At 38.2% G+C, this 144,179-nt stretch overlaps 1 long non-coding RNA gene across 1 annotated transcript; it reads right to left on the bottom strand.

The window, feature by feature from the left end:
* Positions 1-32,294: 32,294 nt before the first annotated feature.
* Positions 32,295-141,316, bottom strand: LOC140515570 (uncharacterized). Its single transcript, XR_011971086.1, has 4 exons — positions 140,388-141,316; positions 118,263-118,446; positions 117,571-117,681; positions 32,295-33,138 (listed from the first exon to the last, which is right to left on the bottom strand). It is a non-coding gene; the product is annotated as an uncharacterized lncRNA (long non-coding RNA).
* Between the last annotated feature and the right edge of the window lie 2,863 nt (positions 141,317-144,179).

Raw genomic sequence — 144,179 nt, 5'->3', positions numbered from 1 at the left:
ATTGAAGGAGGCTATAAAACTATTATTTTTGAAGTAACCAAAAATAGGGAAACACTCTTCAGCAGTTTGTACCCTTGAGGTACAATTTTCATCACCTTATATAACACATACTAGTGATAATGATCATGGCTTGGAGTCACAAAATTTAACTCACTCTAGTAGCTTTAACATTTTCATCTGAAAAAACAACATGGTTTATGTTGTTGGGAAAGTGGTAGATTTGGAGTTAGGAGAGACCCAAGTTTGAATCTTATCTGTGACACTTCTAGACTTGGGTCTATGGACAAGTCACTTCAGCTCTCTGAGTCTCAGTTACTTAATCTGTAAAATGAGGCTAATAATAACACCTAATGCTGAGGGCTGTTGGGAAGCACAAAGAAGAGACTGTAAGAAGGTTGAATTGCTATAAATTCATTGTTCTATGGAAATGCCAGCTAACTGAGAGAGAACCTTAGCCGACTTGATCGTATACCACATCTCTTTCTTCCTAGTTGTTGCAATGCCTTTGCAGAAGGCCTTAGAACAGAATGTTACCTCTGAGTCCCAGCTCTGACAGTTTCTAGCTCAGTGACCTGGGGCAAATCTCTTTGCCTTTCTCACCTCAGTTAGCTCCTCTTTAAAATGGTGGATAATAATCAAAAGGTCATTGGAAGGCTCAATTAAAATGTATGCCCAATGCTTTTGAGTGAGCATAAACTAGTATCAAGTAATGGCTAAATCATACAAGTCTCTTTCAATATTTATTTTGCCCTCTGGTTCTAGAATATCAGGGCAGTTTTCCTTGATAATTTCTTTTTTTATTATTATTATTTTTTAATGTTTAACAGTCACTGCCATACAATTGAGATTTTATCCCCCCCACACCTACCTCCCACTACCCCCCTCCCTCCCCACGACTGCATACAATTCTGTATAGGTTCTACATATACTTTCCTATTGAGTATATTTTCACTATAGTCATGCTATGTAGTCAGACTAAAATAAATGAAAGAAATCATATAACAAATCAAAACATGATACATAAACACATACACATACACAAACATGATCTGCTACATTTTGCGAATGACTTCCATATTTCTTTCTCTGAGTGTGGAAGGCATTTTGCCCTGAGAACCACCATTGGGATTTTTTTTTAAGAAGTTCTTGCATTATTACGAAATTCCAAGTCTACCAGAAAAAACTCTCACACACTGTGGTCGTTGCTGTGCACAAAGTTCTCCTGGTTCTGCTCCTTTCACTCAGCATCAGGTCATATAAGTCCTTCCAGGCCTCTCTGAAGTCTTCTTGTTCCTCATTTCTTATGGCACAATAGTACTCCATTACATTCATATACCATAATTTATTCAGCCATTCCCCAATTGATGGACATCCCCTTGACTTCCAGTTTTTGGCAACTACAAAGAGTGCTGCTATAAATATTTTTGTACATGTGGGACCCTTTCCCATTTTTATGATCTCTTGGGGATACAGTCCTAGTAGCGATATTGCTGGGTCAAAGGGTATGCACATTTTTGTAGCCCTTTGGGCATAGTTCCAAATTGCTCTCCAGAATGGTTGGATGCACTCGCAGCTCCACCAACAATGAATTAGTGTTCCAACTCTCCCACATCCTCTCCAGCATTTATCATTTTCTTGTTCTGTCATGTTTGCCAATCTTAGAGGTGTGATGTGGTACCTCAGAGTTGTTTTGATTTGCATCTCTCTAATCAATAGTGATTTAGAGCATTTTTTCATATGATTATAAATATCTTGAATTTCTTCTTCTGAAAATTGCCTGTTCATATCCTTTGACCATTTATCAATTGGGGAATGACTTGTATGATTATACATTTGAGTCAGTTCTCTATATATTCTAGAAATGAGGCCTTTATCCCCGAGCTTAGCTGTAAAAATTCTTTCCCAATTTACTACATCCCTCCGGATTTTGGTTGCATTGGGTTTGGTTGTGCAAAAACTTCTCAGTTTAATGTAATCAAAGTTATCCATTTTGCATTTCATAATGCTTTCTATCTCTTCTTTAGTAAAAAATTCTTCCCTTCTCCATAAATCTGATAAATACACTATTCCTTGCTTCTCCAGTTTATTCATGGTATCAATCTTTATACCTAAATCATGTACCCATTTGGACTTTATTCTTGTGTACAGTGTCAGGTATGGGTCTATGCCTAATTTCCGCCACACTGTTATCCAGTTGATAATTTCTTAAAAGATGATGTCTAGGCTCTTTTTTTGATCATATATTTCAGGTAGTCCTATAATTTTTAAATTGTCTCTCCTGGATCTATTTTCCAGGTCAGTTATTTTTCCAATGAGATGTTTCACATTGTCTGCTATTTTTTCATAACTTTGGTTTCACTTTATAATTTCTTGGTTTTACATAAAGTCATTAGCTTCCACTTGCTCCATTCTAATCTTTAAGGAATTATTTTCTTCAGTGAGCTTTTGGACCTCCTTTTCCATCTGACCAATTCTGCTTTTTAGGGCATTCTTCCTTGCACTGACTTTTTAGATCTCTTTTGTTGTTTGAGCTGGTCTATTTTTTAAAATGTTATTTTCTTCAGCATTTTTTGGGTCTCCTTTAGCAAGCAGTTGACTCATTTTTCATAATTTTCTTGCATCACCCTCATTTATCTTCCTAATTTTTGCTCTACTTCTCTTACTTGATTTTCAAAATCCTTTTTGAGCTCTTCCATGGCTTGAGATCAATTCATATTTTTCTTGGAGACTTTGGATGGAGGAACTTTGACTTTGTTGTTTCTGTTTACATGTTTTGATCTTCCTTGTAAGATTCCAAAGTAAAATTCTATAGTCTGATTTTTTTTGTTGATTTTTGCTCATTTCCCCAGTCATTTACTTGACTTTTGAGCTCTTTGTCAAGATTTCAGTGGGCGTACTTTCAGTGGGGGTGGGAGTGTGTACTGTCAGCCTTTTGATTCCCCTACAATCTATAGGTCCTGAGATCCAGAAACAGTCACTGTCTCTGCACCCGCTGCTGCTGTGGCTGCTGCAGGTTTCTCCATCCCCCCTTCCCTCTCTGCCTCCCTGAGGCTGGGACCAGACCACTCCACTTTCTCACATTGGTACCACAGGTTTTTTCCACTGACCTTCCAATTTGTCCTCCGTGTTTGGAAGTCCTGAAGTCTGAAAATTGACACAGGTACAAGAGATTCAGTCTCTTGAAGGCCTGCTCAGGTCCTGTCTGTGCCTGTGTGGTCCATGCTGGACTGCGCCCTGCCCCCTGTGTTGTGTGATAGACACTTCCCAGCAACCTTCCGGGCTGTCTTGGGCTGGAGATTTGCTTCACTCCATCATTCTGTGGGTTCTGCGGCTCCAGAATTTGTTAAGAGCTATTTTTTACAGGTATTTGGCTGGGCTTGGGGGCAGCGCTCTAGAAGGTGTATGCATCTTGGCTCTGCCCCTTCTAAATCATAGAAGTCTCCTATGGTGAGTATGAGTGTCTCCTGTATGCCTCTGGATTATACAAGCTTATAGGGTCATACCTTGAGTACTCGGCAGACACGGTCACTTACCTTTAATCCAAACCAGATATCCTCATGAATTATCTGTAATGCAGAGCAGAGGTTCTCCATATACTTCCCCACTTCCATTTCTTCCAAGACTCATACCCCATCTCTTTATTTTTACCCTTTCCCACTCCTACTCCCTCTCCTCTAATGTTGATCTGAAATAGTCACTTTACTTCCTCTAATATATCCAGATTGAGCTTGAATAACTGGATTTCAGCTCATTTCTGAGTTTGATAGACAATTACTGATCCATTTTTTTGTCTCAGGATAAATGCCAGCTTCTCTCTGGGTGACAGTGTGAGGAGGAAACACATGTTCAATAGTGATAACTAGCAAATTTAAATCACCAATCAGAAAGCATTAATTAAATATCGATTTGTATTGTACTTAACAACACCAAAAAATTTCCAACCATACTCCCTGTCCTCTTGCGGCTTACAACCAAAAGAAAATTGAATTTATAGCAGCTTCAGAGCTAAAACAAAAAATCTACATCTAAAGATATTCTGATTAACATACAATAGGGTAAGTATAATCTCATCTCCCTATACCACAATGCAGATCTTGGCCCCTTTCCAACCATCTCATTCTACATGATCCTTATCCATTCTTTTCAATAAATATTCCATAGAAGATTCCCCAACGCACCAGAGACTTTCCTCTGGCTCTTTTTAATATCACATGGGTACTATGGAGGACATAGACTATCTACCTCACGGCTATCATCCCTCACTCTCACTACATAACCAACCCAACTCCTTTTACAGCCACACATATCTTTAACACATTCCATGCTACTCAGGATCAAAAGCTTTTTTTTAGAGCTTAAAGGGACCTTAGTAATTTGTCTACTCCGGGAATCAACAAATTTTGGCCAGCAAAGAATGTTTTTTACATTTTTAAATACAATAAAATGTCATTTTAAAATGCAAAAACACTCTTTGTTTGAGAGCCATACAAAACCAGGCTGCCATAGTTTGCTGACTCCTGTTCCAGTGCAGAAGTCCTAAGGAAAAAAAAATAACTTGCCCAAGATTATGCATTTAGTATATCTCAGAGATGGGATTTGAACACAGGTTTTTCTGAATACAAATACAGCATTCTGACTAATATATTACAATGACGGCTTCACTTGCACAAATCATCATTATTGATATTCTATACTGCATGTATCTTTCCATTGATTTTTGAGTGATCCACAATTTTGATTCTTCAGAGATTGTGATGTTTAGAGTTATATTGTGTTTATCCTTCATTTTAGAAGAAGACCATGACATCAGAGAAATGATGGCATGACCTCCACTTGGCTTTGTTTTGAGTGAGGGAGGGCTATGCAAGGTCACCAGCCTCAATTTATTCTCCTGAGCCATCTGAATCCAATGACCAGATATTCATCAGGATGACTGGAGCTGGCCCAGCTTCTAGTTATATATGTACACACAGCATCAGCAATACTGATGTTTAAGAAAATAGTACTTTAAATGACAATTGCTGGAGGGTACATGGAAGAGTGGGCATAGTAATGCACTGTTGGTGGAGCTATGAATTCTAGGAAAACAATTTTGGAAGAATTCTTGGTCTAAGAATTTTAGAAAGCAATTTGCTTCTATACTCAAAAAATCACTAAACCGTACATACTTTTTGATTGAATGATACTAAGTCTATACCTCAAAGGGATCAAAGAAAAAAGAAAAGGATTCATATGTACAAAAATGTTTATTTAATAGGCAAAAACTACAAACTTTTACAAGAGCAATTGTTCACAAAGTGGAGACTAGATGAACAAATTATGATATATTACTATAATGAAATATTATCATAAGAAATGACAAAAATGAGAAATTCAGAGAAACCCAGAAAGACTTTATGAGCTGACAGAGTAAATGAACAGAACCAGAAGAACAATTTACACAATGACTATGATACTTTAAAGGATGAAAACTTTGAAAGACTTTAGGAATTCAATTCAAGCAGTGATCAAAAATGCCCATAAAAGAATGAGGATAAAGCATTCCTTCTTCTTGGCAAAGATGGAACAGTTTAGAGGGGCAAATGAGACACATTTTTAGACATGCATCAATTTGCTTCCCTTGACTCTGCTTATTAATTAAAAGGGAGGACTTTTAGTGGGTAGTAACAAATCTAAGAAATAAGGAAAAATATAATAAAAATGACCCTATCTAATTTACTTGTTCAATGCCATACCAATTGAACTACCAAAAAATTATTTTATTGACCTAGTAAAAAACAACCATGAAACTCAATTGGAAAAGCAAAAGGTCAAGAATATCAAAGGATTTAATAAAAAAAAAAAAAGGAAAGGAAGGATATTTAGCAGAACTATGTCTTAAAACTACATTATAAGGCAGTAATTATCAAAACTATTTGGTATTGGCTAAGAAATAGGTGAATCAGAGGAACAGAGTAGACATATAATACATAGTAGTGAATGATTAAAATAATTTTGTGTTTGACAAATGTAAAGATAAGCTTTTAGGATAAGACTACACTATTTGGTAAAAAAAAAAATGGGAAAACTAGAAAACAATCTGGCAGAAGTTGGGTATAGATCAATACTTTACATAATTTACTAAGATAAGGTCAAAATGAATACATGACCTGCATATAAAGATAGATATCACAAGAAAGCTAGGAGAACATGGAACATACTATCTATCAAACTTATGAAGAGGAGAAGAATTGATGAATAAACAAGAGATTGATGAGTAAATAAGATGTAAAATGGATAATTTTGATTACAATAAATCAAAAAGGCTTTATACAAATAAAACAAATGTAACCAAGATTAAAAGGAAAGCAGAAAATTGGGTGGGATTTATAAACATTTTCCTGGATAAAGATCTCCTATCTCAAATATGAACTTGGTCAAATTTATAAGAACATGAGTCATTTACCATTTGATAAATAGGCAAAGGATATGAACAGGCAACTTTTCAATGAAGAAATCAAAACTATATATAGTCACATGAAAAAATTCTCCAAATCATTATTGATTAGAGAAATGCAAATTAAAACAACTTTGAGATATCATCTCATACCTATCAAATTGGTTAATATAAGAGAAGGAGAAAATGACAAATGTTGGAGGGGAATTGGAAAAATGGAACATTAATATGCTGTTGGTGGAATTGTAAACTGATTGAAGCATTTTGGAGAGCAATCTGGAATTATGCCCAAAGGGTTACAAAACTATGTATAATCTTTGATCCAGCAATACACTATTATATCTGTTTCCCAAGGTGACTGGGGAAAAAGTAAAAGAATCTATATGTTCTAAAATATTTATAGCAGCTCTCTTTGTGATAGCAAAGAACTGGAAATTGAAAGGATCCTCATCATTTGGGGCATGGCAAAATAAGTTGTAGTATATGACTGTGTTGGAATACTACTATACTGTAAGAAATGATGACCTGGTTGATTTTAGAAAAACATGGAAAGACTTGCATGAAATAACGAAAGGTGAAGTGGCAGAATCAAGAGAACACTGTATATAGTAACAGTAATATTGTTCAAAGAGTAATTGTGAACAACCAAGTTATTCTGAGTACTATAAACACTAAAATCAACTATTAAGGACCTATGAATGAAGATACTATATACCTCTAGAGAAAGAACTGACAAATAGAAGTATGCATGATATGGGTTTACATATATTTATAAATCTGCATCAAATGGTGGTCTTCTGTAGTTCAAGGTGAGGACAGAGGGAGGGAAACAGCTCAGAACTTAAAATGTTAACAAAAAAATGAAGAGGAAGGGAATTCCAGAAGGAAGGAAGGAAGGAAGGAAGGAAGGAAGGAAGGAAGGAAAGGAAAAGCATCAATAAAATGTGCAAAAAAATACACAATAAAACGATGAATTTAGAAGGGGACACAAACAAACAGCAATGTTTTTATTACCTTGCCAATTTGAATATACACTTTAAAAATGTATATAGCAGCTTCACAATTTCACGTATTTTACTTTTTGTTCTTTGGATATTGAAATGTTTGAGTTTAAGATTAAGTTTATGGTGAAAAAATAATTTCTTTAAAAATATGCCAACATACAGTTTCTAAAGGAAAACATGAGCTTTTTCCTAAGTCTCATAGTTTAAATGTTATCTCTTTAATTCAATAAGCATTTTATGAAATATCATCTGTATTTGGGACACTGTATTAAGCATTTAGGATGAAAATATAGAAACTAGGGAACCTCTTCTCACATGTAGGGTCCTTTGAAAAATTTTTACAGTAAAATATCTCATTATAAAAACAACTGGCCTAGCAAATAGATCAAGGAGAGAAATTTAGGAATTATTAGGCTAGTTAAAAGCTATAACCAAAGAAAAAGTCTACATCATATGTCAAGAAATTATCAGGGAAAGCTGTTCTGAATAGCTTAGATTCAGAGGGTAAAATAGAAATCAAAAGAACCCACCAGTCACCTCCTGAAAGAGATCCCGAGGTGACAACTTCCAACAATGTTATAGCCAAATTCCAGAGGGCCCAGGTCAAAGAGAAAATAATTCAAGCAGCCAGAAGGAAACAATTCAAATACTGTGGAGTCACAGTAAGGATCACACAAGATTTAGCAGTTTCCATGTTAAAATATCAGTGGGCTCAGAATATGATAATCTGGAAGCAAATGAACTAGGATGACAGCCAAGAATAACACACCCAGCAAGTGAATGTAATTCTTAAGGGCCAAAAGGATATTTAATGAAATAGGATATTTTCAAACATTCCTAATGAGAAAAAAACAGATCTGAATGGAAAATCTGACATTCACACACAAGACTCAAGAGATGCATAAAAAGATAAACATGAAAGAATAGTCTCTTAAGACTATTCTTAAAACTCAATAGAGGTAAGCTGTTTGCATTGCTATATGGGAATAAGATACATGTAGCTGTTGAGAACTCTATCATTATTAGGGCAGTTAAAAAAAAGTCTACATAGACAGAGGGCATGAGTGTGAGTTGATCATGTTAGAATGATCTCCAAAAAAGTGGAGTGATAAAGAGGGATGCACTGGGAGAAGGGGCAAGGGAGAGGTAAAATGGGAAATTTTTTTGAGAAGGGATGGGGGGGTAAGAAACAAAAGATAATGGGATGAAGGGAAATATACAATTAACAATTTTAACTGTGAACGTGAAAGAAATGTGCTCACCCACAAAATGAAAGCAGATATCAGAATGGATTAGAAACAAGAATCCAACAAAATGCTGATTACAAGAGACAACTTGAACACACACATAAAGTTCAAATAAAGGCCTGGAGCAAAATCTAATATGCTTCAGCTGAAGTAAAAATATCAGTGGTAGCAATTATGATCCAGACAAAGCGAAATCAAAAATAGACTTAATTAAAAGAGGTAATCAGGAAAACTACATTTTGATAAAAGGTACAATTGACCAGAAATAATAAGTATTTTTTATGGAAAGTTCTCTGATGAAGGCCTCATTTCTCAAATATATGTTGAGTATCTGAGTCAAATTTTAAAAGATAAGAACCATTGCCCAATTCATAAATGGTCAAAGGATAAGCATGGCAATTTTCAAAAGAGACATAAAAGCTTTCCTCTGTCTCATGAAAAATGCTCTAAAACACTTGTGATTACAGAAAGGCAAATTATAACAGCTCTGAGGTACCCCCTTACAACTATCACAAATGACAGATACTGGAGGGGATGAGGGGAAAATAGGTGCTCTAATGAATTGCTGATGGAGTAGTGAACTGTTCAACCATTCTGGAGAACAATTTGGAATTAGGCCCAAAGGATTATAAAACTATACATACCCCTTTGACCTAGCAATACCACTACTAGGTATATACCTCAAAGTGATCAAAGAAAAAGGAAAGGGAGGCATATTACAAAATTTTTCTATAGCAGCTATTTTTATGATGGCAAAGAACTGTAAACCAAGGGGATGCTCATCAACTGATAAATGACTGAATAAATTGTGGCATATAATTGAGAAGTAATACAACTGTGCTATAAGAAATGATGGGGGAGGTAGTTTCAGAAAAACATGGCAATCACTATATGAACTGATGCAAAGTCAAGTGAGCAGAACCCAGGAGATCAATGCACACAGTAACAACAATGAATGGTGATCAATTGTGAAATAGTTGGCTACTGTGACCAATACAATGATCCAAGATAATTTCAAAGGGCTCATGATGAAAAATCCTGTCCACTTCAAGAAAGAGAACTGATTAACTCTGAGTGCAAATTGAAGAATAATTTTCTCAATGTTTCTTGCTTTTTAAAAAAGTATGGCTCAGGGGCAGAGCCAAGATGGCGGAGTAGAAAGACGCACATACACATAGCTCTGAACCCACAACCAATAGAACTACAAAGAAGTAACTCACGGCGAATTCTGCACCCAGAGGCCACAGAACATTGGAGCGAGGGAGATTTCTGTTCTGGAGAGACCTGCAAACCTCTCGCAAAAGGTCCTTCGCACCGCGGACTGGGCGCCGGGACTGGGAGCTGAGTACAGCCCTGCCGCGGCCACGGCACCAAGAGGAAAAGATCTGAGTGGGCTTCAGGGACAGGATCTCCAGCGGCCACGCGTGTCCCTCCACCCTCAGAGGGACCTGCAAACCTCTCGCAAAAGGTCCGTTGCGTTACAGACGCGGAGCCCAGCCCAGACCTGCCACGGCCGCGGCACCGAGAGAAACAGATCCGAGCAGGCTTCAGGGACGGGATCTCCAGCAGCCGCACAAGTCCCTCCACCGACAGGTGACGGGGGTCGGTGAGAGAGTCTCTTTGGCGGGTCGAGGAGGGAGTGGGGTGCCCCCATGGCTCGGGCCACCTCGGGAGACAGAAGCTGAGGGGCGGCGGCAGACTGGGGCTCCCCAAGCAGGCAGGAGCCTGGATCCATTGTTGAAGGTCTGTGCATAAACTCCCTGAGGGAACTGAGCCTGAGAGGCGGCCCTGCCCCCACCTGAGCATCTGAACTAAATTTCACACTGAATAGCAGCCCTGCCCCCGCCAAAAGCCCTGAGGCTGGAAGCAGCATTTGAATCTCAGACCCCAAAAGCTGGCTGGGAGGATCAGGAGGCGAGGTGGGTGTGAGGAAAATATTCAGAGGTCAAGTCACTGGCTGGGAAAATACCCAGAAAAAGGAAAAGAAATAAGACTATAGAAGGTTACTTTCTTGGTGAACAGGCATTTCCTCCCTTCCTTTCTGATGAGGAAGAACAATGCTTACCATCAGGCAAAGACACAGAAATCAAGGCTTCTGTGTCCCAGCCCACCCAATGGGCTCAGGCCATGGAAGAGCTCAAAAAGAACTTTGAAAATCAAGTTAGAGAGGTGGAGGAAAAGCTGGGAAGAGAAATGAGAGACATGAAGTCAAAGCATGAACAGCAAATCAGCTGCCTGCTAAAGGAGACCCAAAAAAATGTTGAAGAAAATAACACCTTGAAAACTAGCCTAACTCAATTGGCAAAAGAGGTTCAAAAAGCCAATGAGGAGAAGAATGCTTTCAAAAGCAGAATTAGCCAAATGGAAAAGGAGATTCAAAAGCTCACTGAAGAAAATAGTTCTTTCAAAATTAGAATGGCACAGATGGAGGCTAATGACTTTATGCAAAACCAAGAAATCACAGAACAAAGCCAGAAGAATGGAAAAATGGAAGATAATGTGAAATATCTCATTGGAAAAACAACTGACCTGGAAAATAGATCCAGGAGAGATAATTTAAAAATTATGGGACTACCTGAAAGCCATGATCAAAAGAAGAGCCTAGACATCATCTTTCATGAAATTATCAAGGAAAACTGCCCTGAGATTCTAGAACCAGAGGGCAAAATAAATATTCAAGGAATCCACAGAACACCGCCTGAAAGAGATCCAAAAAGATCTGTGGCCAAATTCCAGAGTTCCCAGGTCAAGGAGAAAATATTGCAAGCAGCTAGAAAGAAACAATTCAAGTATTGTGGAAATACAATCAGGATAACACAAGATCTAGCAGCTTCTACATTAAGGGATTGAAGGGCATGGAATAGGATATTCCAGAAGTCAAAGGAACTAGGACTAAAACCAAGAATCACCTACCCAGCAAAACTGAGCATAATACTTCAGGGGAAAAATTGGTCTTTCAATGAAATAGAGGATTTTCAAGCATTCTTGATGAAAAGACCAGAGCTGAAAAGAAAATGTGACTTTCAAACACAAGAATGAAGAGAACCATGAAAAGGTGAACAGCAAGGAGAAGTCATAAGGGACTTACTAAAGTTGAACTGTTTACATTCCTACATGGAAAGACAATATTTGTAACTCTTGAAACATTTCAGTATCTGGGTACTGGGTGGGATTACACACACACACATGCACACACGCACACATACATAGAGACAGAGTGCACAGAGTGAATTGAAGAGGATGGGATCATATCTTTAAAAAAATGAAATCAAGCAGTGAGAGAGAAAGATATTGGGAGAAGAAAGGGAGAAACGGAATGGGGCAAATTATCTCTCATAAAAGAGGCAAGCAAAAGACTCATTAGTGGAGGGATAAAGAGGGGAGGTGAGAGAAAAACATGAAGTCTACTCTCATCACATTCCACTAAAGGAAAGAATAAAATGCACACTCATTTTGGTAGGAAAACCTATCTTACGATACAGGAAAGTGGGGGATAAGGGGATAAGCAGGGTGGGGGGGATGATAGAAGGGAGGGCATGGGGAGGAGAGTGCAATTTGAGGTCGACACTCATAGGGAGGGATAGGATAAAAAGAGAATAGAAGTAATGGGGGACAGGATAGGAGGGAGGGAAATATAGTTAGTCCTATACAACACAACTATTATGGAAGTCATTTGCAAAACTACACAGATTTGGCCTATATTGAATTGCTTGCCTTCCAAAGGGAAGGGGTGGAGAGGGAGGGAGGTAAAGAAGTTGGAACTCAAAGTGTTAGGATCAACTGTCGAGTAATGTTCTTGCCACTAGGAAATAAGAAATACAGGTAAAGGGGTATAGAAAGCTATCTGGCCCTACAGGACAAAAGAGAAGACGGAGACAAGGGCAGAGAGGGATGATAGAAGAGAGAGCAGATTGGTCATAGGGGCAATTAGAATGCTTGGTGTTTGGGGGGGAGGGGATAAAAGGGGAGAAAATTTGTAACCCAAAATTTTGTGAAAATGAATGTTAAAAGTTAAATAAAAATAAAAATAAAAAAAAAGTATGGCTCATATGGAAATATGCTTTTGCTTTATTTCACATGTATAATTGATACATTGCTTGCTTCCTTAGTGGGAGTGGGAGGGGGTGGGAGGGAGAGAAAGAATTTGGAACTCAAAAGTTTAAAAGAATGCTAAAATATATAATTAATAAAAATAAAATAAAAAAGAAAGCAAAGCTCTTTGTAAATTCAAAGCATTTGGTTGGCCTGCATCCACTCAAAATCATTTTTAATGTTTACTTTTACAATACAAGCAGAGTGCACATTAATTCAAAACAAAAAACAATCAATCAAACAGCATAGCAAGTCAAGTAACAAGGAGAGCAAGCCATCCCCCACACAGACAATAGGTTATGTTCTCCCACTGATTACACTACTGCCAATGGGGGACAGCATACACACAGAGAACACATGACCAAGGAACATGTATAGAGGGCAAACACATATGGAACATTCATGGCCAGAGAACCTGTTTGGAACACATGCCAAAAGCCCGTGCAGTCAGGTCTAATACATGAAAGGGCATATATGTGGCCAGGGCAACTCAAACTTCTGAAACAACAGGGCTACCAATGTCCATCTGGTGAAGTCATCATACTGCTCTTTTCTGTGACCCATGTCTCTACTGGGTATATCATTCCTATGGGGCTCTCACATTTTTGGTGGGGTTTACATTGTCTCTTCTAGGTATCTCTAATTGCTGAGTGCTCTCTGCTACCATTTAATGAGTCTCAGTTCTTCAGGAGCATCTACCAAATCTCTTTTCCCACCATGGTCTAGTAGAAAGAAAACTAGATTTGTAGTCATAAGTTTTAGATTCGAATATCAGCTTTTTCATGGACTACCATGTGAATTGGGGCTTATCACTTAATCTTTCTTGGCCTCAGTTTCTAAGACCTTAGACTGAATGATCTTTAATGCTTCTTCCAGCTCTAAACTTATGATCCTATGATATTACCAATATTTGATGACAAGGGCAGGTTAAGATCCTTCAGTGAATGCTACTGGGAACATAGGTCACCATGCTTAGCCAGCCAGAGTGCACCGGCCTAAGATGGTGTATTCTTTCAATTGCCTCTATCTAGTGGTGACTCCAAGTCCATGGTTCCAGCCACACACTGTAATTGAGTTAGAAATGCCTTATAAATCCCCTTTAATTTCCCATGGGGATCCTCTGTCCCCAGATCCCAAGTAGCTGTAAAGGAGACCGGGGCTACAAAATACACATCTACCCAAGATCCTCCCTAGTTGACAAATGAAGTCAAGGAAAAATAAAGCTAAAAGGGAAGGGTGAAGCAATTGTACTTCAACCTCCTGGTCCAGATCCCCTATTTGATTCTGATGTTTGCCAGCAACAATGACAAAATCCCTGGCTTTTTTTCGATATTTTGCCTAGCACAAAACTTCCTTATCTTCTCACAGATACAACACAGAACTTGTTCTCAAAGAGTTCATGATCCAAAAGGAAGAAAAACTCAGTACATTAAAAATTATGAGGGAAGGAAAAATGAAATACATTAGAGGAGACAGTTAGGCAAAGACCTAGGAGAAATGCAAGAAGGGAGGTATCACTTTCCGTTATGGGGAATAGTGGGAGGAGGGAGTTAGGGAAGGTTTCTTGGAAGACATGGAACTTTATTCGAGTCTTGAAGAAAGGGAAGGACTTAAATAGAATGAGATGGGTCAGGATTCTGTTCTAGGCATTCAGGAAGAACTGAGAAAGTTACAGGTTAGGTACAATGCAATGCACATAAGTAGGAATGGTATAATGTAAGAGTGGAAAGATAAATTGGAAAGAGATTATAGAGGGTCTTGAATGCCAGGATCAGGAGTAGGTAATGGGGAGCCATTGAAAGTTTTTGAGTAAGGGAATGATATGATCAGAGGAATATATAAGGAAGATGAGTAGGGACATAACAAAATAGGATCACATAGAGAAAGAGGTAGAAAGGTCATATAAGAAAATTTTGTGATATTTTAGATAAGAAGGAATGGTACTCTCTACTAGTGTAGTGGCATCAGGAATACATAGAATGAAATTGACATAAAAGATACTCCTGAAGTAAAATCAACAAGACAGTAGTGATTTGATTCAAATGGAAGAATCAAAGATGAGTCTCTGGTCAACAAACCAGGCAAAGATGATCAAATGACACAACATACGTAGAGCACTTTGCAAACTTTGAAGCACAACATACTAATGACAGTTATTGCTACTATCAGTTGTTGTTCAGTCATCATCACCACTATTCTTGCATTCTTTTCATCTCTTTTTGATGTGGTTCAGATAGAAATGGTCTGAGGACAAGTGTTCTCCTGTTATTACATACATCAAATGTTCTTTGGACTATGTATAAGAGGATAAAATAATTGCCTTTTGTAATGAAGTAAGATTAATGGGATGTAAGTTCATATTTTAAAATTTCATGAAAGTATCTTCAGAATGACTCCAGTAGCAAACAGAACAAGGATAGCAACGTACCCCCTTTCATGACCCCAAATGGTTTTAATTTCTTCCACTAGGTCTCAATATGTTGAAAGCTTTTCATTCCATGTAGTTTAGAGATTATGAATATTAAGTATGGCAACATCTATTAAAAATAGAGAACACATGTAACTTAGGTAATTATCCCTTTAGAATCCAAGATCTTTCCACTTATTATGACTTCTTCAAACTGTTCTCCAATGGACATATGTTCCAAGTATATTGTTCTGCTACTGGGCTGAAGTTGTGTTTGTCCCTCATTCTCAAAGAGGACCATGACATCAAGATGATGACATGACTTGCAGTTAACTTTGATTTGAGTGAGGGAGGGTTGAAGTGGTTCCTCACTGTATACAGTGTTTCCACCAGAAGGGCCACTCCACTGGACCCCCTTGGCCTGCTCTTCTTAGGAAGCTATAGTCTCATCAAACTGCAATAATTCCTCAGCTTGGGGCTGCAGTACACCTTTCTAAAAAAGGAGAGACCCCTAGGATTGGCAGAAATCTCCCCAGCACTGATCCCTCAACTCTAAAGTCTAACACCTCCCAGGAAGGAGGCAAGAATGCAGGGTTCTTCTAGTAAGCTAATGCCCTTTAGTCAGCCTTTCCATTTGACACCTTCCTTACGAAAGGCTGAGTCCCCTCAGTGAGAGAGCTTACCCTAACTTATATTTACTATCTAAGACATTTCCTATATCTTCATCTCTGCAGACTAGACTATAAACTGAGCAGTGACCAAATCATGTTTTGGTCTGTATAGGACTTTTCTTTCTGGTTTTGTTCTCTCGATAATGACCAAATTGCTCTGGGGTTCAAAGTTACCTAGGTTTCTTCGTTCATTTGTTTGTTTGTTTGAGATTCTATGGGTCTGCACCATACTATTAAGTAGCTGAGGGGAAAGTATGGCAATCTATACCTTGATGGTAGATCTTTTCCCTCTAAGGGCTGTTCAGCTGCATTCCTTACCATTTCATATGCAAATAAGATACTCAAAGCCTCACATCCTTTGAGAGCTGCAAATGAGACTACTCAGAATTTTACATCTTTTACAAAGTACAATATAATCCATTCACATCTCAAAAGAGTTTATCCTTTACAAGGTGCAGATTAAGTCTGAGTGGCATATACCCTTACACCTCATTGTTACTTGCTCCTTCATATTGCAAATTTTCCAAAGCCTGCTGGGTCATCTCCAGTCCTCCAGATCTATATCTGATCACTGGATCCAGATAGCTCCCCAGGAAAAGATGAGGCTGGTGACTGCACAGTCCTCCCTCACTTAAATCCAATTCATTTACATGTCATGACATCACCTCCCTGATCCTCTTGGAGGAAGGAAAGACAAACAGCAAGTTTCCAAAGCCTGAAATGAGCAGACTCTTACATAGGTAATGATGGCTAGCAGAACTTCTGAGTGAAGATATCCAGAATGAAGTTGGAACTTTGGGGAAAAGTTGGACATGTAGATACATGTTTGGGAATCGTATGAATAGAGGTAATAGTAGGATCCTGGTAATAGGATCACCAAAAGAAAGTAGAGGCAGAAGAGGGCCAAGAACAGGACTTTATGGAATGCCAAAATTTAAAGGGAAGGCTGAAGAGCCGGAGAAAGAGTGGTCAGAGGTCTAGGAGACCCATGAGAGTTCAGGGTAATGAAAATCAAAGGGAAGAAAGCTGTAGAGATAGTATGCTGAAAAAGTACAATTCCACAAGAGGATCAGATAATTTTTTAAAAGCTGAAAACTTTTAAGATGCTCAAGATTTTCTGCTTTCTCCATTCCATGACATGTTACATTTACTAAGAATTTCTATTGTGTCTTACTTTAATCAACCAATATAAAGCTTATCTTCCAAAGTTAAGGAATGAAATTCTGAGCATCAGTAGAGACCGGGAAAAGGTACAAAGGCTCTTTTTATTTGAGCTTCCTTTCTCTTTACTCATGCAGATCACACTCCTTTGGGATACTTATCTTTTCCCATGATGCATTTGGTTGACAGAAAGACAAGCTTACTGCACAGAAATGCCAGTTGAGTTGACAAGCAAATTCCATCAGTATGCAATGTTTACACAGTACAGTTTAGCAACAGCAGTTCACACAGTTGGCAGCTTTGGATCAGAATTATAATTAAGCCTTAAATCTTCTGAGTTCAGATTAATTCTTATCACAGAGGTCTTATACTTTTTGCTGTAAAAGTTTAAAGCTATGTTTGTCTGGTTGTGGGGGGTTAGTACGGGCTATATATTTAAGATTTTTCTCATTAATTATTAACTTCACTGGTGGCTGAGAATCTCACATTGGGAAGATACATAGACTCTCACTGACACATGAAATAAGCGATTTTGTGAAACAAACTTTGATTTCCGCAATAATGCCTACTGAAGTCAACTTAGAGTTATTTCTGTGCTGTATTACAAATGTACTGTATTGGTAAGCTTACAGCAAATAGTATCTAAATTCAAACAGTTTCTACCTATTAAAACTTCTGAAGTAGACTTCAAAAGAGGCAGCTGGAAAGCCAAGTGCCAATTTCATCTCTCAGAGCTTTTATCTTTTCAACAAATTTCACTGTCTTTGTCACAAAGGCACAAATGAGGCTTATGAAGTACAAATTGTTGTGAAAGAGCCTTGTTTGAGTCGATATTTTTCCCTTCTTTAGTTCAAACTGTATATCATCAACAGTATCACCTCAAATACTTTACTGGAAATTAAAAGGATGTGATTACTGCCAATCTTTTTTTCATAATTAGAAGTGACAAAAATTGACTGATTTTAGAACTCTTCTCTTAAAAGGCAATTACGCTTTCCCTCACTACTGTTCAACAATGCACTCTAATGGCATTTCAGAAGGATTACAGGATGGTGCTAGCTAGCTATTACTAAGTTCACACATGCATGTATATTTTAAGCCCCACACCAAACTGTAGGATAGAGCCTGGGAAAAGCATCCAGGCTTCTTTCTGTTGTGAGCCTGGACCCTGCTAATAACATCCCATCCAGCTTCTTCAGCAGTTTTCTCAGCACCATCTATAAATCATCCTTGACATTAAATGGGAAGTCAGGATTACCAATGAAGTCCTGAAATAACCACACTGAAGGGATATCTGCCAATACACAACTCTGCTGACCTAGACATGTAAAGAGAATAGCTAACAGACCAATAACTAAGAAGACTGGTGAAATAAAATTTTGGAGGTGGGGGTATGGGATGGAGGGTGGCCACAGAAGAAAATTGCAAAGGGAAGTGCTAAAGCATCACTTGGATGAGAAAGTTTCCTTGTGGATTAGTGGGAAACAACAGTAGCAGACTTACAAAACTAGCTGGAAGTAAGAAGAAAGTGGAGGCTGGGGTGTCTTATTTGAGCAAATCAGACATCCTGCATCAAAGATACAAACAGTCAGGCTTGTAAACATTAGCTCAAAAGATGATTCAATTCAATTCAGCGTATTTAATAGCACCTAATCAGACACAGTCCAAAGTCTTAGGGATACAATGACAGAAATGATCATCAGCCACTGTCTGCAAGGAGCTTACATTCTGCTGGGGAGTTAACAATACATACACAAAGTATGCAAAATAGATACTTAACAATTCAGAGGGGGTGCTAATAAGGAGGTGGGGAAGAGACTCACAAAAGGTCTCTATTGATGGTAGAATTTGAGCTAAGCCTTAGGGACTGCCTAAGGGACCAAGTGGGGGGAATATCAGCTATAAAGGCACAGAGGGTAGATATGGAATGCTACCTACAGGCAGCTACAAATAGGCCAATTTGGCAGAATTGTGGTGTAGGGGTTTAGGGTTGCCATAGAAGTTTGGAAAGATACGAAGGGCTTTAAATGCCAAACAGAGAAGTTTGGGTTTGGGGGGGGGGAGTTTTTGGTTTTTTTTTTATCCTGGTGGCAATAGGATGCCCACTGGAGCTTTCTGAGTAGGGTCAGACCTGTGCTTTAGGATTATCAATTTGGCAACTGAATAAAGGGTATATTTGAGAGGAGGGAGTCTGGAGGCATGAATACCAATTAGGAGGGTATTCCCTTCCCAGATCAAATTTCTTTTTGAATAGGCCATCTTTTGCCTCATTTCTCACCTAGCCTTAATCACTGAATGGATGTTGCCTCAGACAAACTAAGACCTGGGAAAAATCTTAGCTTAAAAAGGCTGAGGCCTCTCACTGTATCCAGGGCCATCTCCAGTTGTCCTGACCTATATCTTGCTACGGGACTCAGATGGCTCTGGAAGAAAGACTGAGGCTGGTAACTTTGCACAGCCCTGCCTCACTTAAATCCAGTTCATTTGCAAGTCAAGGCATCACCTTCCTGATGTCATTGGTCCTCTTCAAGAATGAAGAACAAACAGCAACAAACCAAGTTAGGGGAAATTAGGATGAATTAAGATGATGGCCATATAAGTGGAGAGAAGGGAATGATGCCTGTCATTTAATAAAATGCTTGTTGACTGATTGATGGAAAGATGGATAGATGGGTGGATAAGAGAGATATTAAGGACGTAGAACTGATAAGACTTGGCAATCCACTGGTTATATGAGAAGAAGAAAGAGTTCAAGTTGACTGAGATGGTAAACCTGGGTGACTGGAAAAAAAACCATCAGTGCATTTCACTGAGATTAAGATGTCAGTATGATAGGTGGGTGCTTTAAGGTTTGCTAAGCTCTTTAACAATATTATCTCATTTGAGCCACACAATAATCCTGGGAGATAGATGTTATTATTATCCTGATTTCATAGATGAGAAAACTGAGACAGACAGAGAGGTTAAGTATCTTGCCCCAGGTCATACAGCTAGTGTCTGAGGACAGATTTGAACTCAGGTCTTCCTCCTGAGTGCTTCTCTATTCCACCATCTTGGCTCTGTCCCTGGATGTCCAATAAATGTTTTTGGTTGTTTTTTTGTTTTGATTTGTTTTGTTTTTTTAATGAATCCATTGTCTTCCCCACACTTAGCTATATCCCTGGACTTTCATATGTATATTGTCAGATTTGGGGCCCACATACTCTGAAAACAAATTCAGTGCTCTTTTCACTTTTCTACTCCTTAGTGTTTCACATATGAATTTTTACAACAAACCCCTAACTGTTCACTCTGTTTCCCTTTTAATCTGTCCTACACTCCACTGTCACAGGGCTCTCTAAAATTAAAAACTCTGCTGAGTATATTGATTGAACACTTCACGCAAAATTCCACATAAATCACAAAGGTTAAAATAAAAGATCACAGCCAAGATTGGACCACTGCCCACCAAAGCAATGCTTGGCAAATTCTAAGGATTTCTGGATACTTTTTCTGGATACTTCTGGATACACTGACAGAGTGTAAACAGTGGTTGTTTCGGAAGAACTTCAAAGGTTTAACTATTTGAATGCGCTATTGTTAGGTTTTGGGTACCTTAGAGTGCACTTATTTGCCTTAATGAACAATAAAAATGGGAGCTACTACTAGTAGTCATAATGGTAAGCAGTAGCAATTAACCTAGATTTCTATTCTAGACAGCTACAATTTTTGGATTTTACTTTCATTCCAACAATGAAAAGAAAATCTGTTTCTAGGTAACAGCAAGAAAACAGGAGGAGAAATTCTATCTCTTTGGCTTAATTTTTATCTCCAAATAAATTATTTATGAGTAGCCATTGTTAAAATGCAGAATAATACCTTCAAGACTGCTAATATTAAAAAATAGCATTTTGGTGGAAGATGGGTAAAGTTACAAGATGGAGAAAAAGACCATGGTCCACTCAAGTAAACATGATACCTAATGAAGCTAATTCACATAGGGAACCAACCTAGACATCATTCCTTAAAAATTAGAACGGGGCAAGTGGAAGTTAATGGCTCTATGAGACACTGAGAAATAATCAAACAAAGTCAAAAGAATGAAAAAAGAATAGAGGAAAATTTAAAATATCTCATTGGGAAAAAAAATGACCATGAAAATAAATTGAGGAGAAATCATTTAAGAATAGCAGAGTTCCTGAAAGCCATGATCAAAGAAAGAGTCTACACATTTATTTCAAGAAATAATCAAGGAAGAGCGCACTCCCAAGAATATTATAGCCAAATTCCAGTGCTCCTAGATCAAAGAGAAAATACTGCAAGCAGCAAGAAAGAAATCATTCAAATACCATGGAATCACAGGCAGGAGCACAGAAGATTTAGCAGCTATTGCATTATAGTAGTAGAGGGATTGGAATACGATATTCTAGAAGGAAAAACATGTGGAATTACAACCAAAAATAAATCTGAGCATAATCCTTCAAGAAAAAATGAATATTTAATGAAATAGTGGACTTTCAAGAATTCCTGACGAAACCAGAGTTGAATAGAAAAATCTGACTTTCAAATACAAGGCTCAAGAGAAGCATAAAAAGGTAAATAGGAAAGAGAAATCATAAAAGACTCAATAAATTTAAACTATGTAACTTTCTATATGGGAAGATGTTAGATATATTTTTAAGAACTTCATCATTGTTAGATTAGTTAGAAAAATTCTACATAGAAAAGTGATTCAGGAGTGGGTCATTTATGTTGGGATGATGCAAAAAAATGAATAGGTGAGAAAGAAGAATGCCCTGGGAAGAGAGAGGAAGAATAGGGGAAAATGTCTCATGTTAAAGAGGCATGCAAGAGTCTTTAACAGTGGAAGGGGAAATGGAGGGGTGCAAGCTCACATTTAAATTAATTCAAAGAGGAGAAAGAGAGAGACAGAAAGAGAGAGAGAGAGAGAGAGAGAGAAGAGATGGATAGAAAGAGAGACAGATATACATACTCAGCTGGTAACAGAAATCTATTTTACCTAACATGGAAGTAAGAGGGAATGAGGGGAAGGAAGGGGTTGATAAAAGGAGGACAGATAAAAGAAGGCAGTGGTCAGAAGCAAAACAGAGTTTAGAGGGGAGACACCATAACAGAAAGAGAGAAGAATAAATAGAAAAAAATAGAATGGAGGGAAATACACAGTACTCATAAATGGGAATGGGAATGGAAATGGGATGAACTCACCCATAAAATGGAAGTGGATAGAAAGGATTAGAAACCAAAATCTCACAATAAATTGTTTACAAGAAACACACCTGAAATAGAGACACACACAGAGAGTTAAAATAAGAGGCTGGAGCACAACCTATTATGCTTCAGCTAAAGTAAAAAAAAAAAAAAAGGCAGGTGTAGTGATCCTGATCTCAGACAAAGCAAAACGAAAAATAGACATCATTAAAAGGGATAAGCAGGGAAACTACATTTTGTTAAAAGGTGCCATAGATGATGAAGTAATATCAATACTAAACATATATGCACCAAATGACACAGCATCCAAATTCTTAAAGAAAAAGCTAAATGAATTACAGAAGGAACCAGACAGTAAAAACTATACTCATAGGAGAACCTCAAATTTCCCTGCTCAGTACGAGATAAATTTAACCATAAAGAAGTCAAGGAAGTGAATAGAATCTTAGAAAAGTCAAATATGATAGACCTCTGGAGAAAACTGAATGGGACTAAAAAGAAATATACCTTTTTCTTAGCTCTTCAAAAGTTAGTTTTGCAAAAGTTGACCAGAAGTAGAACAAAAAACCTCACAACCAAATGCAAAAATAAAAGCAAAATAATAAACTTACTCTTTTCAGACCATAATGCAATAAAAAATTATATTTAATAAACAGCCATGGAAACACAGATTAAATGCTAATTTGAAACTAATTTAATCCTGAAGAATGAATGGATCAAAGAATAAATCATAGAAATAATCAATGTCATTAAGGAGAATAACAATGAGACAACATTCCAGAATTGATGGTATTAAGCCAAAGCAGCACTTAAGGAAAAGTTTATATCTTTAAATGCAAATATCAATAAAATAGAAAAAGAACAGATCAATGAATTGAGCATATAACTACAAAAAAAAAGAAAAAGAACAAATTAAAAATTCTAAATTAAACATCAAAATGAAAATTCTGAAAATCAAAGAAAAGACTAATAAAACTGAAAGTAAAAGTACCATTGGACTAATAAATAAAACTTGGAGCTGATTTCATGGGGGAAAAAAAGATAAACATTTGGTCAATATGATTAAACAAAAGAAAGAAAAAAACCAAATTACTGCTATTAAAAATGAAAAGGATAAATACACCACCAATAAAGGAAAAATTCAAACAATTCTTAATAGTTATTTTGTCCCATTATACACCAGTAAAGCTAATGACTTAAGTGAAATGGATGAATATTCGCAGGAATAAAAATTTCCCAGATAAACAGAAGAGGAACGAAATAACCCTGTGTTAGAAAAAGAAATTCAATAAGCCATCAATGAGCTTCCTAGGAAAAAATCCTCATGACCAGATGGATTTGCAAATGAATTCTACCAAACATTTAGGGAAAAATTAATCTCAATACTATACAAACTATTTGGAAAAATAGGTAAAGAAGGAATTCTACCAAATTCCCTTTATGACAAATATGGATTTGATACCTAAACCAGGGAATTCAAAAACAGAGAAATAAAACTATAGACCCATTTTCCTAATGAATATCAGTGCAAAAATTTTAAATAAAATACTAGCCAGAAAATTGCAGCAATATATATCACAAAGACTATACACTATGAAAGGTGGGATTTATACCAGGAATGCAGAGCCAGTTCATAGTTATCAGCATAATTGACCATATCAACAAAAATAAAAATCATATGATTATATCAATAGAAGAAGAAAAAATCCTTTGGCAAAATACAGCATCCATTCCAATTTAAAACACTAGAAAGTATAAGATTCAATGGAACTTTTCTTAAAATAATAAGTAGTATCTATCTAAAACTGAGAGCAAGCATTATCTCTAATAGAGATACACTTGAAGCCTTCCCAGTAAGATCAGAGGTGAAGCAAGGATATCCACTATCACCACTATTATTATATTATTCTAGAATATTCTATTCTAGAAATGCTAACTATGGCAATAAGACAAAAAGAAATTGAAGGAATAAAAAGAGGCAATGAGGAAACAAAACTATCGCTCTCTGTAGATATTATAATGGTTTACTTACTAAATCCTAGAGAATCAACTAAAAATGGAAAAAATAACAACTTTAGCAAAGTTAAAGGATATAAAATAAATCCATATAAATCATTAGAATTTCTATATACTTCCAAGAAAACAAAGCAGGAAGAGATATAAAGAGCAATTCCATTTAAAATAACTGCAGACAATATAAAATACTTGGGAGTCTACCTGCTAAGAGACTATGTGAACACAAATACAAAAAACCATTTCACACAAATAAAGACAAATCTAAACAACCGGAGAAATATTAATTGCTCATAGGTAGGTTGAGCCAATAAGATAAAAATGACAACTCTATCAAAGTTAATTTACTTATTCTGTGCCATACCAATCAAACTGCCAAAGAAATACTTTATTGAGACAGAAAAAATAGTAACAAAATTCATCTGAAAGTCCAAAAAGCCAAAAATATCAAGGGAATTTTTTTAAAAATCCAGGAGGGAAGGTAGCCTAGCAGTACCAGATCTCAAAATGGCAATCATCAAAGCAATCTGATACTGCCTAGGAAACAGAGTAGTAGATCAGTGGAATAGGTTAAGTACATAATACATAGTAGTAAATAGCCAAAATAAATTAGTGTTTGATGAGTGCAAAAAACCAAGTTTTGGGGGTAAAAACTCAACATTAGACAAAAATTGCTGGGAAAACTATAAAGCAGTTTGGCAGAAACTAGGCATAGACCAACATTTCACACATATAGCAAGGAATGGTCAAAACTGATAAATGATTTAGACATAAAAGGTGCTATCATAAGTAAATTAGGATGGCATGGAAAAATGTACCTGCCATATCTATGGATAAGAGAAGAGTTCATGACCAAACAGGGGATAGAGGAGATTATGGGAATTAAAACAGATAATTTTGATTATGTGAAATTTTAAAGCATTTACATAAACAAAGCTAATACAGCCAAAATTAGAAGGAAAAGAGGAAACTAGGGAAAAGAGGAAACTCTGATAAAGTTCTCATTTCTCAATCATATAGGGAACTGAGACAAACTTATAAAAATAAGAGTCATTTCTCAGTTCCTAAATGTCAAAGGATATGAACAGGCAGTTTTCAGAAGAAGAAATAAAAGTTATCAATAGTCATATAAGAAAATGTTCTAAATTACTACTGATTAGAGAAATGCAAATTAAAATAACTCTGAGGTACTACCTGAGACCTATCAGATTATTGACTAACATGAGAGAAAAGGAAAATGACAGATGCTGGAGGGAATGTGAAAAAAGTGGGGCACTAGTGCACTGTTGGTGGAGTTGTGAACTAGTTCAATCATTATGGAGAACAATTTGGAACCATGCCCAAAGGGCTATAAAAATGCATACCCTTTGACCTAGCATTACTACTAGTTAGTTTGAATCCCAAAAAGAGCAAAAGAAGTAAAAAGACCTATCTGTACGCAAATATTTATAGCAGCTTTTTTGTGGTGGCAAAGAATTAGACGTTGAAGGAATGCCCATCCATTGGGGAATGGCTGAACAAGCTGAGGTAAATGATTGTGATGAAGTACTATTGTGCTATAAGAACTGACAAGCAGGAATGTTTCAGAAAAATCTGGGAGGTCCTTTATGAACTGATGCAAAGTGAAGTGAGCAGAACCAGGAAAGAACTGCAGAAAATAACAACAAAATTATAAAGATGACCAACTGTTAAAGACTTAGCTACTCTGATCAAAACAATAATCCAAGACAATTTCAAAGGAACCATGACAAAAAAAAAGTTATTCACCTTCAGAGAGAGGACTTATGAACTCTGAATGTAGATTGAAATATACTTTTTTTACTTTATTTTTATTGTCTTATTTTGTTTGTGTTTTCTTTTGCAACATGGCAAATGAAAATATGTTTGGCATGATCTCATATATATAGTTGAAATCAAAGTTCTAGCTTCAGAAACTTAGCCACGTCACCCTGAGCAAGTCACTTAACTTCAGTAGATCTCAGTTTCTTCAGCTATAAGATAGGGGTAACAATAGCACCTGTGTTGCAGGCTGTTGTAAGGATCAAATGACATAAGTAATGTTTGGAAAGTGCTCTGTAAACCCGAAAGCACTGCAGAAATGTGAACTCTTATGGTCACTGCTTGCTTTTTGTGTTTTGCAATGCAGACAGAAATGCAATGGGCAATCCCCTTTAAAATAAACAAGCATTGTTATATGACACATTTTCAAGCTGCCTGACTGTCACCTGGACGACTATGCATGAGCTGTAGTGTGCACAGAACATATTTGGTGCATAACCAGTCTCAATCCCATGTGTGTGTCAAAGAGACACTAGACTTTCGAGTCCAGAGAACTGAGCATGGATCTCAGTTCTGGAGATGATAGCTGTATAAACCTGGGCAAGTCGTCTCATCTAGCTGAGCCTCTTTTTCCTTGTCTTTAAGATGTTAACAAAAGTCCTTGCATGCCCTCCCTCTTTGGCTGCGATGAATATCAAACAGGATGATATGCATCATGTATCCCAGAGTCCAGAGGTCTGGGCTGCCTTGGTAGCATTATGGACACTCTTGTACAACATTGTGTAACATAAGGATTCTCTCCCTCCATGGGGTAGTGTCACAAATGGAGAGCTCAACAACAGATGTGTCTGCCTTCATTTAAGCACATCCCTAGGCCATGTCTTGCTACAACAGACACTCAAGATCAAATGGCATTTCGAGTCGTGGCTCTGACACTTACTACCATATTGCTTACACAGAGAGCAAAGGCACAAGGGTGAGTTGCCTTCCAGCAACTGTAATTTACAGATCTTTTTAGAGAAAGAGTCCTCCTGTATTCTGTGGATAGATATATCTTTCAAATTGGATATACTTCTCTTGGAGCCTCCAGTATTTGGGGCATTCAGTGTCTCCAGGGGATCACTCTAAGTCAGCAATTTGTACTGAACGAAGGCTTCCTCGATAATAAAGGGGATTCAGGTGGAGTCACGTGTCACACTTCGAGACAACACAATCTCTAGGAAATCTGGATAAACAAAGTACAACTTGGGCTAAATAGAGAGTCCTAACTTTTTAAAAAAGGCTATCAGGGATATCTCTTTTAGAATATGTGGATTGGCAAGGTCTCTCTCCGTGAGCCTCTAGTGTTTCTGGGCTAGTTGGTGTTTTTCAAAATCATGTACCAGCAGAGAGAGACTTGAGTATTTATTAATCCTAAACTCTCCTTAGGGATAGATGGGTTCATTAACTGCCTTAGATAGTACACAGGCAAATAGCTGATGGAATAGTATCTAATAAGTTAGAAATCTCATTCTGAGCTTTCCTCTCACAGTACTACTGGATTCAAGTGCAGGCTCTGCTGCGTGCTGGGTCTGTGATCTCTGCAAAGTGACACATCCTCTAAGCCTCAATTTCCTTCTCTGTGAAAGGGGAATAGTAAGGTTTTCTTGACTACATCACAGGGATGATGTGAAGTTCAAATGGAATAGGTAACAAAGTACTTTATACCCACAAAGTGTTATGTAGATAAATGTAATTCATTTTATTTATGTACTTTCTGCAGTTCTCACCTTCACCTTTCAGTTCCATTGAGAGTCCTGGGTTTTGTCTACTAAGTATGGAGCTAACTTCACTCATTCAACACATTATCAAAGACGTTTTGACCACCTACTATGTGCCTAAGAGGCATGAAAGCTAGCATTGTGGACTGAGTACTAGATTTCGAATCAGGAAGGCCTGATTCCTGCCTTTGATACACAGTGCAAGGATTTCCCATACCAACATTCACTGTACATAACACAAAGGTGTAGAAAATTGAAATCATGACTTCACAGGGGTGTGGTTTGCTGAGAAGTTCCCAAGCAGGTGGATCACCAACCCAATGTGAATAAGCCAAAAACTAGGCTATGTCTGAAAGGCTCAGCAGTAGCAGACAATTGGGTCTCAATTCTATTCAATGAGAATTTGCTTAGCACTTAGTATATGCCAGACACTAGAATAGGAACTGAAAAGCTAAAGACAAAAATGAAGCAGATCCTACCCTCAGCTTCTATTATCCAAGCTTCTATTAGGATAAGCAATCTTTTCACAGAGTAACAAATACAAAATACAAACAAAATATATGCAAAGTAATTTCAGAGGGGAGGTCTCTAGAAACCAAGAAGTTCAATCTATGCTGTTGACTCAGATCTATATGTTCAGCCCTAGATTCTCTCCTGAGCTCCAGTCCTACAGCACCAACTGCTTACTGGCCACTTCAAAGTGGTATTGACCTACCTGAAAGTTTGGTTAAAAGAGGCAAACAGGCTAACTGGTATATACATGAATTGTGTTTATTCCCTTAAAACCAGCTAAATCATGTATACATGGAGCCAGAACTTTAATTCTGACTGATTGATAAAAGAATGACAACCTTTATATATGTTTTATAGCAGTTCCAACTCAGGATGTCTGTATCCCTCAGATTTATGATCTCCATATGTGTTTAACCATAGCATGAGAAAGGAATTTTCTTAATTGAAAAGATTGTAAATACAATAGGAGAGTTGACAAAGTGTCAATTAAAAACACAACCCAAGATATCTGTGTTTTCTTTACCATTAACATGGCATAACATAGTATAAGTTCATAAAATATTAAGGTAAGAAAAGTCCCATTATTCAAGATAGCATCTTGGGTTAAGGCACCTTGTCCTTACTGGCCAAGAGGAAAATATTCTTAGCTTCATCTGGCCTTGCAGTTGTTGACACAGGAAGGGCATGTCTGTTAGACCACGGCTCTTCTTCTAGTTGATTAGTTCAGGCTTTGGCCCTTACTGGGGTTCAAATGATCTGAAACGATTATCAGTGGATTGCTACAGGCATCTCAGACACAACATGTCCAAAAGAACACATTATTTTTCATGCAAAACCCACCTCTCTTCCAAACTTTGCTATTATTTTCCAGGGCACCACAATCTTCTAGTCACTCCAGTTCCCAAGCTCAGTATCATCTTCAGTTCCTTACTGTCATTCCATATATCCACCCAGTTATCAAATCTTAATGTTTCCACCTCTGCAACATCTTTTGCATATGTTCCCTTCACTGCATTCACCTTCATTCAGGCCCCCATTATCTCTCAACTGGATCATTGCATCAGTCTTCTAATTGAACTCATTGCCTCATCTAATCCATCCAAAAAGAGCCCCAAGTGATTTTCCTTAAGGATAAGTCTGACTATGTCAACCCTCTATTCAATAAACTCCACTGGCTCCCTCTAGAATCAAACATGAACTTCTCTATTTGGAATTTAAGCTCTTTACAACCTGGCCCCTTCCTGTCTTCTCAGGGTGTTTTATACCTTGCTTTTCTTCACACATTACTGTCCAGTTATACTGGTCTACTTGATATACCTCTCACATGACACTCCATTTCCTGTTCCCATGCCTTGGCAATGGTGTAGAAGATTATTAAAACAGAGGGGAGACTTGAAGAAGGAAGACCAGTTAAGAGGCTATTAGAATAGTCCAGGTTAAAATCAGAACTATGGTGATGGTCATGTGATGAGAGGGAATGTGATGAGAGATGCTACGGAGGCAGAAATGACAAGATTTAGAAAGTGACTGGATATGGGAGTTAGGGAGAAGACTTCAGGAGAAGGAAGAATCTAAGATCATTCTGAAGTTGAAAACCTGACAGAATGGAAGGATAGTGATTATCCTTTACAGAAATAGGGAAGGTAAAACAAAGTGAAAGCAAGAAAGCAGAATTAGATTGAAGAGAGGCTAATGAGGGGTGAGCTCTAGGGTTCAAGCTATAATAGTTCAGCGTCCAGCAAGCAACAGGGTAAAGAGCTAGGCAAACCATTATCTCAATTTACTCTGCTGTTTGTCTGTGGAGATGAGTATATTTTGATACCCAGCTACATCTGGCCAACCCAAACCTTCAGGATATTCTGAGGTCCCTTTGGCTGGAGAGTTCCTGCTACCACCACAGTCTTCATTATTCTCCATGGCACCATACTAAGTCCATGCTGCCATAAGACAGGTGGGATCTGGATTGGCAGAGAGGTGTGGGAATGGCCACTTCATGTTTGGGGTAGGTTCAGGCTAGATTGTGTGGAGTGAAAAGTCAGATAGTCAGTAAGTATTTATGAAGCACCTACTATGTGTCAGGTATTATGCTAAGCACTGGGGATACAAAGAAAAGCAAAAGATAACCCTTACCTTCGAGGAGTTCACAATCTAATGGGGCAGACAACATGGAAACAATTATGTACAGATAAGCTATAGACAGGATAAATAAGAAATAATCAACAGAGAGAGATCATTAGAATGAAAAGGTATTGGAAAAGGCTTCCTATAGAAGATGGAATCTTAACCGAAAAGTGAAGGAAACAGGGAAACCAGGAGGCAGAGATGAAGAGGGAGAGCTTCCCAGGCATGGTGCACAGCAAGAAAAAAATGTCCAGAGTCAGAAGATGGAGTGTCTTATTCAGGGAATGGCAAGGAGGCCAGTGTCACTGGATTGAAGAATATGAATTGAGGATGGACTTTACCATTCCAGCCCTTTTGGACTTTACTGTAGCTTTTCTTTCTACTGAGACATTGCCAGTAATATTCTGAATGTCACATATAGGATTTTCAAGCTCTTCCCAAGGTTGACGGAGTAGAGTGTCAAATCATTACCAAATCAGAGATTCACCTTAGGCTATTTCAGGAAGGCGGTATCCTCACAGGCTTGACTACACTTGAAGGCTGACACCCCTCCACACCCCCATCCCCAGCTGACTTGAAGGCACAAAATGCAAGTCACCCAAAAGGAGAAAAAACAGACATAACATATGCCTTCCCTGTTTGCAAGGATATTCATGGAAGGTTAAAATCCTCCATCACATTAGAGAGATTTTCTACAGAGGATTTTAAATGAGGATATGGATAAAAATCTCCTACTGATTTGTTAGACATTAGATGACCATTTCTAAGTATAAAAAGGAGACCTGAGCTAATAAAGGGGGAGGGGATGAAGCAACACTGATATAGTCTAGCTCTGTTTTGTGAGCTGTTATAATTTCCTCCCCTCTGATGAACCTGTTGATCATGAAAACAACTGGAGATTTGAAGGCCCACAACTGAAGGAACCTATTTAGGATCAACGTACCACTTTGACTAGTTGGTACTGCAATGTATAGAGCACCGAGCCTGGAATCAGTAAGATCTGCGTTCAAATTGAGCTTCAGTCATTGTATGGGTATGCCACTCAACTCCCATTTGCCTCATTTCCTTCAGGTGGAGAGGTATCTCCATTCTATGGCTATTGTGAGGATCAAATGAGATAATAACTATAAAGCACTTAGTACAGTGCATGGCACATAGTAAATATTCTATAAAATTTTAACTTTTTATTATCATTGCTAAATCTAGATCAATACCCTCATTAGTGAGTAAATTCCCACTAATACAAATATTATAATCAATTGTTATATTAATATATTATATATTAATTAATATAAATAAATATAAATACTCTAATAGTGGCTAAAGTTCTAGAATTGGAGTCAGGAGGACCCGAGTTCAAATCCTACCTCAGATGCTTACTAGCCGTGTGACCTTGGGTAGGTCACTAAACTTCTCTCATCCTCTGTTTTTTCATTGGTAAAATGAAGATAATACTAGCACCTACTGCAAAGGGTTGTTGTGAGAATCAAATGAGAAAATCTACATAAAGTGCTCTGCAAACCTTAAAGTGCTACATGGTAGCTATTAATCATGAAAACATGATATCAAAATTTCATGTTTTATCCCATTGTTTTGTTGTCTCAGAGAAAATGAATAAACCTGCATTCCACTAAAAGTAACCCCAGAAATTTTCAATGCACTATTTTCAATGAGTTGTAGCAACTCTTCATAGAAAAGTCTTGACATTCAGTCTGTTCTTATCCTATCAGATTCCTTGTAGAGCTAACCAACTCTTATCATCAATGAATAGACAGTGAACTTTAGCCTCTGTAAAGATGCAATTCGACTTCAAAAGTCGTTTTTTTAATTAATCAATATTTCTAAATTCAAGAAAAGGAATAGTATTTCTCCCCATTAAATCATTGCAAGGAAATTATTTATTTCAAAGAACTCCATTAAACCAGGTTATTTTCATTTATTGCCCCCCCCCCTGAGAAAATGCAATATACTGGATCGATAAACATCGAAAGAAGAATACCATCTACATTCATCATATTCAATACTTGTGCAATAACATTTCTGTTTTCTGTGGAAAGATTCTCTACTTAACTTGACTACCTTTTATTTCTCCTCCTCAGTCAAACATAATGGTTGATGTTTTTTGCAATATACAAAGGAGTTTTGCTAGACCGCTCAGTTATTCCATTTATATGCTGCCGGCTGAGTTTCACATATGATGTTATTTACTATATTTTTAGTATACTAGGTAAAATGCAAGAGAAGCATATGATGATTTTTCTGAGAATTACACATGTAATTTTAAATAACAACCAGTAAATCTAGCCAAGTTCACTAAATGTTAAGCTTTTTATCCTTTTGTTTTGTACAAGACACTTGCTCAGAGGGAAAAGATTTGATTTTATAGAGCTTATCATTACAATCCAGAAGCTTTAAAGCATGCAAAAAGTCTGTCATTGTTAAATCTTCCATTTATTCCAAAAATAATGCAAAGCAGTATTTTCTGAAGATTTGGAACCTGAAGTAGTTAACAGGTTTAATCTGAATTCTTATTCATCTACTTGATGCCTACTAGAGTGGAATATGAAGTGCTTCGCCTTGCTGTCTCATATGCCAATGTTACGTCATATCTCCACAGGGAATGAAGGAGTCATGGGGACTGGAAACTCCTTCTGGCTCTTCCTCTCATTAGCCATGTGACCCTGGGAAAGTCACTTATACTCTTCTCAAGCCCTTAGTTTCCTCATCTATAAAATGGGGACAATGAAACAGAACTTCTGTGAAAGAGCTTTATAAACCATAAAATGCTATACAAACGTAAAAGTCTATTATAACTACAAAAGATAAAAAATTAATCAATAATGGGAAATCAATTCACAATATTTTTAACCTTTTCTAGGTTGTGGAAGTTACCCAAAAGCATATGATCTTGTCTCTCAAGGAATCCTTTGAAAAAACAAATAGTTCCTTTGTCGTTAAAACAAATAGCTTTTATGCAGTCACACCATTTTTTTTGCAAATCAGAATTTTCATTTAAAAGATTCTTAACCATATCATATATTCATCTTCTCATTTAAAGTTGTAGCTAAATGCAAGAATGGCCTAAACATTTTCCTTTATTTACTAAAGTAGTTGACTTTATCATGTGCACCCAAGTAATAAAAAACATCATTTTGAGGGACACATGGTTTCTTACTTTATAGCAGTATAAATCAACGGATTACTGGGAAGATAACTGTAGCTGTTGTACAAGAAAAAGAAATAGAGAACTTCCATACAGACCTTGCAAAGATCCTTCAAGCAAAGGCAACATAAACCCTGATACTTGATGTCTTCACTGTGACAGTGAGCACAAAGGTGGAGAGTGAAAGCTCTGATCGAAATGACCAGATGATTGCATACTACTCAGAATCGTGGTACTTAGACAGCATCAATATTTTCTTCACAAAGAGAGTTGGAAAGTGCAACGTAAGGATCGTTAGAAGATAATGAAAGTTAATACATCTTAATAAAAAAAGAAATGGTTGTTTACAGACATAACAGTCATGTCAGAATCTGCTCTCTTTACATAATTAAAACACTAGCCAATTAGGACAAAGTCAAACTAAATATGAAATAAAGGAAAAGAAGAAATGAGAAGGGGTTGCATGTGATTGTAATAACTCTAACAAGACAGTTTAAACAAGCTTGTGACTAAAAATAAGACAAAACCCAAGAATACACAAAAGTCAAGACACTATCCCCATTTTTACAGAAGTTTAACCAACGCAAAAGAGTAACCAGAAGAAAGAGGCAAAAAGAATACAAGAACAGCCAGTCAACAATAATTTTTAGCCAAGAGGAAAGATATGTCAGCCAAGAGTAACACTAGTTAAATTCATTAAAAAAAACAATATGAACAATGATGAAAGATTGCAAGAAGTACTGTCTGAATAGAGAGCAAAAGACAGTCATGAAGAAAACAAGACCACAGAGAACTTGGAATGAAGTCTAGCTAACTCATTACATCACCTTGAGATTATCTGTAGATGAAACTGAAAACAATTATGGGAAGCAATGTGGTTTAATGGAAAGAGCCATGGATTTGGATCAGAGGATCTGAACATAAATCCTGGCTTTCCTACTTGCTAGTTATGGGACTATGAGAAAGTCATTCTCCCTCTGTAGACCTTAGTTTCTTCATTTTTAAGTGAGAGAATTGGACTAAATGGTGTCAAGTAGCACACCCCACTCTAAATTCTACACCGTAGTTGCCTAAAATAAACAGCTACAAAGTTTAAAATCTGGTAATCATTTTTATAGCAATCTACTCTTACTAGGGACTGCAGCTTTCCCACTACATTTTGGCTCCACCATACTATATCAGTATACTATGTAAAAGAAGTGGCAACGTCACCTAAAAAAATGAAGTCACAAAAGTGATCAAACTAGACAAAACGCATACAGAAGAAATATGTTATGAAAGTTACACTCTTTTAAAGCACGTAAGAATTAATATTTAAGCAAAGAAAGGAGACAAGTATTTACTTATACCTACTTTGTCCCAGGCATAATGCTAAGCACTTTACAAATATTAAGTCATTTGACATGTCATCACAATAAGCCTGAGAAGAAACTGAGACAGAGATTAAACGACTTGCCCAGGGTCACACAGTTAAAAAGTTTCTGAGATTGGTTTAAACTCAGATCTTCTGAATTGCAAGCCCAACTCTCTATCCGCTGTGCCACTTAGCTGCTTCAAGCTGCCATTTAAGATACCTCAAAGAGGAAAATAATCCCCCCAAAGTGAAAAAAAAATCATGGGTGACATTTTTATTTTTAATTAATTTTTATTTTTTCATTTACCAAGCATTTTTCTCTCCCTTCCACTTTCCCCATCCCACTCCCAAATGAAAAAAAGGAAAGTAAAAACTTTGTAATAAATATGCACAATTAAGAAAAATAAACTCCCATACTATGTCCAAAAATGGGTCTCATTCTGCAGCAATCATCTCTCTCTCCACAGTATTCAACGTGAGTCCTCTGGAATTATAATTGGTTAATGCATTGATCGGAGTCCTTAAGGACTTAAGTCTTTCAAGTTGCTCATTTTTATAGCATTGCTCTTATAGTATAAATTGTTATCATTCTCACTTCATTCTGCATCAGTTCATTCAAATCTTCACAGATTTCTCTAAAATCATTCTCTTTGTTCTTCCTCATAACACTATGATATTCTATTCATTCATGTATCATAATTTGTTCAGCTGTTCCCCAATTTATGCATATTCCTTCAGTTTTTCTCTCCCTCCCATAAAAAGTAACCAAGAACATGAATTATTGTACCATATAGCTGCTTTCTCATCACTAAAGAATCTTGAGAAGAACAGTCTATATAAACACTAAGAGTAAAAAAAAAAAACAAAAAGAAAATAAGCAAATTTTTACAGTTAATTTTTTATAGCACATCCTTTCTTTTTCTGTTGTTGTTGTTCAATTGTGTCTGACTATTTAAGACCCCATTTGAGGTTTCTTGATGTCACACAAATGACTAAGAGATGAGAATATACACTAAGCTCCTGTTTTCGCTGTCATTTATTGATTGGTTTAAGTATTAGACTTGATGTAATATGCTGCCTTGAAGCACCTCTTCAAACAATGGTGCACATGGCCCTAAATGAGCATCTAGGTGGTTCAGTGAATAGAGTGCTGAGCCTGGAGTCAGAAAAATCTGAGTTCTAATATGGCCTCAGACACTTCCTAGCTGTGTGATCCTGGGCAAGTCACTGAACCCTGTTTGCCTCAGTTTCCAGATTTATAAAATGAGGTGGAGAAGGAAATGGCAAATCATTCCAATATCTTTGCCACATCCCAAGGGAGGTCACAAGGAGTGAGACACAATTGAAATGACTGAACAGCAGCAACAACATGGCACTATAGTACCTGTGACAATGATGATCACTCTGTTCAAGAGTACTGAAATTCAATAGAGTTAAAAACAAAGACTTATACTCTTAAGAAGTTTGCCAGAATCACACACCAAGGATCTTTTCTCATTACTTTCAGTACAAAAATACTAAAAAGTATCTTCAGTGAAATGCACAATATAAAATAGAGCAGTATAAGCATCCACTCAAGATAAACAAAATGGATAAGCAAACATACCAAAAACAGTACTTGAACTGTAGATATTTAAAAGCTATCTGGAACACTCTTAATAATCCTGCTTGGAAATAGAGAGAAGGCAAATAGATACTATCTTGAGATTTTCAAAGACTATTACTCTATGAAAACCTGAAGTTATAGCAATGATTCCCTAACTGGATTTAAAATTCCTAGAATCACCAATATATTGAACATAAACAATATATCTTACATTTAATTATGCAGTACTCTTACTGTCAAAGCATTTATACACCTATCATAGGTATACAGTTTCAACTTAATTACTCTCTAAGTTAGACAGCATTAATTAATATTATACCTTGTTCTTAAATACTGAGGATTTAAGGCTGGAAAGAAAACTCGAGTAAAACCTTGGTGAAATCCCTTTAATTTTACAAAGGAGGAAAGTAAAGCTGAGAGAAGAAAAGGAACTTGAACACAGTTGGTAAATAGCAAAACCATGTTGTAAAACTACATCCTGAGGGGTGGAGCCAAGATGGCAGAGTAAAAGGATGGACCTGCTCTAGCTCTATCCCCATAGCCCATAAAATACCAGTAAAAAATGACTCTAAAAATATTTGAGAGCAGCAGAAGCCACAAAAAAACAGAGTGAAAGAGATTTCCAGTCCAAATAGCCAGGAAGGCCAACAGGAAAGGTCTCTCACACCAGGCTGGGAGCAGAGCATGTGGCACAGACAGAACTGGAGCAGGCTTCAGGGCATGGAATCATGGGCAACAGCTGTGGATCCAAGATTACTCAACCTACAAATGCCAAAGACAGCTTCAAAGGTCAGTGAGAAAGCTCTTTCACCTGGGTGAAAAGGGATCTGGGTCCTGCCCTAGCCCCAGCCTCACTACAGCAGCAGTTTCCATTTTTGGAGCCCTCCACCTAAACACCCTGGGGAAATTGAGCAGCTAATCTGGGTCTCAGTTTTGAGTGGAGGCCCTGTGGTGAGGAGGAGTGCTGATATGGTGGAGGCTCTGGAGAGGGGGTCCTACTCACAGATCCAGGACAGAAAACCTTATGGTTGCTCCCAGACCAGAGTGAAGGCTCCTCTCCTTTGATTGAGCCACCTTGGATGAATGGAGAACTTACAGGTCCCCAGAATACACCTTTCACTTGACAAAGGACTCAAAAGTGAGGTAACTGGCTGGGAAAATGCCCCCAAAAGGGGAAAAAATAAGACTATAGAAGCTTACTTTCTTGGTGAACAGGTATTTTCTTCCATCCTTTCAGATGAGGAAGAACAAAGCATATAATCAGAAGAAGACATAAAAGTCAAGGCTTCTACATCAAAAACCTCCAAAAAATACATGCAATGGTCTCAGGCCATGGAAGAGCTCAAAAAGTATTTTAAAAAACAAATAAGAGAGATCGAGGAAAAATTGGGAAGACAAATGAGAGCAATGAAAGAAAATCATGAAAAGCAAATCAACAGCTTGCTAAAGGAGACTCAAAAAAATGCTGAAGGAAAAAACACCTTTAAAAATAGACTAATCCAAATGGCAAAAGTGGTCCAAAAATCAATGAGGAGAAGAATGCTTTAAAAAGCAGAATTAGCCAAATGGAAAAGAAGGTTCAAAAGCTCACTGAAGAAAATAGTTCTTTAAAAATTAAAATGGAGCAGATGGAATGTAATGACTACGAGAAACCAAGAAATTACAAAACAAAAAGAATGAAAAAATAGAAGAAAACGTGAAATATTTCAATGGAAAAACAAATGACCTAGAAAAGAGATCCAGAAGAGACAATTTAAAAATTATGGGACTACCTGAAAGTAATGATCAAAAAAAGAGCCTAGACATCATCTTTCATGAAATTATAAAGTAAAACTGCCTTGATATTCCAGAACCATCGAGTAAAATAAACATTGAAAAAATCTACCAGTCACCTCCTGAAAGAGATCCAAAAAGGAAAACTCCTAGGAATATTGTGTCCAAATTCCAGAGTTCCCAGGTCAAGGATAAAATATTGCAAGCAGCCAGAAAGAAACAATTTGAGTATTGAGGAAAACAATCAGGATAACCTGAGATCTGACACCTTCTACAGTAAGGGATCAAAGGGCTTGGGATATGATATTCCAGAAGTCAAAGGAAATAGGATTAAAACCAAGAATCATCTACCCAGCAAAACTTGAGTATAATACTTCGGGGGGGGGGAAGGTCATTCAATGAAATCGAGGACTTTCAAGCATTCTTGATGAAAAGACCAGAGCTGAATAGAAAACTTGACTTTCAAACACAAGAATCAAGAGAAGCATGAAAAGGTAAACAGGAAAGACAAATCAGAAGGGACTTACTAAAGTTGAACTGTTTACATTCATACATGGAACGATAGTATTTGTAACTCTTGAGACTTTTCTCAGTATTTGGATAGTTGGAGGGATTATATCCATATAGACAGAGGGCACAGGGTGAGTTGAATAGGAAGGGATGATGTCTAAAACAATAACATTAAGGGGTGAGAGAGGAATACATTGGGAGGAGAAAGGGACAAATGGAATGGGGCAAATTACCTCTCATAAAAGAGGAAAGAAAAAGCTTTTTCAATGGAAGGGAAAAGGGGGGAGTGAGAGGGAAAAAGCGAAGCTTACTCTCATCGCATTTGGCTTAAGGAGGGAATAACGCACACTCAATTGGTATGAAAACCTGTCTCACACTACAGGAAAGTAGGGGAGAAGAGGATAAGGGAGGTGTGTGGGAGATGATAGAAGGGAGGGCAAATGGGAGGATGGAGTAATTAGAAGTAAACACTTTTGGGGAGAGACAAGGTAAAAAGAGAGAGTAGAATAAACAGGGAGCAGGATAGGATAGAGAGAAATATAGTTAGTCTTTCACAACATGACTATTATGGAAGTCTTCTGCAAAACTACACATTATAGCCTATATTGAATTGCTTGCCTTCTCAGTGGGGATGGGTGGGGAGGGAGGAACAGAGAGAAGTTGGAACTCAAACATTTAGGAACAAATGTTGAAAATTGTTTTTGCATGCAACTGGGAAATTAGAAATACAGGTAATGGGGTATAGAAATCTATCTTGCCCTACAAGAAAAGAGAGAAGATGGGGTAAGGGAAGGGAGGGGTGTGATGGAAGGGAGGGCAGATTGGGGGAAGGGGTTATCAGAATGCACAGTGTCTTGGGGTGGGAGGAGGGGAGAGTCAGGGAGAAAATTTGGAACTCAAAATCTTGTGGAAATGAATGTTGAAAAGTAAAATTAAATAAATAAAATTTTGAAAATAACTACATCCTCTAATATGGAACACTTGTAAAAAAAAAAACACATAGAATATACTTGTTCATAGTGTGAAGAGAAATGGCCTCTCATTTCATGTTTTTAAACCACTTCATTCCTTTAACTTTCAATATAGTCAGCTTCCGGATAACATGACCAACAAGATGAAAAACTAGACATTTTTTTCAATACTCCAGAATTCTCAAAACTATCCAAAATAAAAATTATATGCAAGAGATAAAATAACTGCAGTTGCCTCTTCAGGCCAAAACATCAGAAAACCTATTAAGGTAACAACCCAATGAATTAATAATAGAAAAGTTCTTCTTCTCTGTCCTGGGCCCTCTTCTCTTCTCCTGCCATACTAATTCACTTGGTGATCTTATCAGCTACCATGGATTTAATCACCATCTTAAATGCTGATGATTCTCAGATCTACCTATCTGGTACCAATCTATCTGCTGACTTCCAGTCTCACATTCCAACTAAACTATATACCCCAAAATATTTATAACAGCAGTTTTTGAGATCGCAGAGAACTGGAAACAAAGTAGACTTGGAGAATGGCTAAAAGAATTGTGGTATGTGAATAATGAAATATTACTGTACTTTATAGATCAAAGAATATGATGAATAGAGAGAAATGTGGAAAGACTTGCATGAACTGTTGTTGGGTGAAATAAGCAAAACCAAGAAAACAATATAAAGAAAGACCACGGCGATGTAAAGGGGAAGGACAACCATGAAAACACACACAATTTTTAATGAACATTGTAAAAATTATAAAGAATAAAGAATTTGAAAGGCAAGATATGAGAAGACTATCCCCACTCCTTTACAGAGGTAAAAGGTCCACAATGGTTGGACACTGCATATATTTTCATACTTTTTTAGATGTACTGATCTATTTTGCTACTTTTTTCTCTCCTTTTTATTTCTGTTTGAAAAATATTCTTATGCTGAGAGAAATCTGATTGATGTAAAAACACAAGATATTATTAAAATGATTTTTAAAAGATCTTTCAATAGTCATTTTTTTGTACTTTACCTCTGTGCTTAGTATTATCATCTTAATGTTCAACTTACTATAGTAAGTTATTACAGATATGGAAATAAAATAGAGAAGTGTAAATTTAATTACTCTTGTCAATGGAACATAGGACTAACTATACTTGGAAAGCATCCCATAAGCCTATGGACATACAATTGTGTCTATATCCTCTGTATCTTATTCTTCTCCAAAGCCCGCACACACACACACACACACACACACACACACACACACACACACACACACACACACACACACACCTCATCTAGTCCTTGCTCCTTGTATAAGAGGTAATCTGATTTGGAGCCAGAAGACCAGGATTCTGCCATTTAACAGGTATGTGACTGACTTAGGGCAGAATCAGTTGCCCTCTCTTAGCCGTTTCTTCCTCTAAAACAATGAATATAATAATATTTTCCGTACCTATCTCAATAGGTCATTGTAAAGATCTGCTAAGATCATGTATGTAAAAAAAATGTCAGCTCCAATTATTAAATGTTCAATCAGTTGGACGATTGGTGAAACATGTGTCCCTTGATTGCAATTTCAATTATACTCCCTAATGAAATATGCATTTAACAACTTGGTTACTGTCTTTACACTTTCCAGATGTGTGATTTTGTGCAAATCATGTAAATTCTATGAACCTCAATTTTCTCATCTATTAAATGGGGTAATAATGGCACCCACTTAACAGGATTTTGTAAAACTCAAATGAAATAGTATTTGTAAAGTTCTTTGCAAACCTTAAAGGGTTATAGAAGTATTAACTATTATTACAGTTCCAAGGAAAGCATTTTGCAAGTTTTCATACACTTCAGAAATGGGAGTGGTTATTGCTATTTTTGTTACATGTACCAGTGGTTTCTTACTTTGCTGTGAATCTAAACACTAAGCATGTTAGTGAGAAAAGAAATTGGGAGTTGAGGGCATATATTCATGTGAAATAGAGAAAAATTCTGATAGCTAATAGCTAAATGACTAAACAACTATTTTAGCAAAACCTCATGAAATGAAATTGCTGTCGATATAAAAGATTCCACGTCAAGTTCTAGCCATAGATGAAAACACTTCACATCCAGTTTTAAATGCACTAGTGTAATGTTACAAATTCACACCGTAACTACCAAACCCAACCCTGCAGTTGTTCTCTTCTGGCAAGGCTCTGCACCACTGTTTAATTCCAAGTCTTCTGTATGGAAACAAGTTCTGTTTTCTCTGCTCTTGAACCACTTTCAAAGACAATAAATGATTTATTAAATTAATCAGCACGTAGCCAGAGGCAAGAGATGTGTCTGGCTAGCTGCAGCATGGGATCTGACTGGCATTATTATTGGAGGCAAAGTAATATTTATATTTCAACCCACATTAGAAATTACTGTGAAAATATATAACTACAATAAGGTTTGATTCAGTTCTGGATTAGATATGGACACAGTGCTAAGCATTTTAGGATTAGAATAATTTTGGTAATAGAAATGTGGGCAAAGATAAGAGGATTTTGAAAGGTAAGATAAGGAATAAAATATATCCCAGATGTTGCCAGGGAGCGCACTTTTTCTTGGAAGATATGTAATATAGATTATTAATGATTTCATGCCATGCTGACTCCTGTTACTGATGAAAATGGAGATGATGATAATGCCCATTTGTTCAATACTCTTAGTGTGGTGAGTATTTTATAGTGAGGAGAGAAAAGAATAAGTGTCTATTCTCCCAGGGCTTAGAAAGCAAAATCCAAAGAAATCTAAGTGCAGATAAAAGTGCCAGTGCTACTCATCATAAAATCACAGAATCTCAGATCTAGAATCCAAACTGAATGAGAATTGCCTCTACAACATCGCTGATAAATACTTATCCAGCCTTGGCTTGAAGAACTTCAGCATGAAAACAGGACAGGGAAAGTAGTGACCTCACTACCTGAAGGGCCTGCTTTCCACTTGTAGTTTACAATAAGCTACAATTTCCCTCCCTATAATTTCAAGCTATTGCTTCTAGATTTGCCCTTTGGACTCAACCAAAATAGGACTAATCCCTCTTCCAAGTAACAGCCCTTCAAACTTAAAGTCCATTATCAATTCAGAGGTGTGTTGGAGCAACTGGTAGAGACCACTGTTAAATTTTCAATGTGACCATCTACACCTAGGAAATCAGCCAACACAACAAATCAGAACTTATTTTATTGATTTGTTGATTGTTAGACTTAAGAAAGTGGTGGTGAAAATATTAATGAAGATTAAAATTAAAAGTATGTCATGCTTACAATTTTTTGAGAGCTGGATGTTAAACATTGTTAAGCATGGCCTTTATCTGGTCCTTTCAAGTTTTCTCCTCTCCAGATTAAACATTCCTTCCCTGTCTCCTGTTATATCCTGGGCCATCTCCAGTCATCCTGATGAATCTCTGGTCACTGAATCCAGATGACTCAGGAGGAGAAAGTGAGGCTGATGACCTTGCACAGCCCTTCCTCACTCAAAACAAAGTCAAGTGCAAGTCATGTCATCATTTCTCTGATGTCATGGTCTTTTTTGAAAATGAAGGATGGACATACACAGAACAGATGCTCAAGTAACATGAACTCAAATCCCTTCACTGTCCGGAGAACACTTCTCTGGACATTATCCCTTCTTCAACCACTCCCAACCCACCCTCAGTATCTTACCTAAATAAACTGTGGTGATGACCAGAACTGAACATAATATTCCAGATGTGATCTGACCTTCCTATTCATGGAAGATATGGTTCTGTTAAATTCTAACTGTGAGAAGGGCAGAATTGAAATGAATGACAGAATAAACTAGCTACCAGCTTAACTTCTTCATAGTGGCCATAAGCAGGCCATTGGGGGATGTTGCTGACTCATTTGGGTCACTAAATTGTGAAATTGGAGAGGAAGGTGGACTTCAATTTTTTTCAATGAAGTGTTTCATAGGAGAAGGTATAGAGCAGCCAGTGTGGGGGCCATGATAGAGTTGATTAGGGAAAAGCAAAAGAATTAGTAGGCTCATATGAGTGAGGGTCCAAGTAAAATAAACAAACAAGTGAGTAGAGGACGCAATCAGTATAGTTGTGTGTTCAGCAGCATGTAAGCAGGATAGGAGAAGGAAGATTGTAGGAATAATAATCCAAGGGTGAGGCCTAGACACCGATGAGTAGATATAGTACAATGAGACAAATGCAGGAGTATGTAGAAAAGTATAAGGCTGAACTGGACAAGTAAAGGGTCAAGAGTTTGAAGGCAGGAAAATGAGAAGAGAGAAAGAGTGATAACATGAGAAATCAGGGAGAGGTTGAGTCATTGTAAACTATAGTGAGGAGAGAGAATAAGGAAGGACAGAGATTACAGTCAGATAAAGGAATTTCACAGCTATGGATTTAGAGGAGGAACACAGGTGATGACAAGATCCAGGGAATGATCATTCTGATGTGTGGCTGAGGTGAAGTGAATTGAGGAAACTAACAAACTAGGAAGCAAGAGGATTTGAGGGGACGTCAATATGTAAGGGAAGTCCTCAAGTACAAGAGCAGGGGTTGGTGGAGAAAATGAGTATAAGCCAGATCCTGAATTTCATGAGAAAAAAGAATAACCTGGAGGTGAGCAAATAACATTCAAAAGGATTTAGGTAGCATGATATATCTGAAATAAGTGACTCTCAAAGAAGACATAGTTGAATAAAGGTGATGGAGGAAGATCTGAAAATGGCAAAGAAGAAACAAAAATATGGCTATCCTCCCCTCCACCCCCCACCCCCAGTCCAATGTGTGTGGGATGGAGTGTGAGAAAAGGCAGAACCAGAACTGGAGAAGGTAGACAGGAATGCAAGTCTTTAGGGGAAATCAAGTTTCTATGGTTATAAAAAATGGAAGGAATGTTAGCAGAAGAGAGGCATTATGGTATAATGGAGAGATAAATGGCACTGGAGTCAAGAAAAGCTGCGTTCAGATCATGCCTCTGACACATACTGGCTATGTGATCATGATCAAAGTATAACCTATTGGTAACCCCTAGGTAGCTGTCTAAGGCTATGAGTTACTGATCTAACATTGGTAGAGGGAGTAGTCATACCAGGAGTTTCCTACACTGATGAAATAAGAGGTCTAGAACAAAAATTAAAACAATTTATTGAGATCATAATTACATACACACAAAATATATATACAACTTTTGTAAGTAACACGTAGGAAGCTGTGCGACAAGTGGACCAATGAAAATGTGTCTCTCTCTTTTTCCCTCCCTTTTAAGAAATGGAGCATATTAGAGCTATTTTAGTCAAATAAAAATACTTCTTGAAAAATGAGCCCCTTTAATTTGCCAAGCATATGCCATGTTAACTAAAACTCCAATTTTAATGATAGCAACTTTTAATCAAATCTTCTTCCAAGTAATTTCTTAGTTTAAATTTCACTATTGTGTGACTTTCCAGCTTCGTAATCCATGATCCACTTCCTATTCAATATTTGTTATATGAACAGTGGCAGAAGAGCAAATTATCATTTCAGGACTTTTTTCTTGAAATGTCATTTAAGTTTGAAAATATATGGATCAACACAAAAAGGCAATTTCCCTAGTAGCTAGTCAAAGTCTCAGTTAAATACAATATGCATCTTCTAGACCTTCAGAGAATAAAAGCCAGGAAAATTCAAAGATTCCTCCAAAGTTTAGTGTAAAATTTCAAAAACTGCCTTGGGACAGCAAAAAAAAAATAACAGGAGTCCAGTAAGGGAAAAACCTTTCTTCCTTCAGCCTGACAAAGGTCATAGTCACAAAACAGAAAGAGCACTGGATTTGGAATCATAAAATGAGCATTGTTCGAATCTCAGCTAACCTTGGGCAAGTTGCTTAAGATTTCTAGGTTTTATTGAGTTTTTCCATCTGTAAAATGGAGATCTCCATTCATGCTCCCCTGAAGCCCTCCTCTGAGGCTTCTTTGTGTCATGGAGGCAACTGTAGACTTTCAAAGACTATGTTAGTGAACTGCAAAGTACTGAAATATCCTACAAAGCTGGAAGGCTTCAATTGCAGCCTCAGTAACGGAGTGTTATACAAGGACCAGCCTAGTAAACATAGGTTCATCACCAAGGACTGCTCAAGAGCTCATTATTTTTTTGGCCACAGCAACTCAAAAATAGCCAAAACCTAAAGTGTAGATCACTCACATAGGTCGCAGGAGTCCACTGAATGTCAAAATCACAGGTCTTTTCACATATCATGCCTTGATACTCATGCAATTTACTCCACAAAGTTTTAAATTTCAAATATGCTATGCTAAAGTTTTTTGAACCTGTTTATGAAATGATATACATGAATCTATTGTCATTATTATTTTTATAGAGGAATCAAGATACGTTAGTTGGCATATGCTAATTAATAAATCAACTACAAAAACCTGTTAAAAGGTTAAGGAAAATGGTGACCTAATATGGATTTAGTTCTAGCAATGTAACTAAAGTCCATATCAGATTCTGAGATCACACAAACACAGAATGTGATCACAAAACACTTTCTATTGCAGTATAACAAAGAGTTGTGATCACCCCTGAGTTGTTTATTATATCTACTTATAAAATGAAAGCACAAATAGCATGCTTATCCAATTTATCCAATTTACAAATGACACAAAGCTGGATGGGATAACTAACATACTAAAGAATCATGATCCCAAAAGATCTCACAAGATTAAAATATTGAGACCAATTAAATAAGATTTAATTCATTAGAGATTAAATTCACACAAAGGTTCCAAAAAGGTGACTTTATATATACAGGATGGAGGAAGAGGGGCTAGACCAGGGGCAGTTTGGATTTAAAGGGCCATGCTTGAGGACCTAGAGGGTCACATGTGGCCTTAAGGCTGCAGTTTCCTTACCCCTGGGCTAAATTGCTAAGAGTTTATCTGACAAGGATCTGGGGGTCTAGGTGGACTACAGTCTCAATATGATTAAACACTGTGATATGGCCATCAAAACAAACTAATCCAATCTTGGACTCTATTGAGAGACATAGATTCCCAAAGTAAGGAGTCAGTAACTTCCTCTGTCTTCTGCCCCAGGCAGACCACATCTAGAGTACCATGTTCAGGTCAAGATGTCATATTTTAGAAAGGATATTGATACACTAGACATTGTCTAAGGTTTAACAAGGATCGTAAAAGGCCCTTAATGTAGAAAGTTACTGAATATGAGAAGCGAAAGAAACCAAATTGTATCTGAATAATATCCATGACAAACTTGAAGCAGTTTCTGCTTCAAGATCTCTCATGAGTAGGAACTCAATACCACCCAAGATACATCATTCCATTTGGGGATGGCTCTGTTACAGTCTTTCTTGACATCAGATCTCAATTTGCCTCCCGTAACTTCCAGATAATACTCCTAGTTCTGACCTCTAGTGATAACAAGTCTAATCCTTCCATCAGGTAACAATGCTTTGAATACTTAAAGACTGCTCTCGTATATGTAATACAATGGAAAACAACTTCATTTAGAGTCACAGGACCTGCATTGTGCCTTGTAGTTCTGCCATATTCTACTTGTGCAATTGGAGGCAAGTCATTTCTCCTTTGGAGCATTCATTTCATCTGTATGGGTCTCACTTTCCCCATCAAGAAAATAACCTCTGAGGACTCTTTCAGTTCTAAATCTATGATACCTATGACCTATGATCCACCCCACCTCCCATCAAGACTCCTTTTCTCCAGGCTAAACACCTTCAATTCCTTCAATCATATTTCCTCATGAACCCAAGACTTTTGATCATTTTCACTGCTATCCTTCAGATGTTCTCAAATTTCTTCTTCTTTGTTGTTGTTCAGTCATTTTTCAGTCACATCCAGCTTTTTGTGATCACATTTTGGGCTTTCCTTGGCAAAGATACTGGAGTGGTTTGCCATTTTCTCCTCCAGTTCTTTTGACAGATGAGGAAACTGAGGCAAACAGGATAAAGTGACTTGCCTAGGGTCACACAGCTAGTCAGTGTCTGAGGCTAGATTTGAACTCAAGAAGATGAGTCTTCCTAACTCCATGCTGGCACTCTAGCCACTACAACATCACCTAGTTGCTCTTGTTTAGAGTATTCTGATTCAGCCACAGATTGGTCTTCAAAGGGCCTTTGAGATGCTAACATTCAATGCATACGTTTTGAGAGGAACATTTCAGAAGCATTTCATTCGCTGGTTCTCATTGTTTACCCAGATAACTTCTTTATTCCAAATAGAGCTGACACATCCAAATGTGGATTTACATTTTTTAAGAAAATATATGAGGCTGTGTGGTAACTTGGATAGAAATCATTTAAACAAGTGTCTTGCCCAAAATCACCTTAATAATATACCAGGTCAATATGTCCAGAGCTAAACACTGTAGATTGGATGGCCTAACAGCTCTGGCAAGTCATATTCACAGATAAATTTATCTGTGAAAGTAAAGCCCCAAAGAAAATAACAAAATTACAGGATGTGATACAGAAGAGTCACTTGCTAAGGACATGTCTATAACAGGCTAAATCATGGGGTGTGAAGGAGGTCAGTCATCTTAAATGCTACACTGGCCCAAGCCCTAATGGTCTGAAGATATATAATTTCTATGATACTATAACATCTCATTTGATCCTCTACCTGGTCATAGAAACCAGGGCCAGAAAGAACTTTCAAGGCTATTCAAGTCTAAGCCCGTTATTTTATAGATAAGGAAACCGAGACTCAGAGAGGTGATGGGACCTGGACTTGCTCAAGGTCTAATGGGCAAAAAAGTGGCAGGGCTAGGATTTGAACTCATCATACTCCAAGTCCAAAGCTGTTTCAATTCAATTTAATTCAACAAGCATTTATTAAGTGCCTACCAAGTCCTAGGTACTGTGCTAAACACTGAAGATTCACAGGAAAAAAATAAATAGTCCCTTTATCTTTTTTTAAAAAATATATTTATCTAATATTTCACCTTTCCCAATTACAGGTAAGAACATTTTGAGTTCCAAATTTTTTCCTGTCTCCTTTCTTTCCCTTCCCCCAACTGAGAAGGCAAGCAATTTGATATAGGTTATACATGTGCAGCCATACAAAACATATTTCTATATTAGTCATGTTGTGAAAGAAAATACAGATCCCTCTCCAAAAAAAAGAAAAAAGAAAGAAAGTTAAAAAATGTATGCTTCAATCTGCACTCAGTCTCCATCAGTTCTTTCTCTGGAGATGGATAGCATTTTTTCATCTTAAGTTCTTCAGAATTGTCTTGGATCGCTGTATCACTGAGAATGGCTAAGTCATTCACAGTTGATCATCATACAATATTGTGGTTACTGTGTACAATGTTTTTCTGGTTCAGCTCATTTCATTTTGTGTCAGTTCATGTAAGTCTTTCCAGGTTTTTTCTGAGAGTATCCTGCTCATCATTTCTTACACTGCAACATAATTCCATGAAAATAATATACTACAACTTGTATATTTCTCATTTTCTAAATTTCTAATTCTTTGTCACCACAAAACTAGCTGTTTTAAATAGTTTTGTTCATATAGATCCTTTTCTTTTTTGTTTTTAATCTCCTTGGGATAAGAGACCTAGTAGTCAAAGGGTATGCATAGTTTTGTAGCCCTTTGGTCATAGTTTCGAATTACTCTCTAGAATGGCTGAATCAGTTCACAACTCTATCAACAATGCATTAGTGTCTCAGTTTTCCCACATTCCATGCAACATTTGTCATTTTCTCTTTCTGTCACATTAGCTAATCTGATAAGTATGGGGGCATACCTCAAAGTTGTTTTAATTTGCATTTATCTAACCAGTAGTGAGTTAGAGCATTTTTATATGACTATAGATAGCTTTTATTACCTCATCTGAAAACTGCCCGTTCATAGCCTTTGATCTTTTATCAAATGGGGTATGGCTCTTATTTTTATAAATTGGCCTTAGTCCTCTGTATACCTGAGAAATGAAACCTTTAGCAGAGGAACTTGTTGTAATTTTTTTCACAGTTATAATTACTACGTATTTCCCTTCATCCTATTTTCCCCTTGTTTATCCTACTCTCTCTCCAAGTTCTGTATCCAGTGCAGGCAAAGAGACCCTATAATCTCCTTCTGATTTGCTGAAAGTTTCAGAAGCCACTGCTGCAGATTCAGTTGCCCCCAAGGCCTGCTGATGGTTTGCTAAGGTAGGACCAACTTCAATCTTGCCGAGGAATTGCCTAATCTGGACTACACTCTACTCTTATCCTGGTGTGACTGTCATTTCCTGCTGAACTTTTAAGTTTTCCTGGGCTGAAAAATTATTTCACTCCATTCTCTTATGGGTTCTAACACACCAGAATTCACTTTGAGATGTTATTTAAAGCTATTTGGAGAGAAATTTGCAAGAGTTCAGGTAGTCAGTCCCTGCCTTTTTTTTCTCCATCTTGCCTCAACCTCCAGCAGTCCCCTTTTCTATGGAAATTTGCATTCTAATTAGGTGGAGATGAAGGTAGGAGACACTAACAGATAAGAAAATACAAGGTAATTTAAAGCAGGAGAGGGAGCACTAAAAAAAATAAGAAAGGTCACAAAAGGCTATCCTTAACAGCTGGCACATGAGAGTAGCTGTCCACTAGTATCCCCATTTTACAGATAAAAAACACTGAATGAGAGAAGCTTAATGGCTTCTCTAAGCTCACGTAGCTAGTGAGTGAACAAAATGAATCTAGACCCAAGTGCCCTGACTTCCAAGTCCATGTTTTTTCCATGTGCCTATCTTGTCTTCCACTAACAAGTAACAAGGAGAAGTCTTATCATTTGGGTTTTATATCTTATCTCATATCAAGAGTAACTAAAATCACAGAAAAATAAAGGTTAGCATCTTCTCCTTCCCTAGGTCTCAGTCTTATCACCTGTAAAATGAGAACTTTAGAATACATGACCTGTGAGATCTGTGCCAGCTCTAATATTCCATTGCTTGAATCTAAGTGTCACCACATGTCAGCAAAGCAATGCTTCTCCCAAGGCCACATGAGTCGTGTTTCATTTCCTTGGCCAGAGAAAAGATGAAAGCTCTGTCTCACAGCAAAAGGATACAAAGGATAGCAGGACAAAGGAAATTCAATTATAAAAAGATGGCAGTGGTGTAAATTCATTGCTGCATTATAACTAGATCCTTATTTAATGAGTAAAATAACGTATGACTCCCTCAAAAATAAGAGAGAAAAAAAATCCTTTTTGGAAGCAGAGAAGAGGTTTGCTCCCATAAGAACTTAAAACAAATGAAACTGGGCCAATGAACATAATGAAGAAATTAAAGTTTGACCTAGCAAGTACATACCCTATGGTATATTTTAACAAATTATTATTTTCCTACACTTGTTCCCTAAATCAAGTGCATCACAAAAGACATAATTTTATAAATAAAATGATAAAAATTATTTAAAACAAAAGCTTTAGAATAACCTAATTAAACATTGGACAGAAGGACTCACTCTGGCCATTCACTAATCTAGAAATTGGGCTGTTCCTTGTGGGGATTCATTCATCTTTGGAGAGAACACTAAGATTCAGACTCCAACAGGGTAAGGAAAGAGGACTTAGAGATATCAATAACCTTGAGAAAAGGCTTTGAAAAGTGAGATTTTCCTCCACAAATTACCTTGGAACTGGGAATTCCTCAAATACAGCGAGGAGAAAATAGAACTATTAATCAGAGACTGACAGCATATATTTCACCCAGGATTTAACAGAAGGACAGACAGGGGCCACCAAGCTGGGCTGTTCTAAGCGACCTTGCAATTACATAGCTATCTTGCTGGAAAGAAATTCTCTTTAAAAAACCACCTTTCCTAACATAAGTATATTCACAAAAAGAAGTCTAAATTCAAAAAAAGTGGCCAGATACAAGCAGTGCGGATTAGAATGGGTCAAAAAATCCAGTTCAATATGAAGTTGGACCACAGTACCCAATGCCATTACCAATTACCAGAAAACTCCCTAGAATGGCACTCGAAACATCTGGCCTAATTAGGTTAATAACATGAACTTAAGTGATAGCCATTAGTCATGGCAAGAAAGTTTTTAAATGAGTTGCAGGGGTTCACATGAAGTCAATGGTACAAAGAAGACAATGGTGAACATTTCAGTCAATATGGTGGGGATGTAAGGTCCAATTCTGCAGAGGGTGATTAGGACAGCCATTTCAAAGTGACTTATGAGTGGGATTAAAACCTAAATGACTGTGCAAAAAGACTATGGCTCAGGGCTTACAAGGTTTGAAAAGAGTTTCTATACATTCTCTCCTTTCTTAGGTAAATGTCTACCTCAGTTTAAGTGAGTACCTGAATAGGCCCTTAGCCTAAAGAGACCAAAGTTTCCCATTGTATCCTGGGCCATCTCCAATCATCCTGATGAATATCTGGTCACTGGATCCAGATGGCTCAGGAGGAGAAAGTGAGGCTGGTGACCTTGCACAGCTCTCCCTCACTCAAAACAAAGTTCAATGCAAGTCATGTCATCATTTCTCTGATGGCATAGTCTTCTTCGAAAATGAAGGATGAACAGACAGACAGGTAATTGTCTATATCAACATGTTAAAAAAAACTCTTCTCATTATTCTCTGACCACTTAATTGACTTCTACAAGCATTCATTAAGCAGTTACTATATAGGTACTGGTGGACAAAGATCAAAGCAGAATAACCCCTACATTCTACCAGGGGATACGGTGTGTAAATAGGTAAATATACACATGAACATCTGAGGAGAAGAGAGAAAGCAGGGAAAGATATGATGATCAGGAAATGCTTCCCAATAAAGGTGGCCCATGAGCTAATACTTGAAGGAAACTGAGGATACTAGGGAGAAGATGTGAAGATGAAATGGATTCCAGGCACCAAAAACAGATGCTCAAAGGTGGGAAATGGAATGTTATATATGGGGAACAGCATGGTAGGTCAATTTAACTGGAATGGAGTGTCTGAAGGGGATTCATGTCAAACAAGAACTAAGCGAATGAATAAAAGAAGTATTTGTTAGGTTGTGAAACACTGGTGATACACATAGAAAAGACACCAAAATTTTACTCACAGCTGCCCTAAAGTAATAAAAATTACCATTTAGACCTTTAGCCCTTCTCCTTGCCTCAGTTCACCTTTTAATGAAGTCACTGATGAGCAGCAAAATAGCCCCAAAATAAATAGCATATGGGAGAGGAAAAAAGGCCTTAACCTGGTAATTCATCCTAAATGTCAATAGCAACTGATGTATATAGGTTGCAAAGTGCTATCACACATTGTCATTTGATCCTCAACCACTCTTTAAGGTAGGCAGGGCAAGGGTTGTGGATTGTTATGCCCATTTGACAGATGAAGAAACTGAGATGAAAAATGTTTAATAGACAGGATTGTTGTCATACTGCTAACAAATGGTGAGATTTAAAGAAAAATCAGCTTCTGGGGTCTTTACCTAACACAGTTATGACTTGTGTGGGTCACAAGCTTCAAGTGGACTGAAGCCTGGATAGTCATCTTGTATTTGCAAAAATGAGAGGGGAAAATTAAATTTATTCTGCAACAGAATCTCTCTTCAAATTGTACATCATGCCCAAACTGGAGATTATTGCCGAAATGCTGGGCCCAGAGGTCAAAGAGAAAGTTGTATAGTGCATATAAATTGAATTACGTTCCAAAATAATATCATTCTCAATTTGATGATGAAGACTCAAAGTTTCCTTTTCTCTTATGTTCCTGAAAAATTCTTAGTTGGATTACTTTTGAACCTTGATACAAAATTTCCTTTAAAAACATTGCAAAAGTCACCAATTGGTCAGCCAACATTCACCCTCTATGGATTTGGGTTAACATGTGGGGAGGGCACTTTCCAGTTATACTCTACGTATAACTGAAGTGCTCATCCTAGGATGAAACTATGAACTTCTAAAATCTGTATGAGTTTAGATATTCAATTATTGCATGTTTTCCTTGACCTTCAGGCTCATTCTCATGTAAGAAAAGGGCAGGATCAACAATACTTCCAAAATCAATTATAAATGCTTTGTTAGTTACCTGATGTTTTGGACAATCTACTCTATTAGTTGAGAAAATTAATCAATAGATAAGGTGGAAAGCCCCAAATTTTGCCCAAAATTTTACAAACACCAGAAACATCATTGTATTCTATATTTTGGCAAAACCTTGAGAACTTATAATGCCATTTACACCAAAAAAAGATAGGATACACATATTGAAGGCTGGCACAAAGAGAGAATGAAAATAATTGTGTCACAATATGTAGAGCATGAAATTTGCATTCAAGAAGACCTGGATTCCAATCCTGCCATGCCACTCTCTAGCTATGGGACCCTGGGCAAGTCACTTAATCTCTGTAGGCCTCAGTTTCCTCATCATCAAAACTAGGATAACAATACCTCTAGTACCTACAGCCTATTTTTCCTAAACACCATATTAGTCGCTGCTGATGTCTGGATGCAGTCAAGACAACAAGAAGTGTTCAGCGCAGTTAAGAGTAAGGAATACCTGGGACAGTAGAAGTCTCCATAGGGCACATTCCAAGGCTCATCCTAGAATGGATGTTACTTCATTTGGAACAAATGGGTTCCCAAGATTCTACTTCCATTTAATACTGCTTTTGAGGCAAATTATCTCCATTTTTATGCCCATATTGAAAGGTGGTATTTTTGCCTTCCCTTGGAGAGTCATGAAATGCTCTGATCTTTTCTCCTTCAGATTCAGGTGGTATATGATACTTTCATAATTATGTATGGTGTGTTACACTTGGGTCTATTTCTTTGATCTTATTTATTTCTGAGATTTTATAAGAAATTGTTTATGAAAGGTTCAGGCTGGAAAGAGAAGGGATGGGAAAGCTGTAGGGCATACACCCAACAGCTCTTTGTACAAAAAAACATAAAATTCTCTTGAACCCACAACCCAGCATAAGAACTAGAAAAAGAGTTTGAAGGAGCTGCTTCTCTCACATCAAAAAGAAACAACTAAAAGCAAAAATCTGTTGGGAAAGCAAAGAAATTTACCTAGAATGACCCATTCATTTGGAACATATTACAAATGCCAGAATTGCCAGAAAAATAGGATGTTTCTCAGAAAAATATTGAAGAAATATTTTCCCCATAGTCTAGGTTACATTTATTATCCTCTTCTGCACTGATTACTTTGTGTTTTTTAAAGATACTCTAGGAATCCAGTCAAGAACTTCAAGGGACATGGTGCAGTGGAGACAGGATTGAGTTTGCATCTCACATATGCTACAAACTGTGTGGCCATGGGCAAATCATATAACCTCTCTGATTTTCAGTTTCCTCTGCTGTGAAAAATGACAGAGGTGGGATATGTGTTGCCTAAGGGTCCTGTGATCTCTAGATTATACAACCCTAGGACATCTTACCTAGATCCTTCCTTTGCCCCCTTGACTCAATGCCTTGCATTATGCTTACTTATCTCTGTATATCAGAATCTCCTTGCTCAGAGACTGTAAGTTCTTTGAGGACAGAGACTGTGATATGTATGTTTGTATACCTAGTACCTAGCATGAAACCTTGCACATAGTAAGCATTTAGTAAATGTTTGCTGAATTGGATTTGTTGAGTTGAAAAGTCCCAGTTGAACTGTGAGAGTGGGCAGCATGGCTGTGTTTGTCCTTCACTCTCAAAGAGTACCATGACATCAAGATGATGACATGACTTGCAGTTGACTTTTATTTGAGTGAGGGAGGGCAGCATGGTGGGATAGTGGGAAAAGTAATACATCTGGAGTCAGAGGCCCCAGGCTTTGTTAGCCATGAGACTGGGCAAGTGATCTTAGCTCTCCCTCAGTTTTGTCATCTGTAAAACGTAGGGGTTGGATTAGATGACTGAAGAATTCCCTTCCACCTCTAAACCGCTTCATGATTTTTAGAATACCAGCATACTACTTTAAGACCTTGAGCAAATCAATTCATCCCTACAGCCTTTCATTTCTTTCTCTGAATTGTAGGTATTGCGAAAGGAGATCTCCAAGGTCTCTTCTGACTTTAAATCCAATATCCTATGGATTGCTGGATCACTCTGGATGTGAAATCAGCTCTTCACTATGGCACTCTTCCTCTTACATTACCTATTAAAGAGTCAAAAATGACTTCAAATGCTTCAGAAAGAAGGGTGAATTTAGAATCAGTACTTGATATATTCCTTTTCCCTTCTCCCACAAACATGAGTTCCCAAGATGTAAAATCAATTACCAAACAATTCAATCATATGGTCAGCTCAAACAAGGGGAAAGCAAACTCATAGCTACCAATCTCAAGCCAGAGAATGATAACTGGGAAATGTTCTCTGGCATTTTAAAACTAAATTTGTATCAAATAATCACCACTATCAAGTTTACATTTTTTAATTACCCCATTCCTCCACCCATCTCAAAATTAACAATGCTTTGAATAATCAAACTGGCATTTAGAAACACAGAGACTGAAATATGTGATAAATATAGGGCAGTATTTTCATAATGAAAGAAATTATTCCTGTAATAACATCATGTGTACTCCACAGGCAACAGCCATAGAAAAAATTCAGTTGCTAAATATGCCTTATGTATAAGAAACAAGTATTCTAAAACATAAAATCAAGAACACAGGTAGAGTTTATGTTGTTTAATGTTCATGTCACTAGAATAGATTGATAGAACAGTATCCCTAATACTTGGTATATTTCTTGGCACATAATAAGTACTTAATTAAATGATTGGTGATTGGTTATATCACTTGCAATGTATTCAGACATTCTTGAAATGCTGAACACATAAGTTGCTTACAGGTTTTTACAGTTACAAATAAAGATCTTTTCTGCTTTTTATAATATTTTTAAGATAAACTCTTAGCAATGGAATTATGGGGTCTAAAGACATAAGCAGATTCATGGCATAAAATTTGTAACTGAAAGTCACATTGTTTTTTAAGCATTTACAACAGGGTACTGTGACACTGAAAATTGTTGACAGTACTGCAAACACTGACTTCTTATAATTTGGGGAATATTTTTGTCATTCTTCTGGGTATGAAGTGATTTGTCTTGATTTGCATTTTTCCAATTATTAGGGAACTTGAGCATATTTTTCTTTTGCTTATTAAGAATTTATGGTCACTATTTCTTCCCATCTCAATGGGTAGGGGAAAGATGGGAGGAGGCAGAACATTTGGAAGTGAAAATAAACAAATAAATATCTTTTTAAAAAATTATGGCTACTATTTTTAAAACTGTCAGTTCATAAGTTCTGGAAATTGCTTCGTTTAATTCAAGTTAATTCAACAAATATTCACTGAGTACAAAGTATGTGCCAGGCATTGTTCTGGGGATACAAACATAATAACAGAGCAGTGCTTGACCTCAAGAAGCTTACATTCTACTGGAGGGAAAATATACACATAGTCAACAAGCATTTATTAAGTTCATACTATGTACCAGACACTGTGCTAAAATGCTAGGGATAGGGGGAGCAGAGTCAAGGTGGTGGAGTAGAAAGACATACATACTCTAGTTCTTCCCCCACAGCCCATAAAATACCTGTAAAAAATGACTCTCAACAAATTCTAGAGCAGCAGAAACCACAGAAGGATAAAGCAAAAGAAATTTCCAGCCAAAGGTAACCTGGAAGGCTGGCACAAAAGTTCTATTGCATTGGATGCAGCGTGGAGAGGAGCCCAGCCCTGGCCACAAAGCACTGGGAGGAACGGGACCAGAAGAGGCCTCTGGGGCAGAATTCCCAGCAGCAGCAGAGGGTCTCAGATCCCTTAACCCACAAGCACCAAAGAAAGCTTCAAAGGTCAGTGAGAGGGCTACAATATTCCTAGGAGTTTCTATTTTCGGGTCTCTTTCAGGAGGTGATCGATGGATTCTTTCAATATTTATTTTGCCCTCTGGCTCTAGAATATCAAGGCAGTTTTCCTTGAATAAATGGGAGACAGGGTGGGATGGAGGGAAATATAGTTAGTCTTACACAACATGACTATTATGGAAGTTTTTTGCAAAACGACACATATATACCCTGTATTGAATTGCTTGCCTTCTCAGTGGGGATGGGTGGGGAGGGAGGAAGGTATTAGAGGTATCAGAGGAAGGTAATATCAAAGTATTAGAAACAAATGTTGAGAATTGTTATTGCATATAACTGGGAAATAAGAAATACAGGTAATGGGGTATATTAATCTATCTTGCCCTACAAGAAAAGAGAGAAGATAGGGATAAGGGAAGGGTGGGGTGTGATAGAAGGGAGGGCACATTGAGAGAAGGGGTAATCAGAATGCAAGGTGTTATAGGGTGGGGGAGGGGATAGATGAGGAGAAAAATTGGAACTCAAAATTTTGTGGAAATGAATATCGAAATCTAAAAATAAATAGACATTAAAAAAATAAAATGCTAGGGATAGCTCTCAAGGATCACACAGCTATAGAACATGAGCTATAGAACATGCAAACAACTATGCACAACCAAGATGAAGGCAGGATAAATTGGAGATAATCTCAAAAGGGAGGTGACATCATCAAATTTGTGCTTTAGGAAGATAAATTTGAGAGCCAAATGGAGGATGAACTGGAGTGAGGAGAGATATGAGGCAAGGACACCAACCAAAAGACTATTGTAATAGTACAAGCATGAGGTGGTAAGGGCCTGCACCAATGTGATGGCAGTGTTGGAGTAGAGTGTTCGGCCTTGAGGCTGAAGGGCTACCCAAGCCTTTTCTTACCTGTCGTCCAGGTCTTCGGGGATCAACAGGATAAACGTGTTGAGAGAAGAGACTTTCCAGAGTTGAACAAGGGTTAGGCTTTATTCAGGGTCTTAGTTACATGTGCAGGGTGAATTCTTCCTCAGGAGAGAGGAATCCTCCTCCTCCCAAGGGGCAAAGATTGTACAGCAAGAGGATGGGAGCGGGAGAGAGGAGGGACCCTCTGCCCTCTAAGGGCCCCTCAGTGTGAAGAGCGCCTTCAGGCTTTCCTGTCCCTACTTAAGCTCTCCCGCCACATAGTTTGCACGTGAATACCGTGCCTGCTCTCAGCCCTTAGCTAGTCAACAACAGGTGTGCTCAGACCATGGGCCAATCTCAAGGGTGGGATGCTCTCCCCAGCAAGTTTCCCACGGAGAAGAGGCGGAAATGCACAAGATAGCCCATGTCTCACGCCTCAATTCCCAGCTGTTCCCTGGGCGGCCTCATGAGAACTCTGAGGTTTAGAAGTCCTCACCCTTACCTGCCTGAGACTGTCCATGTGAGAACTGAGCTTACACCCCCAACAGTAGAGAAAGGGACATATATGAGAAATGTTACAAAGGGAGAATCAGCAGGTCTTGGCAAGAGATTGGATATAGTAGGTGGTAGGGGAGAAGGTGAAAAGTTAAAGATGTCACATTGTTTGAAATTCTGGGTAGCTGGAAGGATGATGGTGCTCCTGATAGTATTAGAAAATTAGGAAGAAGGGAGGGCTTATGCTAAAAAGGGAATGAGTTCATTTTTAGTCATGCTGAATTCAAGGTACCTATAGGACATCCAATTCAAGATTTCTAAAAGGTAGTTGGAGATGTGACGTTAGAGGTCAGGAGAGAGGTTAGGTTTGAATAAGTAGATAAGGGAATCATTAGCCTAGAGATGGTAGTTGGACCCATGGAAGCCAAAGGAATCACCACGGAAAACAGTAGAGAGGGAAGAAAGAAAAGAGTCAAATGTAGAGCCTTGGGGGAGATAAGTCCAATAGTGTGATGAGGTGAGACTTCAGTAAAGTGGAAATTTCTGAGAGATGAAAAGAAAGAGACATTAAAATTAAATAGAAGTCTTTTTAATTTAAAGAGAAGCATCCTAATCTGTGAAAGAAGTCTTACTTCACATGCATAATCAATATCAAATTGCTTGTCTCCTCAAGGAGGGAGAGAGAATTTGGAACTTAAAATTTAAAAAAAAAAATTAATGTCAAAAATTTTACACATAATTGAGAAATATTTAATTAAATTTAATTTAATTTAATTTAATATTTTTTTTAAAACATAGATCTGAAGCTTGAATAGCTCCAATGTTTATGAAAATGCCAAAAAAGACAATGAATTTGCCTTTAGGGCACACCTCCATTCATACCTTTGTCTCTAGCCACGAATCTGTAGAAAATCCCAAAAGGAGACTGGGAACTGGCTGAATCAGTACTGATTTCCATAAGCCAAGGAAGAGTCCCTGATGTAGGGAAATGGCTCAGAATCAGTAAGGTCTGTCAAACTGGAGAAGTTAGACCTCTCCAAATTCCTGCCAACAAGTGGCAAACTTCAGAATTTATACTCTGAGGGAATCAAATCAAGAGACTTCTGCTAATCGTGAGATCTTGCCCTAGCTGAAAGAATACAGTAGCCCTCTAGCTGAAAAGAATTAAGTACCACCCAACCCAGTAAGCAACTGAGGGTGGTAAAAGACTGACTGTTATCCATACAAGAGCTTAGGGAGTCTAGTAGATAGATCTGTTCAGCAGACTTGCTGAAACCGAGAAGAGCCTAATGCCAGAGCAATCAGCCCATTCTAGCCTCATAGCAGCTGAGTCCAGTGAGGAGCCAGCTAAGTAACCAAACAACATGTTTAACCCATACTTTTGTTAAGGATCAATGACATCACAGGGTGATGTCTTGACACGAACATGTGATTTAAGTAGAGTTGCACAAACTCATCAACCTCACTTTCTCCCATCACAGAAGAAGGGCCTACCCACCAAGATGCTATATCCTATGAGGAGCATGCTCAGCTAAGCTGCCTACCTATAGAGATATAAAGTCTTACTAAGAGCCAGTCCAACTGAGTAGCAGGATGATTAGCCTGCCCCTCAGCAAACTGCATGAGGATCTTACAAAGAATGAAAGAACATTGAGGTCTCTGTAGTTCCAGAGTTAAGTTGCTTTGGCATCTGTGTTTCCTAGACCTGTGCCTCACTACCACTGTACTTTAAACTTGTTCCCATTCTTCTCCCTGTGGACCTCTGGAGGTATTTGTGAGAAGGTACACTCTAGCTATGAGGAGGAAAAGGAATGAGAAATGCTTTATAACTAGTCCTCTTGTAATCCCATTTGAATAAATTCCTTTTCTAAGAAAATGAATCTACTGGACATATGTTTAGGAGAAACATATTGGTGGGGGCTCATGAACTACAGATAGAGAGGGTAGACATCTACAAGATTACCCCTAGAATTCTGAAAGTAGTGGCAACCACCTCTCTGGGGACGCAACCTGGCAGTGTCAATGCATACTGGGTAGGGGATGAGTCTAGAGGAGATAATACATAAGTAAATACAAGATAATTTGAGAAGAAAGTAGTAACCACTAGAGGGATGACAAAAAGTTCCCTAAAGAATGTGGAAGCTGAGCTGACCACGAAGGAGGATATGAATTTTAAGAGGTAGAAATGAGGAAGCTCATTCCAGGAATTGGAAACAACTTGTAAGAAGGCAGGGAAACAGAAGAAATGCTATGTTTGATGAATAGCTAGTAGGCTTTCTCTGGTACTCTTGGTCCTCCAGTGTGGTCCTTTGACTGAATCCAAACTTCACAGAACAAATCCCCTTAATAAAAGGATTTGTTCTGCAAAACTTGGACTCAATCAAAAGGCTGAACCCAAGGACCTAGAAGGCCACATACAGCCTTGAGGCTGCAGGTTCCCCACCCTTGCTAGTACATTAAAGGAACTAACAAGAAATAAATCTAGAAAGGTAACCTACAATCAGATTATTGAAGACTTCAGATACCAAATGGAGGGACTTGTATTTGATAGTGGCAGCATTAGGGAACCACCAAAGATTCTTGAACATGGGAGTGAAATGGTCAAACTTGTGATTGAGAGAAGCAGCTGGAAGGAGGGAATCCAAACAGTAGGGCATTTCAAAAGTCTAGATGAGAGGTGATGAGGGCCTGAACTACAGTAGTAACCCTGTGAGTCAGAAAAAGAGCAGGGTTGAGAGAGATGTGAGAAAAATTATCCACCAGACCTAGCAACTGACTGGATATGAGATATGAAGGAGGGGGAAGGGTGCTGTGTGAAATGGCCATGCAAAGTTAGCAGAGACAGAACAAGGGGCATTGTTGCAAGAATTTCAGGGTCCTTGATAGCCACTGCATAAATAAAGCAGCACAAGATAGAGATAGGTACACTGCAATTCATTTATCCATTTGAGAGTGTAACACACCATCAGTAGGTAGTGGACATGTCTGTCTCACAATTCCTCACATGACACACTGCCTGAGGACCCTTCAGAGAATGAAAGAACACTGAAGCCCTGCACTTCCTCAGCTGAGTTGCTTCAGGCCATCTGTGCTTCCCAGACATGAGTCTGATAAGAATATTTCATATATCCAATACAGATGATAGATTCTTCCTGAGCTCCATTTACAAAGCAGTTCAAGGTCAGATCAGACAGGGTACACTACCAGGAAAAAGGACTTTAAAAAGGAAAAACAGTTCTTCAAAATGAGAAAGAGGATGCTTAAATTGTCACAAAGGAAAGAATGAGTCCTTAGCACAGTTGCAAAAGCAACAACCATTTTCTTTATCAGTCAGCTAGTTAATTAGCATTTGCTAAGCTCCTACTACACTGACATATTAGATAGGATAGGAGAAGGGGGTGAGTTTTCTTTTATAATAGAGGGAATGGAGGTACCTAAGGAGACCTCAGTCTACTTCAAAGACGCATCCCACTGAGAGGCCAAGAAAGATAACAGCAAAAAACAGGACAAAATGGAATCAGTAATGTTCTCCCCAAATCCACTTTAAACAGCTTGAAAACCACAATAATGATAAAGGAAAACAATGTTCAAAGATTTCAGAGCTCTGTCCAATTCAGTGACCAAGTGAGACTTCAGAGGACTTACAAAGAAGTGTGCCTTCTGCCTTTCATCACAGAGAAAGAGCAACAAAATGAAGCATACGTTATCAGACATGAGCTATTCACTGATCCGTTTTGATCAACTATTCTTTGTTACAAAAGAGAATTCTGGTGAGGAGGGAGAAGGGGGAGAGGTTACTGGATGGTTTCTGTCCACCATTAACTATCAATTGCTTTATATGTATGTGTGTGTGTATACATATATACATATATATATATACATACACACATATATATATGCTTGTATATATGTATACATATGTAATATATAATATATGTGTATATATATTGCTTTACTTTGAAATCTGGTACGGCAAGTCCCTGCCTTTATCATTTCCTTTTTTTCATAATTCTTCTTGATATTTTTTCCTGTCTTATTTTCAATGTTAATTTTAAGGCTTTGTCTAACACTATAAAATAGCTACTACTTGTAATCTCCAAAGAATGTAAGTGTTAGTCACTCAAAAAGCAATAGAAAAATACACAATAAGTGTGAGAAAGCTGCAACTCATTGCAAATACAAAATCATTCAGGAGAAGCAGAACAAAGGATGTTGTCAGAGAAATATATGATCATAAAAACATGGGATGGTCAAATAGTAAGATCAAAAGATAACTTATCAACAGCTCTTGAGTTCCATCAGCATCTTCAAGTGGACTTAAGGAGGTTTGGATGGGTCCTAGTGACAAGAGTAGGGAGAAGACAAGGACAAATTATACAAGATGGGAATTGTCTCCAGTATCATTTGAGGGAATACCCTCACCACTTGGGACAGCTAGGTGGAACAGTGCATAGAGCACTGGGCTTGACATCAGGAAGACCCATCTTCTTGAGTTCAAATCTGGCCTCAGAAATGTACTAGCTATGTGACCATAGACAAGTTATTTCACCCTATTTGCCTTAGTTTTCTCATCTGTAAAATGAGCTAAAGAAAGAAATGGCAAAATACTCCAATATGTCTGCCAAGAAAACCCTAAATTAGGTCAAGAGTCTGAGATGACATAACAAACAACAACAACAAATCCCCATCAATGAGCTCACAAATCTATCCAAGTAGTAAAGTGACTAGTCACATTTTGGTAGCACTCATCCTGGTTAGAATAACTAATTCTATTCTCCAAAGTAGGATTTGCCCTACTTTCAGAGATTTACTCTGAAAGAAGTGAAATTCACATTTGTCATGCGTACCTTTCAGTACGGTTTTGTGATTTCTTCTAGTTCTTTTCAGCAGCATACGAGTAGGAATAAAGGAGGCAGCTGGTGGTAGTAATCCAGGTTTGGAGTTAGGCATGGTATTTTCAGTGGAAAGCACAGGATTTGATAGCAGAGGAAAATAGAAATTTGAACTAGTTCACAAAGGGGTAGAGATTGGGAAGGAAGGAGAGTATAGACTGAGTAGGGATTATGGACTGGGAAAGGACTGAGGTGTAATAGGGACTGGAGGTCACAGTGCAGATGGAAAATAGGCTCAAGAGTAAAATATAGGGTAAGACAAAATGATTATAGTTTGTGATCAGATGAAGGAATTTCAGAGTTCTTGAAAAAAGAAGTGAACACTTATGGATGATGGTATGATCAAGTGTATGATCAACCTGAGGCAGAGCTGCAGAGTAGATCATGGTAGCTGAGTAGAGAGAGGAACTGGGAAGTAGTAGTATTTCAGGGGAAAAAAAAATATATATGTATATATATATATATATGTATATATATATATACATATATATATACATATACATGTATATATGTATGTGTATATATATATATATATATACATATATATATGTTGAAATCCCTTGGTATGAAGGTAGGAGTCAGACAGTAAATTTATTGAGGTGTGATACAGAATGACTTGGAAGCCAGTATATAAGGTCCACAAGGATATGAATTGGGTAATAAATTTAAATGAAGTGAAATTCAGAAGAGATCTTCCCTCTTTAGGCCACCTCTCAGTTGCAGTCTTGCTTCTCCTTCCAAGATGAAAACCAAATAATCTACCACTAAATCCTGATTAATATTCTAACAGGAGACTCACAAGATCATAGATTTAAACCTAGAAGTGGTTATCTGGTCCAATACTTTTTAAACTGTGGGTTTTGACCCCATATGGGGTCATGAAAAATTTGGCAACAGTAAAAGGTTTCTGAACATGCAACAACCAAAAACTAATTAAAAATCAAGCATAACGATCAAACATAATGATGATGTTTCTGGCAGAACTTGCCTATTTTGCATCAACTTAACTGCAGTCTTGGTTGTGAACACAAAGCATCCACACTTTGCACTGCACGTGCCCTCAGGTCATACAATAGCAGTCAATGCTGCTGAAACTTGGAAAGGGGTCATGAATGGAAAAAGTTTAAGAAGCCCTGATCTAGTCCAAACTCCCAAATGTTACAGATGAGGAAGAAGAAACTGAAAAAGATGAAATGATTTGTCTAATGCCCCATGCAGAGTACTTGGTCCCCAATGCCCTCCCTCCCATCAGGTAACAATGACCTTCTAGAGAAAGTGCCCACTACTATCTTACCTAGGGGTTGACTGAATGATAGGAATTCCAGACCAAGTAAAGGGACAGAGAATTGGAAACCCAAAAGAAGAGCTTCCTATTGAAAAGCACCTTTTGGGGTCCCTCCAAATTGCATTTCAGAACCCCCTTGCTCTAAACTGTATTTGGTGGGTATCCAGTAGCAACCCTTAGCTCATTTTCAAGCAATTGATATTGGCTCATTAATATACTGAGATGTGAAGGAGCTGTTTTCTTTTATGGCTTTCTATTGTCAAGGCTCTCTGTCTAACCTGGCAAAATGAAATACCACTAATTAACCTCAGGAACGATACATCGACACTTGTAATCTTTTCAGGCATCATGTACTTGCTGCTCATCTTAGTTTGTAAGGCATTTACTTAAAGACACTCTGACACTCTGGGACTTTTAAAGTCAAATAAATAATTACTCAGTTTCCTCCTGAGCTTTGATGAAATGTCAAAATCATTATCGAAATTGATTAAAATTGCACAAGGGATTTTTCTGAAGCCCACTGCATTATCAATATATGTAGCTCTTAATCAAACACTGCACAGATGACATAAGTAGAATCTTTTGGCGAAGTTCAGATTTTAATTATAAGAGGTAAGAGGCAAAGTCATCCGCAGACTGTTAATTTTTGTTTTGATTTATGTAGAAAATTATTTTAAATAATAATTTGTTTTGACTTTGAGCTAATTTTGAAGACACAATAAGTAGTAATCGTTTGGATGGAAGAAATCTCTCCACCAACCTTCTCTCCAGGTTGGTGGACAAATAAGAAAAAGAATGAAATCGGATTTGTGGTCAGAGGACCGGGAATTCAATCCCACCTCTGCCACTTACTAGTGCTATGACCTTGGGAAAGTCACTTCACTCTAATGAGTTTCTCCATTTACTCTGTAAGGGCTGGATCAAGGGTTATTCACTTTTAATTGTCATAGACCTCTTCAGCAATCTGGTGAAACCTATGGCTCTCCTCTGAATAATATTTTAAAATGCATATAATATAATAGATTTATTTATGTTGAAATACAGTTTTCAAAATTAAGTTAATGAATTAACTTTAAAGACAAATTCACAGACCCCCTAGTCTCTGGACTAGATGGTCACTAAGGTTCTTTCTAGCTCTACAGCTATGACGCTATATTGCACCCCTTTGTCTTTGCTCTCACCTGTCCTCTATACCTGTACAAAGGTTATAAATAAAATGGAAAGAAAAGGCAGCAGAGAATCATTAAGAGTCAGCTACTGATAAGAGAAGAAAACCCAATTCAGGGATTACTGTACTAGGATTTTGGCAGCCAAAAGCACTACCACAATCATGGGTTGCAATTATGAGAGGTGTAGCTTTCATGAATCAGGTGTATTCAATTCTAGTCAGATTACATCCAGAATACTGGGTTAAATTTTGAGGGCGTCAGTTTTAGGATACCAACAAACCAAAAAGCATCTAGAGGAGAACGAACATTATGATGAATTACCTTGAATGCAGACCATGAGGATCAGTTGAATGAATAGAACAGATTTTGTCTAGAGAAGACTTAGGGGAGAAATGATAACTATCTTCAAGTACCTTAACCATCATTATGGAGAACAGAGATGACTTATTCTGCTTGGCTCCAGAAGGCAGAATCAGGAAAAACTGACAGAAGTTACAAAGATTCCAATTAAGGCTTAATATCATGAAAAATTTCTTGACAAAGAGATCTATCCTAAAGTAGAATGGGGAGCCTTGGGAAGGCGTGGGCTGACCCCCCTTTAAAGGTCTTCAAGCTGAAGCTAGATAACCACTTGCTTGGGCATGAATCAGACTGGATGGCAACAGAGGTCTCTTCCAACTCTAAAATTTTGTAGTTGTTACTTTGGGAAGTTTCCACCCAGTGAATAGTTTTCTAGATCATACATGCAACGTACTGCCAACACTAAAAGAAAAAATCAATTCTGTCAGTCAAATTCCTTTCAACAACCAAAGTTGAATTAATTTTTAATAAAGTATCCCTCTGGTAGCAAGGAGATTATAAAGGATAAACTTTGCATTTAGGTGGACCATAATTTAATTGGTGAAAGAACTCTCTACAGTGATGCAGGTTGCAACCCCTTCATGTTTTCTCCCTCCTGTAGAATTCATGTCTTTTCCCCCATAAATCCTAGATTGATAATCTGCCTAACACATTGGAGACTTTCCTCTGGTTCTTTTATTACCTCAGGAAATAAATGCATTACCCGAGCTGGCCTCCTCTCATTCCTCATCCATGCTACATGATCAATCTATTTCCTATGATGTAATATCTGATGTGTGCATACATACATAAACACATGTATATATTCCACATATATGGGAAGTATGCTTTCCATGACTGTGTAAATACATACATATATAATATGTGTATATCATGAATTGTATCATGGATATCAAGTTATTTATGCTCCCCATATAAAAGTACAACAGGATGCTGACCACATCTGCTGGCGGACAGAAACTTCAAATGCCCCACTACTTGGGCCCCTGGGGTGATACTCTACCATTATGATAGACCGATGGGGCAGCTAGGTGGTGCAGTGGATAGAGCACCAGTGCAGGAGTCAGAAGGACCTGAGTTCAAATCTCACCTCAGACACTTGACACTCACTAGCTGTGTGACCTTGGGCAAGTCACTTAACCCCAATTGCCTCATGCTGGGTCATCTCCAGTCATCCTGATGCACATCTGGTCACTGGATTCAGATGACTCTGGAGGAGAAGTAAGGCTGGTGACCTGCACAGCCCTCCCTCACTCAGAACAACATAAAGTGCAAGTCATGTCATCATTTCTCTGATGGCATGGTCTTCTTTGGCAAGGAAGGACGAACACACACACGATAGACTGACACCCTGTAATTGATAAGCTAGTCATCTCTCATTCTTGTGGGAGTGGAAAGGCTCCCTCTTGAGGGTGAGGAGGGAGAACCAAGAATGTGCAGCTGAAGGAGAGTTCATCAGAAGGGGTGAGTAGGCTGAGGGGAACCTGTTGAGGGGCATGGCCACCACCATCAGCATTTGGGCCAAATGTGAGAGGAGACACAGCCCTAGGGCAAGAACATGAGCTGCCATAGTCCCTGACATGAGCTAAATCTGGAACAGCAATCCAAGGACTGTGTATCATTCCAAGCAGAAGCCACATAGGGAGAACAAAGAACTGCTCAAACCATTCATGTTGTTGAGATCACAACTGATGTTTTCTCCCTTTTCCCATCATTTGCTTTTTTCTCACTCTCTAGGTCTCTCATGAAAGTGATGACCCTGTTGCTCAATCTCCATTTCCTAAGTGTCTGTTTTGCTTTCTGCTTCAATGTTGTTTTAAAGCCAGAACCTCTAAGATGAACAACTGCATTGCTAATCTATATTTTTATTAGTCAAATGCAACACAGGGAAGTGGGCAAAAGCCTTAAAAAGAGAAGGGAGGAGGGACAGAAAGAGAGGGAGAGAGGGAAGGAGAGAGAGAGAAACAGAAGGGGAGGGAAAAGAAGAGGGAGAGAAAGAAAGAGAAAAAGAGAGGGAAAGGACAAAAGAAAATGATTGAATCATATTTTTATAACTTTCCAGAGCAGAGGACTTGGAAAATGAGTCAACTGTACTACTGAGAGAGATGATTACAAGTGAGCAGGAAATGGTATGGAAGGTGACATTCTCAATCACTCAATCACTTACTCTTCTCATTTTTCCTTTCTCAAGGTGGCTTCAAAGAAAACTAAGTCATGTTCAAGGAACAGAGCTGAAGGACTGACTATGGAAAAAATCAGACCCAAAGGGAAGGACATAGTGAGTGACTAGATAGAAGTGTCCCAATCTATACAAAGGTGGAAGACCAGAAAGAAGGAATAACTAGCCCTCTCCTCCACAGCCACCCTGCCAGCTACACCTTTGCACAGCAAGACAAGTAGTCATTGGTAAAATGTTGCATCCTACAATCATTCATATGTCTTTTCACTGTGCTGTGGCCTTTCTGTCATTTTAGTTCTTCCAAGATGGTAATGTTGCAAGTTATAACACTACCCCTAGACTCACGCCTCCATTTGGCACTGGCATTGTCAAGTTGCACCACCAGAGGGATAACTGCTACCTTAACTTCTAGGCGTAATGCATGCAAGTTGTAGTTCATAAGACCCCACTAATGTGCTCCCTCTTACCAATCAGCCAGTAGAATGTATTTAGAAAAGGCATTTACTCAAACATCATAGCAAGGACAGTAGTGACAAAGGATTTTCCCAAAATATCTTGGGAAAAATTTCCCCAAAAAGACACAGAATAAGGCAGAAGAAGAATGGATATAAATTTTAAATATAATGATCATGAAGAAAACACATGCAGAAAACACACATGGCCAAAGTGAAACAACACTGAAACAGCAGGAGCTCAATGTCCTTTCCTTCTCTGTAGCGTCCTCATGAAGTTTACTGGAGGGATGATTGGTGGTAATGGTGCTGGGTAAGTCATTCAACTGCTAGGCTGAGCCGGCTCCTTACAGGGCACAGCATCTCTACTAGATGGGTAGCATAGCCTGATTTGATCCCAGTTATTAAATGGTATAGCATCTTAGCTAGAAGAGTCTATTAACTTCTCAGCAGGGCTTGGAAAATCATTTGGCTGGTAGGATTTTCACCAGGTAAAGAATCTCTGCTATGTAGTCAATTCTGTAGTCTCCCTGAGCTAACTTTTCAATGGGCAGCTACAGTCTCTACCACCTCCAGTGTCTGGCTTGGTTGGCTGCCACTGTGTTCTTTTCAGAAATACTACAATGCTCTCTTTAGCAGGAGTGCCCCACTTTTAGTAAAGACAGTGACCCATGGCCTGGGAATGGCAGAAGCTCTCCTTTTACCTCCCTCAGGGCCTCATCATCACCAGGCAGAAGGGACGATTAGTCTAATCTTTCCCATCCAACAATTCTTCCTAGTTCAAAGCAGATTCTTTCAATGAGAGACCCCACCCTCATGATGACTAGCCAGATACATTTCCCAGACTCATACTATGATTCTGCAGATGAATGGTTGGAAACACAAGTATGGAGGTATTCTGTGCTCTGGGGCAGCTACACCGTATTATCTGTTCCTTTCATACACATTGTAACTATTCTAGACTCAGCCCCCTTCCAAACTAGGGAATACTTCCTTTACATCTGAAAGAGTGTCTCCTCTACATTTCAAGATTTCTGTCTTTGCCCCTCCTTCCCTTCAACCTGGCTGAGGTCTAAATGGGGCACAGCCTTATACATGACTCAAGAAAGTATCCCCGATTCAGATTTTGCAGGAATCATAGAAATTCAGTTCCTTTGCTTTAGGGAGGAGGAAAACGATGCTTTTCCAACAGCAAGCAGTCTGAGCTAAATGAACACACAATTTCCTAATAATTAATAAAATAATAATTATTTACTGAGGATAGGGCAGGGACCAAGATGATGCTGAAATGAGATCTAGGGGAGAATATAATTGACTTGATTTTGTCCTCTTTTTGCCATTTCTTTACTGCATGATTCCTCTAGCACTCACTGTAAGAACAACTTAAAGCAGATGCTTTCCTTGTCACCCTTGTTCCAAATTGCTTTACAATTAAAAAAGAAAACTTGGAGGACTTTAATAGTTCAGGGAAGTTGCCCTCCTACTCTTTACACTACCTGATAAAGCATGTAGTAGGTAATCAGCAAATGCTTACAGATTTACTGATAGGAAAGGTAGTTTTTCCCATGGTCTAATGCAAATAGTTCAGCCCTCTCTCACTCAAATCAAAGTTAACTGCAAGTCATGTCATCATCTTGATGTCATGGTCCTCTTTGAGAATGAAGGACAAACACAAATGCAAATGGCTATACTAACAAGAGCATTTTCTTTCCTTTTCAACAAGTGATAAGCATTCTCATGTCATAAGAAGTTCCTTTTTCCTATCTAGTGATCTCCCTGTTCTGACCAAACTACTCTGTAAGAAATGCATCTTTTCCTATGTTACTCTCTGGCTCATGTAGTTTTGGAGGGAAGGGTATGTAAATGTCACTTGCCAACGTATCATACACACATTTCCATCATCTACTGGTAGAATGTGTCTCACCCTGAGTGAATAAACTACAGTTTTCCTGTGTCTGTATTCTGGGCCGGCTACTGGCTAGTAAGGACCCTAAGAGAATTCACACAACAACACTGTTGACTAGTGAAGGAACTACTAACTCAGACTCTCTCAAATTCCTATCCCTAAGAACTTTCCAGGGTCCACCAGGTGAGTTCACCCATGATTATAGATTTAGGGCTAGAAGGGACCTCACTTTCATCTAGTGCAACATTCTACTGTCACAAATAAAGATCAAGATGGAGTAAAGGGGAGACAGCATGGTTAGGCCTGTACTTTAGGAAAATCACTTTGACAGCTGAGTGGGGGATGGACCAGAATGCAGAAAGATTGGAGGCAGGAGACCAATTAAAAGATTCTCATAATAGATCAGTGCCTACACAAGGGGAGTGTCTGTAGGAGTGGAGAGAAAGAAACATACGTGAAAAATGATATGGAGGTAGAAACAACTAGATTTGACAACAGGTTGGATATGAGTGTAATAAAAGTGCAGAGTTGAGGATGGCACTAAGGTTACATGTGTGGGTGACTAGGAGGATACTGGCACCCTCAGGTGGTTGTTTGTCTTTCATTCTCAAGGAGGATCATGACATCAAGATGATGTCATCACTTGCAGTTGACTTTGATTTGAGTGAGGGAGGGCTGTGCAAGGTCACCAACCTCACTTTCTTCTCCTGAGCCATCAGGATTCAGTGGCCTGATATTCATCAGGAGGGCTGGAGATGGCCCAGAATGCAATACGAGACCCTGGCCTTTTCAGGCTAAGGTCCTGGTACCCTCAACAATAATAGGGAACATGGAACAGATAATGAGTTAAGTTTTGGACATATTGAGTTTAAGATGCCTTTAGGACATCCAGTTTGAGATGTCCAAAAAGCATTGGTGATATCGAACTAGATGTTAAGAGAGATTTTGGGATAAGATATAGAGATTTGAGCTTCATCTGTATAGAGAGGGCAACTGAACCTGACAAAAAAGCTGAGAAGAACTGAGGTCACTTGTATAGAGATCAATGGAAAGATCTCAGGATATTTAGCAGAGAGCAGGGAAAGCTTAGAGAACATGCCAGCTGTCTTCAAGTATTTGAAGGACTTTCATTCTAGCCAGACCAGGGACTAAAAACAAATTGAACAGAAGCAGGTTTAGACTTGATATAAGGAAAAACATTATAATTATTAGATATATCCCAAAATAAAATGGAGTATTGTGGGAGATAATGAGTTCCCAATCACTACAGGTCTTCCAGCTTAGGCTACATGCCTACTGGAATACTGTAGAGGGGATTTCTTTTAAGTTAAAATCTCACTGGGGAAACCTGATTAACATGTTCTTTCAATCTTTTTCGATTGTGTCTGAATCTTTGTGACTCCATTTCAGTTTTTTTTGGCAAAAATACTGGAATGGTTTACCTTTTCCTTCCCTAGATCATTTTACATATAAGGAAACTGAGGGAAACAGGGTTAAGTGAATTGTTCTGGATCATGTAAGTACCTGAGGTCAGATTTGAACTCAGGAAGATGGGTTTTACTGACTCCAGGCCCAGAGCACTGTGCACTGCAGCACCACCTAGCTGCCTGAACAACATGATTACCATGCAAGAAACAAATTAAGTACTGTACAATTCGGTATTTAAAAAGAGAGAGAAAGAGAGAAACAGTCCAAGTGAAATTAAATGACTTGCCCAAGGTCACCCAGACAATAAATGCCAAAGCCAGGAATCCAACACAGGCTCTCCACTGTAGCACAGCTACCCATAAGGCAATAAGAAAACTAAAAAAATATGTAAGTCAGTGCTAAAGTATTTACAGACTATATAACTACTCAGCTCAGGAAAGTGGGTGATTAATGAGGGCAGGAAAAGGCAGGGAACCCCTGCAGGGATTTAAACTGGCAGGAAGCCCTAGACTCCTACAGAGTTCCCACAGAAAACTGAAGCCTTGGAAAAAAGCATACATATTTGTGAAATACTAGCACAGTATCCCTTACAGAGAGGCACTAATGACTAACATGATCTAAGAAGAGACTTTGAGTCAAATAAACAAGTGGCTCCATTTTAAAACAAAAGCAACATATTTTATGTTAATATTTATATCCATTACATTTATAAAGCAAAAGTAATATGTTTTATTACTAATTCTTCCCATTAACATGAGTACAGTATTGAATCACTTGAAGCACCCAAGTCATGTACACCTCTTTTCAAAAATCTTTGGTCAGGCTATCCTTGTGAGCTGTGTGATGTCCTGCATGTGATCCTGTATTTGGTGAGCTTTGCAATGTTAAATAGAGCTTTGCTTGACTGATAGAGACGTTCCCACAAAAGCTAATAAGTACCAGTGGCAGATCTTGTTGGGGAATTATTTATTCAGTACAAAATTTAATGAAATGAAATGACCTAATTTGATAATGACTCTTTGGATGTGTTTAGATTTAAGTCTTTTCTTTTTCTTAACAAATTCATTATGAGTTAAGTAGCTAGGGAAAGAATATGAACAGTACTATGAACATGTTTAATCTTCCTGAAACTCTAAATTCAGTCTTCTTACATTTGACAATTAGATTCCATCTTGAGGGCAACTAGCAATTGTTTTCCTTCTAGTACACAGAAGTGATATAGCGGAGACCCATCACGGAAATGGAGGAAAATCCTAATTAAAGTGCAGATACTATTAATGAGCATGACCTCGGCTGGACCATATCTGCAAATACACTCAAGTGAAGAAAGAGCACTAAACAAAATTAAGAGACCACTAACCAGTTGTGGAACCTTCAGTTAACTTTCTTTCCCTCTTCTGGTCTCAGTTTTCTCATCTGCAAAATGAGAGGATTAGATCACCTACAGATCAAAGATTCTATCACTGGAAATTCCTATTATACCATGCCATTAAATGAGTACCAGGCAACAAACACTCCCTTTCCATGTCTAACTTTGTATCATCTCCACAGGCCACTGATCAAGTATCATATAGTCAGCTGGGATGATCAATTCTAGTTGATCAAAGGCTTTAGACTGAACCTATTTAGATCTTATTATTTATAAAAATTATAAAGGATTATAAGAATTCAGAAAGCCTAGCATGACTATTGCCCTTCTCCCCCATCTAGTTCTCCCAAAAGGTGTTATTAAAAGAAAATTACCTGGAGGCGGAGCCAAGATGGCGGAGTAGAAAGACGCACATACACATAGCTCTGAACCCACAACCCACAGAATGGCTACAGGGAAGTAACTCACGGCGAATTCCGCACCCAGAGGCCACGGAACATTGGAGCGAGGGAGATTTCTGTTCCAGAGAGACCTGCAAACCTCTCGCGGGGGGGGTCCTTCGCGCTGTGGACTGGGCGCCGGGACTGGGAGCTGAGGGCAGCCCTGCCGTGGCCGCGGCACCGAGAGGAAAAGATCCAAGCAGGCTTCACAGACAGGATCTCCAGCGGCCACACGGGTCCCTCCACCCACAGAGGGATCTGCAAACCTCTCGCAAAAGGTCCGTCGCGCTGCAGACACAAAGCCCAGCCCAGACCTGCTGCGGCCACAGCTGCGGCACAGAGAGAAACAGATCCGAGCAGGCTTCAGGGACGGGATCTCCAGCGGCCGCACAAGTCCCTCCACCCACAGGTGACAGGGGTGGGTGAGAGAGTCTCTTTGGCGGGTCAAGAGGGGAGTGGGGTGCCCCCATAATTCAGGCCCCACCCCCGGGAGGTAGAAGCTGAGAGGCGGCTGCAGACAGGGGCTCCCCAAGCGGGCGGGAGCCTGAATCCATTGCGGAAGGTCTGTGCATAAACCCCCTGAGGGAACTGAGCCTGAGAGGTGGCCCCGCCCCGACCTCAGCACCAGAACATAATCTCATACTGAATAGCAGCCCTGCCCCCGCCAAAAGCCCTGAGGCTGGAAGCAGCATTTGAATCTCAGACCACAAACACGGGCTGGGAGGATCAGGAGGTGAGGTGGGTGTGAGGAAAATATTCAGAGGTCAAGTCACTGGCTGGGAAAATGCCCAGAAAAGGGAAAAGAAATAAGACTATAGAAGGTTACTTTCTTGGCGAACAGGCATTTCCTCCCTTCCTTTCTGATGAGGAAGAACAATGCTTACCATCAGGCAAAGACACAGAAATCAAGGCTTCTGTGTCCCAGCCCACCCAATGGGCTCAGGCCATGGAAGAGCTCAAAAAGAATTTTGAAAATCAAGTTAGAGAGGTGGAGGAAAAGCTGGGAAGAGAAATGAGAGACATGAAGTCAAAGCATGAACAGCAGATCAGCTCCCTGCTAAGGGAGAACCAAAAAAATGTTGAAGAAATTAACACCTTGAAAACTAGCCTAACTCAATTGGCAAAAGAGGTTCAAAAAGCCAATGAGGAGAAGAATGCTTTCAAAAGCAGAATTAGCCAAATGGAAAAGGAGATTCAAAAGCTCACTGAAGAAAATAGTTCTTTCAAAATTAGAATGGCACAGATGGAGGCTAATGACTTTATGCAAAACCAAGAAATCACAGAACAAAGAGAGAAGAATGGAAAAATGGAAGATAATGTGAAATATCTCATTGGAAAAACAACAGACCTGGAAAATAGATCCAGGAGAGACAATTTAAAAATTATGGGACTACCTGAAAGCCATGATCAAAAGAAGAGCCTAGACATCATCTTTCATGAAATTATCAAGGAAAACTGCCCTGAGATTCTAGAACCAGAGGGCAAAATAAATATTCAAGGAATCCACAGAACACCGCCTGAAAGAGATCCAAAAAGAGAAACTCCTAGGAACATTGTGGCCAAATTCCAGAGTTCCCAGGTCAAGGAGAAAATACTGCAGGCAGCTAGAAAGAAACAATTCAAGTATTGTGGAAATACAATCAGGATAACACAAGATCTAGCAGCCTCTACATTAAGGGATCGAAGGGCATGGAACAGTATATTCCAGAAGTCAAAGGAACTAGGACTAAAACCAAGAATCACCTACCCAGCAAAACTGACTATAATACTTCAGGGGAAAAAATGGTCTTTCAATGAAATAGAGGATTTTCAAGTATTCTTGATGAAAAGACCAGAGCTGAAAAGAAAATTTGACTTTCAAACACAAGAATGAAGACAACCATGAAAAGGTGAACAGCAAAGTGAAGTCATAAGGGACTTACTAAAGCTGAACTGTTTACATTCCTACATGGAAAGACAATATTTGTAACTCTTGAAACATTTCAGTATCTGGGTACTGGGTGGGATTACACATGTACACACGCTCACATACATAGAGACAGAGTGCACAGAGTGAATTGAATAGGATGGAGTCATATCTTTAAAACAAAATGAAATCAAGCAGTGAGAGAGAAATATATTGGGAAGAGAAAGGGAGAAATTGAATGGGGCAAATTATCTCTCATAAAAGAGGCAATCAAAAGACTCATTAGTGGAGGGATAAAGAGGGGAGGTGAGAGAAAAACATGAAGTCTACTCTCATCACATTCCACTAAAGAAAAGAATAAAGTGCACACTCATTTTGGTAGGAAAACCTATCTCACAATACAGGAAAGTGGGGGATAAGGGGACAAGCAGGGTGGGGGGGATGATAGAAGGGAGGGCATGAGGAGGAGAGTGCAATTCGAGGTCAACACTCATGGGGAGGGATAGGATCAAAAGAGAATAGAAGTAATAGGGGACAGGATAGGACGGAGGGAAATATAGGTAGTCCTATACAACACAACTATTATGGAAGTCATTTGCAAAACTACACAGATATGGCCTATATTGAATTGCTTGCCTTCCAAAGGGAAGGGGTGGGGAGGGAGGGAGGAAGAGAAGTTGGAACTCAAAGTGTTAGGATCAACTGTTGAGTAATGTTCTTGCCACTAGGAAATAAGAAAAACAGGTAAAGGGGTATAGAAAGCTATCTGCCCCTACAGGACAAAAGAGAAGATGGAGACAAGGGCAGAGAGGGATGATAGAAGAGAGAGCAGATTGGTCATAGGGGCAATTAGAATGCTTGGGGTTTGGGGGGGGAGGGGATAAAAGGGGAGAAAATTTGTAACCCAAAATTTTGTGAAAATGAATGTTAAAAGTTAAATAAATAAATTTAATGAAAAAAAAAAAAAAAAAGAAAATTACCTAACTGAATAGAATGGTTACCACCAATTGGTGCAAGATGTAGCTAAGTCCCTCTTAGATCCTCTCAACAGTCAGATCTCCAGCATGATGAATCCTAAAAGAACCTTCGTGGAGTACAGAATGCCAAATGTATACCTCAAGAGCTAAATCTGAACATAAAAAATGACAACCATCTTCAAGTGTAAGGATTTCAGTAACCTAATAAAAAGAATCCAGATAGTTTTACCAGTCCCAACATAAGCTAATGAGCAACATGTCTTGGAGGTAATGATGATGATTTGGAAATGGAGATTCTTATCCTCAAAACTTTAGGGCCCACTATTCCTAGTCAGCTCCTAGTTGCTTCCTAGTTGCCTGAATGTAAGTCTGACCCGTGGGGTTCACTATAACTGAAGAATCAAGTTTGATAAATCCTTCACAATAGAAGCCAGTAACAAACTCCCAGGACTTTCAGGATTTGCAAGATAGGAAGAAAGTACAAAGTCACAGGTCCCATTTGCCTCTTAGTCCCAAATATCCGCAGCCATGCAATTGGGACTAGGTACATAGCAGGGCACAAGGACTCTAAATATGCATCATGGTTTATAAATAAACCACAGCTCATGATTTTCAAGATTTACCAATATTTTTCCCCACACAATTCCCTGAGTGACCTATGTTCTTCAACTTTTAATTAGAATAGTGGAGACAATTCTTATAACTCACTTTGAAAATATATTTTTTTTTTGGCTATGCCCTTTGCCTTTTGAATCATGACTTTTTCTTGGTAACTGGTTCAAGATGGAAAGGAAGAGTGGGTGGAGAAGGAAGGTCAGTAATAGATCTTTTTTTTTTCCCAATGCAGTGCTAGAAGGTATTCATTATCCTGAAGAAACTGAAGATTGAGTAAAAAGTGCTTGTTGAAGTTTTCACTGTGTTAGGCAGAAAATCCCTACTGCTCAACCATAACACTGAGCTACCCGGATGGCTCTTCCAAAGGGTTACCTCTTCCTCTCACCCCTAAAAGAACCCATAACCATTTATCTCAGGGTCCTGTATCTGAAAGAAATGGCTGTACCCAAATGAACCTACCATCATTCTGAGAAATGAACCAAGGCTGTCAAAGAGAACGTACCCCGGATTACTGTATTCAAGTCATGTAACAAATACTTCCTGTCTCTGCCCCTTAGCAGGGTATGACTTTGGGAAAGTTACCCTTTCTCTCTGGGCCTGAATTTATCATCTATAAGATGAGAGGAAGTGTGGTATGGAAAAATAGTGGGCTGCCCTTGGATCAGGGAGATCTGAGTTCAATTAATCAATAAATAAACATTTATTAAGTGCCTACTTTGTACCAGGTACTGTGCGAAGTACCTGGATATACAAAAAGAGGCAGAGGACAATCTGTGATTTCAAGGAGTTTACAAGCTAATGGATCAAGTCCTATCTTTGACGCAACACTTCCTTCCAGCTCACCGTTGAGTCTGCTTCACCTCCACACCAGCTGCCCTGAGAACAACTCCATAACTGGTGATTCCCTGTCTAGACCTGTATTATGAGAAGCCCCCATAGTACTTCCCACTTTGTTCCCAACTCACTTTCCAGCCTGCTCCCCCAACATCCTGTCTGCCTTGCCCCAGCTCAGAAAGTCTCCTTCATTCCTTACCCTTCCTTCCCTCTATTCCCCTATGACAATGAAAGCTCCTGGAGAGGAGAGGTTGTCTATTTACCTCGATTTTGCATCTTCAGCACTCAATGCAGTGCATTAGGAACTGTTTAATAAATGTTCATTCACACTCTATCCATCCATCATGGTGATATGAACCTGGGCACATCTCTTCTCAGTGCCCCAAGCACTTACAGACAAGTAACTGATCTGCATTAGTAGACACTTCCACACTGCAATATTCCCCAGTCTGATGAAATTTCAGGGCCAAAACTTTCTTTTTCAGGGAAATGAAAACTCACCTTGGAAGAGCAGGGTACTTTGGGAATGACAAAGCAATCCCCCACAGATCACTGAGCTATTAGAGTTGATGTCTTTACTCTCTCCTCTTCAGGCAACTCTTCCACCACCTAATCCTCGACTGCCTTGCTGTCAGCATGAGCCTATACCAGGGAGCCCTACTATCCTCACTTGTGATTGCCTCTCCTGGAAAGCCCCCACCACGCATGCTTTGCTTCATTCCCTCTTCTCCAGCTGCCTCCTCCACAGCTTCCTTGCCAACAACCCCAACACCATGCATGCACCCTTTCCTTGTCACACCCCTTTCAGTTCTGGAACCATGAACAAAGCATGATCAACTAGAATCTGTTACTGTTCCTATGCTCCTAAGTTCGCATTTACTCCCCTTGTAATTTCCTGGACCAAAGAAGCCTCTCTCCCTGGCAACCACTCCCTACATATGTTCTTTTCTCCATGAGAATGCAAACTCTTTAAGGTCCAAGACTATCTCTATTTTGGTAGCTATATCCCTAGAGCTTAGTGCAATGTTTTGTACACAATAAGTGTTCAATAAATAACTTTTTCATTCATATCAGAGGACATTTAAAAAGTGATTCTGATTCATCTTTTTCTGGCTGCAGACACAGCAGAATTATTTCGTTTTCCCAGAGATCTTAGATATATATTTATATATATAATATATATGTATGTATGTATATATGTATATACATATATACACACAAACATATATACCAACATACATATGTATGTATACAAATACATGTGTATATACATGTACATGTGTACTATGTATATATGTGTGTATAGACACACATAAAAACATACATACACATACCTATATAGGATACATTTTATAGTACCATACACACATATATACTATTTTAAGCCTTACAAAGCATTTACATATATCAATTCACTCAAGCTTGTGCCAGGTACTAGGGATACACAAGCAAACAAAACTGAATTAAACCAGAGAATAACATTGAATCAGAGAAAAAGGTGCTGGCAAAGTGATGAAATAATTTCTCTTGTAGCTCTCAAACTAGTGGTAACTAAAATTTTACAAATGGAACAAGTGTGCCCTCCTGAGGTAGCTACTTAAAAAGGCAACAGTATTTATTATGAAGATTTGTGTGCAGAAGTTCCAACAAATTTGTTGAAAATTTATAACATGAAAATGGAAGAGGGCAGAGCCAAGATAGCAGAGTAAGAGCTCTCCCAAATTTCCCTCCACACAACTTTAAAATAATGCCTCAAATCAAATTCTGGAGTAGCAGAATCAACAGAAGGTCAGAAGAAAGAATTTTCCAGCCTAAGACAACTTAGGGGGTCAGCAAGAAATGTCTGTTTCATTGAGTGGTGGTTGGCCTGGAGTATAGTGTAAACCATACACCAGAAGTAGGCCATGGAGGCAGCTACAGTAGGAGCAGCAACTTCGGGAGACCTCAGTCCACAGAGGTAAGGTGGTGGTTGAACAACTGGTCATAAAGAGATTACAGGAAACCATTTGCTGGGGCTGGGTTCTTGATCCTGTTACATTATCCATATGTGCTTCCCTGTCACAGACCCAGGGAAAAGAGGAACACAAATGCTTGTGGCTGTATGGGGTAGGGGCCTTGGTCACAGTCGCAAGGTGGAGAAGAGCATTTGTGGTTACTCAGAAGAGAGCAGAGACAGACCATGGTCATAATTCTAAGACAAAGAGAAATGCTAGCACTTGTGGTGACATGGGAACATCTTTACCCTTCCTAGGTAAAGATCAGAACACAGGCTAGGAGCACAGTGATCATGCCACTCCTTAGGTCATACCTCCATGGAAGCACTAAAAACCTAGAGATTCCCAGAACTAGCTTTGAAAACAGCATCGGGGGTGAGGTCAAGATGGCAGAGTAATAGCATGGATTTTCTAGAGTGCTGCCCCCCAAGGCCAGCCAAGTACCTGTAAAAAATGGCCCTAAACAAATTCTGGAGCTGCAGTAACCACAGAACGACGGAGTGAAGCAAATCTCCAGCTCAAGACAGCCAGTAAGGTCGCTGAGAAATGTCTATTGCACCACACTGGGAGTGAAGTGCAATTCAGTGTGGGCCATGAGTGCACAGAGGGGATGGGAGCAGGCCTTGAGGAGACTGAATTTCTCTCAGGTGTGGTGGTTTCCAGACTTCAGAACCCCAAAATGCAGAAGATAAATTAAATTGGAAGGTCAGTGGGAAAAGCCTGTGGGACCAGTGGAGGAGAATGGAGTGGTCTGGGTCCCAGTCCCAGGGCAGCAGAGGGGAAAGGGGGCAGAAGAACCTGCAGGAACAGCAGCAACGGGGCAGAGAAAGCAACTGTTTTTGGAGCTCTAAGTGCGCAAATTGATGGGGGAAGGATCCAGCAGCTGACAGCACACCCCCCACTCCCACTGGAAGCAGAGAACTACCCTGACAAAGGGCTCAGAAGTCAAGCAAATGACTGGGGAAATGAGCAAAAACAAAAAAAGGAATCAGACTATAGAATCTTACTTTGGTGACAAGGAAGACCAAACCATATAAAGAGAAGAAAACAAAGTCAAAGCTTACATCCAAAGCTTGCAAGAAAAATATGAATTGGTCTCAGGTCCCAGAAGAGTTCAAAAAGGATTTTGAAAATCAAGTAAAAGAAGTAGAGCAAAAATTGGGAAGAGAAATGAGAGTGATGCAAGAAAATCATGAAATATGAGTCAACTACTTCCAAAAGGAGATCCAAAACAATGTTGAAGAAAATTACACTTTAAAAAACAGACTAACCCAAATAGCAAAAGAGATTCAAAGAGCTAATGAGGACAATGCCCTAAAAAGCAGAACTGGCCAGATGGAAAAGGAGATCCAAATGCTCATCAAAGAAAAAATTCCTTAAAGATTAGAATGGAGCAGATGGAAGCTAATGACTTTATGAAAAATCAAGAAATTATAAAACAAAACCAAAGGAATGAGAAAACAGCAGACAATGTAAAATATCTCACTGGAAAAACAACTGACCTGGAAAATAGACCCAGAAGAGACAATTTAAAAATTATGGGACTATATGAAAGCCATGATGAAAAAAAGAGCCTAGACATTATCTTTCATGAAACTATCAAGGAAATCTGCCCTGATATTCTAGAATCAGAGGGTAAAATAAATATTGAAAGAATTCACCAATCACCCCCTGAAAGAGTTCCAAAAAGAAAAACTCCTAGGAATACTGCAGCCAAATTCAAGAGTTCCCAGGCTAAGGAGAAAGTATCGCAAACAGCCCAAAAGAAATAATTCAAGTAGTGTGGAAATACAATCAGGATAACACAAGATCTTGTAGCTTCTACATTAAGGGATCAAAGGACTTGGAATATGATATTCCAGAAGTCAAAGGAGCTAGCATTAAAACAAAGAATCATCTACCCAGAAAAACTGAGTATAATATTTCAGGGGAAAAATGGCCATTCAATGAAATAGAGGACTTTCAAGCATTCTTGATGAAAACACCAGAGCTGAATAGAAAATTTGACTTTCAAACACAAGAATCAAGGTATGAGGTATGAAAAGGCAGACAGGAAAGAGAAATCATAAGGGACTTACTAAAGTTGAACTGTTTTCATTCCTACATGGAAAGATAATATTTGTAACTCTTGAAACTCTTCTCAGTATTTGGGTAGGTGGAGGGATTGTATACATATAGACACAGGGAACAGGGTGAGTTGAATAGGAAGGTATGATATCTAAAAAAATAAAATTAAGGGGTGAGAGAGGAATATATTGGAAGGAGAAAGGGAGAAATGGAATGGGGTAAATTCTCTCTCATAAGAAAAGGCAAGAAAAAGTTTTTTCAGTGGAGGGGAAAAGCGGGAGGTGAGAGGGGAAAAGTGAAGCTTACTCTCATCACATTTGGCTTAAGGAGGGAATAACATGCACACTCAATTTGGTATGAAAATCTACCTTACACTACAGGAAAGTAGGGGAGAAGGGGATATATAGGGAGTGTGGGGGATGATAGAAGGGCAGATTCGGGGAAGTGATAAACAGAATGCATGGCGTTTTGGGGTGGAGGAGGGGAGAGATGAGGAGAAAATTTGGAACTCAAAATCTTGTGGAAATGAATGTTGAAAACCAAAAATAAATGAGTAAATTGAAAAAAAACGAGAGAGACAGGAACACAGAGAGGCAGAGAGCCAGACGTGCATAGTGAAAGACAAAGAGAGAGAACATCTCCATTATGCAAAACAAGCTCCCCTTTGATTCTCCTAATAAAATCTTAGTTCCTTGAGGGTAAAAAAAAAAAAGTTCAGGATTTTTTAAAAACAAAGTCTTAAAAGTCTGAGAATTTCCCAAATATCCATTTTTTTTCATTCAGGGTAATACTTAACCTTGCAGGGTATGATATTTTTGGTTTTGAGCTCAAATTCTTTGATATATTATGTTCTGAACCCTGTGGTCCTTTAATATCTTTGCTGCTAGGTCTTATGTGAATCTAATTGTGTCACCACCATATTTAATTTTTTTTAATCTTGATGCTTTTAATATTTTATCCTTGAGCTGTGGGTTTCTGAATTTGACTATGATATTCCTATGAGTTTTCCTCATAGGATCTCTTTTAAATAGTGGTTGATGGATTTTTTTTGTCTATTTTTTCTTTTCCCCTTTGTTCTAATGCTTCAGGACAATTTTCTTTAATTATTTCTTGTATTATTGTATCAAGATTCATTTTTTAATCATAACTTTTATTTAGTCCAATTATTTTAATATTTTCTCTTCTTGAGTTATTCTCCAGATCTGTTGTTTTTCTTGTAAAATGTTTGAGCTTCTCTTCTTTTTTTCTTCATATTTTGGTTAATTATTTATTGATCTCTTATAATTTTGCTGGATTCACTTTGCCAGTTATAATTTTCAAGGTGTTGTTTTCTTCTTTAAGATTCTGGATTTCCTTTTCTAATTGGTTGACTTTCTTTTCATAACCTCCTTGTTTTTCTTGGATTATTCTTATTTTTCCTTTAATTTTTCCTCCATCTCTGTCATTTGGTTTTTAAACTCTTTTTTTAAAGATCTTCTAAGAATTATTTTTGGGCAAGTGACCATTTGATATTCCTCTCTGGGAGTTTCTTTACTTCAGTATCCTTCTCTGAAGATGAACCCCAGTCACCTCTATTCCCATAATAGCTTTCTATGATTGGATTCTTTCTGCTTTGCTTGTGCATTTTTTGCGGTGATAGCTTAATTTTTGTAATCCCCTCTAGCCCTGGGGTATGGGAAATGGTGCCTTTTGTCCCACATCTTCAGTTCTCCTCTCAAGCCTGGAACCAAAGCCAAACCTCCAACCTCTTTAAGTGCCCACAGCCAGGGGCTTTCTGCTTCACTGCTTCTGCATTCACTAGGCTGGATACTACTTGGCCCTTCCCCACCCCCACTCACCCCCACGCTGCCCATGCTCTTTGCAGCACAGCTGGGTCTGGCGTTCATTATCAGTAAAGGTTCTCTCAATCTTCCCAGGCACAAATGCCCAGCTCGCCTCACTATCTCAGCGGTGAAAGTTCCTGTGGCTGGAGCCAAGGGAGCCTCTGAAACCAACTAACCCTAGGGCATGCCATTTGTTAAAATGGCACCTAGCCTGGAGGTATTGACTCTTCTCAGGGACCAAACCTGTCCTGATATTTTTTTTCTGATCCTCCCAAATTATCAGTTGTATTCCTATTCTTATTTATCTCCACCCACACTTTGTTTGCCTTAAGGAGATATTTTAATTCTTTTGTGGGGGAAAATACATTTTTTAAACATATACTTTATTTTTCAGTTCTCAACATTTACTTCCACAAGAATTTGAATTCAAAATTTTCTCCCCATCTCTCCCTACCTCCACCCCAGGACAGCATGCATCCCATCCACCCTTTCCTCCCATCTGTCCTCTCTTCTATTACCCACACTTCTTCCATCCCCCTTCCCTTTTGTTTTCCTGTAAGGCAAAACAGATTTCTATATTCCATTGCCTGTATATCTTAATTTCTACTTGCATGCTAAAACAATTTTTAACATTCATTATTAAAGCTTTGAGTTCCATATTCTCTCCTTCCCTCCCCACCTACCCTCATTGAGAAAACAAGGAATTCAATATAGGTCATACATGTGTACTGATGCAAAGCACTTTCATAATAGTTATATTGTAAAAGACTAACTACATTTCCCTCTGTCCAATCCTGTCCTTCATTTATTCCATTCTCTCCCTTGACCTGTCCTCCCACAATAGTGCTTGCTTCTGATTATCCCTTTCCCCAATTTGCTGTCCCTTCTATTCTCTTCCCTCTCTTATCCTCTTTCCCTTTGCCTTCCTGCAGGGTAAAATAGATTTTCATATTCAATGGAGTGTGTGTTATTCCTCCTTAAGCCAAATCCCATGAGAGTAAGGCTCACTTATCACTTCTACCCCACTTCCCCTCTATTATAAAAGCTCTTTCTTCCCTCTTTTAGGTGAGATGATTTGCTTCATTCTACCTCTCCCATTCTCTTACTCCTAGAACACTCCATTCAACTGTAAATTTTATATTTTTTTAGGTATTCTCCCTTCATATTCAACTCACCCTGTGCCCTCTGTCTATGTGTACACACACACATACACACATATGTATACATACACACATATATATGCATATATACACACAAATACATATGTATATATACATACACATATACACCCATATACATATACATACCTACACATACATAATATACACACACATACCTAAGCATATATGCCTACATATACATTCCCTCTAACTCCCCTAATACTTTAAAAGGTGTCATGAGTTACAAATAACATCTTTCCATGTAGGAATGTAAACACTTCACTTTAATGAGTTCCTTAATGTTTCTCTTTCCTATTTACCTTTTCATGTTTCTCTTGATTCTTGTATTTGAAAGTCAAATTTTCTATTCAGTTCTGGTCTTTTCAACAAGAATGCTTGGAAGTCCTCTATTTCATTGAAATTCCATTTTTCCCCTGAAGTATTATACTCAGTTTTGATGGGTAGGTGATTCTTGGTTTTAATCCTAGCTCCTTTGACCTCTAGAATATTATATTCCAGGGCCTTCAATCCCTTAGTGTAGAAGCTGCTCAGTCCTGTGTTATCCTGACTGTATTTCTACAATACTTGAACTGTTTTTTTCCAGCTGCTTGTAGTATTTTCTCCTTGACCTGGGAACTCTGGAATCTGGCTACACTATTTCTAGGAGTTTTCCTTTTGTCATCTAGTTCAGGAGGTATTCGGTGAATTCTTTCCATTTCTATTTTACCCTCTGGTTCTAGAATAACAGGGCAGTTTTCCTTAATAATTTCTTGGAAGATGATGGCTAGGCTCTTTTTTGATCATGGCTTTCAGGTAGACCAATACTTTTAAATTGTCTCTCTTGGATCTATTTTCCAGGTCAGTTGTTTTTCTAATGAGATATTTCACATTCTCTTCTATCTTTTCATTCTTTTGGTTTAGTTTTATAATTTCTTGGTTTCTCATAAAGTCTTTAGCTTCCATCTGCTCCATTCTAATTTTTAAAGAACTATTTTCTTCAGGGAGCTTTGGAACCTCCTTTCCTATTTGGCCAATTCTGCTGCTCCTCATTGGCTTTTTGGACCTCCTGCCATTTGGGTTAGTCTATTTTTAAAGCTGTAATTTTCTTCAGCATTTCTTTGGGTCTCCTTTAGCAAGCTGTTGACTTGCTTTTTATGATTTTCTTGCATCACTTTCACTTCTCTTCCCAATTTTTCCTCCACCTCTCTTACTTGATTTTCAAAATCCTTTTTGAGCTCTTCCATGGCCTGAGACCATTGCATATATTTTTTGGAGGTTGTGAATGTAGAAGTTTTGACTTTGATATCTTCCTCTGATGGCATGCTTTGTTCTTCCTCATCCAAAAGGATGGAAGAAAATCCCTTTTCACCAAGAAAGCAACCTTCTGTAGTCTTACTTTTCCACTTCTAGGGCATTTCCCCAGCCAGTTACTTGACTTTTGAGTCCTTTGTCAAGTGCAGGGTACACTACCCTAGGCTTCAGAGGTTTGGGGCAGCTCTTCTCTGAGCTATCTCTAGGGACCTGTAAGGTCTCAGTTCCTCCAAGGTAGCACAGTCATGGGAGAGGAGTTTACTCCTCTAATGGCCTGAGCTCTGGTCTGTGAGAAACCAAAATCAGTCTTTTCTACCCTAGAACTGTGAGTAGGGCTCCCTCTCCACAGCCACCACCAGCTCCAGCATACCAATGCTCCTCCTCACCCCAGGACTGCCACTCAGCTTCCAGATCAGCCACTCAATTCCCCCAGTGTCTGTATATCAGGGCTGCAAAGCTGAAGCTCCTGCTACAGTCGCAGTGGCTGCTGTTGCCCTGGAGCTAGAGCTGGGGCCAGACCATGCTCTCCTCTCACCCAGGTGGAAGAGCTTTCTTACTGACCTTTGAAGCTGTATTTGGCATTTGTGGGTTGAGAAATACGGGAATGGCAGCTGCTACCAGTGATTCCATGCTCTGAAGCCTGCTCCAGTCCTGTCCATGCCACATAGCCCAGGCTGAGCTGCACTCTACTCCAAACCCGGTGTGATAGACCTTTCCTGTCAGCCTTCCAGGCTGTCTTGGCCTGGAAATCTGTTTCACTCTATCATTTTGTGGCTTCTCCTGCTCTAGAATTTGTTTAGAGCCATTTTTACAGATGTTTTATGGGTTATGTGGGGAGAGCTAGAGCAGGTCTTTCTTTCTACTTCGTCATCTTGCCAGTCTTAAGTGCTTGAAATTTTCTGACCTACTCTGCCATCTTCTCAGAATCCTCTCCATAAGGTCCATTTTTTTCCTTTTGCTTTGTCTGAGATTATGATTATGACCCCAGCTTTTTTTTGTTTTTTTTTATTATTTTTTAATGTTTAACAATCACTGCCATACAATTGAGATTTTATCCCTCCCACACCTACCCCCCACTACCCCCCTCTCTCCCCACGACTGCATACAATTCTGTATAGGTTCTACATATACTTTCCTATGGAGTACATTTTCACTATAGTCATGCTATGTAGTCGGACTAAAATAAATAGAAGAAATCATATAACAAATCAAAACATGATACACATACACAAACATGATCTGCTACATTCTGCGAATGACTTCCATATTTCTTTCTCTGAGTGTGGAAGGCATTTTGCCTTAGAGAACCACCGCTGGGATTTTTTTTTAAGAAGTTCTTGTGTTATTACAAAATTCCAAGTCTACCAGAAAAAACTCTCGCACACTGTGGTTGTTGCTGTGCACAAAGTTCTCCTGGTTCTGCTCCTTTCACTCAGCATCAGGTCATATAAGTCCTTCCAGGCCTCTCTGAAGTCTTCTTGTTCCTCATTTCTTATGGCACAATAGTACTCCATTACATTCATATACCATAATTTATTCAGCCATTCCCCAATTGATGGACATCCCCCTGACTTCCAGTTTTTGGCTTTTTTTAACCTCAGCTGAAACACAATAAATTCTGTTCTAGCCACTTATGTTTACTCTGTCTGTACCTCCCTGATTGAAGTACATTTTATGTAAACAACATATTGTTGCATTCTGGTTTTTATTCTGTTCTATGTACTTATATTTTATGGATCAGCCTATCCCATTCACATTTACAGTTAATGTGGAAGCTGCTAAATCTTGTGTAATCCTGTCCATGGCTCCATGATATTTGGTTTGTTTCTTTTTGTTTACTTGTAATATTTTTTCCTTGACCTTAGGACTCCAAAATTTGACTCTCATATTCCTGGGAGCTTTCATTTTGGGAACTCTTTCTGGAGGTGCTTGGTGGATTCTTTCATTCCAGAATATCAGGGCAATTTTCCCTGAAAAATTCTTGAAATATGATTCTTATACTTGTTTTAAATTATATAGTTTAAAACTATATATACCCTATATAGAATTGTATGCCATCTTGGGGAAGGAGAGGGGTGGGGGGGGAGGGGTAGATGGGGGAAAAATCTAAGTTTTATGGTAGTGATTGTAGAACATTAAAAATAAATAAAATGAATATTTTAAAAGAAAAAGAAAACCACTGAACCTAATAAAAATTGGAGCTGATTGTATTGGGGGGAAAACAATAAAACAGATAAACATTTGATAAATTTGATTTTAAAAACAGAAAGAAGACTAAATTATCAGTACCAAAAAGGAAAAGGGTGAATTCACCACCAACGAAGATCAAATTCAATTATTAGGAGCTATTTTGCCCAATTATGTGCCAATAAATCTAACCATTTAAATGGAGTAAATGAATATTTACAAAAATATAAATTGCCCAGAAACAAAAGAAAACATGGAATAACAAAAGAAAAATGGAATACTTAAATAATCCTATCTGAGAAAAAGAAATTGAATAAGTCATAAATGAGCTCCCTAAGAAAAAAATCCCAAGGACCAGATGGATTTACAAGTAAATTCTACCAAATATCTAAAAAAAATTATTTCAATATGCTATAAACTATTTGGATTAACAGGCAAAGGAATCCTGCCAAATTGCTTCTATGACACAAATACAGTAATGATACTAAAACCAGAAAGAGTAAAACCAGAGGAAAAAAAGATATAGTTCAATTTCCTTAATGAACACTGATGCAAAAAAATTAAATAAAATATTAGCCAGGAGATTACAGCAATGTATTGCAGGAATCATATACTGTGACCCGGTGAGATTTATGCCAGTAATGCAAGGTTAGTTAAATACTAGGAAAACTATCAGCACAATTGACTGTTCCAATAACAAAAACAACAAAAATCATATGATTACTTTGGTAGATGCAGAAAAAGCTTTTAACAAAATGCAATATTCATTTCTATTAAAAACACTATAAAGCATAGGAATAAATGAAATTTTCCTTAAAATAATAAGTAGTATCTATCTATAAGCATCAGTAAGCATTATCTATAATGGAAATAAGCTATTTGCCTTCCCAATAAGATCAGGGCTGAAGCAATGATGCCCATTATCACCACTATTATGCCATATTTGTTCTAGAAATGCTACCTATAGAAATAACACAAGAAAAAGAAATTGAAGGAATTAGAAGAGAAGATAAGGAAACAAAATTATCACTCTTTGAAGATGATGTGATGTTATTCTTAGAGAATCCTGGAGAATCAACTAAAAACTAGTTGAAATAATTAACTTCAGTATAGTTGCAGCATATAGAATAAACTCACATAGAGCATCAGCATTTCTATATATTACCAACAAAGACCAGCAGCAAGAGATAGAAAGAGTAATTTCATTTACAATAGCTACAGACAATACTTGGGAATCTACCTGCCAAGACAAATCCAGAGACTATATGAATACAATTATAAATAATTTTCCCCACAAATAAAGACAGATCTAAAGAAGTGGTGAAATATTAATTGTTCATTAGTAGATCAAACCAATATAACAAAAATGATAATTCTACCCAAATTCATTTACTTATTCAGTGCCATACCAATCAAATTACCAGAAAATTATTTTAGAGAGCTAGAAAAAAATCCTAACAAAACTCATCTGGAAGAACAAAAGGTCAGCAACATCAAAAGAATCAATAAAAAATTTGTGAAGGAAGCTGGTCTAGCAGTACCAGATCTCAAATTTCATTACAAAGCTATAATCATCAAAACCATCTTATACTGCCTAAAAAATAAGTGTACTCAATCAATGAAACAGCTTAGGTACACAGTAGTAAATGCCCATAGTAATCCAGCATTCGATAAGTACAAAGAGTCAAGCTTTTGGAACAAGAACTAACTATCTGACAAAAATTGCTGAAAAAACTGGAAAGTAGTTTGGAAAAAACGAGGTATAGAACATTTCACATCATATGTCAAGATAAGATGAAAATGTATACATGATTTAGATATGAAAGGTAATATAAGCAAATTAGGGGAGCATGGAATATTTTAACTGTCAAAACTGTAGATAAGGGAAGAATTTTTTTGGAGGCAATCAGTGTTAAGTGATTTGCCTAGGATCACACAGGATAAGGTAAGAACTTAGGACCAAATAAGAGACAGAGAGCACTACAGGATGTAGAATGGAAAATTTTGATTACATAGAATAAAAAAGTTTTCACACAAGCAAAAGCAATTCAGCCAAAATTAGAAGAAATGCAAGAAATTGGGGGGGAGGGGAGGAAACATAGCAAGTTTCTTTGATAAAAGTTTCATTTCTCAAACACGAGAACTGAGTCAAATTTGTAAGAATATGTCATCCTTCAATTGATAAATGATCAAAGGATATGAACAGGCAGTTTTAAGAAGAAGAAATCAAAGCTATCTATAGTCATATGAAAACAATTTTTCTTTCACACTTTTGATTAAAGAAATGCAAATTAAAACAACTCTGAGACATTACTTCACACCTATCAGACTGGCTAACATGGCAGAAAAAGAAAATGAGAAATGTTGGAGGGGATGTAGAGAAACTGGAACACTAATGCACCGTTGGTTGAGTTGTGAACAGATTCAACCATTCTGGAGAGCAATTTGGAACTATGCCCAATGTGCTATAAAACTGTACATACCCTTTGACCTAGCAATACCACTACCAGGTCTGTATCCCACACAGATAAAAGGAAAAGGACTTATATGTACAAAAAATATTTATAGCAGCTCCTTTTTTATAGAAAAAATGGAAATCGAGGGGATGCCCATCAACTAGAGACTGGCTGAGTAAGTTGTAGCATATGTTTGTAAAGAAATGTTATTACACTATATGAAGTGAGAAGAACATCGTACACAGTAACAGCAATACTGCACGATGATCAACTGCAAATGACTGGGCTATTTTCAGCAGTACAATGATCCAAGACAATTCTGAAGGACTTATGATGAAAAATGTTATCTACCTTCAGTGAAAAAACTGATGGAGCATAAATGCAGATTGAAGCATCTTTTTTTTCACTTTCTTTTCCTTTTTTTTGGTCTGTGTTTTCTTTTGCAACATGGTTAATATGGGAATGTTTTACATGACTGCACTCATATTATCTGTATCAAATTGCTTGCCTTCTAAGAAAAGTGAAGGCAACAGAGGGTAGGAGACATTTTGAAACTCAAAAACGCTTTTAAATGAATGTCAAAAAATTTTACATATAATTGAGAAAAAAGGAAAGGAAAAAAAGAATTTAGCAACATTACATTTGTACTTGTGCCTTATGGGGCTGGAATGGGAAAATGCTTATAGTACTTTGTGTCCACACCTTAGCTTCTCTGCTATCAGAGTCCTGTGACTCTGCCTCCCAAGTTGCAAACTCTGAGATTACTAACATAGAGGGAACAGCTGTTTAAGGAAGGTTGCAAGGAAAAAGCAACCCTAAACATGACCAAATCATGTATAAATTATTCTCTATCCTAGGATTTCTTGCCTCCTTTTACCCTAGCAGATTCCTTTTATGAGACAAGAACAGTTATAATACAGACATCAGGGAAGGATAAAGCACAGAACTATAAGCCAATATCATTAGTGAAAACTGATGTCAAAATTTTAAATAAAATCTTGTCAGATACAAATAATTCATCCAAGAAATCATTCATCATGGGTATTATGACCATTGTAGGATTTTTGCCAGCAATGTAAGAACAGTTCAACATTGGGAAAACAATCAATGTAATTAATCATATTAAAATAAAAACATCCAAAATCATATAGTTATCTCAATAGATACAGAAAGGGATTTAACAAAGTGCAACACTCATATATGTTAAAAAAATCATTGTAAGTATAGATTGATCTTTTTAAAATACCATAAAAAGTATGCATGTAAAACCAAAACCAGGCATCATATGCAGTGGTTATATACTCAAACCATTCTCAACAGGAATAAACTAAGGATGCCCACTCCTCTCACTACTATTTGATACAGTTCTGAAAATGCTAGGCTTAGTAGTAACACAAGAGAAAGAAATTGAAGGCATAAAGATAGACAATGAGGAAATAAAACTACCTCTATTTACTAATGATACCTGGAAAATCCCAGGTAATCAGCAGAGATACTAATTGAGATAACAGCTTCAGCAAAATTATAGGAAACCCTCAAAAAATCAACTACATTTCTGTATGAATAACAAAATCCATGAGGCAATAAGAAAAAGGGAAATTATATGCCAAACGACTACAAAATGCATAAAATATCTGGGGATATATCTATCAAAGCACGCAAAATACTTGCAGAGATTCAATTACAAAGTGATTCTCAAAAAGAAATATTCCATGCCAGTGGCTGGGCCATGCCAATGTAATTAAAATAACAATACTACCAAAGTTAATGTATAGTTTTAATGCTATACTAATCACATCAGCAAAGTCATACTTTATAGAATTCAATAAAATACCAAAATTCATTTGGATAAAGATTTAGAGTATCCAGGGAAAGAATTTTAAAAGGAGAGATGGAGGCATAGCACTTTCTAACCCTAACCCTAACCCTAACTATATTTTAAAGCAGCTGAACTTAAGCAAAGCTCATAGAACAAAACAGATGTGTGCTGGTAAATGGAGATGGGGGGCAAAGAGGAATGTATGCATACTCATTTTTAAACTTAATCTGTATTGCTACAATCACTTAGCTCCTCCTGCCTTCTTAACTGTTTCTACCATTTTTTTATCCCCTCTCCCCTGAATGACTTCCTTACTATTCTGCAATGAGTCAAATCAGAGCCTCCAGATGCTCAAAGGCTCATCTTTCCCTTGTGATGTAAAAATCACAAATATTCACTTTTTTGTTATTTATGAAATCCATTAATTCTTATTTAATCACTCCAGAGTCTTTCATGAAGTTATTTAATTTAACACATTGTCAGCTTTAACTTCTCAAGCTCTAAAAACATTTATATGCCAATTGCCAAGGGATCACAATATTCCATACCCTTAGTCATTTACTTATCCTCAAACAGGCTCTCTCAGTTTTCTACTCACACTTGAATTTCATTAGCTTTTTTGTAAATAAAAGTTCCTTTTCCGCAAACTGTTTACAAACAAAAGGGGCAATAGTGTTTTAAATCTCTTTCTTTGCACATAATTTCATTTTGAACCCTAAAAATCCATTTTCTTCTTCCTTTAATAACCAAAGTGCTCCCATATCTTACATACATCTATAGTATCTTACACATAGTAGTATCTTACACATAGCTGTGGTCTTAGAATAAATTGTTTATACCTCTTTTGCCTTCACTTTTCCTTCTCTCACATAGTTCTCAAGTCAATACAATACTATGTGGTAAAACTGTCATCATACCCTTTCCCTCTATCACATACTCGTTTCAAGTTTTATTATCGCAGGAACATGTTTTTGTGCTGGCTCTAAGGGAAAAAGAGAGAGAAAGTGAGTGGGTTGTTCTAGAGAAAAGTAGTTCATGGGGCGGAGCCAAGATGGCGGAGTAGAAAGACGCATATACACATAGCTCCGAAATAGAATATCGGTAAAAAGAAACTCATGGAGAATTCTGGAGTAGTAGAGGCCACAGCACAGTGGAGCAAAGGAGATTTCTGTTCCAGAGGGACCTGCAAACCTCTTGCAAAAGGTCTGTCACGCTGCGGACGCGGAGCCCAGCCCAGCCCAGCCCCACCGCAGCACGGAGAGGAGCAGATCTGAGCGGACTTCAGGGACAGGATCTCCAGCGGCCGTGCGGGTCCCTCCACCCACAGGTGACAGGGGTCAGTGAGAGGGTCTTCTTGGCAGGTCGAGAGGGGAGTGGGGTGCCCCCATAACTCAGGTCCCCTCGGGAGGCAGTAGCTGACGCAGCAGCAGACCAGGGCTCCCCAAGCAGGCAGGAGCCTGGATCCATTGTTGAAGGTCTCTGCATAAACCCCCTGAGGGAACTGAGCCTGAGAGGTGGCCCTGCCCTGACCTGAGTACCTGAACTTAATCTCACACTGAATAGCAGCCCTGCCCCTGCGGAAGCCAGGAGGCTGGGAAGCAGCATTTGAATCTCAGACCCCAAGCTCTGGCTGGGAGGATCAGGAGGCAAAGTGGGTGTGAGGAGAATATTCAGAGGTCAAGAAAAGTAGTTCAGTTGAGTTAGAAGCTGACTGTGATCTCCTCACTGTTCTGAACACCAACCTTCCCCTTCCCTCCTAGATATTCTCTCATTTTTTGGTTTCCATGGCATTGTTCTTGGCCTAGTTCTCCTCTCAACTGTGTTATTGTCCTTTTGAAATCTCTTTTGTTCAATCATACATTACTTGTCTATTGAGAATGATATTCCGTAGGCATCTCAAACCTATCCATGTTGTTTGTCCTTCATTTTTGAAAAGGACCCATGTCATCACAAGGTGATATCATGATTTGTGCATGAACTGGATTTAAGTGAGGCAGAGATGCACAAAGTTGTCAGCCTCACTCTCCCTTTCAGAGCCATCAAAATCCAGTGACAAGACAAAAGTAAAGGTGAACAGTGATGACCTGGGATGCAGTGGATGACCTTGGTATCTTTGATATCTGACCAAGCTCTAAGTACTCCACAGCACCCACTTCAGCTGCCTTCATGGTCATTGGAACAAAATTTTCTCATTTACCCTTTTCACCAGGGGAAGTCTTCACATGTTTGAGGGGGCATCTAGGTGGAGCAGTGGATAGAACACCAGTGTAGGAATCAGGAAGACCTGAGTTCAGATCTTACTTCAGACACTTGACACTCACTAGCTGTTGTGTGGCCTTGGGCAAGTCACTTAACCCCAATTGCCTCATCCTGGGTCATCTCCAGTCATCCTGATGAATATCTGGTCACTGGATTCAGATGACTCTGGAGGAGAAGAGAGGCTCATGACTTGTACAGCCCTCCCTCACTCAAAATAAAGTCAAGTGCAAGTCATGTCATCATTTCTCTGATGGCATGGTCTTCTTTGGCAACAAAGGACGAACACACACACACACACACACACACACACACACACGTTTGAGGAAGACAACTCCCTAACTCACCAATGGTTTCAAGACCTGTTGGTTAGCCCATCTGCTGAGACAGTTTTACCAGGGTTTGACAGCAATGCATGTTCCAGTCTCTTGGAGCCACAGGCAAGAATTGGGTAAAGGCAGACATCAGAGGTGAACGAGCAGCCCTGAAAAGGGCTTGGCTAGCCCTCAAACAAGAGGTACTAGTTCTCCTTGAACACCCCAAACACCCCACCTATCCATGTACAAAATAGAACTCATCATTGTTGTACTTTTTCCAAACTTTCCCATGTAGATTGAGAACACCACCTTCTTCCTCATAACCCACGTTCACAATCTCAGAGTCGCTCTTGATTCTTTCCATCCTTATATCTAGCTATCAAGTCCTATCAATTTCACCTTCACAATATCTCTAGAATACTTTTTCTCCACTTTCAAAGGTACCTCCATAATTCAAGCTCTCAGCATTTCTTGCCTAGACTATTGAAAAAGACTCTTAATTTGTCTCTCTGTTCCCATTCTCTCTTCTTTTCAATTCCTACTCCACTTGTTATTCAATTATTTCAGTTGCACCTGACTCTTCATGATCCTATTTGGGATTTTCTTGGAAAAGGTCCTGGAGTAGTCTACCATTTACTTCTCTAGCTCATTTTGCAGATGAGGAAATTAAGGCAAGCAGGGTGCAGTGACTTGCCCAAGGTCACACAGCTAGTCAGTGTCTGAAGCCAGATTTTAACTCAGAAAGATAAATCTTCCGGACTCCAGGCCTGGCATTCTATCCACTGAGCCACCTAGCTGCTCTCTTTTGTCCACATCACTACCAAAATAATCTTCATAAAGCACAAATCTGACCATGTCTTGGCTCATAAACCATTAGTGACTCCATATTGCCTCTAGGATAAAGATACAAACTCCTCAGTCAAGCATTTAAAACCCCAACACCTAGATTCCAACCTACTTGTCTAGAGTAAATTCATATTTTTCTCTCTCTGCACATTCTTTTTTTCAACCAAATTGGTTGATCTGCTGCCCTTTTCTTCCATTCAACATTTGTTAAATATCTACCATGTGTCAGACAATGTTCTACAACCGTGAAACAACATTTCATCTTCACTTTCTATTCTTTTCATAGGTTATCATCCACTCCTGGAATGCACTCCCATCCTCAACTCTGCTTCTCAAAATCTTTATTTTCTTTCTAGGTTAAGTCAAGGGCCATCTCCTATGTGAAGCCTTTGTTGATCATGCCTAGCTGCTAGTGCTATTTCCCTCATCAAATTAACTTCTATTTACATGCTGTGTCTCCTCAATAGAATATAAATTTTATGGGTACTACAATGATTTCATTTCGAGGTCTTTATATTTAATGAATATTTGCTGAGTTGCATTATAGAGCTGTAAGAATGAGTATTACCTAAGGCTAGAATTACCCCCAGAGAATACCTTATATCCAATTTGAGTACAATTCAATCAAATGCAGAGTCCTGGTTTCTAGTAATTCCTTCATGAAGAAATACCAGTATTGGGAAGTAATGAAGAGAGTGATTTTGTATGATTCACCTGAGGAAAAATGTCACTGTGGATACAGAGCCAGAATTGAGGCCAGGAGAACCTCATTCAATACCTACCTTTGAAACATATTAGCTGCGTGTTTCTAGGCAAGTCCTCTGAGCACTCTAGGCAACTTCCTAATATTGTAAGTTGCAGAGAAGGTTCTTGTCTGCACTAATAATAGACGTTTCCTCACTCAGGAATTGGCTATACCAATGCAGTAGAAGATTCCAATCCAATCCTTACTTGAATCAACAAGATTTTGAGATCTCTATAGTCTCTAAAATGAAAGTGTGAGTTCCTTGAGAGCACTAAGAGCTCAAGAGCTCGAGGCATACATGTATGCATAAGAGATCTCTTACACTAGAATTCTACTTCTTCTTATAGAGGCCCACCCAAAAGAATTAGGAAGGATTCCACAAGTAATATCAGGGATGGAACTGCCTTGTGACCCAGAGTCATTGTCACCCCCAAGCCTTTGGTGTTCTCTCTACCTCAGATTTCAAGTGGCCTACAATACAACCTAATGTATAATACTTCTCAAGGAACATATGCAAGTAAACAAATGTAGACACGTACAGAAAGTCACCATGTAACTAAACTACTCAAAGACATATTTCTCTGCTCCAATGAGGTCACACCGGGCTCTCTTCTTCCAAAATTCTCAGGTCCCTAAACAGAGTACAAGGATAAGTCTAGGAAGCCAGCCCAAAGCCCTGGTCTATGTCGACTTTTGTAAGTTTTGTGCAAGCAGACTCATAGGGGAAGAGAAACTGGTGTCTTTAACACAACTATTGGAAGAATCTGCTGCCTTTCTGCTCTCACAACTCAACTCCCCTGCCTCCCTAACTATGGCCACACCTACTAGTGTCTTAAGTTTTTCAAAGGCAGAGAACATCTTTTTTCCCCACAAAACATCTATCACATAGTACAGGCTCAATTAAGTACGTGCTGAATTGAATTGAATCAAAAAAATCTTAGACCTGTTGATGCAGATAGATGGTGGGGCCTTAGCTGCTGCTCACCATTGTGGAAATGGAGTTCATTTGGGGTTAGCAGGAAAGAAAATTCTTGGGTTTGTCTGTTTGCTTTGGTTTCTGGTACTTTGCATATTTTAAATTAACATTATTAATTATTTGTAGTTTAATCCCACAGTGTGGTTTAAATGTTCCCCTAAGCATACCATTGTATGTTTATTTTGATGTCTGTAATCACCTTGCCTATTCTCTGTGGGTTGAGTTGCCAGATAATTGCACTTTCCCGTTCCTCTTAATAGGTCACCACTACAGAATGGTATAATAAGCGATTGATTTAACACTATAAATGCTTATTAAGCAATTCCTCACAGTGCACTGGAAAAACACTGTCCTTGTTTAGTTAATGGGTGATTTCACTCTCTGCTCCACTGCCTTCATCCTGTATGATTTTTTATCTTCTGGAGAGAGAATACATGGGCACAACTTCCTTCTCTTCTAGATCTGTTGTCGGTGAACCAGGCTTTTACATCCTGGTGCCTGTGGCCAGGCACTAGTCAGTAGGAATAGGACAGTAAGCTGGTATGATCAGATATACAATACTTGGGTTAAGGTTGCCACAGTGCTAATGTTTACTTAGCTCCCCATTCTGGATTACACTGTGTCCAGCCTCTGGTATACCACACGATAACATACTATACATACTTCTAGTCACCTTCCCCAAAAGGGTTAACAAGCAAGTATACACTCAACAAACACATAGGAACAAAAAAGGAGCCTAAAGCTAACAGGGAAATGCTAAGGAAGATGGAATGAGAGTTGGAAGGAAACTTGAAGGTCTCCATGTCTAATCTGAACCTGACCAGGAATTACTTCCTCAGCATACTCCACGAGTAGTCCACCAACCTTTGCGTGAAGGCCATTGGTAAGGGGAAACTCACTATCTTCCAAGATACTTCATTTCACCTCTGGATAATTATTATGCTTAGAAAGTTTTTCTAATATCAGTTCTAAATCTAAATTCACCTTTGTGCAACTGTCATTCATTGTTCCTAGTTCAATCCTTAGATGAAACAGAATGACTCTAATTCCTGGAGTGACCGTGTCACACCTATGTGTAACAGTAAGCACCCAGACGTACACAGGGGGCCTGCTATCACAGGATCTTAGATCTTCATTCATAAAAGGAAAGGCAAATTTTGAGGGGTGAATAATCACTTTAATCAAACATATATCATTCACCTAGTTCAGGGGAATCAGCACCCTGAACTTCAGAGAAAATACAGAGAAATCAAAGATCAACAGACATGGCTTCCTCTGTCTGATCATAATGGAGATATGTATATACATATACATATATATACACATAAATACACATATATGCACACATATATACATATATACATATATATCATATATGTATATGTGTGTATACATATATACATGTGTGTATATATATGTGTGTGTGTGTGTGTATATATATATCACAAATCAACTGACAGGTCCAAATGTCTGACCATAGTTACCAGAGAAAGAAGCATCAACATATGGGTTTTCAAAGCTCAGGGGGCTCCTTAGGCTTCCTAGAGTTTTGTTGTCACACAAAGTTTCTTTTAAAAACTAAGCCCCAAAGTAAAACCACATCTCAGAGTTTTTATATACTTTTTAGAGCCAGAGGGCATCACATCCCTTGAGAACTAGCACCTCATTAACAAAATGGTGTGGGCCTTCCTACAAATCTTCCCAGGCCCATTAATGGGTGGGAAAGATCCTCCTCAATCACATTATTCAGAGGCACTTAAAGTCAAACAAAAACAGCAAAAGATCCTACTTTGTTTGTCCTTATAATCCACACTTCCAGGATCATTGTCCTTACAACCTAAATGGCCATGGATCCTGGAATAAATGGAGGCATTATACTTCCTGATTATGCTAACACAAAAATAGCAAAAGATCTTACTTTACTTGCCATTACTCTTCTCCAGGCTAAAGATCTCCCGTTATTTCCTCAAATAATAATAATTTCATCACCCTGGTCATCTCCCTATGGATGCCCTCCAGTTTACTAATATGCTTAGAAAATTTGACCTCCAGAATTAAATACAGTACTTTAGATGTGGCTTCATTTGGACTTTACTCTTAAATCTCCAACAGACTATATTCTGTGCACCATCAATTTTTGAAAGATATATGTTTCTACTGTGGTAGAATAATATCTGTGCCTCAGTTTTCTCCTTATTATAGATGGCAGCAAGGTATCTCTCTCACTGCCCAGGTCTGTAATGTTAGGCAGGTCACTTCCCTTCCCTGAGTTTTAATTTGCTCCTATTACAGATTAGATTAAATGTACTCAAAAAATCTTTCCAGCATGAGATTTAACAAATGAAATATACAAAATGGTGTGGCAGCTAGGTGGTGCAGTGAATAGAGCACCAGTGTAGGAATCAGGAGGACCTGAGTTCAAATCTCACCTCAGACACTTGACACTCACTAGCTGTTGTGTGACCTTGGGCAAGTCACTTAACCCCAATTGTACCTCATCCTGGGTCATCTCCACTCATCCTGATGAATATATGGTCACTGGATTCAGATGGCTCTGGAGGAGAAGTGAGGCTGGTGACCTGCCCAGCCCTCCCTCCCTCAAAATGAAGTCAGGTGCAAGTCAGGTCATGATTTCTCTGATGGCATGGTCTTTGGCAATGGAGGATGAACACACACAAAATGGTGTAGAAGACATGAAAAAAAAACATCTGTCTATCCCAGTAGATGGACAGGAAAACAGGGAAACGTCATAAAGATCAATATTTGCTACCTAGAAGGCAAATGGCATTTAATAAAGGATTTCAGTCAGCTATTTGAGTATCAAAAGTAAAAGACAGCATGTACAACAGAAAGAATAATAGACAAGTTGGAAGCGCAGAGAAGAACTCAGCTGAGCTCTCCCTAATTCCCCTCCAAATAGTTCAAAAATAATGCCTAAATCAAATTCTGTAATGGCAGAACCAACAAAAGATTGGGTGAAACAATTTTCCAGCCCAAGACAACTGAAGAGGTCGGCAGGAAAGGTCTGTCTCACCCAAGTGGTGGTGGGCTGCAGGAGCACAGTACAGGTCTCATCTTGGGGGAAATTGCATTGGCAGTGACAACAGCAGCTTCAGGAGATGTCAGTCCACGGACCATGGTGGGGTTGGACAACAGATCAGAAGGAGATTACAGGGGACCCTCTGATGGTTGTAGGTTCAGAACCCTATTGCATTGCCCATACAAATTTCCAGGTCCGAGTCCCAGGAGCAAAAGGAACAATAACACTTGTGAACACAGGGGAGCAGGGGTTCAATATGAGGAAAACTATCAGCACAATTGACCATGCCAATAACAAAAACAAGAAAAATCATATGATTATCTCAGTAGATGCAGAAAAAGCTTTTGCCAAAATACTAGTCCAGCAGCAAGAGAAAGAGAAAATCCATTTAAAATAACTGCAGATAATATATGATACCGGGGAGTCCACCTCTCAAGACAAACCTAGGGACCATATGAACACGATTATAAAATACTTTTCACACAAATAAAATCAGATCTAAACATCTGGAGAAATATTAATTGCTTACCGGTAGGCCAAGACAATATAACAAAAATGACAATTATATCCAAATTCATTTATTTATTCAGTGATATATCAAATTATCAAAAAATTATTTCAGAGGGAAAAAAATCTTTATCAAAGTCAGTTGGAAGAACAAAAGGTCAAGAACATCAAAAGAATCAATAAAAAATGAAGGAAGGTGGCACAGCAGTACAAAATCTCAAACTGTATTACAAAGCTACAATCGTCAAAACAATCTGGTACTGGCCAAGGAATAGAGTGCTTAAATAGATTTGATACATGTCCACAGTAATCTAATGTATGACAAAATCAAAGATCTAAGCTTTTGGACCAAGAACTATTTGAGAAAAATTGCTGAGAAAACTGGAAAGCAATTTTGCAGAAGCTAGGTATAGACCAACATCTAACACCATATAGCAAGATAAGGTCAAAATGGGTGCATGATTTTGACAGAAAGGGTGATATCATAAGCAAATTAGAGGAGTATGGAATATTTTACCTGTGAAATTTATGGATTAAAAAATCTATAACTAAATAAGAGATAGAGTGCATTATGGGATATAGAATGAATAGTTTTGATTACACAGAATTAGAAAGCATTTGCACAAATAAAACCAATACAGTCAAGATTAGAAGGGGAACAGGAAACTGGGGAGGGGGAGGTTAATAACAAGGGTTTTTTATGCTACAGGCTTCACTTCTCAAATACAAAGAGAAGTGGGTCAAATTTATAAGAATATCAGTCGTTTCCCAGTTGATAAATTGTCAAAGGATTTGTACAGGCAGTTCTCAAAAGAAGAAATCAAAGCTATTTATATTCATATGAAAAAATGCCCTAAATCACTACTGATTTGTTGTTGTTCCGTCCTCTTAGTCATTTCCAACTCTTTGTGACCTCATTTGGGGTTTCCAAAGACACTGGAGAGATTTGCCATTTCCTTCTCCAGTTCATTTTCCAGATGAAGAAACTTAGGAAAATACATTTAAGTTACTTCCCCAGGGTCACATAGATAATATTTGAGGTTGGATTTGAATGCAGGTCTTCCTGATTCCAGGACCAGGACTCTATCCCCTGAACTACCAGCTACCCCTTACTACTGATTAGAGAAATACAATTTAAAACAGTTCTGAAGTACTATCTCACATCTATCAGATTAGCTAATATGACAGAAAAGGAAAATGATTAATGTTAGAGGAGATGTGGAAAAACAAGGACACAAATGCACTGCTGGTAGAGTTGTGAACTAATCCAACCATTGTGGAGAACAATTTGGAACTATGCCCAAAAGGCTACAAAAATGTGCATATTCAGCAATACCACTACTAGATCTATAACCCAAAGAAATAAGAAATAAAAAGGAAAAGGACTTATATTTACATAAATATTTATAGTAGCTTTGTTGTGATGACAAAGAATTAGAAATTGAGGGGATGCCCATCAACTGGGGAATGGCTGAACAAGTTTTGGTATAATATTATGACGGAATACTATTGTGCTATAAAGAAATGATGAGCAGGATGATTTTAGAAAAACATGGAAAGATTTAGACGAAATAATGAAAAGTGAAATGAGCAGAACAAGGAGAACATTGCACACAGTAACAGCAATGTTGTATGAGCAATATGATCAACTGCGAATGACAGTTATTCTCAGCAATACAATGATCTAAGATATTTCCAAAAGACTTATGGTGAAAAATGCTATCTACATCCAGAGAAAGAACTGATGATATCTGAATACAGATTGAATCTTACTTTTTGTTAAACCTTCCTTATTATGCTTGTTTTTTTGGTCTATGTTTTCTTTTGCAACACAGTTAATGTTTTGCACAAATGCACCTCTGTAATCTACATTAAATTGCTTGCCTTTTCAGGGAGAGTGAAGGGGAAAGAGAGAGGGAGAACTCAAACTGTTTAAAAAACAAAGGTTAAAAGTTTTTGTTTACATGTAATTGAGAAAAAATAAATCTAAATGAAAAGAACAAAAAAAAAAGATTAATGGTCTGCATGTCAGGAAAATCTATATTTATAGTAGCAGCTATGCCATAAACCATCTGTATGACTCTGAACAAGTCATTCTTCCCCTCTGGGACTCAGTTTCTTCCTCTGTAAAACTAAGGGGATTAGAATAGATGGGTTATAATGTCTCTTTTAGCTCTAGAAATTATATGAAAATGAATGTATGCTTTTATGAGAAAAAATTAATATAGCGAGGACAAGAAAGAAAACTATAGATTAAAAAAAAAACAACTTTGCATGAAGTAACTGATAAAGGTCTAATACCCAAGATAGAAAACACCGTAATCAATTCAAATATGTAAGACTAAGAAACATTTGCTAAAGAATAAGCAGTCAAAAGATATGAACAATTGTTAAAGGAAGAGTTTGCAAACTATTAGCAACTATGTGAAATACTATGCCAAGTCCTCTACTTATCTCAGGGGAGGTGTCAGGGATGTAAAATATTGCAGTAGATCATATTGGTTAGTTTGGTTCAACTGAATTTCTTTCTCTTTCTTTTTTCTTAATCTTTTTTTTCAATTAACATTTATTTTCTCTCATTCTTACCTCCCAAATCTAAAACTGGTAAAGACAGATTAGATAGATAGATGGATAGATAGATAGATAGATAGATAGATAGTTGATAGATAGATAGGTAGATAGATGATAGATAGATAGATAAATAGATGGATGAATGGATAGATAAATGAATGAATTAATGAATAAACAAATGGATAGATAGATAAATAAATAATACATAGATAGAAAGATAGAAGAAAAACAAAACCCTTGAAACATATACAGGGTCAAGCAAAAAAAAAAAAATCTTGTATTATTGAGGTCTAATTCTGCATTTTGAGTCCATTACCTCTGAAAGAATGTAGATGGTTCCAGCATTAATCAGAATTCTTAAGTCTTTCAAAGTAGTTTTGCTTTATAATGTTATCATTATTGTGTAAATTCTTGTCCTACTTCTGCTAACTTCACTCTGGTCTTCCCACATCTTCAAACTATCCTCAAACATTATCACTTCCCTTATATTCCTGGACCATAATTTATTCAGCTATTTCCCAACTGATAGGCAACCACTTAGTTTCCAATTCCTGGCCACTACAAAAAGAGATGATATAAGTATTTTTACACAAATTTTCTTTTTTCTTTGATCTCTTTGGAGTTAAGGCCTAAAAGTGGTATCACTTGGTTGGAGGATATGAATAATCTAGTCACTTTTTAGGCATAGTTTCCAATTAGTTTTCAGAATGAATGGACTAATCCACAGCTCCCATGATAGTGAATTGGTCAGCATGTTTTTGCAAACCCGTTCAAAACTGTCATTTTCATCTTTTGTCATCTTTGCCAATCTGACAGGTGTGAAATGGAACCTCAGGGTTGCTTTAATTTGCATTTCTCTAATTACTAGTGATCTATAGCCTTTTTCTACAGTTGTTGTTAGTTAGGATCTCTGTGTTTGAAAACTGCGATTTCATATCCTTTGACCATTTCTCAATATGGAAATAGCTCTTTTATCTTTTAGATTTGAATCAATTCCTTATACATCTTGGAAATGAGATATTTCTCAGAGAAACTTGCTGCATAAACATGTAGCCATTTTTAATTTATATGGATATATGGTATGAGGTGTTGGTCTGAACATAATTTTTGCCAAACTGATTTCTAGTTCTGTTAGAAATTTTTTGGGAAAAGTCAATTCTTAGCCCAATAGCTGGGGTTTGGGAGTTTATCAAACACTAGGCTACTAGGTTCATTTGTTTCTGTAGGTTGTGTACCTAATTTGTCCCACCCATTGACTCCTCCATTTTTTAACAAGTACCAAATAGTTTTGATCATTCCAGTTTTATAGTGTAGTTTGAGATCTGGTACTACTATGCCCTCTTCCTTATCACTTTTTTTTCATTATTTTCTTTGAGATCCTTGACTTTTTTGTTCCTCCAGATGAATTTCTTCTGGCTCTATAAAGTAATATCTTGGTAGTCTGACTGGTGTAGCACTAAATAAGTAAATTAATTTGGGTATTATGGTCATTTTTGTTACATTGACTCAGGTCACCCACTGGCAATTAATATTTCTACAATTATTTAGGCCTGTCTCTATTTATGAAAAAAATTGTTGATAGTTTCTCTGTGCCTTGTTAGATAGAAATTCAAATGTTTTATATATTCTATAGCTATTTTAAGTGGAATTTCTCTTTTAACTTTTCCTGTTGGAATTTGTTGCCAATATATGGAAAAGCCAACTGATTGTTGCCCTCTAAAATTTTATTGCAATTATTAATTGCTGCAATTAATTTTAGGTGACTCTCTATAGTTATCTAAGTACACTACTATCATTGGCTAAAACTGATCATTTTCTCTCCATTTTTTCTTATGCTAATTTCCCCAGTTTCTTTTTCTTGCCTTATTGTAACAGCTAGCATTTCTTGGTTGATTGGTTGTTGTCCTTCATTCTCAAAGAGGACCAAAATGACATCACCATGATAAAGTAAAATTTCAGTGTATCTGACTATGGCTGATGAGACCAACATGAGCTCGGAATGCTCTACCACAGGTTGGGCACAGATAGACTGTGTAAATATTTGGGGTGGCATTTTTAACACTATATTGGTGGTTAAAATGGAAATCTTACTGAAAAGGCCTTTAGCTTATATCCATTATATAGAGTGCCGAGTTTTGGTTTTAGATAAATAGAACTTATCTTATTAAGGAAAGATTCAAATATTCCTTTAGTTCCTTCTTATTTTTAAGACAGAAATGACTTTTGTATTTTGTCAAAAGCTTTTTCTATATCTCCTAATATAATTATATGATTGTTGTTCTTATTATTAATATACATTATAATGATAATTTTTCTAATGCTAAACCAAATCTTCATTCCTGGGATTTATACCTGGTTATAGTAAAATTATTTTGGATGGACTATTTTGATGACATTTTATCTAAAATTTTTGCATCAACATTCATTAAAAATATTCTCTATATTTTTCTTTGTTTTGGTTCTTCCTAGTTCAGGTTTCAATTCAATATTTCAATCCTAGAAAGAATCTGATGACGTCCTATCTTTTCCTGACTTTTCAAACAGTTTATGAAATACTGAATTAATTATTCTTTGAATATTCGATAAAGTTCATTTTTAAATCTGGTCACAAGCAATTTTTTCTCTTTGGGGGTTCATTAATGGTTAGTTTATTTTCTTTTACTGAGATTGGGTGACTTAAATTCTCCATTTCTTGCTATGTTAATCTAAACATTTAATATTTTTATAAGTCATCTATTTCACTTAAGTTGAAAGTTTTATTAGCATACAGTCAGGCAAAATCTTTTAAATAATTTCCTCTATGCTTTAACTTATCGTAATTTCTCCTTCATTTTGCATTCTGATCATTTATTTTTCCTCTTTCTATGTCAAATTAGCTAAGGGTTTATCTATTTCGTTACTTTTTTCCTAAGAAAAAAATACCTTTAAGTTTTGTTCCATTTTTTACTCTTAATTTTATTAATCTTTCTAAATTACAAAATTACTATTTTGGTATTTATTTTTCAAATTGTAGTTTCTCCAGCTTTGCTGTCATTGTTGCACGTCCAATTCATTGATCTGTTCTTGCTTTGTTTAGAAATATAAATTTTTCCCTAAAGATGGCATTGACTGCATCCCAAAATTTTGGTATGTTGTCTCATCGTTTTAATTTTCTTTAATGAGATTATCTATTGTTTCTAAGGTTTGTTTACTTACCAATTCTTTAGGATTAAGTTACTTAATGTCCAATAAATTTCTAGTCCTTTCATCAGTAATCTTTTACTGAATATAATTTGTATTATATTCAGTAAAAGGGTTGTTTAATATTTCTGTATTTGTTCATAATATTTTATGGCTAATATGTAGCTGAGAAACATATATACACTACTCCTTTTCATATTTAATAAATATCAGAGATCTATCTTGCTTAACTTTTCTAAAATTCCATTTAAGCCCTAGCTTCTTTCTTGTTTGATGTTTTATTAGATTTGCCTGTCCCTGACAGGGATAAATTGAGATCCCCAATTATTATGGTTTATTTCTCCCTATCTTTCATTTAGCTTTTCATTTAAGCACTTAGATGCTATGCCATTTGGTTAATATAGGTTAAATATTAATACTAATTCATTGTTTATGGTGCCTTTCAGTATAATATTATTTCCCTTTGTCTCTCATGGACCTATGCTTACTTTTACTTTTACGTTGTCTGAGATCATGACTGAGTTCAGTTGAAACGTGTTAAATCTGCTCCAGTTTCTTAATTCTGTGTGTCTTTATTTTCCAAATGAGTTTTGTATAAACAACATACTGTTGGTTCAGTTTCTAATACTTTTCTAATGCTCTTTCTGTTTCATGGGTGAATCTGGCCCATTCACAATCAGTTGTCATGTTCATTAATTATGCATATCGTTTCATACTATTCTCTTATACGATCCTCTCTCTTTGCCCCCTGATTTCCTCTACAAAAAAGAAGAGAGTGGTAAGAAAGGAGTGTGCACAGCCCTAATCATTATTTTTTCTTCCCTTTGCCACAAGTCTTTAGTCTCTTTTCTTTTAATCCTCACTGTCTTCATGATCACCTTTCAAAGTTGGAGTCTGTTTTGCTTACAACTAACCCTTCACTAAATGTAACCTTCCTTTTACTATCCATTTTCTCTATCCTTGTTTCCTCTTTCTCTGTTGAATTGAATGTGTATATGTGTTCTACCCTCCTTCAATCAGTTAAAAAATGAGAGTGAGGTTCAAGTGATGCCCACTCTCCCCATCTCTTCCTCCTCGCTTACATAGTACTCTCCTTGCACAACCCTCCCTCATTCAAATCAAAGTCAACTACAAGTCATGTCATCATCTCGATATCATGGTCCACTTCAGGAATGAAGGACAAATACAAATAGTCTGCCTGTGCACTGGAGATTATGTGAGATACTAAGTCTTCCCCTTTCTTCTCAAGTGTTTTCCTTTTCCAATTTGCTTTATTTCTTCTTATAACATTAAAATTTAAAGTTCCTAAAATTCCTGAAGAATTCCAGGTTCTTTAAATTATTTAATTCCCTCAATGACCCCTGATGACATTAAGGTTATAATGGAATATTTGTTTCTTCTCCCACTCTTAGAATTTCAAAACTTCATAATTATATATTCTCTTTAAACTGCTCAAAGTATTTACCTTGTTATGCTTCATTTAAGTCCTATACATTTCAAAGTTTCTATATCACTCTAGTCTTTTCATTAGGAATACTTGGAAAGCTTTTATTCCATTAAAGATCTATTCCCCTCACCCAAGATTTACACTTAATTTTGCTGGGCAGGTTATTTTTGGTTAGAAGCCTTTATTCTTGTGCTTTAGTAGAATTGTATTCCAAAGTCTCCTCTCATTTATGAAGGTAGCTTCCAAATTTGTGTGATCCTTACTATGACTCCTTTATATTTAAATTCATTCTTCTATGGTGATTGGAATACTTTTTTCTTGTTGACTTGGAAACTGGATTTTGGATATGGCAACTGGGAGTTTTCATACTGGATTTTCTTTTATGAGATGAGCAACAAATTAATTCTATTTTTACTTTGCTCTCTGATTCTAAAAGAGCTGGGCAATTTTTATTCATAACTTCTTGATATTCGGGGGTTTTTTTGTTCATGGTTTTCAGATGTTCCAAAGATTCTTAGATTTTTTTCTTCTTACCTGTTTTCCAAGTCAAGTTGTTTTTTACGTAAGATACCTTATATTTTTTCCTATTTTTCAGTCTTTTGATTTTGTTTTGATATGTCTTGCTATTTCATGGAGTCATTAACTTCAGTCCATTCTAATTTTTAAGGAATATGTTACTTAGGTAATATTTTGTACCTCTTACACTATGCTGTAAATTCCTCTTCTAAGCCTTTTCACTAGGTAAAGGCTCTCTGTTCCAATTCATTCCTCTAAATATTGCATTTCATTTAAATGACTTTTTAAAACTCATTTTTCATTTCTTCCAGGTAATCTTAGTTGACCTTGTGAACAAGCTTTGTTTTTCTTTGAGGCTTTACTTGTACATATTTGTGTTTTTGGCATCCCTGGATCCATAACAGCCCTTTATCATAAGTGTCTTATTGTTTGTTTAGTAATGCTTCCAGACTTACTTCTCAAACTGGTTCTTTATGATTGGGCCAGTTTCTATCCCCTTCCATATGAAATGTTGTGGCCTTGTTTAATCTGCATCCTCTGGGGAATTGCTGCTACAATAACTGAGTACTGAGTGCTGCATTCTTTAAAGATCTCAGGTGAAGTTCAGGTTGGAGGCCTGCAAAATTTCAGTGCATCTAAGCAATTTGATTTTAGAGTAGAGTCTGATTGTATCTTGGTCTGAGATTTGCATCTGAGAAACATAAATGTAGGCTTGCCCCTGGTTGGAGATTTAATAGACTGCTGCTGCCCTCAGTCTGTCATCTAGCTGGAAGGCTCTGTCAGCTCAGGGTGAGAAAACTGCAGGCTTGCACTTGTTGTAAGTTCCCTGTCCTGGTTACTCAGCCATAGGCCCCAGCCTGTGCCTGTGTACTGAATCTGCAGCTTCTCTCTGGGGGCAGACACAGCTACAACTTCTGTTATTGCTCTATGCCAAGTACACAGATTCAGACCTAGTTAGCTTACTTGATGTGTCATATAGCCAAGGGCTCCTTGCTGGATTCATGACCCAATTCTAGGGTCAAAGCAGCACAGCTCCTGGCTAACCCCTATTCCTTTAACCTGCATGGTATATAGCCTTGGGTCCCTTCTGTGATAGATTTGCAACCCCATACCCTTTCCTAATACAAAGCAATAGGCCCAGCCCAATAGCCATTTTGGAATATTATCCATGGGTCTTCCTGGCTAAACCTCCTCAGTTTCCATAGACCTTTGAATATCTCCCTGTGACAACCTAGCCTGGAAAAACGGCCCACTGTGATATCTCCTTAGTCTTGGTCAAGTACTCATTCAAGTTCATTATCGGAGTAGTTGTGGGAGGCAGCTGGAGAGGGAGTGTTTCCTCCCACTCCACTATCATTGCCAGGTTTTGTTCTTCTTTCTTTCTAATCTATCTTACAATGGATGGCTTCCTGGTTAGAGAAAGGTGAAAGGATATATTCAGAAATGAATGGGATATAAAAACAAAAATGCCAATAAAACAGAAAAATTTTGTTCAAAAGTATGTTTATGAGTCAGAGAATAAGTTATAAGAATAAGAATACACAAAGTTGTGAATAAAAAAATGAAATAAAGATATTTAAGTATATAACACTTTGCATGAAACCAATCTTTCAGCTGCTACTATTAGGTACGAAGCAACCTTGAGAAGAAGAATCTACTCTGCTTCATGAGTAATTTACCCTCAAGAGGAGATGAGGATGACTCTGCCTGAGTAAAGGAGCAGGTGTACAAGGAATTTGTGCATGAACGTCTGAAAGTATTCCTATCTGTCTTCCAAATAGAGAGTCAAACATGGTTGGCAGTATGGAAGTATGCATTCTAATTAATTGCAACCCCCCCCCAAAATGGTCTCATATTGAAATAGTAATGTTTTGTATTCCTGAAGAACTGGTGGTAGTTAATAATATATTCTCATTTTTGGTAATCAGAAAAATGGCTTAAATAGAAAAGATGAATGACTTCACATGACTGGAAAATATCAAAATAATTAACATAGCAATATAAAAATACACTTTGGAGACAAGCTAATTTTAGGACTTTATCCTTTCAAATATCTTAACAGATATTAGACAAGAAAGATTGTAAATAAAAAAAAAAAACACCGAGAACAGTAAATTAAAAAAGGAAAGATGCTTGAACTTAGAAACATAAAGCAAGAATGATCTTATCTTACATTATCTATGACTTGGTAGAAAGTCCGAAGAAGCTGCCTGGGGCACACAGTTTTATAGTTTGTAATTCATACGTAAGAGCTAGAAAGACCCTCAGAGGTCACACCGTCCAATTCCCTGTATTTTACAGATAAGGCAAATAAAGCCTAGAAAAGTGAAGCAACTTGGCTAACATCACACAGAGTGATCATCAGAGGTTTGATTTTAACCCATGGCTTCCTGATTCCCAGCCCTTAATTCTATCCCACTGGTCACATTTCCTATCTGTTCATGTAAGTACACTCATTAAGGAAAAATTTGAAATTGGGGCCTTGGTAAAATAATTGGTCCTAAAGAGGAAAAAAATGCAACATACACACAAACTGTACTAATGAGTGTACACATCAGTGGTTGAGCAGGGTTTCCCTAAACCAAATAACATCAGTAAGAAGCCCTGCACAATTGAAAGAGGCAAAAGGAATCCTTCCCAGCACCTTGAAAAGTACTGAATAAACTCCATTGCCATAGAAAAGGTAGAGTTCATTAATTTCCTATCTCTTGAAGGTGGAAGTCAATTGACTGTAAACAAGCCATCCAACCTTAAAGATTTACGATTTACCTACTACTCCTAACAAACTTGACATTGGTAGACAAAATAACGAAAGAGAATTCAAAATCAAATCAAGCCATGGAAACATACTGTCCTGATTCACATGAAAACATCCTCTTGCCCCCAATGGGTACACAATCCTAAATCAATAACCACTGAAATTAACTTTGCCAAGCCAGTGGGGCATCAGAATATCCAAGCCAAGGACTCTAGCTGTTATACTGAAATATATTCATCAAGGACAGCATTGAAGTAATACTATGTGAAACTTGACAGTGCTAGGAAACCTTTGAGAATGCAGGCAGAAAATGCATCTTTGTGGGAAGCCCTTCAAATTGCCACCATGGTTCCAAATTAGAATGGCCTTGAAATATACAGAGAGACTAACAGGTCCTACTGATCACACTACTCCCTCACCAGCAAAATGGATGTGGCAGCTGTCCAAAGCCTCACCTCAAATTATACAATCTCACAGGTGAGTACTGTATCAGCCATCTATATAAAACATTAAAAACCCACAGAGATCCCTTACCCAAAGCCCAATTTAAAGACAACTCTCCTCTCCCCCTGCACCAAAACCATATTCTAGCCTTTGTGAAATATACAATGCCCCTCTACATTTTTGTGTTTAGTAGATTTTATTTTAAGAAAGAAGGGGGAAAATAACTGAGTTTTTCATTGTGTTAAAACATGTCAATATGTCTGCTCTCTCCCTACATGACCTCAGTCAGGAATTTTTGGAATTTGTAATAAAAGGGCTGACACACTGACCTCCTGCCACACTTGGAAAAGACATCTAGGAAGCAATTCTTAATCAAAATGAGAATCATTCTCTTGGCCTTGATCTCTGCAGCTTTTAATATCTCTCTGTACATTGTGTTTAATCATTACTAGGCCTGGAGATTACTGGCATTTTAAGGCAGCTCAAATGAGATCTCCTGGAGCACTGATTCAAATAAGGAATTTTTCTGATAATGCAGAGGCTTATTAGTTGCAAATGATGTCACTGGTTTCCACTCTCCACCTCCATACCTTCCAGAACAATTCCTCTACTTCCAATTCCTTTTCATTTTAGTTAAACTCTGCTTTAACTGTGCAACTATCAGATTTTTAGATTTCAGCCTTCAATGCCTTTCTCTTTTTCTGTTTTTCTTCTCTTGTTATGCTACTTGAATCTGATATAATCTTCAACAGGTACTTTAATTGCTTCTGCCCAGGGTCATCTGCATTACCTAAACTGACCCAAGACTGAAAGGTGAAGTAGGGCAAGGTTGGCTCTGCATCCCCCTCATAGTACTAAGCCCCTGACCTTCTGACAGTGCTTTTCAGGACAGTTACAGGAATTTTTTTTTTTACTCTTTTATCGTTCAGGTTTTTCCTCCTGCAATTTTTGGTTAAGTGAAAGTCCATTTTAATATTAACCTCACCTGATCCAAACCTGTCCCGTGGGATGTAAAAATGTACTTAACAGCCTTAAATATTCCTCAGATAAGAAGCCAGAGGCAAAATCTCAACTGTCCCTGACTCTTTGGTGACAAATATATCCTCCTCCTCAATCCTCTATTGTGAATCCCCTAAATGTAGTTTACTCTGTACTCTGACTTAGTTTACCTTTTGATGAAATTTGTTTCCTTAGGAGGTGTATAAAATTATGACTGTAAATTTGTTCAACTTTCATGACATTGAAGGAAATATGGGATTAAGGATCTACTCTTTAACTTTTAAGGCCTAACAGGAATATACAAGACTGCAATATGTAAATGAATTATTTCTGTCACTCTGACATGATTTTTCCTAAAAAAAAACCTTGTTAGAATCCTGAGAGTGGTGAAGGTTTTTTCTGAGGCCTGAACTTGAGCAGAATAATAAACCCTAGGCTTTTGCTTCTAGAATTTCTGCATTGTGGTAAATATATACTTGGCAGCATTTACCCACCACATGAACTCCTGTAACAACTAGGACCTTACTCCTCCCCCTCCCCCAGCCACATGCATTGCACTCCCTCAGGGCCTTTCTAGGTGATAATTTGCAGCCCACAAGTGTAATGGGAAGCTCACAAAGCTGAAAGCGAAAATATTTTTGGACAGGAGATCTTTCGGTGTCCATTCAATTCACACTACAGGTGACCATCCACATACAAAGCCAAAGACCATGAGGTTGCCATCTCTAAAATGACCAAAGTCCAGTAGAAGATCTTGAAATTTTACTAGGACACATTCTGGGGCAAGATATCCTGAACAGGAAGAAATAAAGTTAACTTATGATGTAGGTAGCTCTAAGACAGAAAACTTTCATACAGTAACTGGATTGTAATCTCTTCTCTTCAATTATCTAACCATTATATAATGTGCAAATGACACCCAACTTTGTATTAGAGAGGCATAAGGTGATCATATCACCTTTAAATTTTGGGTTCCCCAGCTTTTATAGAAGATGCTGATGGAACATCCACCCAGAAAAAAAATTCAACTGAACTCAACAAGCCTTTATTAAACACACACTCTGTGCACTGAGGATATAAAAGTAATTTTTAAAAAGTGAAACAGTCCCTGCTTTTGAAGAATTTACATTCTGTTGGGAAAATAATTTATTCACAATACATATTTAAGGGGAAAGGGAGGAAGCCAGGAGAGCAGTAACAACTTAGAGAATAAAATTCATATGTCCAGGATGCAAAGGTACCAGTTTAAGATTATTCCCATGTCGATTCTAACCAGTGGAAGTTGTTGTTGTATAACTGATAAGCTTTGCCTGAATTTTTTTTTAGTATCACTATCAATTTAAACATAGTTAAGTAAACTCAGTTAAAGGTACAAATCCTGATTTTCTTGTAAAATCTTAAATCCACCCAGGATACATATATAAGGCTAGTGGACTACCACTACTCTATAAATACAGCATCTGATGGTTAATCTTGCAGCCCTGTAATTATAAAGAGAAAAATCCTGAACATCTGAGTGGAAGATTTGGGTTCAATCCCCAGAAGCACTATTTGTAGAAGGGATGCATATAGTTTCCCTTCTAGGCAGACCACTGAATTAGAATTCTGAGATTGTATCCCTGGACATGATAGCCCCAGGTTCAAGGAAGTCTATGGGTCCATATTTCTATGATTATAGCTCACAAGGATCCACCACAGATTTATCCTCAATAGTCAGCCAGTTGACACAATAAGTTCAAGATAAAGGTATTTACAGAAATGAAAGAGCAGATCTAACTATGCCACCCCCTCCTCAACAAACTCCTCTGGATATCCCTATCACCTCCAGGATCAAATAAAAAATTCTCTGCTTGGCATTCAAAGTTCTTCATCAACCACCCTCACCACCACCCCTACCCCCCCCCCGCCACACACACACACACACACACACACACACACGCGGGCGCCTTTCTGTCCTTTTATACCTTACACTTATACTCTGCAATCCAGCGACATTGGTCTACTGACTGTCCTTCATGCCTAGAATTCTCTCTCCCCAACTTTGTCTTCTCAAAAAGATCCTGCTTTCTTTAAGAAGCCTTTGTCAATCTCCTTAAGTTCTAGTGTCTTCCTTTTGTTGGTCATTTCCAATTTATCCTTTGTGTGTGGGTGTGTATGTGTGTGAGTGTACACATGTGTGAGTGTATATGTGTATGTGTTTGTGTATGTACATAAGTATATCTTTTTCATACACAATTTTTTTTCATGTTGTCCCCCCATTAGACTGTGAATTCTTTAAGTCTTTTGCCCTTCTTTGTATCCCTAGTACTTAGCACAGTGCCTGGCACATAACAGGTGTTTAATGAATGTTTACTGAATGACTGTCATAGCAAAACAACAGCAACAAGTTCACAAATATAGAGGCTCACACGTAGAGGACACATATGATCAATACAATTTGGTCAAGGGAGGGGGAGAAGATTTGGGATGATGTAGGTAAAGTTCTAGTGGAATTTACAAACAAATCACCATCTGTATCTACTCTACAACAGCAGGCATCACATTATAAATCCAAGCAGCATATACATTAATTTCTCAATAAAAACTTTGGGGAAAAGATTAACAACACTACTAACAAGGGTACGTTGGGAATTCTAGTTAATAGGAAGTCAATATCCTAATTTCTTCAACAGGTAAGATATGTATAATATATATATGTATACACACACACACACACACACACACACACACACACATATTTATCATGCCTGGGTCATCCGTACTCTGCAACTTAGCCCCCTGAGTTGAATTTAAGAAGTGTGCCACTAGATGTCAAGGGGAAAATGTCCCCAGATTTCCATTAGACAAAATTCCCACTCATGCCACCTGAGTTATGGTCTATATTTAGGAAATTCAAAGAGCTATAAATAGTGTAATACACTACTATCCAAAGTAGTCAGAGATCCTCTGAGGAGCTGTAGTTGTGTCTGCAGCACTATGATATGCTTACAGAAATGGTGATATCCCAAATTTACAGGACTCAGATTAGTTCATTGCTGTCCTTAATCCCCCCACCCCCCCCCGATATGGTTCATTCCTTGGCTCTGAAAGCAACCTTCCTCAATGAGAGCAACAGATATCTTTAAACAGCAGAATATTGTGTCAAACTGTTCATCTTTTATCTCCAGAATGCATACCATGCTTCAGTAGAAATCTCAGAAGTGATCACACCTTACCTAGGAAGGGAATGTTCTTTAACTCAAAACACAATAGAAAAGAATATTTTCTTAACAATGAAATCATAAGAGGAAGAAGTGTGTTTCTAACACAAAAGTGACAATGTTGCACCAACCTTGCCATCTCCCAGGGATTCCAAAATGCAGCTCTTGTTTCATGGAAAGCCATTACCTCTTACTATTTCTGTCTCCAAGAAATGAATACAGTATTTCAGCTACATTCTTCCCTGTGGGGCAGGACAGATAATGTATTATTTATAAAAAAAAAAAAAAAAAGAATTAAAATGAAAAAGCTACCACTTTAGTCATTTAGTCTAATTTTTCTCGAATGAAAATTAAAAAAAATAAGATGTTCAGAACAAGTAGCCTATATAAGTCTCAAGCAGCTTATACACCTTCATCAATTGCCAGATATTGCACTTTGGAAATCAATGTCCTTTTGGACCATGGGCCTTGGACAGCAAATGTATTTTATTACTCTCTACTAGAAGAGAATCACTATCCTACTCAAAGGCCCATTTCTTGGTACTTCTAAACGATCATTTTTTTTCTCAATTTTTTTGTACTTCAACCTCAGGTAATGGTCTGCACTGAAATCCATATTTGAGAAAAAGGAACTTGAGAGGAGAGAATCCATAGGCACTCCAGGTTCTCTTCAGAGAGGCATTTAAGTGCTTCAGATTTGAAATGTAACACCTACGGAAGCTGCCTAACTGCCTTATTCTCTAGTATTCAACAAAGAGAGGAGTTCCTCTTCATCTCACTCCACCTTCCCATACACTCATGAGAACAAACATACTTCCCCAACCTTTCCTGTGGACACAGTTGGCACCATGTCCACCTGGGAGCCTTCTGTCCTTCTAGCCCCAGGGAGCAGCCCGCTAATCCTGAAGATCCATTTTCCGACTGATTTGACAATAGACATGGATAAAGGTTTTTGTTTTGTTTTTTTCCCACAAAGATTTTCAGGCAGCATGTATTGTGTGCATTTCCTGCAGATCAAGAGAGAGAAAAAATACATGTATATGCATATCCACAAGCATACATGTACATACACACATGTATTTTATTTTGAACATTATTTCTGTTTCCAAAATATTACTTTACAAAGAAGGAAATGAAGCCTATGGATATTATGCCACTTGCTGAAGGTCACTATTACTAAGGGGTAGAGTCTAGAATCAAACTCAGGTTTTTCCTTCAAATCTAGATCACCTATATTTTAAAAACAGCTTTGGGAGGGGAAAAGGAACAAGCATTTAAATGTCTACTATGTACCAGGCACTGTGCTAAGTACTTTACAAATATTACTTAATTTGATCCTCACAACAACCCAGGAAAGGAGATGCTATTACTATGCCCATTTCACAGATGAGGAAACTGAAGCAGACAGAGCTAAGCAACTTGCTCGAGGTCATACAGCTAATGAATGTCAAGGGCCACATTTGAACTCAGGACTTCTTGACTCCAGGCTCAGTACTCCATAACCACTGTGTCATCTATACTGATACATACTAATAATTATAGAAAGACAAATCAGAGAAGCTGAAGTTCAACCTCACATCCAGTTGATTGGCAAAGATGACATAACATGAAAATGACAATTGGTAGAGGGGTTGCAGGAAAACAGTAATGCACTGACTATTGTGTACCACCCTCTGGCATTATCTGTATAACCTTCTCCCTAAACAGACTGTAAGGTCCTCAAGGTCTTATACCATATTTTATCCACAGAGGCCAGCACAGAGCCCTCACCTAGGAGGTATTTGGTCAAAGCTAATGCAGCAGTGATGGCATAGTAGCAATTAAGTAATAGCATCATTTTCTGGTATTTAAAACTATCAGAAAATGAGACTACATTTTGTACATAAAAGTAACATCCTTAGAGCCAAACAACAGACTGTTTATTCTGTATGTGAATTGTGCAAAATATGTTTTATGAAAGAAGAATGACTAGGTTGTCATGGAAATGATTCTAATTTGAGACTGACTGGATCAACAGATATTTTATTTCTGAAGTTGCCATGTCTCCAACGATCCCTTAAGAATGTACAGGTTCACATTGCATGAAAAGTAATAGATTTGGTTCTGAAACTTAGTAATTGGTGAGAGAAATGAGTTCAAAGTGAGTCATTTCATTTTCTAATATTAAAATGAAAACCTACATTTTTACAAACAGTTCATTTTACTTTGGAAAATCAACAGTTCTATGGAACCAAGAAGGTAGAACTAGAAATTTTTTCTACTCCTCATGACTTTCAAACTGCTCCAAAACAGAAATTATACGCAAGAGATAAAGAAATTTTTGTTGTCTCCATGGTATGAGACATCAGGAACCCTACTGAGGTAATGACCCAATGAATTAACAACAACAAAAAAGGCTAACTCAGAACCCCCACCAACCATCACACTCTGGGAAAGCTTCACAAATCCAAGGATTGTGAAATAAGTCAACTCTGCTCCCCTAGAACCTGTACCACAAAAGTGGGAAACAGGTTCTATCTGAAGAGCATCGTACTGCAGTGTGGCAGTGTGCTGGGATGCAACAATATTTAAGCAGAGTATGAAGAACAAAGACAAATGGAGGAAGGTGTCAGCACACGTAGAAGGGACTTCATCAGACCTGAAAGAAAGGGAACCGCCATTTCGCTGAGGTTAATTCTGCCCACAATAAGTCACAGAGGGCAGAGATCACAAAGAGAATTCTTTCCAAAAGTACACAAAGAAACCAAGATAAAAATTAAAATCATGGGCTGAAATACCATGGGCTAAACTCACAACATTCTACCTAGAGGTGAGTCAATGGTTTTTTGTTTTTTTTTTTTTTTTATGGGACTAAACTGCAGAATGATAGGGCACATTAAAGGGGAGAGGGGAGAAAGAACATAGAAGAGCAAACATGCTGTACACTAATCAAGTCAAAGGGAAAGGGAAAATAATTCCTATAATCTCTCACAAAGAAGGGGGCTTACAGAAGAACGGATGAGATGGAAAAGGGAAAGAATGAAAAAGGGGGAAAGAATAAGAGAAATATATTGAGTCAGTGATAAGGGAAAGTTCCACTAAAGAAAGATATAAAATAGGAGATAGGAAACTTAAAACAGGTATAATCTTCAAGGATTTGGTACTCAGAGAGACCGCTACCCTCTGACAGAATGCTGTACTTCCACAGACAGCATCTTGCCTCAAGAGAAGAGGTCCCAGGGGCAAAGGACAGCCAGAAGAGTCAGAGGATGAGGAGAAGAATTTATGGAAAATGGAGGAAAATGATCGTGGGGAAGGCAAGAGATAGTAATTAACTGAAGGATCAAGGACACAGGAAAATTCTCTCCTAAAGAAATTGGTATATTTAAGGGTGCGGTGCAACAGAAAGGGAGTGGGGGGGGGGGTGGCAAGATTTACAAGGCAATAACAAAGAAACTATTCAGAAAATAGAATTCAAAATAGGTAGCCTAGAAGCTTTAATTTCATGAGGAATAGAGAAAACTAAAGAAGGAATATATAAGAATAAAGGACATGAGTCAAAGAAGAAAAGTTTAAAATGGAAAGAGAAGAGGAAATAACAAAAAATTGAGAGGAAAATCATTTTTTAGAAAAAAAGTGTAGAAAGTGAAACTAAAAAATTAGAAAAATTGAAGGACAGAAAGGATGGGAAATTTTATTTAACTACTTAGCTAAGAGAAAAAAAGGAGGGTAAAGAATTAAATAATAGGAAGGAAAGAAGGAAGAAATTAACACATTAAACAAAATTAGAGAAATGGGTGACAAACTGGATAGGGGTTGGCCTGAAGGGAAGGGGAAGGGAACCAGTGGAATAGGGATACCTTGAAATAAATTAAGCAAAAATAATGGAAGACAAGTACTGTCTTTACAGAGGAAGGGGAAGGGTTAGGTAAATCCTCATTTAAATAAAAGAATATAGAGATATAAGAAAATTATAAACTTAATTCTCCCAACTTTAGAGGTGAATGGATTAAACAATCCAATAAAATGAAAAAATAGTGACAGATTGGGTAAGAACACAGAACCCCATAGTCTTTTGCTTACAAGGAACTCATCTAAAAAAAGACATTAACAGAAGAAAAATGAGACACTACAACAAAATTTACTATGCATCAGGTGAATCCAAAAAAGCAGCAACTACAATCATGCAATGAGACAAAGCAAAAACAATGATTCACAAGACCAAGAGAGACAAAAAAACTACAATACATTGAAAGGAACAATGCATCAATATCAATATTAAGCTTACAGGGTCTATATACTTTAGCATCTAAATTTATAAAGTAAAAATTAAGTGAATTATTAGAAAATATAGACAATCATAAAATAGCAGTAAGAGATTTTAATGTTCTCTGAGATTTGGGGGGAAATCTTACACAAAGATAAACACAAGGGAAAATATAGAATTGAGTATATTACTGGAGAAACTAGAGGTAAAAAGATATATGAAATCTTCTAAATGGGAATGCTGAAGAATGGAAATATTTCTCAGTACCACAATGAACTTTTACAAAAAACTGATCATGTAAAAGAGCACAAAAATACTTAAAATAAATGTAAAAAGTAGAAATAATAATCAGGCTCTTTACAAACAAGATAAACTTAATCATCAGTTCAAGAAGTACAAATAAATGATACAGACAGAAATGGAGATTTAGCAATGAAATCCTAAATAATGAATGGGTTAAAAAACATATAAATAATAATTTTGTGAAGGAAAATTATAATTATGAAACATCACGCCAAAATTTCTGGGATGCAGCTAAAGCAATCTTCAGATGAAAAATTGTATCCCTAAAAACACAAATAACAAAACAGAAAAGATCAATGAAATGAATGTTCATTTCTTAAAATGAGAAAGCCAACAAATAAAGTTTTTTTCTTAGTCTTTGAAAAGACTAGTAAAATTGAATAAATCTTTAACTAGCCTGATTAAATAAAACGGGGAAAATTATTAAATCAATAAAATAATGTGTGAACAATGTGGCAACACAACAAACCCTGATTCCTTAGGATTTTCTAAGTAGATCATCCAAAGGAATGAGTAAGAATACTGATTGAGGCAATAAATTCAGCAAAGTTACAGGCTACAAAATAAAGTCCTTCATAACCTGGACCCCTTCCACCTTTCCAGTCTTCTTGCATCCTACTTCCCCCACGTTCCCTGTGATACAATGACACCTCCTGTCTTCCGCGGCTTTCTTCAAGTTTCAGCTAAAATTCTACATTCTACGAGAATTCTTTCCGATCTTCTTTACCCATCTTATATACAGCTTGTCTTGCAGACAGCTGTTTGCATGTTGTCTCTCCCATTATACGGAGATCTCCTTGAGAGCAGGGTCTTTTGTCTTTCCTTATATCACCAGTATTACCACCAGCACAGTGCCTGGCACAAAGAAGGCGCTTAATAAATGTATCTTGTCAATAATAATAATAGCTAACATTTCTATAGTGCTTCAAGGTTTACAAAGCACTTTATTTGATCCTCACAACTACCTGGGGTGGGGGCGTGCTATTATTGTTCCTATTTGACATCATCTGAGGCAGGGCCAGAATTTAGGTCTTCCTGATACCAAATCCAGTACTTTACCTATCATATCACATACATGTCTCATAATGAAAGGAAGATAATAACTGGGTGCTGAGACAAACAAGTGGACAAAGTGAGAAAGAAAGGACTAAGTATCCAAGGTCCAGTTGAAAGGAAAAGTTCAAAGAAGAGTCATAATTAGCAGTTTGGGCACCCAGGACAAGCACCACTAAAGGTACTCTCAAATTAACTTTCTAAGACAAATTTGGTTAAGGATGGGGAGAGACCTCAGACCTCAGAACATTGACCCATGCTAGGAAGACTGAGACCTAAGGACAATGATCCTGTAAACAGAAACCCTGGGTCAATGCAAGATTGTTCCTCCCAAGGCCATGAGGAAGGCATGGGAATAAATGATAGTAGCTAAGTAGATGCATACCTGGGATCTAGTCATGGCAAGGGAAAGAGGATGAGGGTAAGGGTCAGAGGATACTATGGGGCCATCTGAGAGCTTCATATTTCAGCTAATTAAAACTAAACTTGCCTGTTTATAGCTACTGGAATACAAGTGCTAGTAACACCTTTTAAATTTTGTTATCCTTCAGCAAATCTCAGCTCTTCTTCCCTAGTTAAGACTCATGTAGAGATATAATCCAACTTTGTTAGGAACTGATAGAAAATATGGGAATTCTATCCTCAGCTGGGAACAAATGCTATTGGCTCCCTACCCACCCCACAGGGCAACTGGGAATTTGCCTAAACCTTGAATGCTTTTCAGGGGGAAGGATGTAGAAGTGATTTTTTAATTCAAATGTTGAGATAGATAGATAGATAGATAGATAGATAGATAGATAGATAGATAGATAGATAGATAGACAGACAGACAGACAGACAGACAGACAGACAGACAGACAGATAGACAAAATATAGAACTTCCAATAATTTTTGCATTGATCATTGAGTGTACGATCTTGAACATCTTTGTTCTGGTCAAGATAGAAACTAAATCAACAATTAAAATAAGCCTAATCCATACTGCACCAGTATTGGGAGCCGATGTATGAGATTATAGTAATCAATAATATTTACAATCTTTGCTTCTCCAACAGAAGCCTACATGGTATAATGGAAAGAGTGATGGATTTAGAGTTAGTGGACCTGGGTTTGAATTATAACTGGAATACTATATGCAGTTCAGTGGCTGAGTGGATAGAACACTGGACTTGGAATCAGGAGGACCAGAGTTCAAATCAGGCCTCAAACACTTACTAGTCATGTGACCTTGGCCAAGTCACTCAACCTCTGTTGAGTTTCCTCATCTGTAAAATGAGGATCATAATAGCACCTACTTCCCAGGGTTGTTGTGAGGATCAAATAAGATATTTGTAAAGCACTTAGCATGCCTGGTGCATCATTGTTGCTGCTTGTCCTTCATTCTCAAAGAACCATGACAACAACAAGAAGTTGATGCCATGGTTTGCAAGTGAATTAGATTTAAGTGAGGGAGGGCTGTGCAGAGTCACCAGCGTCACTTCCTCCTCTGGAGCCATCTGGGTCCAGTGGCCAGATATAGATCAGGAAAACCGTAGATGGCTACCCTGATGCAAAATTGATACTTAACAAATGTTTCCTTCTATTTTTACTGTGTGACTTTGAACGAGTCATTTAACCTTTCTGAGTATTAGTTTTCACCTTCCCTGATTGGTGTTACAGTGAATGAAGCATTCCACACCTTGGAAGAGATTCTAGGGCTTTGAGTAACTCAATTTTATATAAGAAAAACAGCAGAGACAACGAATTTGTCCCAAGGCACAGCCTGCATCCACACCCTTGTTCCCAGCTCCTCATCTGCATCAGACCCAACAGGAACAGGGGAAATGTGAGTGTATAGACACCATAAGATAGGATGAAGTCCCTCACTGAAGGAACCTATCTATGAACTGGGAAGAATTGTCCAATAGGAGAACTACACCTGTCCTACCCTCTTGCCTGGGAGATTAAAATCTTTAGGGCCAATGCCCTTGGGAACGAAATTGGAGAGGCGTCTGTCAATTCTAGATCAAGAATCTTTACTCTTTTTGAAAGCACATAAAAACACACCTGCTGAAGATAACACTGTAACACTCAGCTAAAAGAGCACAGTAACACCCAGTCAAACAAACATCTGGTTGGAGGTGGTTGGAGACTGTATGCCTCATTGCCATTGTCTCCTCTGCTTCAGTCCCTGTGTGTCTTTATGGGAAAGCATACTCCCGTATTTTGGGGGAAAGGTTTTGTAATTATTGTTCTTGATATGTCATTTCAGAATATGTCTTCTGAACCAATTGTTAAGAGGAAGCACACTGGTTGGGGCTCATTACCCCTAGAATTCACTCTGGGTACTCTAACCTACCAGAGAAGCACAAGTTGGGAGAATGAGCCAAGAGGATGTAACTATACAAGGTAATTTGAGGGAAAGAAGCCCTTACATCTAGGGGATCAGGAAAGGTCTCATGCAGAAAATAGCACTTGAGTTAAAATTCAAAAGAACCTAGAGATGCTTAAAGATAAAAGTGAGAACAGAGTCTATTCAGTCATGAGGAAGAAGACATACAAAGACACAAAAATGGAGTATTGTGTATGAGGAATAATAATAACTAACATACTAAGTACTTATTTTCTCGTTTGATCTTCACAACGGCCCTGGGAGGTAGGTGCTATGATGAGCCCCATTTAACAACTGAGGAAACTGAGGTACACAGAGATTAACTGACTTGCCTGAGATCACACAGCTAGTAACTGAGGTAGAATTTGAACTCAAGTTTTCCTGACTGAAGGTCTGGCACTCCATCTACTGTGCCACCTAGCTGCAGGAGAGAATAAAGGGAAATGTCAAGGGATTTTGAGCAATAGTAAAATGGAGCAAATGACCTCTAATGATCCATTAAGTAAAATTAAGAAGTAATGTGTCTTTCCTTTTAGTTTTTTAAGGAATTCTTGATATATTTTAAAGATTCCAAAGTCACCCAAAACTTCCATCTTAATATACAGTTAGCTTGTAGACTTGTACTTAAAGATTGATTCAATCTAAAAGGTAACATAAAGATATTTGGGTGTTTCTTTTAATTTAAAAAATCACTGCAAATTTGTATTTAATTGTGTATATTTTTCCCAGCAGAAAACCAAATTTGAGCTAATGCTAGTAAAAGGGGAAACATCTATTAGCAAATCCATTAATCAAGGCCCTGATTACATTTCTATTGTCAACTATAATCATGTGTTTGAAACAAGGCCCCATCAGTTTATTATAGTCATTACTGCCTCTCAGTAACAGATAATGTATTTGAATTTCCACAAGTCTGTGTGAACCATATAAGTAAAATATTCCGTTATAGGGGCCCAGACCACCTCAATATTTTCATATTATGAAATTGTCATCAAGACGGGCACTTAAGCTAAGAACTACAAATAGGACCCTAATTGATGAATTTTCCAAAGAGAATGTTAGTGACCATTTAGAAAAAGAAGTGGTGATCACAAACAATCAGCAGGGCCTCCTCAAAAACTGGCCATGTCATACGAACTTCAGCTGCTTTTTTGTCAGGGTTACTAGAACAGCACACTGGAGAAGACTAAAAATTTTTATGAGCTTACTTAGCTTTCTCTAAATATTTTGACAGTCTCTCAGGTAACTTTTTGGACAAGAAGAAGACATAAGAGTTTGATTATAGTACAGGTAAATGACTTTGAAGCTGGTGGAACAATGCTGGTGGACTCAAAACTCAGTTTGAGTGCCACTTCTCTGATCTGCCCTGCTGCTGGTGTCCACCTCATCCCTCATAGGCAGAAATCACTTTGGACATATTATATGTTTATTTTTATGTGTAAATGCTATTTCAAACTTAATTGAATGTAAGCTATGGCAAGGGGCTGATCTGCTTTGTCTTTGCATCCTGGCACCTCCCAAAATTCCAGACATATTATAAGGACAGGGACTAGTCCTGGATTTCATTGAACAGAATTCCCAGATGAGTAAACTCCCTCGCCCAATGAAAGTGAGAAACTTCTCTGCAAGCTCTGGCATTAGAGAGTTGCCTCAAGGATTGAGAGAGGAAGGGATGTGCCAACAGTTAACAAGCCAACGTGAAACAGCAGAGGGGCCCAAAGCCAGATCTCCCTGGATCTGGAACTAGCTCTCTCTAACTGAATGAGGCAATGACCCACAAATTACTGCCTGTTCATGATCTATTGAACATTGTTATCAGTGCCTTAGATAAAGGTATAAGTGGTATGCTTTTCAGATATATAGATGATACATAGATAAGTGAGATAATTAAATGTGGGATGAACGTGTGAGCATCCAAAAAGATGCTAATAGAATATAACTTTGGAACAAATTGGACAAGATGAGTTGTAACAGCGATAAATGAAGTTTTTTCAAATTGTGTTCAAAAAATCAACATCATAAGTGTAAGTTGGGAGAGCTATGGCTAGATGGCAGTTTATCTGAAAAAGATCTCAGAGCTTTAGTGAAGTTATCAATCAATGTACATGTGATGTGACTGCCACGAAAATTAATATCTTGTGTGGTATTAAGAGAAGTATAGGATCTAGGAATAAGTGAGAACCTCTAGGAACATTCTACCTTTTAAGGAAGCCATTTCCACTTTTGGACACCTGACTTCATGTCAGCTTTGGTGGGAATCTGTAGCCTACAGAAAGAAACGCTGAAGGAAGATATGGAAGCTGTCTTCAGGTACTAGAAATGCTATATATATGTTTTCTGATTAACTGTTAGCTGTCATATAAAAAACATGGAGGAAGGGTTCTGCCCAGTCCCAAGGAGCAGAACAAGGAACAATGGTTGGAAGTTACAAAGAGACTGATGAAGGCTTGATATCATGGAAAAACTTCCTAAGAACTGAGCTACTCAAAACTGGAATTGGCTGCCGTGGGAGGTACTGTGTCACTTCTCAATGGGAGTCTCTAAGCAAAGACTGGATCCCTACTTACTGAATGTATTGGAAAAGAGATTCTCTTTCAAATATGGGTTAGACTATAGGGTCTCTGGAGTACCTTCCAACTCTGAAATCCTCTTATTCTATGAATTCTGTAGACTGGAACTGTTCTCAGGGTCCACGCTGTGAGACTACCTTCTTTACAGGTGAAACCACCTTAAAACAGTCATCTTGGTACTTATAGGCATGAACTTCCCTGAATGAAAACTGAGATTTAATAAACAAAGTCTTCTTTGTCATGAATGAGTTTTCTGTTTATGGACATTAGTCAAAGCTGGAGCTTTTGCCATAAAATAAATACAGCTTAGGCAGCCAAGTGGATGGTATGGTGGATAACTCTATTGGCAGGAAGATCAGAGTTCAAATTCTGCCTCAGACACTTACTAGCTGTGTAACCCTGGGCAAGTCATTTAACCTTTGCTTACCTCAGTTTCTTCAACTATAAAATAGCGATAATAATAGCACCTACCTCCCAGTATTATTGTGAGGATCAAGTGAAATAAAATGTGTGAAGTATTTTGCAAACCCTAATGGGCCATTTAAATGCTAGCTATTATGACATTACATCAATTCTTCAACCTTCCCATCCCCCAATGTAAATTTCTTGAGTACAGAAACTATTTTTCTATTTGATCTTTGTACCACAAGGTTTCATGCTGACCCACAACCCATAGAACGGCTACAGGGAAGTAACTCACGGTGAATTCTGCACCCAGAGGCCACGGAACATTGGAGAGAGGGAGATTTCTGTTCCAGAGAGACCTGCAAACCTCTCGCGGGGGTCCTTCGTGCTGCGGACTGGGCACCGGGACTGGGAGCTGAGTGCAGCCCTGCCACGGCCGCGGCACCGAGAGGAAAAGATCCGAGCGGGCTTCAGGGACGGGATCTCCAGCGGCCACGCGGGTCCCTCCACCCACAGAGGGACCTGCAAACCTCTCGCAAAAGGTCCATTGCGTTGCAGACGCAGAGCCCAGCCCAGACCTGCTGCGGCCGCGGCACCAAGAGATACAGATCCGAGCAGGCTTCAGGGACGGGATCACCAGCGGCCGCACAAGTCCCTCCGCCCACAGGTGACGGGGTCGGTGAGAGAATCTCTTTGGTGGGTTGAGAGGGGAGTGGGGTGCCCCCCGTAACTCAGGCCCCTCCCCCCAGGAGGTAGAAGCTGAGAGGCGGCTACAGACCGGGGCTCCCCAAGGGGGCAGGAGCCTGGATCCATTGTTGAAGGTCTGTGCACAAATCCCCTGAGGGAACTGAGCCTGAGAGGCGGCCCTGCCCCAACCTGACCATCTGAACTTAATCTCACACTGAATAGCAGCCCTGCCCCTGCCAAAAGCCCTAAGGCTGGAAGCAGCATTTGAATCTCAGACCCCAAACACTGGCTGGGAGGATTAGGAGGCGAGGTGGGTGTGAGGAGAATATTCAGAGGTCAAGTCACTGGCTGTGAAAATGCCCAGAAAAGGGAAAAGAAATAAGACTATAGAAGGTTACTTTCTTGGGGAACAGGCATTTCCTCCCTTCCTTTCTGATGAGGAAGAACAATGCTTACCATCAGGCAAAGACACAGAAATCAAGGCTTCTGTGCCCCAGCCCACCCAATGGGCTCAGGCCATGGAAGACCTCAAAAAGAATTTTGAAAATCAAGTTAGAGAGGTGGAGGAAAAACTGGGAAGAGAAATGAGAGAGATGAAAGAAAAGCATGAAAAGAAGATCAGCTCCCTGCTAAAGGAGAACCAAAAAAATGTTGAAGAAATTAACACCTTGAAAACTAGCCTAACTCAATTGGTAAAAGAGGCTCAAAAAGCCAATGAGGAGAAGAATGCTTTCAAAAGCAGAATTAGCCAAATGGAAAAGGAGATTCAAAAGTTCACTGAAGAAAATAGTTCTTTCAAAATTAGAATGGCACAGATGGAGGCTAATGACTTTATGCAAAACCAAGAAATCACAGAACAAAGCCAGAAGAATGGAAAAATGGAAGATAATGTGAAATATCTCATTGGAAAAACAACAGACCTGGAAAATAGATCCAGGAGAGACAATTTAAAAATTATGGGACTACCTGAAAGCCATGATCAAAAGAAGAGCCTAGACATCATCTTTCATGAAATTATCAAGGAAAACTGCCCTGAGATTCTAGAGCCAGAGGGCAAAATAAATATTCAAGGAATCCACAGAACACCGCCTGAAAGAGATCCAAAAAGAGAAACTCCTAGGAACATTGTGGCCAAATTCCAGAGTTCCCAGGTCAAGGAGAAAATATTGCAAGCAGCTAGAAAGAAACAATTCAAGTATTGTGGAAATACAATCAGGATAACACAAGATCTAGCAGCCTCTACATTAAGGGATTGAAGGGCATGGAATAGGATATTCCAGAAGTCAAAGGAACTAGGACTAAAACCAAGAATCACCTACCCAGCAAAACTGAGTATAATACTTCAGGGGAAAAATTGGTCTTTCAATGAAATAGAGGATTTTCAAGTATTCTTGATGAAAAGACCAGAGCTGAAAAGAAAATTTGACTTTCAAACACAAGAATGAAGAGAACCATGAAAAGGTGAACAGCAAAGAGAAGTCATAAGGGACTTACTAAAGTTGAACTGTTTACATTCCTACATGGAAAGACAATATTTGTAACTCTTGAAACATTTCAGTATCTGGGTACTGGGTGGGATTACACACACACACACATGCACACACACACACATACATAGAGACAGAGTGCACAGAGTGAATTGAAGAGGATGGGATCATATCTTTAAAAAAAATGAAATCAAGCAGTGAGAGAGAAATATATTGGGAGGAGAAAGGGAGAAATGGAATGGGGCAAATTATCTCTCATAAAAGAGGCAAGCAAAAGACTCATTAGTGGAGGGATAAAGAGGGGAGGTGAGAGAAAAACATGAAGTCTACTCTCATCACATTCCACTAAAGGAAAGAATAAAATGCACACTCATTTTGGTAGGAAAACCTATCTCACAATACAGGAAAGTGGGGGATAAGGGGACAAGCAGGGTGGGGGGGATGATAGAAGGGAGGGCATGGGGAGGAGAGTGCAATTCGAGGTCAACACTCATGGGGAGGGATAGGATCAAAAGAGAATAGAAGTAATGGGGGACAGGATAGGATGGAGGGAAATATAGTTAGTCCTATACAACACAAATATTATGGAAGTCATTTGCAAAACTACACAGATTTTGGCCTATATTGAATTGCTTGCCTTCCAAAGGGAAGGGGTGGAGAGGGAGGGAGGTAAAGAAGTTGGAACTCAAAGTGATAGGATCAACTGTCGAGTAATGTTCTTGCCACTAGGAAATAAGAAATACAGGTAAAGGGGTATAGAAAGCTATCTGGCCCTACAGGACAAAAGAGAAGACAGAGACAAGGGCAGAGAGGGATGATAGAAGAGAGAGCAGATTGGTCATAGGGGCAATTAGAATGCTTGGTGTTGGGGGGGAGGGGATAAAAGGGGAGAAAATTTGTAACCCAAAATTTTGTGAAAATGAATGTTAAAAGTTAAATAAATAAATTTAAAAAAAAAAAGGTTTCATGCTTCATAAACGTTGGTTGAACTGAATTTCATTTCATCGAAGTAGGTGTTCCCTCCATCGATGCAGAGTACAACATGTCTGGGTCTATGATATCCCACGGTTTCAGGAGCTGTTACGGCCAAAATGTTCATTAAGTTTTGGTGATGAACCAGTAGATTGTCATGCTGAAGAAATAATACTTGGATTTCTATTTGCTGATGACTTGAAAATATCCTTAACCACTGCTAATAATTTTCCCACAGGTCCAATCAGTCCTAAATTTCTTTCAATGAGAATGGATTCCGTCAGGAACAACATCAAAATAGCAAGCTTTTTCAACTTTTGTGGACATGGTTATTTACATGTCCCTCTTGGAATTTATATTTAAATGTTGGGCACTAAGAAATTGATTTTACAATTTTAGAACTAATCATTTTCTTCAGTTCTCTAAAGAGAGTCCCCACAGCTAATTCATTTTCATACAGCCAGAGAAAAATCTACTTGAAAATGAAATTGCATTGTAATGACCAAAGTCAAGGTGATTTCCAGTAAGTTCATAGATGAACAGCCCAGGCATTTACTTGCCTAAACATTACAGAGATCAGCAGAGGCTTGGCCTTGGGTGGGTTTAATAGTCACTCTGAAATGTCCTCCTTGTAGCTCATGTTAGTCAATTCAAACCCAAATGAGCTGAAGCGATATTTATTAAGCACCCATGTGCAAAGCACTGCACTATATACTAGGGGTTCAAATATTAAATGTAATATAGATCCTTTTCTCAGGAAATTTATACTTTAGTTGGAGAAGATAAGGCATGTATAGAAATATCTATAATACAGATTTGCTTTTGAGAAGTTCAAAGTGCTCCAAGAAACTGAATAAGGGGAAAGTCTCCAGTTTAAGGGTGGAGGAGAGTCAGGGAAAACTTCACTGAGAAATGGGATCTGAGTTGAGTCTTAAAGGAAGGGATGGGTTTCAAAAGGCAAAGATGTAAGTAAGGTGGGGCTAACGAAGTAGGGAAAAATCCATTTCAACCATGGGGAAGAACACAAGGAATGGCACGAAGACAGAAAAGGGCAGGTCAAGCATGGGAACAGTGAAACTATAATGCAGAATATGTGACAAGAAAAAGTGTATGTGACAAAGCACAGAAATTGGTTAGAGCTAGGAGCAAACCTAAATACCCCTGAACTCTATCCTGGGCTCTCTTTTCTTATTTCCCTATGGTGTTTTGTTTGGAGATCTCATGCATTCAAATATCACCTCTGGTCAACTGACTCCCAAAGCTGTATCTAGCCCTAATCTCTCTTGCATCTCTACCTAAAAGTAATACTAGTACCTCAAAATCACCATGTCCAAAATTGAATTAATTATGTTTTCCCTTAAAAGGTTCTCTAAGTTTCTTATGTCTACTGATAGATACCATCCTCTGAGTCACCCAGACTTGAAACCTAGAAATCTTTGACTCTTATCTCCCTTTTACCAATCCCTACCTATTCCAATCATTCCTCAAGTCAATTCTACTGCCACATCATGGCATAGGCTCATGTGACCTTCAAGGTCCTCAAGTGTGGCCGTTTGACTAAATTCAAACTTCACAGAACAAACCCTCTTAATAAAAGGATTTATTCTGTAAAACTTGGACTCAGTCAAAAGGCTGTACTGAGGACCTAGAAGGCCACATGTGGCCTCAAGGCCACAGGTTCCCCACTCCTGGAGACAGTATGCTGAGCTGGGAGTTAAGAAGACCTGGGGTCAAATGCCATCTCTTATCCTCACTAGCTCTGCCAATGTGGGCCAATTACTTTATATCTCTGAACTTCTATTTGATCATCTGTCAAATGGTGATAACAGTCCCTGCAATGTCTACCTCACAGTAGTATGTTCGTCCTTCATTGCCAAAGGAGACCATGCCATCAGAGAAATGATGACATGATTTGGACTTGACTTTGTTTTGAGTGAGGGAGGGCTGTGCAGGTCACCAGCCTCACTTCTCCATAGAATTGCAGTGAGAACCATCTATCCAATTCATCTTCCACAAAGTTACCAAAATAATATTCCTAATCCTAACCACATCCCTCTTCTGCTCAACAATCTTCTGTATCTCTCTACTGCTTCTAAGATAAAACACAAACCTCTCAGCCTAATATTCAAGGGCTTCTCCAAACTGAAGACAATTTTATTTTGCATTACTCCTCTTCAGAAACTACATTACAACCAAATTAGGCTATTAACTACTTCCCAAACTGAATAAGCTGTCTTCAAGCATTCACACAGGCAGCAGGGAAGGTAATGTGGTTTTGAGCCACAAGACCTGGGTTTGAATTTGAGTTCTGACATTATTTGTGTGATTTTGGCCAAGTCACTTAATTTCTCTGGGCCCAGTTTAATCATCTATCAAATGAGGTCATCCCTTAGGGGGGGTACCCTTTCTCCCTGTCCTGTCCCCTTTACCCCTGCCCCTGCTTGGACCCCCAGAACCCACCAGAGCTGCTTCATCATTCATTTATCTTGCATGAGGCAGCTAGGTGGTACAGTGGATAGAGCACCAGTGCAGGAGTCAGAAGGACCTGAGTTCAAATTTCACCTCAGACACTTGACACGCACTACTGTGTGACCTTGGGCAAGTCACTTAACTCCAATTGCCTCATCCTGGGTCATCTCTAGTCATCCTGATGAATATCTTGTCACTGGATTCAGATGGCTCTGGAGGAGAAATGAGGCTGGTAACCTGCACAGCCCCCCCTCACTCAAAAAGAGCAAAGTCAAGTGCAAGTCATGTCATTATTTCTCTGATGGCATGGTCTTCTTCGGCAACAAAGGACAAACGCACACATCTTGCATGAAATGGCAGTTGCCCGTTCCATTCTTTATGGTGAAATGGAGAACCCTGGGACCTTTCTATTTGCCCTAAAGATTCCACACATTGTCATCTGACCTAGTGACTTAACCTAAGGACTTCCCAGCCTTGTTGCCCACCCCACCCTGAACTCATATAACGGTCAGGTCTTTCTATCCCCACCATAGCAGAACTTCCTGTGTTGCCTCCCCCAATTAGAGTGAGAGCTTCTTGAAAGCAGAGATTGTTTCACGTCCACTCTTGGTATCCCCAGCACTTAGCACAGTACTTGGCACATGGTAAGCACTTAAGAAATAAGCACGTCTATTGGTTCAGGTCTTCTCCAGCTCTAAGTCATAAAACGATGATGATTACCATGATAGTAGTAAAAGCAGTTGTATCATGCGAAGGTTTGCTTAATCCTTACAATAACCCTATTAAGTTCCATTATTATCTTCATTTTACAGATGAGGAAAGTGAGGCCAGAATAAATTAAGACACTTGCTCAAGGTCCCAAACTATGGAGTGTGTGAGGCAGTATTTAAACTCAGGTAATCCTGACTCCAAGTCCAACACTCTAATCTTATCTAATGCACCACCTAACGTCCATATGGCCTGTGAATTTAGCATTTATATGGCATCTTAAAGTTTTTAAAGCACTTTACAAAACAATGTCTCATTCTATCCTCACAACAACCCCAGGAAGTTGGTATAATCGTTATCTTCATTTTACAGATAAGGAAACTGAGGCAGACAGAGATTAAGTGACTTGCCCAGGCTCACATAGCTAATACATATCTGAGGCCTGATTGGAAGTCAGGTCTTCTTGACTCCAGGCCAAGCTGCACTATGAAACTATTAAATTCTTAGAATTCTCTTCCTTCAAGGTTCAACTTAGTTCCCATGTCTTTCACGAGGCATTCCCTGATCCACCCCTCCACTCCATCAATGTAAAATGTTGCCACACTCCTCCAATTTTCCTCGAGCACTTTGCCTGGATCTCTCCCTTATGCCTATCATACTTTACATTGTATTATAATTATCTCTGTACATGTTTCATTCCTCCTCCACTCAACTAAATTCCTATAATCCTCCATTTTATCTTTGTATCCCATGGTTCCTTGTGCATCGCAGGACCATAACATGTTTGTTAAATGGAATGGAGTTTTGCTTGGTGCTCCCTTCATCAAGAGCCTTCTGTCTTCTTGAAGGAAATATTAATGCATAAGCTTTTTGCATAGTCTCCTCAACTTTGGGTTTTTTCATGTTTTGATCCTGAGCCACATTTCCAACATTTTTACCACCATCTTCTGTTCCTTTGCATTGAAGTCACTGAGTATCAAGCTATATGTTGATTTCATTTGCAGGATCCTTTCAAGATCTTCATGGAATTTCCTGACTTCTCTACCTTTCCTAACAGATATGGTTATATAAGCTGCACTTATATTCGTATGGTCTATTTGCTTCTGTTTGTCAAGAGCATCATTAAGTAAGGTGACCTGGTATCCCATTAAACATCACCAGTTGCCCTTGCGTGTACTGTGAAAGCAAGTTCACCAGCTCTTTTATTCATGTCTACAAAGAGAGCCTGTGAACCAAGCTTCAAATCAGACACAAATTCTTTTGTCTTCTGGTTTCATATATCAAAAGGATAGCAGTATTAGGTGTGGTTCAGTTTCTCCAATAGTATATTGGCATGCTCGTTGCTGACAAAGACTGCATTTTAGAATACTAACATTTAAATTCATATGTAAGAACAGTTTAAATACTGATTCTTTGTGCCTGTGGTTCCCTCTTCCTCCAGTCGGCCACGGTATTGTTGAAACAAAAGGGGCACAGGTCTGAAGATCATTTTGTATTTTTATCTTTTTCATGGATTATTACGGGCAAGAAATCCATCACCTTGTAGCCAACCCTCTTGCGACAAATCCTTTCACCTTTAGGCAGACACAATCTATCCTGGGCCCATGCTCAAAGTCTTTCCATACTGATAGAAAGGGCCAGAGGCTGGCCGCTGGCATAGCCTTTAATAACCCAGGTCCCCTCCACACATCGATGAGATATCAGAAAGGGATTTTGTGAGGACTGATAAGAATATAATAAGCTTTAAAAGGAATATTTTTTCCTACTGGGTTGAAAATTTTACTTCAGCCTAAACTGTCTATTGTGTGAAAATCACATGCATTAAAAATTAGTACAATTTGTACCAGCAACCCCAGCTGTCTGTGTTATTTCACAGCAACTTGGTTTTATAGAAATCATCCAAAGAAAGTTTGCAATGAATAAATATAGGTCTCATGATGGCCAGAAACCAAAAATTCCTCAGCCATGAGAAGTCAGTTCAAAATCTCCACTTGGTGAATGGAGTCCCAGTCTCACAAAGTGTCTCCAGTATGAATCATGCCCAACTGACAGATGAGGAAAGGGGCCATGCCTGTAATTTCACTGGCACAGAAAGCTTCCAGGGAGGAACTCCATCTACAAATGCAGGTCAACACCATCTCGTCAATGTAGTCAATGAGAAGTTGAGTGACTCGCCTAGAATCGCACATCCAGTACGTGACACAGGTGGGACTCAGCCTTAAGTTCTCCTGACTCCAAGGTCAGCTTACTCTCCACTTCACCATGTCTGTCACAGATAGATGATAAGCCCAAAAAGCAAACAAACAGTAGAAGAAAGGTCAGATGATACTACCTAACAATTGAGACAGGAGAAAAGCTAAAGCCTACCTCCTTCTCCCATCTCCAAATATCAGTTGTACACATTTTCAACCAACTGAAATTTCAGAGGATAGCTACAAGGAAGCAATGTTTGGCTGCTATGGGAATCCCCACCCTGCCAGTGGTCCAGAAGTTCTTGGGTTCACAGTTAATGGAAAAGAATCTATACAAGGCATGTTGTAAAGCCAGGAGGTACAGTACATAGAGTGCGGGGCCTACAATCAGGAAGACCAAAATCCAAATCCGGCCTCAGATACTTACTAGGTGTGTGACCCTGGTCAAGTCACTTCACCTTATTTGCCTCAGGTTCCTCCTCTGTAAAATGAGCTGGAGAAAGAGATGAATGCCAGGATTTTTGCCAAGAAAACCTCAAATGGGGTCACAAAAAGTCAAACAAAAGTGAATAACAAAGCACAGTTTCTAAACTCTTACTTCATGAAGCTAGCACCCTAGACACTTAGAGTTAATATCATCTGACACTCTCACTGAATATTTTAGAAAATTATTCATCAGTCTTATTACAATGACCTGAAAAACCAGTATGATAGATTAGACAGAGCTAGCTACAAAGTCTCATGAAGATTTGGGTGCTGGTCTAACATCTGCCATGTATTAGTTATGTGACTGTGAGTAAGTCACTTAACCTCTCAGTGCTCCAGCCAACTCTCTAAAAGCCTAAGTTAAATATGAGTTCATAATCTGCATAAGCAGAGTGAGTTTTCACACTGGAAGTTACACATATCCATGAAATCACAAGTTTGGATCCAAAGCTACAATGATTTCTTCATTTATTGGCAGTCTTCAGTAAAGCCTAGATAGGATCTTTGTTCTCTCAGTTATGCAGAATATTTTGTTATGTAAAATATGTTCGATGCTAATCCATTTACATATGAAATACTTTATTGTAATTTCCATAATCTGTATGACACTTCTCTCTCACACTGATTTTAAATATAGTCTTAGTTTTGCTTTTGCTGGGGAAATAGTTGAAATCAGAGAGAGGAGATTCATTCAAAACAGTTGTGGTAGTTGTAGCATTAATAGTAAAAATTTACATACCACTTCATATATTGTAAAGTGCTTTCCTCATAACAAACCTAGGAGGTAGATGGAAAGAATTATAATTTCCCTTTTATAGAGAAGAAAACTGAGGCTCAGAGAATTAAGATAAGTCAACAAAGATCATTCAACTAGCCAGTGTCAGAGTCTGAGAATAAGAAGCTGTGTCTGAAAGGACAAATTTACGAATGCAGGAGTAAGAACAAGGACACTATAGGCACACCTTAAAGAGGAAAGGAATCCAGCCCCTAAGTGACAGCGTAACAGATAGGAAGCATAATTTCAGATGCAGCAGGAAGAGAAGCTAAAGGGAAAGCTACATAGTGTAGGGGAGGAAGAGTGGGAGGCATTTTCATCATTAGCACAATGAGAAATTGAATAAGCTCTGATAGAAACCAAACAAGAGGCACGTACCCAAAAGGGACAAAAACACCCAGCCGCAGTGCTCTAGGATGTAGTCACGCAATAGTAGCCAGCCAATAACTGGGAGCTGTTTCCAGCATAACTCGTTAGGAGCCAGTGTGGTGATCATTAAACTAGTCAACTTAGTGCTGGGAAAGGTTAGGTTTTTCTTTCTCCATGGAAAGGGAAAATAGCACCAAAAATGAAGCCAATATAAATGAAAAGAGAAAGAGACAGGATTTTATGTCATTGAATGAGTTAGAACTGTAAATTAAATGAATAGATTGAGAAAAAGCATAGCATGGTGGAAAAAGCACTGGACTTGGGAATCAGATGGCATGAATCTGAAGGCCTAACTCTATCATGTACCATGGCAGGCTGTCTTCCCTGTTCTAAAGTGCCCCATAGAGTAATAATAAGGAAAGATTCTGCCTGACACATAGCCTGGATCATAGGAGGGCAACATATACCTTACGGCTATTTCCCCAGCTCCCAGGAGAATCAGCAGGTTGGGTCCCAAGACGAAAGGTAAAAATCCACTCAAGAGTCTAAGCATAACCCCAAGTTTTCTAAGATTGTTATTCAAGAGTCTCCATTAACAGATGTTTATCTATATGGTAGAATATGAACAACTGATACAAAAAAAGAGTCCCTTCAAAAGTATGGGATATGCCCTCCCACAGCTACACACAAGGTCTGTGGGAAAAAGTAGGCTCAATCTTAGAAAGCACATTTGGCTCTCTAGGCCGCAGTTTCAGGCAGAATGCATGGAGGGGTCTCTAATGTAAATGCTCTTAAGGTCCTATTAGTTCTAGGCCTAGGAACCTGTGAGTGATTACATACTGGTGACTGAAGCTCCCTAGGCCTCTGTTTCTCCTACAGTCACACAGTGGGGTCTGGCTTTAATGCCTTTAACGGCCTTGACATTTTTAATCCTAGGATCTTGTTAGTGATCTTACACTGGGCTATCCAGCTCTCTAGGGACTCAGTTTCCTTTGGAGTCACATAAAGAGTTTGGATTCTGAGGACTCTGAAAGAATTGTCACTTTTTGTCCTTGGACACTTGTGGCTGCACATACAACGGTCATTAGAAAGCTCTTCATTCTGCATGCTGTTATTTTGGTTTTTGATCCCTATCAGTGTGTTCTTTGCTTAGTACATGAAATGCAGAGAAGGCCAGAGGCCAAATTCAAATAACATTTGTGGAGGTCACCCTCAGAGAGAGCTATGTAAGTTACTTTGGGCTTATCAGAATTCTCTAAAAGGCAGTTGAAATAACCCCCTGGAGGTCAGGGATAACCACCATGAGGTCAGGTTAGAGAAGTCAGTACCATAATGCTTTTTGTCTCCAGAATCTCTTTCACAAAAGGATTTCATTATTCCACAAATGAAACTGGTTAGGTAACTTGCTTTCTAAAGGCCAGAAATATATTTGTTTCCAGAAACATCACAGACTATATATATTCATACTACAAATTTAGCAACGATATCACTGCAGATGAGGAAAGAATTTAGGCACAAGTGAATGACTATTTCAAACATTTATTCCTTCTAAGCAAAGAGATATAAGGACAATCTCCTTCCCTTCTCTCCAAAGATGCCCAAACTCCATTTCGTCTCTTACTATGAGCAACTGAATCATTCATTTCTCAATCAAAAACATGAAATCTTTGCAAAACAGGTGACAGAATGGCATAATCTAGCTTACTTTTGACTGCTTAGTTTACTTGATTGTAATAATCTAAGAACAGAAGGGTGCATAAAGCTGTGCTGTATGACTGAAAAGAGCATTTAACTAAAGACTCAGAAGAGACAAGTTTGAGTCACCCCTTATGACAACCCTGAGCAAGTCTCTTACCTTGGCCCAGTGAGCTTCTACTTCTGCAAATCAAGCACGTTGGATATGGATTGCACAAAAGAGCTCCCAGAGATCAGGACCTGTTTGCTCTGTGGTTTTGTATGCCCAACACTTGGCATCTAACACTTGTAGATCGTTAGTAACCCTTGGTGATTTCAGGTGGAAAATGATAATAATCAATAATGCCTGTCCTATAGTCTCACAGGTAGGGCTGTTGTGAGACTCTACTTAGATGAAGAATGTCAAGGGCTTTGTAAATTTCAAATGGTATCTCAAAGCACCACAGATTAGTCTAGGAGCTAAGTCTACCTTTGGTCTTATGTTATGGAGCCAAAGCTGTCCCTGGGGCACAGTTAGTCAAAGAGGGAGGGGCACATGGAGCATTCCCTTCCCCTAGGCTAATACCCAAGGGCAAAACCTGGTACAGCTAGGGTGCTGGTAGCCTAGGGCCTGGAGCATAATCAGCACTTAACAAGTCCTGGTTGACTGACTGTTATTGCCACACCAAGAAAGAACCACTAACCCACAGCAGCTTCACTTCTATTTTTCAGCTTCCCTTACCTCCTACCATCTGATCCTTCATGCTAATCAGAGTAGGCATTCTTTCCTCTATTCTCTATTTGATCTTGTCATTCCCAAGAACAGATACACTCCATTAACATGGTGCCTTGTTTATTTTCAAATTCCTAGATAAACAAGGGCCAGGCAGTGTCTCATCAAAGGTCATTAAAAGCAGATGCTATGTAAAGTTCAGTGATCAGTGGAGTCATTTCATAAACATTTTTCATATAAGCTTTTAGCCTGTTGAAGGGGTGGAAGTCTCTCACTAGCATTCAGGCAGAGTCATTAACAAGGTATTCCACATTGGTGGTTTAAGGGAAGCTTTGAAAAAGCCTCGTCTGGATTTGAAAGCTTAACTTCTTGAAACTCCTAAGAGTTAAGTGATACTCCTTTTATAAGGTTTGCTCCACATTTCCCCCACCTGGGCTCTTTTCTCTCCCCCTTCCCCTTTCAGAAGCCCGTGCTAAGTCTATGAGACAGAGATGAAGCCTTCACCTGGATCCACTATAATGTAGAGAGATCCTTTGCACTCTCCAAAATATGCATGAAATTGACTAAAAGAAAGCTTATCTTCTTTCCCATTTCTGAAATATTCTTAGCTGAAAACTAACTAGTATAGATGATCTTTTTACACAGCAGTCTTCTAGTTAATTCAATTTCTAGTTTTCAGGCTACACAAAAACTTTCATATCCTGCTGCAAAGCCTACAGCCTCCTTAGGCTCAGCCTCCAATAAGTTCCCCAACTTGCCCCTTACTTAATGATCTTGTCAAGCTTATCCTAACCAAAGATTTGCTCTGAGAGGAATAGATTTTAACCCAATACTGAATTTCAAATTAACTGAGACCTCAACAAATAAATAAATGCTCTGAGTTATCAAGCTAAAGTCTACTTTCTATTAAAATGAAAAGTACTGAGTAATGAGAATTCCTAGTTGGCTATTTTCAGTTCAAAATGGGAATTCTTTAATTTTGGTCCAGTCAAGAAGAAAATATTCCCATTGAGGGACACCTGCTGTGCCAGTCTTGTTCTTCCAAGGCATGGCACTCTACATAGGAGCACTTATTTTCTTCGAGAAAATATTTCTAATAGAGCATTCTCTCTCTGTCTCTCTGTCTGTCTCTGTCTCTGTCTGTCTCTGTCTCCCTGTCTCCCTCTCTCTCTTTCTCTCTCTCTTCCTCTCTCTCTCTCTCTGTCTCCCTGTCTCTCTCTCTCTCTCTCTCTCTCTCTCTCTTTCTCTCTCTCTCTCTCTCTCTCTCTCGCCTAATATGGAATTACAAGGAAAGTCCTTAGAGTCTAAGGTGAAAGGGGCCTAAGATGTCATTTAACCCAATCCCTTCATTTTACAGAGGAATAAACTTAGGCCCAAAGAAATTAAATGACTTATCCAAGGTCATGCAGGTAGTAATTGGCAAAGTCAGGTCCTCTGATTACAAATCCATCACTCTTCCTTCCACCAAACCCATCCAGAGTCTTCAGACCCTACTCAGGAAAGCAGAAGATACAAATATAAAAAAAGAGAAATCTTTTTTTGGGCAAAACATGGATGAAGAACATCCACATAATGTTTTCTTAAAGCTCCATAAGTCTGTAGAAAAGCAGTGTGTTCGTCCTTCATTGCCGAAGAAGACCATGCCATCAGAGAAATAATGATGTGACTTGCCCTAGACTATGCAGGTCACCAGTCTCACTTTTCCTCCAGAGCCATCTGAATCCAATGACCAGGTATTCATCAGGATGACTGGAGATGACCCAGGATGAGGCAATTGGGGTTAAGTGACTTGCCCAAGGTTGCACAGCTAGTGAGTGTCAAGTGTCTGAAGTGAGATTTGAATTCAGGTCCTCCTGACTCCTACACCGGTGCTCTATCCACTGCACCACCTAGCTGTCCAAGAAAAGCAGCAATAAGTCAGTCAGTGAGTCAGTCAATAAGCATTTAAGTGCTTACTATTTCCAGGCACTGTAAGGCTGGAGATATAAAAAAAAGACAAAAAAAGAAGTCCTTGATCTCAAGGAGCTCACAGTCTAATTCAATACACAACATACAAACAACCATGTACCCAAAAAAGCTGTATACAGGATTCATTTGAAATAATCACCAGCAAGAGCTGGTTTTTCATGCTTCTTTCTACCTTTGTACCTTTCCCCCACCTCCTGCAAAGAAACAAAAACTCAAATTTCCTTCTTATCTGTAGGGGACCATATACTCTTCAATTCTGAAGTCTGTGGAGCAATAACACACTGAGATAGAGTAAAGATCCAAGAAAACATACTGGTTTGAGGCAGAATGAGATATGACCAAAGACCTGGCCTCAGAGGCACAAAGTCCTGAGTTGGTACTGCCTTTGGTGCATACCATGAGTAAGTTTATTTAACCTTTCCATGTACTAAAGTATCACTTCTCTAAGACTGAATTATTCAAAGAGGAACTTCCTCTATAATATTCTAACAACTCTAAGGTGAATCGATCATTTGCAACAGTGAAGAAAGTTTCCACAGCACAGGTTTCCTATGCCAATGAAATTGCAGATCTTACATACATATCTTTATATATACATTTGTATGAAGTTGTATGTTTGCATATATATGTGTGTATATATATATGTATGTCTGCATACATATACATACACTGAGCTAGGTCCAATTAGTGTAAATAATGAATCCCATGAACTAGGTGTGTGTATTTAAATTGCATTTTTTCCCTCATGTCCTCTCGACACCAAACAATGAAGCTGGCTCATGTGTTTTCAGATAGTTAATTGCTTAAAGCAAGAGAAGGACCTGATCTGGTACTATTGCCATTCACCATGTCCCCAGCTACCCAGAAGACCTAGTAAAGACTGGTTCTGCTGAAGTAATTTAAGCACATTTACCATCTCGATTGGAACTATGCCAACAAGCCCCTTTAGTTCCCTTTCCAGTCAGCTCTGTCTCACGTGCTTTGATAGGTAACCTGTCACCCAGACTTCCAGCTGGAGTGGGGGAAGAAGACTGGACATTAGTAAGCCCCAAAAATCTCAATTTGAAATGGTCTCTTGCATGCCTCCCACAAGACCAAATTCAATTTACTCTCTGGTGTCACTCTTTGACACAGTGCTGCTTGCAGACAGCATTTTCTCATTACCGTACATAAATTTTAACATCCCAGGTGGTCTTTATGCTTTTTCAAGATACTTAATATAAGCTCTCTTCTTGGCAAATACATGCCCATGAATTCCCTCTCTCTCCCTCT

Source organism: Notamacropus eugenii, chromosome X (genome assembly GCF_028372415.1).
Source record: "Notamacropus eugenii isolate mMacEug1 chromosome X, mMacEug1.pri_v2, whole genome shotgun sequence".
In the NCBI taxonomy this organism is placed as follows: Eukaryota; Metazoa; Chordata; class Mammalia; order Diprotodontia; family Macropodidae; genus Notamacropus; species Notamacropus eugenii.
This window is presented reverse-complemented; position numbering and strand designations above follow the sequence as displayed.